Here is a 144179-nt window from a genome sequence, read left to right as displayed (position 1 = left end):
GCTTAGGTCCAAGTAAATGCATAACCATTTCTCTTTCCATGACACATCACTTTTCTCAAGGACAACTAGATTCAGAATTGTAGAAAAGACTGAAAAATCAAATGAGACATTTAAAGAATATACCACTTGGTAATGGAAAGTGTGATAGAAAGATATCTACGTAGTGAGGACACTCCCCTAATATCCTCCTCTCTTCTTAGAGCCCAAGCAGTTTGTGGCTGAAATTCATGCATACCTGAGAGTGTCCGTACACAGATCAGTGAGCCTAAAGGAAGTCCATGCACTTTAGGGGCTGAGTAGCTGGAAGGAGAGGATTTGCACAAGAATAGAACTACCTGTAACAAACTAGCCTCCAGGAGGAAGAGCTGCCTCCAGCCTTCTCTGCTACAAACATACCTTTTGCATCTCCATTATAATCCATTCAGCACTGCATGGTGTTTGTCAATTGACACTTGCCTGATTCTCCTGTTTGACTGAGGGGAGAGGCTGTGCTTCACTCACTTCTGCATCAACATCAACTTTAATAGGGCTCAAAGCAGGGCAGCATAGTGTCTAAGAGCACTAGCTTTGGAGACAGACACCTGGGTTCTAATCTCTGCTTCACCACTCACCAGCTGTGTAAACTTAGACAAATTAATTAATCTCCCTGTGCCTCAAATTTCTTATCTCTAAAAGACACTATAATGACACCTGTCTCTGAATCCCACTGTAAAGATCAAATGCATTATCTGTGCAATGTATAGAACAGTGTAACTGCTGACAAAATGAACTTAAACATTCCCCTGTCATGGTCATAAAGTTTTAATCGACAGTGTGGCTTTGGTTTGGCCTACATAGTATATAAAACAAAAAAAATACTGAATTAGAATATGTCCAGAAAGGTCATACACTCCACTTTTATGCAATCCCTACTACTCCTTTTTTTCTGACATTCTGTACTCTACAATTTTGTGTCATCTGTCATACCTACAATAATTTGTTATAAGACAGTGATAAAATTGTTGAAGAGGACAAGGACAAGGACTTAATCTATCAGGATGACACAGAGGTTTGATTCAACACTTCTTGGATGCAATTGTTCAAACAACTGTGAATTCATGTCAAAGTTTATTATCCAGACTACAATTTTATGTACACAATTTTTAAAAAGCCAATTCTTTGCTTACATCAAAAGAGTCTTTGTGTGTGGAATAACTGCTATCTGTTAATGTTACATGAATATGCATACAAAAATCTGCAAAGTTACTTATCACAGTTAAGAGCAGCTATTATTTGTTATAAAATTTTCATTCAGAATAGCATTCTACTTTCAGAAATATTTTATAATTAAAAATACATATCTGGCCGGGCACGGTGGCTCACGCCTGTAATCCCAGCACTTTGGGAGGCCGAGGCGGGCGGATCACGAGGTCAGGAGATCGAGACCATCCTGGCTAACACAGTGAAACCCCGTCTCTACTAAAAATGCAAAATATTAGCCAGGAGTGGCGGCAGACGCCTGTAGTCCCAGCTACTCGGGAGGCTGAGGCAGGAGAATGACGTGAACCCGGGAGGCGGAGCTTGCAGTGAGCTGAGATCGCACCACTGCACTCCAGCCTGGGCAACAGAGCGAGACTCCATCTCAAAAAAAAAATATATATATATATATATATATATATATACACACACACACACACATATATATATCTTTCCATGTAAGTATTTATTTTATTATTAACATTATTGACTAAATCATATTTTGTCACATGGTGTTTCATAACTTAACCAGTCTTCTATCAATGTACATTTTGGTTTGTTCCAGTTATTATCATTATTATTTTAAATAATTTTTTAGGAAAGTATTTGTATATAAAGCTTAATGTTCACTCCCAGTTGTATCTTTATCTTAGGATAAGATAAATTTATCTTAGGATAAATTCCTAAAAATACTATTTATAATACAAATCTTCGCAGGGTTTCATGGTTTCCTATACAAATTATAAAATTTCTCTCTAGAAAAATTGTACAAATTTATGCTCTTGACAAGACTGTGTGAGAGACCACATTTTAAGTATTTTCTCCAACCCTGGATATTAGAGCTTTTGCCAAATTCACAAATAAAAACATGGTGTTTTGATTTAGCTTTAATTTCCATTTTTTTGAATACAAACAACATTGAATATATCTACAACGTTTTATTGGTTATTTATAAATTTTCTGTTATGAATCTCCCATTCATATCGTAGTCTAAATTTTCATTTTAAATTCAGGTATTCATGTTTTCTGATTAATCTGCCAGAATATTTTAGATGCTGAGAAAATAATGTTTTCTATCAAATTATAAAGTGTTTACCATAGGTTATTTATTTTGCAATGTTATTCATTATTTTTCCTATTTACACAGTAAAAGCAGACTACACTGCATAGTTTCATCTGATCAGCTCAAATTTACAAAGTCCATTTTGCCTTAATATTGAATGAGTATTCATCTGTTTTCTTAAGTTTTACTACTTAGATTTAAACTCTATTCTCCTAGAACTCTTTTGAGAAGTTATGTAAGAATATATTTTTAGGTTTCATATTTTATTGTACTGCTTGCATAAAAATGAGCTCCACCATTTTTATATTCTATAAGAGTATAAGATTAGTTTTGTGTGGGTATGGGTTCTTAACAATATTTTGTCTTTTTTTCATTTTTTCCTTCACCATTGGTCTGTTTCAGGTTCTCTATCTCTGTTTAAATTAGTCTTCATAATTTATATTTTGGTAGAAAACTATCTACTTGTAAGAAATTTTAAATGTATGTATAGAAAATTGAATGCTATTCTCTAATTTTCAAATGTTCTCTGCCGTCTCTAATTATTTTTTTAGTTAATGCTGTGTATTTTTACTTCTCTGTTTCCCAGAAGTTTGTCCACATCTTCTTTTTCAAGAAAATCAAATATTTCATTTATCTATTATATTTTTATCTTATTTATTGCTGATTTTATTTTAATAAGTCTTAATCTCTTAATGTTAGCCTAGGTTATTATTCCTTTTCCTGAGTCAGATACTTAGCATATTTTCACTATTTGTTAATTAATAATAATATAATAAAAGGTACAATTTTCAAAACTTATTTTCTATGAGTTTTTTTTTTCTTGTCTACTTACTGTACTTTGCCCAACTTTTTCAAGGAGTTTAGTACACTTTTATCACAAGTACCTGTCTCAAATCTTAGTCTCTACCTTTAATGATATGATTTGAAATTTTTAATCTAGATATTATTGCCTTATTTAACTGGTGGAGAACTTCTTTGGAAATGGTTTAAGTTTTACATTTTGTTTTTTTAACACGATTTAAGCAGAGGTTAATTTTTTCTCTCTCTCTTTCTCTTTCTTTCCCCACTGGTTTCAGGAGTTCTTTCAAGGCTTTGTAAGCTGTAAATTTCTTATGCATAATAATATGCAACTTCCTCAGCATTGAAAAGACGATGACACATGGAGAGAAGCAGAAAGGAATGGAGACACCTGGAGGAGTTCTGTTCCTGGATTTCAGGTGCTTCTGCATCACGTGTCCTTGCCCTTTCTGTAAGTGCATTCATCAATAGTCTGAAATTGTAAGAATCAGTAAATGTTATTTTGCTGGTTCAAGTAGTGTTTATGACACTTGCAATAAAAAAGTTTGAGAAGTACCATTAACATTTTCTTAATATACACAAACCTTAGAATGCTTTTCAGAAGCCTCACATAAATGCCTTAGCCATATGTAATATCACCACCCAATTTTCTCAAAATTCCAAAGATTGTGCCTTGTCTTGCACATAATTCTGTGGAAAAGAAGTTAACACCAATTCTAGCTGCATTCATTTGGGAAACTATATGTATTTCCTTACATGCCCATTTCTTTCTGGAGGAAGTCTTCTACTTTATTTTTGCCTATGTTTCTTATTGAAGTCATTCTGTATCGCCATTTCAAATAACATTTATTTTTGTATTGACTTTGCTGTAGTAAAAAAAAAAAAAAAATGGTTCCCAGTCTCAGTAACTTACACAACAAACATTTATATTTTGTTTATGTTGTATGTCACTTATGTTCTCCTTTATATATTTCCTCATTCTGCAATCCAAGCTGTTAGAGCAGCTGCTTTTTAGACTATGTCATTCTTGTGGCAGAAAGAAAAGCAAGGGAGATAATAGAAATATGCAATGCCTCTTAGCAATTCCTCTTGGAAGTAAAATACCATGTTCTCTTTGTGGTAGGTCAATTCTCCCTGACAGTCACACAGACAAGCCTGCATGACAGTCACACCAACAGGCCTGCATAACACTTCAGTTGCACAGAAAGATTTCCATAGAACTGCTCTAACACTGAGCAAATAGTTAAACCTAGGGAAATCAGTGCCTGGACATCAAAGCTAAAAATGAAACATATGGTCAGTAGGAGCCTTGCATGGGCTTCTCCCTAACCTGGGAGCAAGCCAAAATAATAGAGACAGTCTTGTATTCCTAGTGCCAGGACCCATCTCGGGTCAACAGAATCTGAGACGAGTCGAGGTAACAGAGGCAGCTGTTTGAACAGATTCACCGGAGAGTCTAAGGCAGCTCTCCAGACCAAGCTGGAGAGGAGATAAGATAGAAACGATCACTCCGGTACCACAGTAGACAGGCTTTGAAGGTCCTGGGGCCTGTTTAATCAGACTTAGCAAGCACTGTTTGCCTCTGATCTTCTAGCTGAAACAAAAGTAGTTACCAATAGACTTAGGTGCATGCTGTACTGCACTTAGGCACATAACCCCAACCTATATAAGCACTAAGAAAATTGTAACATTTTGAGTTGGTCTGGTGGAATGATCTCCAGCCTTCTCCCTGTATCCGGTTACAGCAATAAATTCCCTTCTTTCCTGGTTTGTTTGCTTCTCCTTGTTGGGCCTTGAGAAAACTCAGCCGGATCCAGTTTGGTTCCGGGAACACCTTGGCCCAAGTAATCATTTGACCAGGCTTCAAAACACCAAGTGGGCCAGGCGCGGTGGCTCACGCCTGTAATCCCAGCACTTTGGGAGGCCGAGGTGGGCGGATCACAAGGTCAGGAGATCGAGACCATGGTGAAACCCCGTCTCTACTAAAAACTCTACTAAAAATACAAAAAATTAGCTGGGCGCAGTAGTGGGCACCTGTAGTCCCAGCTACTCAGGAGGCTGAGGCAGGAGAATGGCGTGAACCCGGGAGGCGAAGCTGGCAGTGAGCCGAGATCGCGCCACTGTACTCCAGCCTGGGGGACACAGCGAGACTCCGTCTCAAAAAAATAAAAATAAAAAAATTTTAAAAAATTAAAAATAAAAAATAAAAAAACACCAAGTGTGTTCTACATTGCAAGTTACCTTGCGGTGGCAGAAATGTGTGATCTTCTTACAAGACAAATGGAAGAAATGATTGTAAACAATAATAAAATTGCTACAATATCATCTATCTTACTGTTGTTTGTCCTCTTGTTTTCTCTCCTTCTCTTAGCACATTCATTACTTTGCTCTTTTGTCCTGCATACATGAAAATCTGGTAAATTGTATCCTTTATTTTCCTGATCCAGCATTCTGTGACATTGATTTTACCCTTTCTATCACTAAGGGGGATCTGGTGGTTTTAATTTCCTTGTGTATTGTCTTTTTTCTCATCTACTTTCAGACTTAAATAATTTGTCTCCTCTTCATCCTATTCCATTCCTCTTTTATAGTGGCCATATATATTCTTATAATCTACGTTTTTTTTAAAGTCACTTAAATATTTTGAATCTCCATGTTCTTTTTTCTGTACTTACTCATTGTTAAAAAGAGTGAAATTCGTCCATATTCGATAATTTTCACTCCACAGGCTGTCTTTGTTCTGCATGTTTTATTCTCTAGGTTGATTGCTGAACTCTCTGTATAAACCAGTCAGAAAGAAGGTTGATGTAAACATCCTAATCCTAAATTTCTGTGATGTATTTACCTTTTTATTATTATTTTTGTTGTTGTTTTCTGAGATGGAATCTTGCTCTGTTGCCCAGGCTGGAGTACAGTGACACGATTTTGGCTCACTGAAACCTCTGCCTCCTGGGTTCCAGTGATTCTCCTACCTTAGCCTCCCAAGTAGCTGAGACTATAGGCACCTGCCACCAAGCCAAGCTAATTTTAGTATTTGTAGTAGAGGTGGGGTTTCACCATGTTGACCAGACTGGTCTCGAGCTCCTGACCTCAAATGATCCACCTACCTTGGCCTCCCAAAGTGCTGGGATTACAGACGTGAGCCACCATGCCCAGCCTGTTTTTGTTTCTTATTCTTTTATTCTGGTGATCTGCTCTTTTTGCTCCTAAGATCCAAGGTCCCTATGATTTATCGTCTCTTCCTCCACCCATGGCATCCTGCTGTTGGGGATGACAGCGGTCAGGTTGCAATGTGCCATCACAAATTCTCATTGATATGTGTTGATCATTTTTTTGTGTGTGTATGTGAATTTGAAATATCTCCTTGGCATTAAGAAGACCATGTGGGAGAAGTAAAAGAGGAGACATTGATGATATCTGTAGGGCAAGGGAAACAGTGCTCCTTTTCACAGATCACTTTCTTATAGGAAGATAATTGGAAGAGAATGCAGAACTTCCACCTATGGCTGTACCCTGCATAAGGATAGACAGTGAGGAGCACTGGAAAAATCTGAAACTCAGCCCTTTCCAACAACTAATGAAAGAGATCAAATGAAGAGACTAAAAGGCAGAAATGAAGTCCACAGGCAAACAGCCCGGGCGGCACCCTGAGCCTAGTTAAAGATCGACCCCGGACCTAACCGATTAAGGTTATCTATAGACTCCAGACATTGTAAGGACAAACGCTGTGAAAGTCTGTCCTGCTCTAATTACCAGTGTCTGCCACATATCTTAGTCCTGGGCCCAGTACAAACACAATCCTCTATTTTGTCCCAACTTCCTGAGCCCAACGCAAACACATCTCCCTCCCCACACATCTCAGAAACACCACCTAGGGAGCCCCTGATAAGGTCACAACCGTTTGTAGTTTTACTAAATGCGCGGGAACAAATAGAAACTGTTAATTGTATTAACCAAATTACCAGTTGTGATGCTGCAACCAAAAGAATTCCTTTGTACCTCTGTAACCTTACATATCCTGTATGCATCGGGCTATAAAAAGCGGGCACATGCATCATTCGGGGCCCTCTTGTATGTTATAGAATGGAGGGACCAAGTTCGAACTTGCATTAAAGATCCTTGCCGTTGGCTTTGACTCTGGACTCTGGTGGTCTTCTTCGGGGAACAAACGGTCTGGGCATAACACTAAGTCATGTGCTCTGATTCAGAGCTTCATCAGCTTTCTGAATGTTTACAGAAAGGTGTAATATTTGCTAGCAGCAACCCAGTTTTATCTGTTTATGTACTTTGAATAGACTTCCAACTCTGTATTCTTTTGTGTTTGGCTTTCTTCTCTCAATATTTTTGTCAGCTTCTGCTCATGGCTGTCTCAACTCTCTCTACTGGTAATGTACACATCAGTAGACTCCATACATATATGCAGAGAAGTTTCCAGCTACAGGTAATCATAGATATATATTTATTTTCAGATAAGAAAATTTCAGTTACAGAAAACTCAAATAACTTTTCACTGTACTGATTAGAAAGACAGCTGGGAATTTAAACGCAGAAATCCTAAGTCTCATTTCCCTATCGACTTAAAAAGAAGAAAACAAAAATCTGATTCACCTGACCATTTTGAAAACTTGACAACTAAAGAAAAAGATAATTTAACTAGCCTTTTTTTCTTTACATCATTGAATATAACTGGGTCTTTGGATTTTGAGTTTGATTCAAAGGAAGCCCCATTACCAGTCTCCCAAAGTCTTCTAACTACTGAATTGTCAGAAAGAACCCAGGGAAGCAATAAAAATTGTAGCAAGAAAGCCTGCCTGTGTGACTTCTTGCTAATACACAGAATATAGTGACTCCAGGCTATACCATTCACTTTGCAGATTTTGAAAAATTATGAAACAATTTGTGAAGAACAAGGAATTTGTCTCTTAATGTATCTGAATATATAGATACAAACATATGTAATAGCATATTTCTGGCCATTTATAGTATTCCATTTGTTTCTCTTAATCTTTTCATTTAGACTTTATATAAAATTTTAAAATACAAAACAAATCTATTTGATATCCATTCTATAACTTTTCCCCCAGAGGTAAATATCTAATGTAGCCATAAATTTATTCTTTTTGAAAATTGAGACATTGTTTATTTCTGAGCATCCCACATTTCTTCCTTCCTGAATAATTAAAATATTTCTGGCGGTGATTCTGGGATCACATTTGTACACTTCTTCAGTTTCCTAGAATATAAGTCTTCAGAATCTGGAAACTTGGATTAATGTGAAGTTAACTAGGGACTGCTTCATACCACTTTCACATACTATCTCAGGCAGCAACATCTTCTTTACATTGTTTAACATTTTTTAGTTTGAGGATAATTTTCTTTACTCTAGAAAAGATACATTGGTTATTCTTCCTTCTATCATTTGTACTAATAATACTATTTTCAAAAAACAGTATGTCTGCTTGTTTCTTCTTACTTCTTTCAAGTATCTTTAGAAAGCGATGCATTAATTGTCTTTTACAGAAACAGGGTGGTTTTGTGGCATCAAGAAGACATAGGTGTGAATTGTAATATTGTTGTATTCATCAGTTTCTGCAAATTTCTTACTTTCTAGAAGCTGTCTTTTCTTCATTTGTAATTCTGAAAAAAAGATAATGTATCACACAAATTTGTAATAAGAACTAAAGGGTCACATAATGTAAATATAAAGCTGTTATTATTATTATTATTATTATTATCATCATCATCATTATTATTATTTGAAACAGATCCTCGCTCTGTCACCCAGGCTGGAGTGCAGTGGCACAATCTTGGCTTACTGCAACCTACACCTCCCAGGTTAAAGCGATTCTTGTGCCTCAGCCTCCTGAGTAACTGGGATTACAGGCACGCACCACCACACCTGGCTAATTTTTGTATTTTTAGTAGAGACAGGGCTTCGCCATGTTAGCTAGGCTGGTCTTGAACTCCTGACCTCAGGTGATCTGCCCGTGTCGGCCACCCAAAGTGCTGGGATTACAGAAGTGAGCCACTGCGCCCAGTATAAATATAAAGCTTTAGCACAATGTTTGACACATAGTACACATAAACATTCTTAATTTCACTAAGAAGTCACAAGTTCAGTTTATACTATACTTTCAGGGAGTAATGATCATGTATCTGGACTGATCATGTCTCTACTCTCTGGGAAGTAGGTGTTGAGCTGGAGTTAGATGCAAGGAATTTATTGGCATGGCGGCAGAGCAAAGTGCAGAGGAGACATGCAAAGGAAGCCTTCAGAGCCAGATAAAAAGAAAAAGAAAAGGAAATTCTCAGACTAAGGTACAGATCTGTCAAAGTCTCTTCTGGCAAAGGGGCTTTGAAGCCAAGTTGCTCATTAGAGAAGACCCACAATGGACAGCCTGACTCTAGTACCTGTGCCACGCTTATCATTGGCTGGGGAAGTCCAAAAAGAGCTCAGTCTTGATTCAAAAGTTAAATGTTCGAGTTAGACACCGTCAGCCAACTTCACACTTTGCAGCCAAAGAGGAAATCTTTCTTAAAGAGAGATCCAAGTGGCACTCCTCTTGCTGCCACATTGGGCTGTAGGGCAAAACTACATTGTTCATGAAAACTTGCCTTCTCCACTTACTAAGTGGGGATTTGTAAGAAAGGTATGGAATCTCTCTGTGCTGCAGCTTCCTGGTCTGTAAAACAAGAAAAATAACAGTAGCTACCATAGAGTTGTTGTGAAGGTTAAATTAAATAATGTATATAACCTACTTACAATACTAACTGGAACATAACAGAGACTCAATAAACATTTGTCATTATAACTGGCATATTCTTACATTTTGCCACATCCATAAATTTATTCTTGCCTTCTTATATCCCTTCTTTCATCTTTTGTGTATATCCTGATAAAGCAAATAACATGAACACTGAACAAATGTACTTTTTTTCCCTCTTTCTCTCATTTCTCACTGTTCACAATTATCAGTCTAGGTAATTGCACTTATTAGTATTTCTGTTAATAATCCCCTGTAGTATAGGTAAGAAGAGAGTCTACGGGAGATTTTCATGCCGTAACCTTGCAGAGTAGATGTATTCGTTCCACAGTACGAATAAAATAAGCTTCTTTGAGGGCAAATCATAAGCACTATATGCTATATCCTTTGCAGATAAAAGGAGCTATTTTATATCCATCAAAGTTGAAATGGGGTTTAGTTTAGTGGACCAGAAAAATATTACCTGTTTTGACATAAATACAATGGAACAATTCCAAAGAAATCCAATTTTGAACAGCACTGCATGCAGGGATTACAAAGTTTGAGAAGATTTGAGTGTTCTGAATGCTTCTTGTTGTCTAAGGTGCTCTCCTAAGATTAGCCAAGCATATCATGTGAAGATGAACCAGACTTGTCTTTGTGCTCTTTCAATTTTCTAACAAATGAAAATTTAATCATTATCTATGATATTCACAGAGTCACTATCTATTCCAGTAATCTGAAGTATTTTGGGTATATTATTTTGTAAAATGATAGTAATCCTTTAGAGCAATCCTAGGGCCACTATTATTATTCATACTTAGAAACAAACCATAGGATAAAAGCTATGGCTATAGAATAGAAATTGAATTTTATTGACTGATGATGATTTTTTGTTTTTTAAAATTTCATTTTTTTGTCATGTCATAATGACAGCATGACATATAGAGAAGTAATGAATCTGAGTGCTACCCTCATAATACAGAAATTATAACTTCCTGATATCATCTGATATTAAATGATATCATAACAATCAGTTATTCACTCAATAAATATTTATTTCATACTTATTTTGTGGCTAGCCTATTTCTAGATATGATGGTATAGAAATGAACAATTCAAATGTGATTCATTCTATAGCTTAAAATTTTTCATTACAATTTTTCCTCATAGGCAATGCCTATGAGGATAAATTAATACTTGAGTCTCTGCCTATGTGTGTGAGCTCAAGTCTTACAAGATCCTCTGAGCTTACTCTGCTCCAGGCACACTGGTCTACTGCCCTTCTTTTTGTTTCTTGGACAACATCTTAATCTCCTCTCTTTTGACTCAGGCCATTTGCACTAGCTGTTAGGTCTATCTGATATGCCCTTCCCTCAGATATTATGGTTTCTTCTCATCACTCAGATCTCAAGTCCAAGAGTGACCTCACAGATTCTCTGACCTCAAATAGCTCCTAGCCCCACTCTCCAATTATCATCTATCCCTTAATACTGTTCCACTTCTTATCCAAATGAATTGCTATTGGAAATTATTTATTTTCAAATATTTATTGCCTTTTTCAAACGTTCACAGCTTTTCTGATTTTATGACTACATTTGACAGCCACATCCCACATTTTATTCCCTGCCTCCAGGACCCTGCCATGGCTCTGGCTCGCCTTTTTCTTACTTGATTGTATTGTAATGATCTCACCTTTTTCTTAGTTGATTTATAGCACTAAGTACTCTTTGTATTGTAATTATCTTTGCATTTTACTGTTCCCTAGCACTAATATGTAGGCTACTTGAGAATAGAAACCAAACATTGCCATTCACAGATGTAGCTCCTGAAAAAATATACAGCACACAGTAGCAGTTTCTCAAAAATATTCATTGAACAAATTAACAAATTCACTAATTTTAAAATTTGCAAAATATTGACTACTTAATTAATACATGTTATTCTGACTGTTTCACAGAAGTAAAGAAAAAACCACATATGCTTAATCTACCTTTTCCCTCTTTAAATGAGTGTTAACACTCCTAGTGTAAAACTATCAGTGCCACATACTATTTTCAAGTCACTTTTCTGTTCTAGCATATCAAGTGTTCTACTTTTAGATCTGCCTATAGAAAGCAAGTAGGAAGAGATATAAAAGTTTTGTGTACTATCATTTGAAATTTCTATTCTAGTTCACATGATTCTCTTAAATTAATTATAAAGCAAACTTCTGACATTTCATAGAAATGAGCTCATTTATTTATGTGGAAAAGAGGATGAAAGAAGGTTTATAATAATTTTTACATTATTATTTATATCTCTGACTTATGTGTGCAAACATCTTAATATGTATGCCTTCTGTTAACAAAGAGCAGATTGAATTTCTTCCAACAATGATGTAAAATTACCTCCAACATTGAGTATAGCTCTTCAGTCTTATGAAACCAAATTATTTCTTAATTTCTCAAGGAGAAGATGCATGCTTTTTCCTTATTACACAATATTTATAATTCCTCTGATTCAGAGAGACTTATAAAGTTGATATGGTTTGGCTGTGTCCCCACCTAAATCTCAACTTGAATTGTATCTCCCAAAATTCCCATGTGTTATGGGAGGGACCCAGGGGGAGGTAATAGAATCATAAGGGCCAGTCTTTCTCATGCTATTCTTGTGATAATGAATAAGTCTCATGAGATCTGATGGGTTTATCAGGGACTTCCACTTTTGCTTCTTCCTCATTTTCTCTTGCTGCCACCATGTAAGAAATGCCTTTTGCCTCCCACCATGATTCTAAGGCCTCCCCAGTCATGTGGAACTGTAAGTTCAATTAAACTTCTTTTTCTTCCCCGTCTCAGATTTGTCTTTATCAGCAGCATGAAGAGAGACTAATACAGGAGTATATTTGGATAAGAACAATAGAACACTTGAAAACATAATCATATGCAGAAGACAAAACAAATCTGTTCTTTGATGATGGCTATTTTCATCAGAATTATATTTCAAAAAAATTTAAATCTTCAAATACTTATAAGAAAAGTAAAATAAAATAGACCATTGATTAACATAGCTACAATCTATGCCATTTGGGGTAACATTCCCGTATATCACTAGAGTTAGCCAAAATAAAAACATTATTACTTGATACATTAGCTTAACATTGTACAAAGATATATAATTCAGCCTTTATATTCAAATATTCTTCTTCTTCTATGTGTAGTTACAATATATATTGATAACATGAATCTCAGAAATAAGATTAAATAACCATTAAACTGGGCTAAGTATTAAGTAAAGGCATTGTATTCTCCAATTACATTAGAACCAGGATCATGATTTTTAAAAAAATATTAAACTAGTTCATCATAAACTAAAAGGACACACATTTTTAATTTGGCTTAGGATGTTATTTTTTACAACATATTTTTTACTTAAGAATTATGTGCTCAAGAGCATAGTAAATTGTATGCTCCAGAAAAGATGTGAGTTAGCACTGCTTTTGCTTTCTATTGCTTTTATCAAAGCAGTCTAGGCAAGTTGAACTGAAATTAATGCAAGAGAGAAAAATCAGCATCATTCAATGAACATTTTCATGCAACGCAGTCTGTGGTGTTCTTTGTAGCAATCTAGGGTGAAATGGGCAGTGTTTTCCATTTTAACTGTTCTTTCAATATTGGCCTTTGATACTACATGAAGAGATGTACTCTAGTGACTGACAATCAGAGTTGCCCAAATATTGGTAGCAACTTGTGTTTATATTTCACAGTGGTAGCACCATGTGTTTATATGTCAAAAAGTTTTTTTACATACTGAGGTAGTCCGAGATTTATGTGCAAATTCCTCCAATACAGAAAATGATGTGCAAACTATAATGTCAATTTGTCATGTGCAATCACTTAACTTGGACAGTGCTATTTTACAAGGAAGATGGACTCAGGGGCATACTAGGAAGAGGAGGGAATGATCTAGAAGAAAAAAAAGGACAGGATGGATATGGCTGTAGAATGCTACAATAAGCAAGAAAGTAAAAAAAAATGGTACATGGGCTAAACTATATCTAAGTCAGAGTCCTACAACAAATATAGGCTCACTTTCTACTTATTGCTTTCCTCATTTTCCTTATATTTATTTGTCATAATCAATCTGTATTTTGGGGCATCATTTTATTCTTTTAATTTTTTAAAACCAGTATAAGGATTGTTCCAGCAAGAGGCTCTTTGGCTTCCTGACTTCACAAGAGCAAAGACAGTCTTTTAGGACTGAAAATAATGACTTCTGGGATGTCTTACATTGATAATTTTGATATTAAATTAGTTAAAACAAAAAAATGGCAGAAATGTTAGTTTAGGAGCAAGTGAGAGCATAGAATAAATGAGACAACAGCTCTCTCAACACATGAATGATGCAAGTTGTTAAGAGGACAGGGAGGATGCAGCCAGGCTCTGCTACCACTGTGAGGGGACTTCCCTCCTGTAATGCACCCCAGGAGATATCGTTAGTATATAAGACTTCTAAAGGTTCATAATTATGAGAAGAGTCCTTTTAGAAAACAAAACAAAAACAAATTAACAAACAAAACAATTAGCCACATTATAATTATGATGCCTTTTCTATGCTGTGTCTATATTTTGAAGATATCTCTGTGACATATACATTTGTCCTACGGTGAGCTCTGTTCAGCTGATGTGTCAATTCATGGTGTAAAAATTCAAGACAATTTGATGGGTGAAGTATGACCATAATTAAAGCAGCAAGACAGATGAAAATTGAGCTTATGCTAAAACTGATTATCTTTGCCCTTCTACAACCCCATGCTCTAGGTTTTCATGTAATTTTCAAATATGTAAGGATGTTAAAGTCAGATCATAAAGCTAGTAAGTTATGAAGCCAGAAATTTGCATCTATAACTGTGGTTCTCAAAGTTTTTCCCTTTATATTACCTCGGTCTTACTGTTAGAACCAAGTGCTTAGCATTTGGAGGGCACATGGACCCCTTAAAGTAAGTAGTAAAATTGCACTTCGTGGAAAAAATCATGTGCTTTTTACTCCTGAAAATATGCCATATAATGTAGGAAATTCACAGTTACCCATACAGTAAGATTAATAATTGGTTCAAAATGAGACCCTCTCATGAGGGGTCAAAGTAGAGGCTTTATTTCTGTTTTCTGGAAGCCATTTTTTTTTTTTTTTGAGATGGAGTCTTTCTCTATCGCCCAGGCTGGAGTGCAGTGGTACGATCTCAGCTCACTGCAACCTCCGCCTCCTGGGTTCAAGCGATTCTCCTGACTCAGCCTCCTGAGTAGCTGGGATTACAGGCACACGCCACCAGCTAATTTTTGTATTTTTAGTTGAAACAGGGGTTCACCATGTTTGATCAAGCTGGTCTCAAACTCCTGACCTCATGATTCTCCCAACTCGGCCTCCCAAAATGCTGGGATTACAGGCATGAGCCACCACTCCCAGCCAGGAGGTCACAATTTTTCTTTAAATTATGCTGCATTCAAAAAAGAAAAAAAGAAAAAGAAGATTAATAAGACTTATTTTAAGGGACATATTATGTTATAAACTCAAGGTCAACAAGAGAACAGTAAGAGCAATCATTGTGGTCTTTTGTGATTAGAGCAGAAATTTAAGTTTAATATACCTTCTCCCTTCAAATACCTGCTTTTTAAAATGTCATTGTCTATTCAGCTAATATGATAATATTTTGCTTTACTACTTGTATTACTGATATTTTAATGTTCTCTTTTTCTGTTGTTTTCCTTTGGAAACACTAATGTCAAAAGTACGATGTGTTTGGAGAATACAATGTATGTCATTGAGAAGCTTTAAAATAACATAATTTAAGACATGCAATGGAACAGTAATTTTCATATTAGTTATGAAATGATTAGTTACACAATGATTAGTTACAGCTTCATGTTAATACAATTCTACCCTAGATTTCTGGGTCTAGAATGCTCAACATGTTTGATTCTATGAGCATAATCTCAAATCACCAAAGCCTTGGATACTTTCCTATTTTATTTTATTTCAGCCTTTGTTTAAATTCAATAATGTGAATATTGAACCAACTAGGAGAAAAGCACAAATAAACCATCTTTTAAAACATAAAATTATCTGACTCTGTAAAATCCACCATGCTATACCTCAGCTTTCAGAAGCTATCACGTCTGGTAAAATCAGATTGTTTTGATCTGGGCTACAGTATTTCTACCCTTAAGAAATACAGGAATCTTCTACCCTTAAGAAATACAGGAATCTACTTTTCTGCCAAGTAGTGAATCTCCTTTTCTGCCAAGGAGTGATCTCCCTCCAATCTCACGTAGCAGTCGCTGAACTAAGTGTCACGTTAATGTGGGAGTGTACACCTTCTCTTGGAAACAGTAAAAATTACAAAGTTTCCCTGAGCACAGAACAAGCAGAAAGTGAGGAAATTTGGAAGGCTCATGAGACTCAATGATAAATCATAAAATTACAGTAAATTATTATTCCCATATTAAATTTTCCATTTTGTTATTGTTATTGCTATTACTACTATCATGGCTACTACAGTTAATATTGAGGTTCCATAGAGCATGAATCTGAAAAGTCCTATATTTATTCATGAAAGAATGTGTAGTACCGTGGATTGATAATAGGTTTTGTGTCTCAGAGATTAATGTTTGAATTAGGCTCTGTGTTCAATATCTATGTAATTTGAGGCAAATTATTTTAATTATCTGAGCCTCAAGTTTCTTATCTGTAAAGTGCGAATAAAAATTGTATCTGAGTAATTCCATTTCTGAGCATGATGGAATTACTGGTACCAAATTATTCTTCCTACAAACAACAACAAGAAAAACCCAAAAAAACCTAGATAAATGGAAAACATTTATGAAGCAACTCTGTTCAGATGTTATACAATAGATTGAGCTGGATTATTTGCCCATAAAGAAAGTAGCAAATAGACATATAATTGTGCCAGCTTTCTGCCTGGATGCACATTGCAGAGTAGAAAATAAGGAGAAGAAATACATGTAAGGATGACATTCTTGCTCAGTTAGTGACTCAGCAAGCAGAGATCAGGGAAGCTAAGGTAGCTGAAGTGTGCAGGGCAGAATTGGAGGGGTCCAACACAGAGAAAGACCACCAGAATATGCCAAGAGGATTATCACTGAGCATTTAACCATAAAGCTGTCACATGTGATAAGACTCTATGAGGCCATGAAAACAATTATCACAGAGGTAGGAAAGCATCCTTCAAATATTAACAAGAATTCTCACAGCTTAAAGGGGGGTGAGGCTCAGGCTTCTAATCCTAGCAACTCAAGAGGCTGAAGTAGGAGGACTGCTTGAGGCCAGGGATTTTAGACCAGTCAAAGCAATATGGAAAGACCTCTTCTGTACAGAAAAATTAAAAGATTAACCAAGTGTGGTGGTTTGCACCTGCATTCCCAGCTACTTGGGAGGTTGAGGTGGGAGGATCACTCCTGAGCCAGGAGGATCTCTGGAGCATTTTTGATAATGGAGTCTTTATTAAATTCATTCTTTCAGTTACTACATTCTCTAGTGTTTCCCAGGTCTGAAATAATTCAAAGTAGACATAAGAATAAAGGAACTATAGACAACAGCTTTACAAATCTTATAATCTGGGAAGAGATAAATGAGAAACACAATTTCTATTTGTTCATATAATGGGATTTTATGAGATTCGAAAGACATAGAAAATTATAAAACAAGTGAAGGTATGCTAATTTTTTGAGAAAAATTAAGCAAACTGAAATTGGAATAAATCAATGCAGATTTCTGACTAAGTATAACAGTTGAGTAAGACTTGGAAAAACGAAGATGATTTCAACTGGCTACATTCTCGATAGCAGGAACAGCAATGAGAAGAAGGGAGAGATTGGAGAGTAGTTTTATTGAAAAAACAGTAAACAAGTTTAGAGGTAGCACTGGGTAAGGCTAGGCTAGTAGGAGTAAAATGGGTTGTGAAGAAAGGTTAAGGCGAAAGAGTGACAAATCTCGACTAGCATGCTGAATCTGTATCTATCCTATCAATGATGGTGAGGGACATAATGAAATCAGTACTTTAGGAGATGAATCTGGGAGCCATACCAATAGAAACTTGGCATCTAAAGGAAATGTTGGATATTATAGTAAATCAAGTGAGAGATAAACACTATTAGTCATCCATCTATCCATTCATTCACTTATACAACATTTATTTTCTTTATGTCATACATAATGGTCAGCAATAGGAGATAGGCAATTTTTTAAAAAGCAACTAAAAATGGAATTTGGGCTTTCCCAAATTTACTTTCTGCCAGGAAATAATGACATTAAGCAAATAATTGCAAGTATGATGAGTTTCATAAATTAAAGAAACAAAGGATTCTCTGGAAGTTACAGTGAGCGAAAGAGATTATGATCCTTATAGTCTCCACTTCTCACGATGAACAACCTCCTGCTAGACCTCAAAAAAGATAAACAGAAGACAGAGTAAAGAGAAATCATTCTTTAGTGCTAGCTGGAATTTGGCCACAATCTCCCATATAACACTATTTTATACTAGATAGCCTTTATGCAACCTAGCCCGTGTCCCTTCTCTTCATGGACTTCCTTCTGTTCATTTCTATTTTGCTTTTTAAACTGTGGTATGAGAGTGAGGGTAAGTTTTACTAAAAAGGAATCAGAAATATTACCTCAAAAAACAAAAAGAGAAAAGAGGGAGTGAGGAAGGAAGAGAGAGACAGAAGGAGGACAAAAGGAGGAGGAAAGAGAATAAACAAAAATAGGTTAAACACACAAACAAATCCAGAGAGAAAAGGACACATTTTGTAACAGCAAGAGTTTTGAATCATTTTTATGCTCACCACAAAAGCTCTTATTCCTCAGCCTCATGGCCACAAAATTGTTCTTCACTGTGTCACCCATGGGGCTTTCTTTCCTTGAAAGAGGAATAAAGGGAATTTAAAAACTGTTAGAGATCAAAATTTTCTATTAATAAGTATAATCAGAACTCTAGCAACAGCAACATGGAGAAGGAAGCAAAGGGACTGAGAGATACTATATAGGTGGATAAATTAAAGCCTGGCGTTTCCAGGGTAGAACACAGAACAAGGAATGAGTACAATAGAAAGAATACAAAAAGTATGCAATGACTTGAATGTGTAGAGATGTGTCTAATTTTGCATATGCTGAATTGGAAGTACTGGTATAGTACTGTATTAGGTTGTTCTTCTGTTGCTATAAATACCTGAGACTGGGTAATTTTTTTTTTAAGAGGTTTAATTGGCTCACAATTCTAGAAGGTTTACAGAAAGCATGGCACTAGTGTCTGCTTGGCTTCTGAGGAGGCCTCATGAAGGTTGTAATCATGGCAAAGCAAATGGGGAGCAGGTGTCTCCCATGGTAGAGCAGGAGCAAGAGAGAGTATGGGGGAGGTGCCATACACTTTTAAATGGCCAGATCTTGTGAGAACTCACTCAATATGGTGAGGACAGCACCAAAACATGAGGGATCCACCCCCATGACCCAGAAACCTCCCATCAGGCCCCACGTCCAACACTGGGGATTACATCTCAACATGAGATCTGGAGGGGACAAACATTCCAACTATATCAAGCACCAAGTTGGAATTGTACAGCTGATAACAGAAAAAAAATGTGGCATATATTTTATGTGAGCAGTTACACTTGAATATATGGATTTTACAGTCATTTGCTTTGAGGTGATTATAGTCACCTTGGAAAGTAACTACTGAAAGGGTTGACATTAGGGGAGTAAAAGAAAGCTTGAAATAAAATTCAGAAGTAAATTTGACAGGCAAATGAATAAAATCAAAGCTGAGCCAGCCAACATAGAGGAAGGGTGGTAAGAGAGAAGTGAGGAAGAAAGGCATAATGAAAAATATCTACAGCTATTTATAAACAGAACAAGGAGAAAGAAACTAAAAACATAAAACATACACTATGAAATTCATAAACAAAATCCTGTATTAATGTGGTATGGATAGAAGACAGAATGTAAAGGGTTTAGGATTGGGTGAGCGAATGGGAGATGAAGACATATATGTAGTAATTTGAAGGAATGACAAGATTGAAAGCACTAGCTTTTTCTTCTCAAGTGCAAAGATCTAAGCATTCTCAGTTGAAGCAGTGTTGATGATACAAGACAAAACAGATATAGCTGACAGAAAAGATTGTGACAAAGGTTGAAAGGAGTTGGATTAAGAAGGAAAGAGGAAAGGGAGACTTAGCTAGCAGGATTTTTTTTTAGGTGGAGGGAGGAAAAATTGAATAAGCTCTTACCAGTTAGTTTGAGCCTTCATATTAAAATAGGTTGCAAGGCCATCTTCAAAAAATGAAAAGTGGTGAAGCTCTGGCTTAGTGACAAAGCAAGTGAAGGAGAACAGTAATAATACAGGGAGGATTTAAAAGAAGTACGTAAAAGTAATGATGGCGGTAGTAGGTTTAGTAGGAAGGAAAGAGTGGGAGGTTGAAAACGGAAATTGTATTCAAAGAAGCATCTGGTGGAATGCTGGAGAGATAACAGAAGAAATAATGTTAACAATGTAGGTTTCGAGGTTTTGGTAAATACAGAAAAATAGTTAAATTTAATTACTTTGGGATAGAAAGGGTTGTAAGATCAGGCAACTGACATTTACAAAAGGAATCACCTATGTATTTACACAGTTTTTTTCTGCCTTTCTTAGTGCTCCTGCTCACATAATAAGCCTTATCAGGAGCTAAGCAGTTATTTTAATTCTGTAAAAATGCTTCATCATTGAATTATTTGAATGGTTTTCCTTATAAACTTTTGATGCAAATTTTAATAGGCTGAATATATACAGTCTTAGGAAAGTTAATTTTTTTTAAAAAATCCCTTAATAGCTACTAAAAAAAACTAAAAAAGATAAGAAAGGATTACGGTTGATATATCTTACGGCTCAGAAAATGCAAAGCTAACTGAAAATATGAAAGCCCTTAACACATGAAAATTGTTGTAATAAAAATAAATTATCTTTGTGAACATGCATTCAGAAGGTGGTAAATAAAGCTATTCACTCATAAAAGCACATTTTAAACTGAGGAAAAATAGAGCCATCACCCAATAAGAAAAAATTGTCTCTTATGTTCCTGTAATATAGACACACTAAATTGTATAAAGTCACAACACTGTCAGCAAGTCTGAAAATTTACTGAGGACATGTTTACACAATTATAGTAGTAGGATCCAGGATCAGAAATTATGTGGCTTCCTTGTCACCTAGTCTCATTCTATTACAAAACAATGTCACTAAAACAGATAACAGATAAACAGATTTTATCTATGGTTTCCCAGAATCAGAAAAATTTAGTACATAAGTCACATCCACAGGAGAAAAACATACTCAGCAGGGTCACTTTCTTACTTCCACTTCAGTTCAGAAGAACAAAGAGTGTACAGATTCTTTACTCTGTATCTGATCGATTTTTCCTCAGAAGCCCTACCCAACTGGGTAGCTGAAAAGAAGAAAACCAAATTTACCTAATTCGGTAATCTTATTTTGAGTCAAAAACATTAAGCTATGCTTTAGGTAATTTTATTTCTTTAGATAAAAAGGTTTTATTGCAGATTTCTATCCTTCCATTTTGAGAAAGGGCAGTGATTTCTGCAATCTCACATCAGCCAAGGACCTTCACCCTCCTCCCATCCTCCACCCTCGGAAAGGTCCCAGTGTCCATTGTTCCCCTCTTTGTCCCCACATTTTCTTTATCCAGTCCATTATTGTTGGACATCTAGGTTGATTCCATGTCTTTGCTATTGTGAGTAGTGCTGAGATGAACACATGAATGCGTGTGTCTTTTTGGTACAATGATTTATATTCCTTTGGGTGTATACCCAGTGGAATGGGATGGCTGGGTTAAATGGTAGTTCGATTTTAAGTTCTTTCAAAAATTTCCAAACTGCGTTCCACAGTATACCTGAACTAATTTATATTCACACCAGTGGTATATAAATGTTCCCTTTTCTCTACAACCTCACCAACATCTGCTATCTATAAGGAACTGTTATCTATAAGGAACTTAAACAAACTAACAAAGAAAAAAAACAAACAATCCCAGTAAAAAAATGGGCAAAGAATATGAGCAGACACTTCTCAAAAGAAGACATATATGCAGCCAATAGACATGAAAAAATGTTCAACATTACTAATCATTAAAGAAATGCAAATCACTAACTATGATGAAAAAAATAAAATGTTAGCACTCAATTTTATTGAGTGGTGTGGTAGAATTCTGTTAATGTCTGTGCTCTCGAATTGTCTTCCTTTCTTTTGCTACTCTTCACACATTAGGTTCCTTTAGTCTCTCATGCATATCTGTTTCCTTTCTTTGTCCATCATTTTCACCCTAAATTAGGCACTTATAATTTAAACTAGTCATACATTTTTCTGTCCAGTACTTTTTCTGTATTCGTTATCAAAGGTTGTATAAAAAATTACCCCCAAATTTACTACTTAAAACAAAAACATTTATTATCACAACACTTTTGTATATCAAGAATTGGGCAGTAGCCCATTGAGTGGTTTTGGCTCAGAGTTACTCATGAGATTGCAATCAAGATTTCAGCCTGGGACCTTGTAACCTGAAGGCTTTGCTGGAGCTGGAAGATCCACTGCCAAGCTCACTCACATGGCCTTTTGCAAGAAGCCTCAATTCCTCACTGGTTGTTTGTCAGAGGTCTTGATTTCTCACCGTATGAGCTTCTCCATATGTCCCATAAGACATACAGAATGTCCTTACAGCATTGGGAGAAAGATAACATAGAGAAGCTGCATACTTTGTATGACCTAGTCTCAGAATTGTCACTGGCTGTGACTCTCTTTACTGTATTCTATGTGTCAGAGGCAAGTTACTAAGTCCAGCTCATACTTAACAGGCATGGAATTAAGCGACACCTCTTGAAGGGAGTGATATCAAAGAATTTGTGGATATATTTTAAAACTATAAGAGCTTTCCACAGAGAACTAGTTCTCTGCTAAAATAATGCAAATTATTTTTATAGTGGTCTCCCAAACCCATGGGTTAGCATGAATCAGACCAGGTCAATGACTTCCAACTACTGGACAACAATGGTCCATTCCAGAGTCCACCATTAAGATCCTCTTCAGGGCCGGGCGCGGTGGCTCAAGCCTGTAATCCCAGCACTTTGGGAGGCCGAGACGGGCGGATCACGAGGTCAGGAGATCGAGACCATCCTGGCTAATACGGTGAAACCCTGTCTCTACTTAAAAATACAAAAAACTAGCCGGGCGACGAGGCGGGCGCCTGTAGTCCCAGCGACTCGGGAGGCTGAGGCAGGAGAATGGCGTAAACCGGGAGGCGGAGCTTGCAGTGAGCTGAGATCCGGCCACTGCACTCCAGCCTGGGTGGCAGAGCAAGACTCCGTCTCAAAAAAAAAAAAAAAAAAAAAAAAAAAGATCCTCTTCAGGCCGGGAGCGGTGGCTCAAGCCTGTAATCCCAGCACTTTGGGAGGCCGAGGCGGGTGGATCATGAGGTCAGGAGATCGAGACCATCCTGGCTAACACGGTGAACCCCGTCTCTATTGAAAATAAAAAAAAAAAAAAATTAGCCGGGCGTGGTGGCGGGCGCCTGTAGTCCCAGCTACTCCAGAGGCTGGGGCAGGAGAATGGCGTCAACCCAGGAGGCGGAGCTTGCACTGTACTCCAGCCTGGGCAACAGAGGGAGACTCTGTCTCAAAAAAGAAAAAAAAGATCCTCTTCAACCCAAAATATATATCCACTCTTATCTGTCATAATGCTCTTGCTAATACACTATGTTCTCACTCACCAATACTGACACTTCGATGCACTCTGTGCTCTCCCAAATCCACATATTTGTTTATTAGATTATCTATGCCTGTAATATAGTTCTAAATAATTTTCTTATATTACTACTTCTTGTTAATCTTTGTGTATAAGAATCCTGATATATCTCTGAGATCTAGCTCAAATATTCCCACCTGTTAAGGTTTTCTGTGTTAAGAATAGTTTGCCCCCCTCCTCCTGTCCCCTCACATGCTCTTAGCCCACCTTTTACTTCAGCCATTGCCATGGCAACCAGCTTCACACAGATAGAACCTGATAGCACCTCCCTTAGCTGCACCAGCTGTCTTATACTTTCTGTCCAAGCTTCTCTGACACAGAACACCTGAAGGAACCAATTTGTTCACTCACTCATGTGCAACCTGGAAGTATGAAGGAGTTAATGCACCAGTGGGCAATGATTGATTAGTGAAAAAAGAGTTCTTATTAAGTTCTGATTTATTTTGTCCCTCAGACCAGCAGTTCTGGGACACAGTATTCATGACTCCACAAGGTCCAGGCAGAATCAAGCCAACTTGCCATCACTAGTGATCATTTCAAGAATGTACTCTAGAATTGGCTTTCCCTCCTTCCCTGTTTCCCTCTGACTGGTATGGCACTCCTCTTCCCTGATAGTATTTCTGAACATAAACTACCTGCCTATTAGCAATTGTCTAGGACTTTATTTCAAGATGGATACCTTGACTGTGACATTCTCCCTAGTGATCTCAATGGAAAGCAATCACTTCTTCTTTCTTATCTATTTCAGTAGGTATTTTAGTTATTTTTTTATGCCTCTTTGTACTTGGCTATAACATTTTTTAAAGTGGAAACTGTGCTATTCATTTTGATGACCATGATATTATCACAATGTTTTACATATTATACATTTTCAATCATTTTCTTGAGGAAGATATATGTTTAAAATTACTTAAAGTAGATGATATAGCCAATACATACGCATGTTGTCTAAAAACTTGATAAATATTTTTCTTTTGAAATGTGTGCAATAAATAGTTGGTCAATGAGACAAATCAAATTCAAATTGTTTAAAACTAAATTCTCAAAAAGAATGCAAACTGTGTCCACCTGGGTTTTGGGAAGCATCTTTTCTGGAAAATTGTAGCCATGGATTTATGGAGAACTTTCAGGGATTTTATGAATTTATGAAACCTAAGCATCTTGGGAAGATCATCTGAGCCTGCGTCTATGTGATATCAGGACAAAGAAGATAACTTAGAAAATAATCAATTATAGAAATAAAAAGCATTATCTTAGTCAACCACATCATTTCCCTTTGTCCTGTTTTATAATGTTCAGCAATAATAATGAATACTTCCTAGCAAAAATATCCTACTTATCAATTGGTTAATCAAGTTTCCCAAATCCCCCCAAAATTAATACCTTTCATTTAAAAAATTTGTAAGATATGGTTGCCCCTTTTCTCATTTGATGTTCTTGAAATAAATCTCTCACACTTAGTAGCCAAAATAATTTTTAAATATATATCATATCATGTCATAACCCTACTTAAAACAAGAGGGTGTCCGAATCAGTTTCCCTCTTTACCCTGAATGCACAGCCCTGAATATCTGACATCCACTTGCCACTCCCACCTTTCATAGCATTCTCACTCTGATTACTCCACTAGTCACCCAGCCTGACATTCTTTAACACTGAAAACCCTTTTTATTTCCAGGACTTCAACCTGTATCTGGAATGCTCTTCTCCTATCTTCTTGCATGTCTGAGTCGGTATTATTCTTTAAGTAACAGCTCAGTGTTACTTTCTTAAGATAATTCTTCCCTGACCACCATATCTGGTAGAACTATACTCAATAATTTCTTTTATAGCAATTTTTACATTATGACATTATTTATTGTTTTACTACTTATTTGTTTATTATCAGCTTTCCTAGTCTCTGTACTTCCCTCTTCTCCCCCAACCAGGCCAATGAGAACAGGGACCTTGTCTTTTGCCTGCATTGCTATGTCTGTAGTGCTCATCCCGTAACAGTAATATTCAATACATTTCTGCTCAATAAACTAACGAGAAACAGTATAGCATGTTAGGGAAAGCATGGACTCTGAAGTCAGACTGTCTGGCTTTGAATAATCTCTCCACTGCTCACTATAGTGACAAAAGACTTGACCTCACTGTGCCTCAGTAAAATGAAAATGATAAAAGGACCAACTTCATAACACTGTGTGAAGATTAAATGCACAGAACCGGTCTAGAACAATAAGCACTCTATAAGCATTAGCAATTATGCAGGATGGATTAAAAGAAAAAATAAATAAATAAAATAAATGTAAGGAAGATAACATAGCTTTATTTAATGAGATTAGAGTTGCCTGTATCTCCACCAATCATTTGTAAAATTAGAGACTCTGCTAGGCAAGGCATATAGGCAGGGAGGAAGGAGAGTGGGAGTGGATACTTTTTGCTTATTTCATGTAGAAAGGAACAATTTTAAATTCCTCCTTCAGTACAGCCCCTGAGAAAACTGACTCTGATCACATGATCATTTAGAAATGGCTAAGGAAAAAACTTTTAGGGGGTAGGGCTTAATGTTCTTGGAGCATCACAACATAATGACATGGGGGATTCCTCAGGAAAAAGGAGCAAGGTGGGGAGATGCTAGCATTTCCTAAGCTTAACTCATGAAAAGATTGGATGGTTTTCCGAAGATGCTTCTTACAGGAAAAAAAATGAAACCAGAACCAAATCATTATGCTAAGTTTAAGGTTTGTTTTCATTTTTCCAGAGTCTTGAAATTAAGATTGGATAGTGAGGTTAAAATCAGTAATAGAAAACAAGATTCTGTATTTTATACATCTGAGTTATAGTGTGTAAATTTTGAAATTCTAAATACACACTGTATTAGTCAATGGTCAATGCTCTCCAAAGAAAGAAACAGAACCAATAGGAGATATGAGTGTGTGTGTGTGTGTGTTTGGAGAGAGAGAGAGAGTTTATGAAAATTGGCTTATGCAACTATGGAGGTCAAGAAGTCCCATTAGCTGCCATCTGTAAGCTAAAGGACCAGGAAAGCCCATCATGTAATTCACTCTAAGTCTCAAGGCCTGATAACCAGGGGAGATGATGTCATAGCTCCCAGTCTGAGTCAGAAGGCCTGAGAACTTGGAAAGTGGGGAGGGAGAAAAGGTGGTGGTGGGGACCATTGGTGTAAGCCTCAGCATATAAAGACTGGCAAGAATCAGGAACTCCTATGTTTGAGGGCAGGAAAAGATAGATATACCAGCTCCAAAAGAGAGAGAATTTGTCCTTCTTCCTCCTTTTTGGCCTTTGTGGGTCCTCAACAGATTGATGGTGCCCATTCACGGTGGTGAGGGTGAATCTCTTTACGCAGTCTATTAACTCAAATTCTATTCTCTTTACGCAGTCTACTAACTCAAATTCTATTCCCTTCCAGAGACACCCTCATAGGCACTCCCAGAAATAATGTTTTACTAGCTATCTGGGCATTCCTTAGTTCAGTCAAGTTGACACATAAAACTAATCATCTCAAACATGCAAACACACTCATTTACAACAGTACTTAACAGTATTTAAAGAAATACTGCAAAGGAAATGGAGCAATCACGTCATGTCAGACACTAAGGAAGAGATTTGCAGAAGGATTGCAAAGATAGTACAGATACTTCAGAGAGCCCACACTCCATATTAACAGCTTAGCTTTGTTACAATTGATATATTCAGATTTTGCTTTCTTTAACTTTTTTTTTGGAGAATTCTGAGTTTCCTAGTTGCGTTTAGGTGTCATGTCCTTTTAGCCTCCTCTTGACTGTGAGAGTTTTTCAGATTTTTCTTGGTTTTGATGACCTTAACAGTCTGAAGAATACTGGTCAGGTATTTTGTAGAATGTCCACATTAAGTATTTATCTTACACTTTTCTCATGATTATACTAAGGTTTTGGATTTTGGGGTGGAAGTGCCATTCTCATCACATTATATCAAGAATACATATTATCATCAACATTAGTCATCACTATTAATGTCCTTCTGCACCTGCCTAAAGGAACGATTGTGAGGTTTCTGCATCATAAATTTACCTCTTTTTTTCCTCCCTTTTCATACAGTAATCTACAGAATAAAGTCACTGTCTGTAACCCACACTTAAGGGTTAGGGAGTACCTACGTGAGTGCAGAATATCTGCATAAGTTACTTGAAATTCCTCTGTATAGGGGATTTGTCTATTTTCCTCCATTTACTTACTTTTTAAATGATTTATTATTTATATAAATTTGAATTATAGTTTGGATTGAATTCGATATTACTTTTTAAAAAAATTCAAATTATTCAAGCTTTGCTCAGTGGGAATTATTTCAGCTAGTTTCTGTTTCCCTTTGACACACCCACCATTATTTCTTGGAAAGCACTTTTTGTCTTTCTGGCACTACAAGATGCTCCAGGACCATCTTGTACAAGTCCTGCCCCAGGCCTAGATAGTTATTTATTTCTTTAAAAAGCAGATGGTTCCCTCTATTGAAGAATTGTATTAGAAACTAAATCTGGACAGTAGATGTGATCATTGCTACTAGGCTATCATGATTTTAGGTTCTCTAAGCTTTTAGACAAAAAAATATGTGTATGTTTGTACTAGCCAATATATTTACAAGTATATATTAATTTTTCTATATGTCCCTACTTGTGTCTATATTAAGTTAAATATGAATTCACAGAGATGTCTCAAACTTCAATTATCAGGTAGATACTTTTAGATTCCTCCTCTTGCTTATCTGTTATCTCCCACCCCAACAATGAGAAATCTAGCTCTCATTATATGGCATTCATTAATTCAATCATTGAATTTCAGTATACACGTAAAGCATTACAATAATTCTCAACCTAATCTACCATATGAAATAACTTTCTTAACTAGAGTACAGTGTCGATGTGCAGCTTCCCTGCTTTTAGTCTTCCTACACTCATTTCCAAAATTGCTTAAGTCAGCAACTTTTCACCCCACGCTCTTCAGTAAAGTTATTTCATGTATTAGTAATAGTTAGATTATTTTGTTACCTTCTTCATTATATCTTGTAATCTTTTCATTAGGTTGGTGCAGAAGTCATTACATTTTTTGTCATTACTTTTCATTTATTTTTAAAATTTGCATAGGTAAAGGTTTAATCTGTGCTATAAAATTCTGTTGGGTGAAACAAGTGCATAGTTTCACATGTCCATCATTACAGTATAAAATGGAATAGCTTCACCTCCCTAAACATTTTCATCCCCTGTTCTTCAAAGATTCAGTTCTCTTCCACCACCATCCAACTCCTGATAACCACTAATCTTATTGTTTATATAGTTTTATCCTGTGCAGAATGTCATATAATTTGAATAGTACAGTATGTTGCCTTTTTAGACAGGTCTCTTTCACTTAGTAATATGTATTTAAGATCCATCTATGTCTTAATAATAGCTTAATAGCTTATGCCCTTTTTAGTTGATTAGTGTTCCATTGTAACAATATAAAATAGTTTGTTTATCCATTTGCCTATTGAAGCAACATCTGGGTTGCTTCCAGTTTTGAGTGGTTAGGAATAAGGTTGCCATAGATATTTGTGTCCAGGTATTTGTGTGGATATACATTTTCAAATCACTTAGGTAAACTTAAAGCAATCTGATTGCTGAATTGCATGTTAAAATTATGTTCAGGTTTGTAGGAAACTGCCAGTTTTCCAACATGGCTACACAGTGCTGCATTCCCACCAGTTATTAATAAGAATTCCTATTGCTCTACATCCTCTCCTTCATTTTGAATTGTCACTTTTTTAAATTTTAGCTATTCTAATGGCATATATGATATTCATTGTTGTTTTAATTTGGGTTTCCCTAATCTTGATGTTAATTTGGATTTTTCTAAAAATATTGAACATCTTTTCATATATTTTCTATCTGTATACATTTTTGATAAGGTGTCTGTTCAGACCTTTTGCCCATAACTTAATTAACTTATATTTTAGCTTTAAGAGTTATTTGAAAATTTAGTTCTAAGTCTCTTTTATCATGTACATGTTTTGCAAATATTTTATCCTAGTCTATGTCCTCATCTTTAATTCTGTCAACAATGTATTTCACAAAGAACTTTTAAACTTTTAATCAAGTCCAATACATCAATTTTTTAATTTTATGATTCATTATTTTCATGTTACAGCTAAAAATGAACCATCAAACCTATGGTCACATAGATTTTCTTATATATTTTCTTTTACAATTTTATAATTTTTATTTTGTATTTAGAATATACTTTTTATGTCAGTTATACATCAATACAATTTTTTGTTTGGTTGTTTTCTGTGGGATTTCTGTTGGTTTTTGTCACGATGAGTCTTATTTTTCAAGACAATTTTACCAAGTGCATAACTCCTAGGGATTGAACCAGATTAAAGACAGGCTGTCCTCTGCTCCAAGCTAGCCTGAACTGAGCAAGATCAAAACTCCAGTAACTTTTTTTTCTCCTTCCCATATTCTGGTAACTGCCAGTACCAAACCTCATTGTGGTGTAATCAGCCCTGGAGTATCAGTCTGTTAAGTCTGCCTCAGGATGCCGGTATCTCTGGTAAACTTGAGGACCCCTGAAATTTTAGGTTTGTTTTTTGAGACTATCATGGTGAGGAAGGGCAGAAAGTACAGATTGGTTTGTACATGGCATACTTTCAAACTCTTAGGTCCATAATGCTTGAAACATAATACTGTACATGGGTTTTTATGCTGAATTTTATCTCTTTTATAAGGTAACTTGAATTGATTATATAAACTAAAGTTCTTCTGTTCTTGTGCAAATCTTACTTAAATAATTGATAACCAGGAAACCAGATTCATAGACTCCTTGGAAACCACAACACGGTTATCAGAAAAGCAGGCAGTTGGGCATAGCTGACATTTGAAAAGCCAGATTTATTATACAGCCAATTTTAATGTTGAAGTACTCTCCCTTGGGTTGAAAATCAGATTTTGTTAATTAAAATCCCATTTATCTAAATTGTATTAGCTTTCTTACAAATCTGAAATGTCAAAAACTGCAAGTGATACTGACATTATAAAGCCGAGTCTGCATAGGATTTGGTGTTATAATTTTCAGATGTACCCTTGGCCTAGATCTCCCTATGAGGAAAATAAGCATATAATAAAAGACAAAATGAAGTCCAACATTACATTCTGAGAAGACACACAATTTAGAGGCAAGTTGATATCACCATGTTGATAAATCCTTATCCTGAATTATTTTGCAGTGGATATTTGAAAGCAGTAAAATGTTATGATAAATGAAAGTTCTGACACCAGATTTATGGGTTTGTATCTCAGCTCCAAAAATGACTGGATCATTGATGTTGTGTTTGTTACTTAATCTCTCTGTGCCCCATTATCTTAACTAATATGTAGCCATAATGGGTTTGACTGCTGCCTCTGCTCACAGGAAAATACCTCACTAGTGTAGTTTAGTGCTAATTTGGTAGGAATGTGGTTCTTCCTTCACCCTTATTTTCATCAGGATGTCCAAATTCCTTCCAGGTCTCTTCAGGGGAAGCTTACAAGTGTCCAGGACTCTTGAAAATCAGGTGTTCAAGGTTGATACTAATGCAGGATTTTTTTTGCTCCTTAGCTCAGCTAAAATCTGGGTTCTTGTCTCATGATCAGGAAAAATTAGGCAAGTGGACACATGGAAAGGTGACGAGAGCAGAATTTATTAAAAGAAAGCTCTTAACAAAAAAAGCTGTCCTACCAACAGGTTCCCACCTCACAGACTGAATATCAAACCACCACGTATGAGCTGAAGAGACCCGGCTCCTACTCCTGCATAAGGTGTGAATTCCTGGTGACTCCACCCCATTCTTCCAGTGTGCATGCAGGCCATAAGTCTGAGCCACTCCACACTGATTTATTTCTCTCATTGTGCATGGTGTGAAGAGATGGAATTTTTCACTGTGGTCATGTTTAGGCAAGTCCCCAGTGCCAGTTCCGTTATTAGCCTCTATCATCTATCAATAGGTTGGAAGACAGGGGTCCACAATTCACCACAGTTTTATCTTGGGGTTTGCCCAAATCATTCAGTCATTCCTGTTTATTTGTCACATTTCTTTTTCTTCCTCACTTCCACAGATCAGTTTTATTTAAGGAAAAATCTGTGTATTCAAAGAAAACCATCTTCTTCAGTTTAGACTGGCAGTTTCTTTCAATCTTTTTTTTTAATTTTCTGTAAGATGGAGGGAGGAAATTTGGCCTTTGGGTGTGAACCCAAACATATCTGAGACAGATCTCAATCGACTGGGAAAGTTTATTTTGCCAAGGTTAAGAACACACCTGTGACATGGCCTCAGGAAGTCCTGATGACATGTGCCCAAAGTGTTCAGGGCAGAGTTTGGTTTTACACATTTTAGGGAGACATGAGACATCAATCATTATATATAAGATGTATGCTGGTTTGTTCTGGAAAGGCAGGACAACTCAAAGCAAGGTAGGAGGCTTCCAGTTCATAGGTAGATAAGAGATAAATGGTTGCATTCTTTTGAGTCTCTGATTAGCCTTTTACTGAATATACAATTTACATGTGAGAGAAGGGTCGAGGCATGGTCACCTATGCCTTAGTCTGGCTTAGTGAAACAATAGGCTAAAGGAAGTAATCAGATATGCATTTGTCTCCGTTGAATAGTGGGATGAGTTTGAGTTCTGTCAGTCCTTTTTCCACAAGGAATTTCCTTGTGGGGAAATTGTGAGGGAGGTATGTAACTTTCCTTTATCTTTCTAGCTATCTTATTTTGGAATAAAATGGGAGGCAGGTTTGCCTGACTCAGTTCCCAACTTGAATTTTTCCTTTATATTAGTGCTTTTGGGGTCCCTAGATTTATTTTTCTTTCATATTTCCCATCTTTTCTTTTGAAAATCTTTCAGAGAAACCATTTTAGGTGAAAATGAGTCTCTGGTCTCAGGTTTTTTCTGATCTCTCATGCATAGAATGGTTTATCCCTACATGAGTATATCCCATGTTATTAGGGAAGATCATTTTTAGTAAGTTGTAAAGTCTCACATTCTGAAAAGAAACAATAGGAGGAGGAAGAGAGAAAAACAACAAACCAACCAACCAAAAGTAAAGAACGATTATAGAAAATAGATATAGGCCATATTATTCTGAAGTCCAAACATCAGTAGGCAGGTGTAAAGATGGTTTATGAATGTAAATAGGTTGCTATTATTTTCTTTTTATTTTCTTCAACTATTATTTTAAGTTCAGGCATACATGTGCAGGACAGGAAGGTTTGTTGCATAGGTAAACATGTGTCGTAGTGATTTGCTGCAAGAATCATTACATTACTCAGGTATTAAGCCCAGCATTCATTTGCCGTCTTTCCTGATGCTCTCCCTTCCCCACCCCACCAACAGACTTCAGTGTGTGTAGTTCCTCCACTTGTGTTCACGTGTTCTCATTATTCAGCTGCCACTTATAAGAGAGAACATGTGGTGTTTAGTTTTCTGTTCCTGCATCAGTCTGCTGAGGATAATAACCTCCAGTTTCATCCATGTCCCTGCAAAGGACATGGTCTCACTCATTTTTATGGCTGCATAGTATTCCATAGTGTATATGTACCATATTTTATTTGTATCATTGATGGGCATTTAGGTTGAATCTATGTCTTTGCTATTGTGAATAGTGCTGTAATGAACATACGTGTGTATGTAACTTTATTGTAGAATGATTTATATTCCTTTGGGTGCATACCTAGAAATGAGATTGCTGGTCAAATGGTATTTATGCCTCTAGATCTTTGAGGAATTTCTACAATGTCTTCCACAATGGTTGAACTAATTTACACTCTCACCAACAGTGTAAAAGTGTTCATTTTTCTATGTAACCTCATCAGCATCTGTTATTTCTAGACTTTTTAATAATAGCCATACTGACTGGCATGAGATGGTATGTCATTGTGGTTTTTATTTGTATTTGTCTAGCAGTCAGTGATATTGATGTTGAGCTCTTTCATATTTTTTGGCCACATGTATGACTTCTTTTGAGAAGTGTCTGTTCATGGACTTTGCTCACTTTTTAATGGGGTTGTTTGTTTTTTCTTCTAAATTTGTTTAATTTCTTTGTAGATGCTGAATATTAGACCTTTGTTAGAAGAATAGATTGTGAAAATATTCTCCCATGATGTAGGTTGTCTGTTCTATCTAATAATAGTTCCTTTTGCTGTGCCAAAGCTGTTTAGTTTAATTAGATCCCATTTTGCAACTTTTGCTTCTGTTGCAATTGTTTTCAGTGTTTTCATCATGAAATCTTCACCTGTGCCTATGTCCTGAATGGTGTTGCCTAGATTTTCTTCTAAGGTTTTATAGTTTTAGGTTTTACATTTAAGTCTTTAATCCATCTTGAGTTAATTTTTGTATATGGTGTAAGGAAGGGGTCCAGTTTCATTTTCTGCATGTGGTTAGCCAGTTCTCCCAGCACCATTTATTAAATAAGGAATACTTTCCCCAATGCTTGTTTTTGTCAGGTTTGTCAAAAATCAGATGGTTATAGGTGTATGTTCTTATTTCTGAGTTCTCTATTTTGTTCCATTGATCTATGTGTCTGCTCTTGTACCAGTACCATACTGTTTTGATTGCTGTAGCCTTGCAGTATAGTTTGAAGTCAGGTGCATGATGCCTTCAGCTTTGACCTTCTTGCTTACAATTGTATTGGATATTTGGGCGCATTTTTAGTTCCATATGAATTTTAAAATAGTTTTTTTCTAATTCTGTGAAGAATATCAATGGTAGTTTAATGGGAATAACATTGAATCTATAAATTACTTTGAACAGTATGGCCATTTTTATGATATTGATTTTTCCTATCCATTAGCATGGAATGTTTTCCCATTTGTTTCTGTCCTCTCTGATATCCTTGAGCAGTAGGTTGTAGTTGTCCTTGAAGAGGTCCTTCACTTCTTCTGTTAGCTGTATTCCTAGGCATTTTATTCTTTTTGTAGCAACTGTGAATGGGAGTTCATTCATGATTTGGTTCTCTTCTTGCCTGTTATTGGTTGAAGGAATGCTAGTGATTTTTGCACATTGATTTAGTATCCTGAGACTTTGCTGAAGTTGCTTATCAGCTTAAGAAGCTTTCGGGCTGGGACAATGGGGTTTTCTAAATATAGGATTATGTCATCTGCAAACAAAGATAGTCTGACTTTCTATCTTCCTATTTGTATAACTTTATTTTTTTTTTCGCCTGTCTTATTACCCGGGCAAGAACTTCCAATACTATATTCAGTAGGAGTGGTGACAGAGCACATCCTTGTATGACAGTTTTCAAGGGAAATTCTTCGAGCTTTTGCTTATTCAGCATGATATTGGCTGTGGTTTTGTCATATATAGCTCTTATTATTTTGAGTTATGTTCCTTCAATACCTAGCTCATAAATAGTTTTTAACATAAAGGATGTTGAATTTTATCAAAGTACTTTTCTGTGTCTATTGAGATAAACATGTGGTTTCTGTCTTTCTGTTTGTGCTGTATTACTTTCATTTATTTGCATATGTTGAACCATCCTTGCATCCCAGGGATGAAGCCAACTTGATTGTGATGCATAAGCTTTTTAGTGTGCTGCTGGACTCAGTTTGCCAGTATTTTATTGAGGATTTTGCCATCAATGTTCATCAAGAATACTGGCCTGAAGTTTTCTTTTTTGTTGTTGTATCTCTGCCAGGTTTTGGTATCAGGATGATGCTGGCCTCATAGGATGAGTTAGGGAGTATTCACTCCTTTGTGTTTTCTTTTCTTTTCTTTTCTTTTTTGGGTGGGGTAGGGGGGAATAGTTTCAGTAGGAATGGCACCAGCCCTTCTTTGTGCCTCTGGTAGAATTCAGCTGTGAATCTGTCTAGTCATTGGCTTCTTTTGGTTGATAGGCTAGTTATTACTGCCTCAATTTTAGAACTCATTATTGGCCTGTTACAGGACTGAATTTCTTCCTAGTTCTGTATAGAGAGAGTGTATGTGTCCAGGAATTTATCAATTTCATCTAAATTCTCTAGTTATGTGCACAGAGGTGTTTATAGTATTCTCTAATGGTTGTTTGTATTTCTGTGGGGTCAGTGGTGATATCCTGCTTATCATTTCTGATTATGTTTATTTGATTCTTCTCTCTTCCTTATTAGTCTAGCTAGTGGTTTATCTATCTTATTAACTTTTTCAGAATACAGTGTTTGGATTCATTTATCTTTTGAAGGGTTTTTCATATCTCTATCTCCTTCAGTTCAGCTCTAGTCTTGATTATTTCTTGTCTTCTGCAAGCTTTGGGGCTTGTTTGCTATTAGTTCTCTAGTTCTTTATGATGTTAGTATGTTAACTTGAGATCTTCCTACTTTTTGATGTGGGCATTTAGTGCTACAAATTTCCCTCTTAACACTGCTTTATTTAGCTGTGTTCCAGAGATTCTGGCATTTTGTCTTTTTGTTCTCTTTAGTTTCAAAGAACTTCTTGACTTTTGACTTAATTTCATTATTTACCAGAGTCATTCATGAGCAGGTTATTCAATTTTCACATAGCTGTGTGGTTATGAATGAATTTCTTAATCTTAAGTTGCAATATGATTGCTCTGTGATCTGAGAGATTGCTATGATTTCAGCTCTTTTGCATTTGCTGAGGAGTACTTTCTGATTATGAAATCAATTTAGAGTAAGTGTTGTATGACAATGAGAAGAATGTATATTATGTTGTTTTGGGTTGAAGAGTTCTGTAGATACCTATCAGGCCCACTTGATCTAGAGCTGACTTCAGGTCCTGAGTATTTTTGTTAATTTTCTGTGTAGATGCTCTGTCTAATATTGTCAGTGGGGTGTTAAAGTTTCCCATTATTATTGTGGGGGAGTCTAAGTCTCCTTGTATGTCTTTAAGAACTTGCCTTATGAATCTGATTTCTCCTGTATTGAGTATATATATTTAGGAGAGTTAGTTCTTCTTGTTGAATTGAACTCTTTGTCATTATGTAATGCCCTTCTTTTTTCCCAGGATGAAGTGCAGTGGTGCAATCTTGGCTCACTACAACCTTCACCCCCTAGGTTCAAGCAATTCTCCTGCCTCAACCTCCCTACTAGCTGGGATTACAGGCATGCACCACCACACCTAGCTAATTTCTGTGTTTTTAGTAGAGATAGGGTTTTGCCCTGTTGGTCAGGCTGGTCTTGAACTCCACCTCAAGTGATCCACCCACCTCGGCCTTCCAAAGTACTGGGATTACAGGTGTGAGCTACTGCATTCAGCATCTTCTGTGTCTTCTTTGATCTTTGTTGGTTTAAAGTCTATTTTGTCAGAAACTAGGATTGCAACCCCTGTTTTTCTGTTCATTTGCTTGTTTTCCAATTGCTTGGCAAATTTTTCTACATCCCTTTATTTTGAGCCTATGTGTGCCTTTTCATGTGAGTAGGGTCTCTTGAAGACAGCATACTGATGGGCTTTGGTTCTTTATCCAGCTTGCCATACTGTGTCTTTTAATTGGGGCATTTAGCCCATTTAAATTTAAGATCAGTATTTTTATGTGTGAATTTGATCTTGCCAACATGATGCTAGCTTGTTATTTTGCAGATTTGTTTACATAGTTGCTTCATAGTGTCACTGGCCTTCACACTTCAGTGTTTTTGTAGTGGCTGGTAATGATTTTTCTTTTCCATATTTAGTGCTTCCTTTAGGAGTGCTTGCTAGGTAGGCCTGGTGGTGATGAATTCCCCAGCCTTTGCTTGTCTGAAAAGGATCTTATTTCTCCTTTGCTTATAATGCTCAGCTCGGCTGGATATATGAAATTTGAGGTTGGAAATTCTTTTTTTTAAGAATGTTGAATATTGGTCCCCAATCTCTTTTGTCTTGCAGGATTTCTCCTGAGAGGTCCACTGGTTATTCTGATGGGGTTCCCTTTGTAAGTGACCTGGCCTTTCTCTCTGGCTGTACTTAACATTTTTTCTTTCATTTCCACCTTGGGTAATCTCATGATTATGTGTGTAGGGGTTGATCTTCTCAGAGTATCTTACTGGGCTTCTCTGCATTTCCTAAGTTTGAATGTTGGCTTCTCTTGCTAGGTTGAGGAAGTTCTCCCAGATGATATCCTGAAGTATGTTTTCCAACTTGGTTCCATTCTCCCTGTCTCTTTCAGGTATCCCAATCAATGGTAGGTTTGGTCTCTTTACACATCCCATATATCTCATAGGTTTGTTCATTCCTTTTTGTTCTTTTTTTTCTCTGTTCTTGTCTGCCTGTCTTATTCCAGAATGATAGTCTTCAAGCTCTGAGATTCTTTCCTCTACTTGGTCTATTCTGCTATTGATACTTGTTATTGCATCATGAAGTTCTCGTGTTGTGTTTTTAGCTCCATCAGGTCGGCTATGTTCCTCTCTAAGCTGACTATTCTGGCTATCAGCTCCTGTATTGTTTTATCATGATTCTTAGCTTTTATGCATTGGGTTACAACATGCTCCTTTGGCTCAGTCAATTTCATTGTTAGCCACCTTCTGAAACCTACTTCTGTCAATTCAGCCATCTCAGCCTCAGCCCAGTTCTTTGCCTTTGCTGGACAGGTGTTACAGTCATTTGGAAGAGAATAGGTACTCCGGCATTTTTGTGTTGATTCTTTCTCATCTTTGTGGACTAACCCATCTTTGATCTTTGAGGTTACTCACCTTTAAATGGGGTTTTGTGGGTCTTTTTGGTTGATGTTGTTGGTGGTGTTTTCTGTTTGTTTTTCCTTCTTTTAGAATTAGGCCACTCTTTCATAGCACTGCTGAAGTTCATTGGGTGTTTACTCCAGATCCTAGGTGTCTCATTTATTCCCATACCTGGAGGTATCACCAATGAAGGCTGTGAAATGGCACAGATGGCACCCTGCTCCTTCCTCTGGAAACTGCATTCCAGGGGGTACTGAACTATTGTCAACTGAATGCATCTGTAGTAGGTGACTAGAGACCCCTGTTGTGAGATCTCATCCAATCTGGAACCCACTTAAAGAAGTAGTCTGGTTGCTTTTTGGTACATCAGGTGTGCTGCACTGGGGAGAGGGAGAACCCTTCCTTCTCTGGACCATTTGGATTCTCTAAAACTAGCAGGAATGTCTGAGTCAATAGAACTGCACAGATGGCAGCTGCCCCTTCCCATGGGAGCTCCATTCCAGGTAGAGTTCAGAGCTCTGTTCATATAACCCTGGATAGAGTGGCTGAAGCCCCCACAGGGAGGTCCTGCCCAGAGAGAAGGAATGAATCAGGGTCCTGCTTTAAAAAGCAGTCTGGCCACAATCTGGCAAAACAATTGTGCTGCACTGTGGGTGATGCTTCCTTGTCTGGACCATTTGGATTCTCCAAATCTGGTGGGCTGGAATGCCCAAGTTGACCAAACCACAGAGATTGTGGTGAACTCTCTCCCCAGAAACTCAGTCCTTTCTCAGGCAGACTCCAGCCTGTTGCTATTGGCTGACTAGAATTCCAAACCATTAGGTCTTAACTTAGGAGGTGCCATGGAAGTGGGGCCCACAGAACAATGCTGCCTGGTTCCCTGGATTCAGTCCCCTTCCTAGAGATATGTAGACAGATTTCCTGCCCTTGTCAGGAATCTCAGGGTGGAGTATATAAAACTCCTAGGTCTCTGTGTGTGCCTGAGTGACTACTCTGCTGAAACTCCACATAGCTCTGTTTATCAGACCTAAGGCCTTGGTGGCGTGAGGTCACAAGGGGATCTCCTGATCCACAGTTTGCAAAGATCCATGGGAGAACCCCTGGTTTCCTGAGCAGAGTCGCATGATCACTCACCACTTCCCTTGGATGAGGGTGGGGAGTTGACTCTGACTCTGTGCCACCCCCAGGTGGGCCATCACCCCACCATGCTTTTCTTCATTCATCATAGGTTGACTGGTTTGCTTAGTCAGTCCCAACACAAGAACCTGAAACCACACAATTCTTTCCCAAACAGTCTAGCTCCAGAGTCTGGACTCATAACCACTTCACCATGCTCCATCCACTGGATGTACTCTTTTGCCTAAATAATTGTTTTCCTGAGCTGCTGTCCACAATGTGTCTGCCAGAATGTCACCAAAGTTGCTACTATTTTCTTCAGAAGTTTGTCTAGCTTCAGTTCACAGGGTTTTAAAAAAGCACATCTTAACTTTTAGTGATTTCAAATCAGGACAAATGGGGAAAAAGAAATAAAAGAAGGAAAAAATTAAACTGTAGAAAATAATAAAAGTTGAAAAACATTAGGCAAGATGAGAGTCTAATAACGGGTGTACTATAATTTATTTTGAAATATCATTCTTCTTTGTCCAATCCCTGTTTTCATTAATGACAAATCATAGGACAAAGTTATGTGTAAAATAAATGTTAGTCTTATCATACTTGGCCTAAATATTTGCATAGAGTCAGCAAGAATAATCATTTGCTATACAGGTTCTTTTTAATGGCTCTGCTGAAACTTTATTTAATAAGGAATCTTAGATTAGACTTTAGTGCCTTGAGTCCAGCCTATGCCTGCAAATACCTGTATTAATTGGGTGAATTACTCACTGCAAAGTGTCAAAATGACTTGGGGAGCATGGACTGGTCAGAAAGTGATATTCTTTATTTACCACAAGTCAGGAACCTGTACAGGGGCTGTGTAGAAAAGGTATGAGGGCATTTTTCCCAAGGGGCTTTTATTGGCTCTATAAGTGAACTCAGATACCATAAAGCAATCTGTTTATATCTGAAAGTATGATATTGAAATTAACTATGAGGTTAATAAAAAAACAGATTCTTATTGAACTTACGTAAATAACGGTACTGCAATACACTAAGTATACTTGCACACAGTTTTCAAATTTTGAAAAAATCGGGTAGAGAGAATTATTCTTCAGATTTTATGCACAGGACTGTAGTTTATCCAATTGTTAAAAGCTGTAAATAGCTCACAGCCAAAGGGTGTTCTAGACTCTAAAACAAAAGAATTACCAATATTTCAAACAAAGTCATAAAGAGATTATTTGAATCTTCCATTAGTTTTGGTCTACATAATTAACTCCTGTTCTACCTCATGTTTATGAACACATTAGCTCTCTGTGGGAGTCTTGGAAGTTTTTCCTCTATTCTCATGTCACAATCTCCAAAGTTATCAGAAACCTGCGTTCAAGAGCACCTGTCAGAGTCCTATGGCTGATTATAAAAACATTTATTAAAAAAGAGAAAAGTAAAACAACTGTGGATTACAAGAGTCTCAAAACAGTCATGGTTAAAAACACAATTCACAAGGAAATTTTGTTACTTCTGTGTCACACAGCAATCTTTTATAATAATCATAATTAGTGCTAAAAATGTATGCCAAGACATATTAGAATCACAGGAACCTCATGAAATTCTGGAACCACATTAGTAACACATTTATATGAATATAATCCAAATAAGGTTAACCTCATTTCATATTTGACAATACTGTTAGCCTGAAATCCAAAAGAGACATGTTCAGCTTTGTTATAATAAAATGATTTTATTTGACAATGATTTTATTATATCGAACAAGTCAAATATCTCTCTTTTAGACTTCAAGGGAATCTAACATCAAAGTCAATGAGGATCAAAGTTAGAGTTTGATTTTGGAAAGTTTGTCAAATATTAATAGCTTAAAACACTTCATATCACAAAATAGAATCACAGGTTATTATAAAATAAGTCATTCATTTAGCCAAAGCTAAAACTTGAAGATCTCAAAAAAACTTAAAAATCTCATTCTTTGAGAGAGGAGGCTTAATTTCCCAAAGAATAATCCCTAATAATAAAGACAGCATGAGGCCAACTAAACCCATCTTTCAAAATTTTATAAACAAAATCGATTAAATTTTAATCATCTTGGTCATAAGATATAATTTCCATAAATCTTTTTATAATCTTTATAGTTATGTATTAAGGAGTGAGTTAATGCTCCAAGAAAACCTTGTTAATCTGACACATGGGCCTAAATGTTGGTTTTGCGTCAGTGTGCCTTTGAAATTAAGTTAATTTATTTAAAAGCAGGACTAATTTTATGTCTCAAAATTGGCCCTTACAATCTCACACCCACCTCTTCCATGACAGTCCCTGCACCTTGAAGATTTGAATAGTTTTAAATTCTGACCCTGTGTCTCACAAACACAGTTTATTTTGATTGGCATCTGTTATTGGGTCTAAAGATGAGGCTTTAGCTACTGCCAGTGTTTAAGATTTAGCAGGATTTGTTGTTGTATTTTTTAAACCCAGGAGTCAAAGCCCTGTAACTTAATGGCAGAGGACTTTAAAAGCAAATACAGAGAATTACATGGATATAATAAACTTAATTAATTTTTTAATCTTAGTTTTTTTAAACCAAGCACAACTTAATAACAATGACATAGGAATTATTCTGATAAATGGTTAGGCCAGTTGCCAAAAGGCAAAAGAAGTGCAATGATTGCTGTTCTCCATGGGGAGTCCATTTAGTTAACCTGCAAAGCAAAACTAAGAAAAGGGTCATTTGAGTTAGTTAAACATAGGAGGAATGTTTCCTGGCTCATAACTGAAAATTTTCAGACTCATGGAACAATTTAAAGCCAAGAGCACAGAATGTTATATTGGAAGAAAACATTTCCTTTAGACCTTTAAGATAAAACATTTTTAGCATCAGACCACAACAGTTAGAACCTAAGGGAAAAAGAAAAAAAATTACAGAAGCTAAAAATGAGTTGAAGAAGATAGTTATTATTTCAGGCCTTTTTAAAGGTGAGAGACTGCTGAAAACAGCAAGACACAATAAAAGTTTAACTTTGATTTAAAAAATAAATCTCTTGTAATTTTATTAAGATGGATTGCAACTGTGAAAGCAGAGGACCACATATAGAATTAGAGAAAATAACAAGATTGGTTAATACTTCTATTTGTAATTCCAGTATATGTTAATATCCAGAGCCCAGTGACTGATAGACACGTAGTAGAAGTTCAACAGACTTATGTTACTACCTAATCACAATCACCCTTCTGATAACACAGGGTTATTTTTTAATTTGAAAGTTCAGAAAAGATTATGAATAAGAACTCCTGGCTAAAGATACAACGAAAAAGAGAACTTGATTCACCATTTGAGATGGCAACCAATAATAAAGAGACTAAAAAAGAGTGAGAAACAAGGGTTTGAAGGAAAGAGGGCAGAAGATTTCTGAACATATTCTTTAACTGACTTTTATTTTCTCACCAAATATCAGTACCTTGATGTCAGATCCAGGTAAAACAGTATCAATTCTGCTCAGGAACCCACATATATTTTGCTAAGTGCCAACAGAAAGTTATTCAATTAACAGCAAGAAAGGCAACTTGCTTGACTTTGAGTATCAGTCTCTCTAGAGCCTGGAGCTGACACTGGATATTCCAGATGGTGCCAAGTCAAGGATCTACTGCTGGAACCAGGTAGGAAGACCTCTAAAATGCTTTTTTTTTGTTTTTTTGTTTTTGTTGTTGTTGTTGTTGTTTTTTCCAACCCAAGTGATTTGCAAGTCACTTCTGGGTAAAGCAAATTTTGAAAAGAGAAGGAAACTTTCTTACAGTATTAACTGATAGCAATCAACCAGACAAATAACTGTAGCTAAAAGATTGACACCCCACACTTATATATTCAATCAATTTTGTAAGTTATGTTTCTTTCTTAAGCCGTACTTGGGTCAGTTTTACATGTGTTTATAAACTAGAGTTGTACATTTTACTTAAAAAAATTATCAAGCCCACATCTCTTCCTTTAATTTTCATCAAACTCTAGAATAGTCTCTTGGGTTGTTTTGAGGCTAAAGTGACTTGATCATATTTTTAAATTTGTTTTCAATTTTTTTGCAGATTTTTTTGCAAGGAAACTCAGCTTGATTTTTACATAATAATAGTCTATGGCATATGATTTACTACATGTTAATTATTATGCTGTTATTCTCTTTGCTATAATTAAAGTTAGCATTTTATTATAAAATCCTACTACCTAAGTTTTATAGTATGACAGTAAATATTCCCTGAAGCTAATAATAATGTATCCAATTATTGCATTTATTTTTTATGTATTGAAATATAAATTGGTTTCTTGGTATTTTCTCAAAGTACAGGGATGGTAAGAAGTTTAGAAAGTTCCAGATTTGTTTTATTTTAATTTCTTAGTTTTAAGTTAAAGTTTACTCTGGCTTTATCATTATTGAACATTTTCATTAACAGTTGCTTTATCCTTACTAAAATTAGTTTGGGTCATATATATTTGAAGTAGCAATTGCTATATTAAAACCACCTTTACCATCTGTGGTAAAGATGAAAACCATCTTTACCGCACCACTTGTGTGGGCTCTGAATAATCCAACTAGTTCTGAGCAGTGTTGTTGTAGTAGAAATAGACCTTTTCAGAACTTTGCTACCGGCCAACACTCAGCCAGTCTTAATAATTTACAGACATAAGGACAACTTCAATGCACAAATATCACTTACTTTCACTTTCCAAAACATAAACCATGTCCACTCTCTCTTCTAAATCCATCTTTCCTAACTTTGAAGGAAATATTCTAAAAAGAATTTGTGATAACATGGATTCATTGTCAAGAGGCCTAAGTCCTAGCTTGCAATCTGTCCAAGAAAAAAAATTTTTTGACTTCTGTAAAATTCAGTTCACGGCATGAAGTTTTTGATGAGATAATTTATTGTCTCATTTTGTTTTAAAATTTTGAGATTCTAAGAGTTAAAATTTAAATGTCAAAAAACCTGTGTCCAAATCCCAAATCTATTCTGATTAACTCTGTTAGCTGGCCAATTCACCTTCCTGAGGTTAGATTTCTCATCTATCAAACAAGATATTGATGGCAGCAGCGGGCTGTCTGGAGCGGTCGCTGCCATCACACCAGCTACAGCGGGGAGGCATGGTTGGTGGTGGCAGGAGTGGCTGCAGGAGCAGCAGTGTTAACAGTGCCCTGTGCCCTGCATCCCTGAGGCAGGCGACTATACCATCCCCACTCTCTCATGGTTGGGCGGGACCCACTCCCAGACCCAGCGCCTCTGCCACTCTGAAACCTGGAACCGCATCACCACTCTCACCTGCTGTGTGCTGCAGGGTAAACATGGAGAGGAGGAGAGCAGTCCCCAGAGCCTGACCCTGGAAGCAGCCCCCCAGAGCCCGCTGCCCTGGGAGTCAGCCCATTGCTCTTGGCAGGAAAGCAAGGGGGTCAGGCATGGAGGACCTAGAGCCCCCATCTTAGGCTACAAGGAGGCATGACTGGGGCTGCACGCTCCACAGAGCTGGCAGGAGCCAGGAACAAGTGAGAGTCCTGCCCCTTTCGAATTGGCAGGGTGAAAGCTCCCCAGGTGCAGTGGCAGCCTCCCTGCCACCACTGTGGATCCAGGCATTTCTGCACTCTCAGGGACCTAGGGAGGCCCTCTGCCCCACACAGGCTCAGAAGTGTCTGCTTCCACTGCCTGGCCTCTCCCTGCTCCTGGTGTCTGCTCTAATCTCAGAGCAAGTATGGGGCTGGGTGCTGTCATAGCCAGGTTGGGTATGTGCACTTTTGGGGCACCACTGGCATGCCAGCCCCCTGCCTCCTTAGCCCACTCCAGACTTTGGGCACCAACAAATATGGGAGGGAGGCTGAGGTGGGAAGGACTGAGGACAGCTCAGAGTTGGACTGCAGGTGCCCTTGACATGAACAGCCTGCGTGCCATAAATAGTGGCAGGAGGCAGACAGGCTCCTGGGTAGAAGGAAGTGGGTCCCCAGTGAAGCCCTACCTTCAAGCCTGAAGCCTGGGGGCCAGGCTGGAGTGAGAATGTGTGGTGCTTTTCCCTGGGCCCACACATGGCCTCCCATGGACCAATCAGTACACATTTCCTTCCCTCTGAGACCCATAAAAACCCTGGATTCAGTCTGACTTGAAGAAAGGGCAGAGAGACATCAGGGAGATGATGGGTCAACCAGCTGCAGAGAGGAGCTGCCCACCCCAGGTTCTCCTGTCTGCTGAGAGCTGAGGAGACAATGGTACGACTAGCCACAGAGAGGAACTATCTTCTCTGGTGAAAGCTGAACTCTCGTCAGGATGACCTGCCAATCCATAGTTGACCCCTTGTCAGGACACCCTGGCTATGTAGAGGAGCCGCTCACTGCAGGCCTCCTCTGAGCTGTTCTATTGCTCAATAAAGCTCCTCTTTGTCTTGCTCAATCTCCACTTGTCCATGCACCCCATTCTTCCTAGATGCAGGAGAACTCAGGGCCCATTGAAAGGAAAGGCTAAAAGAGTTATAACACAAAGAGGGCTGAAACATATCCCCTGCTTGCCACATTGCAGGGAAAAAGAAGGAGAGAAGAGCTGTGACCCTTCAGGGATCCCAGACCTAGGAGCTCCCCAAGCAAAAGCTGTGACTCCCTCTTTGGCACCCTGTGGTTCCTAATGTCTCCAAGCTTCCAGACACCACCACATTCCCTGGTGCTAGCCGGGGAAGCTGTTTGTGGTGCCGCTGGTTCAGCTGCAACCTCTCAGAGATCTGGCATCTATGCCAACACCTGGAGCTGCCCACTCCATGACAGTAGCCAGCACGTCTAACTGTGCACAGTGGTAGGACCCCACACTTGCTCACACATCCCTCACCACTCCACGCATGACTCACAGGCTCCCTTGGAGGTGTGGGATCCAAGCTAGTAGTGTGAGCCCAAGTGTAGTCTGCCAGATTGAGAGGGCAGCATGAGGCCAGTCAGCCTAAGAAAAACTTGAGCAAAGGTGCCACTAGCCAGAGTTTTCCAGCCAAAAAAGTGACACCCCAAAGATCCCATAACAGTATCAGATCTTCATATGCTTTTCCAGTTATAAAATTAAAATATTATAAATTAGTAGATTCATATATGGTAGCAGTGAAATACAAAGAAAACTACAAATGATGGCATGTTGGATTTATATATTGTATTCTACTCTTTCCTTAAATACTATTACTGACAACTGGAAAAAATGTTTATAGATAAAAAATAACAAGGCCAAAGAGATGGAAGAAGATAACAATGGCAAAAAAAATGTACAAGCTAGAAAGCTGAAGTAGGAAGGATGACTAACCTGGTCCACTCAAGAAGACTGAACCCTAAGGCAACAGTGAGCAAAACAGAGAAACAATCATATTTATACCATGGAACCTACAAAAGACTCCAGAATTACTTTAATAGTTATCCTTGGAAGTGGGAAAAAGGTAGGACTGTAAATGGTTGATTAAGAAATCTTTGTGAGGTGCAGTAGGCCTTCCCATATCCTATTCTTGCAGGAATATAATGCTCCTCCTCTATCCAGAAAGGGGTTAAGGTTCTAAGTTTCTGGATTGGGTCAAACTAAGGGTTTCTGGACTAGGGAAAACAGGCCAAGCAGAAGATTGGAGTCCATAAAGAAAAGAAGTAAGCAAAATACATGTATTATTGAGTTCCCAAAGTTTTTTTTCTCACTTAGCCCCTGGAAAATTAGCAGCCAGGCAAGAAATTGTAAGAAAGAATCTTCAATTCTTTCAAGGGTAACCTGATATTTAAGGAGTGCACTTGACATGAAATACAGAGGCCAAAACAAACACTAAAAACAGATTAAAAAGGTAACTTGGAGAAAATACTAGACGATAAGAAAAATACCTTCAAAATGACTAGTTCTAAGCTCTCCAGAGACATAAAAATTATATTACATCCACTAGGCCAGAATAGGATGCTATAAAAAATGAGTGTTTGGAGGAAAAAAATCTCTTAAAAGTTAAAAAGTATATAGAAGAAAATAAAATGTAAACTAAAACATAAGCTAAAATTTAGGGCATGTATTAAGATACAGAGCAAAAGGGCTAAGAGATGTAAAAACAAAATGTATTAAAATTAGAAAGTCGAGGAGTTGCAATATCAAAATAGTAAGAGTTCCAGAAAGTGGGAACAGAAAGAAAACAGCATAAATAGCATAGTGTAAAAAACAACAAAGAAGAAAATCATGAAAGAAATAAATCAAAAATAAATCATAGAACTGAGAATATATCATTTCCTTTTGAAATATAACATAGAGAGTTTAGCACCATGAATGAAATAATCAACACCAAGACATGTTGTTGCAGGAAGTCAGGGACCCGGAATGGAGGGACTGGCTGAAGTCATGGCAGAAGAAAATAAATTGTGAAGATTTCATGGACATTTATTATTTCCCCAAATTAATACTTTTACAATTTATTACGCCTGTCTTTACTGCAGTCTCTGAACATAGATTGTGAAGACTTCATGGACACTTATCACTTCCCCAATCAATACCCTTGTGATTTCCTATGCCTGTCTTTACTTTAATCTCTTAATCCCATCATCTTTGTAAACTGAGGAGGATGTATGCCACCTCAGGATCCTGTGATGATTGCATTATCTGCACAAATTGTTTGTAGAGCATGTGTGTTTAAACAATATGAAATCTGGGCACCTTGAAAAAAGAACAGGATAATAGGAATGTTCAGGGAACAAGGGAGATAACCTTAAACTCTGTCTGCCGGTGAGTCGGGCAGAATAGCACCATACTTCTCTTCTTTCAAAAGCAAATAGGAGAAATATCGCTGAATTCTTTTTCTCAGCAAGGAACATCCCTGAGAAAGAGAATGTGTCCCTGAGGGGAGGCCTCTAAAATGGCCGCTTTAGGGGTGGCTGTCTTTTACAGTCATAGACAAAGGCATGAAATAAGCCCCAGTCTCCCATAGCATTCCCAGGCTTATTAGGACAAGGAAATTCTCACCTAATAAATTTTGTTCAGACCGGTTGTCTGCTCTCAAACCTGTCTCCTGATAAGATGTTATCAATGACAATGCGTGCCCAAAACTTCATTAGCAATTTTAATTTCACCCCATCCTGTGGTCCTGTGATCTTGCCCTGCCTCCATTTGCTTTGTGATATTTTATTACCAGGTGAAGCATGTGAGCTCTGTGACCCATACTCTATTCATACACTCCCTCCTCTTTTGAAAATCACTAATAAAAACTTTCTGGTTTTACAGCTCAGGGAGCATCATGGACCTGCCGACATGTGATGTCTCCCCTGGACACCCAGCTTTAAAATTTCTCTTTTGTATTCTTTCTCTTTATTTCTCAGACCAGCTGATGCTTAGAGAAATAAAAAAGAACTCACATTGAATATCAGGGGTGCGGTTCTCCTGATAACATGTGATTGTGAAATTTCAGAAGACTGGGGATAAAAAACATCTTATCAGCTTCTAGAAGTGGAACAACAAAAAACAATAATAACAACAGCTGACACAAAACAAAAACAAAGCCAGATTTCATAGAAACAGCAAAATTAATATTGAACTTTTCAAAAGTAACACTGAAAACGAAAAGCCAAGCAATTTTTTACAAAATGCTGCAGAAGTTCACTCAAATTTTCAATAAACATGAAGCATGTAGGAATGAGTGAAAACATGGAGAGTGAATGTTAACCAATGGTCCATAATAAGAATAAAGTAATAATGCCTAAAACTGATAAAATTAACAAGTGGCAATATTAACATGCTACTTAGAGATATAGAAGTAAATTCAAAGAGAATCAACTTAAAAATTTAAGAGTGGTTGTTCATAGTGCAAAGAAAACTGGGTAGGGGCCGGGCGCGGTGGCTCAAGCCTGTAATCCCAGCACTTTGGGAGGCCTAGATGGGCGGATCACGAGGTCAGGAGATCGAGACCATCCTGGCTAACATGGTGAAACCCTGTCTCTACTAAAAAAAATACAAAAACTAGCCGGGCGAGGTGGCGGGCACCTGTAGTCCCAGCTACTCAGGAGGCTGAGGCAGGAGAATGGCGTGAACCTGGGAGGCGGAGCTTGCAGTGAGCTGAGATCTGGCCACTGCACTCCAGTCCGGGCGACAGAGCGAGACTCCACCTCAAAAAAAAAAAAAAGAAAAGAAAACTGGGTAGGAAGAGAATGCAGTTTTTACATAAAATAATTCTTGGAACTATTTAATTCTTTAAATCATATGCAAACTTAAAATAAAACTAAGTTTAAAAAAACAAGGTGACAGTTACCAAAAAGATTTGGAAAGATGAGGGGGAAACTTAGGGTGGAGGAATGCAAATGAGGAAGAAGAGGAGGAAACAAAGAAAGAAAAGGAAGAGAAGGAGAAAGAAAAAGGGTTGGAGGAGAAAGACAAAGGCTATTCTCTAGGCAACTAATGTAGTATCTTAGGCCAAAGTTTGATCAACCAGTGTGCCAGAATGTGGGGAAAAAAAAACAAAACTTTTTAAATTATTGACCAGTGCTTGTAGTTATTTTAAGTCTTTCTTTAACGTGAAGAAATCAACAATCAAAATAACAAAGGTAAATTTCAGGCTTAAGGAATGTCCACAGAAACTCTCCAAACAAGACTTGACAAAAAAAAGCCTATTTTGCTTATGGTTATATGAATTCATGGTCTCAATTTTCTACTTAATTTTACTGTCAGAATTCTGGCTGCAGTGACATGAATATGCTAATATTTTTCTTCTTTGCCTGTTTTGGAATTGATAGAGAGGAAAGTCCCAAATGACTCTCTTATATCTGTCTAAATCCTGTGAAACATCTGCAGGGGTGATCCTACTGGCTAGCATACATCTTTATTGGTGGAGCCATTGATTTACTCCTAGTCATTCACAGAACATTGTGATGAGGGAAGCAGACATGTTGAAGGTGTGAAATTAGTAAGGACTGTAGCAGATCCGTCTGAGAAAACAGTACAGTAACTCAATGGCAAGAAGACATGGAGGAGTGTATCAGTTAGTTTTCACATTGTTGATAAAGACATAACCAAGAATGGGCAATTTACAAAAGAAAGAGGTTTAATGGATTTACAGTTCCACATGGCTAGGGAGGCCTCACAATCATGGTGGTAAGCAAGGAGGAGCAAGTCACATCTTACATGGATGGCAGCAGGCAAAAAGAGAGCTTGTGCAGGAAAACTCCCATATTTAAAACCAACAATCTTGTGAGATTTATTCACTATCACAAGAACAGTGCAGGAAAGATCCTCCCCCATAATTTAATCACCTCCCACCAGGTGCCTCCCATGACACATGGGAATTATGGGAGTTACATGTCAAGATGAGATTTGTGTGGGGACACAGCCAAACCCATCATTCTGCCCTGGCCCCTCCAAAACCTCATGTCTTCACATTTCAAAACCAATTATGCTTTCCCAATAGTCCCCCAAAGTCTTAACTCAATTCAGCATCAACTCAAAAGTCCACAGTCCAAAGTCTCATCTGAGACAAGGCAAGACCCTTGTGCTTATAAGCCTTTAAAATTAAGAGCAAGTTAGTTACTTCCTAGATATAATGGGGGTACAGGTATTGGGTAAATATAGCCATTCCAAATGGGAGAAATTGGCCAAAACAAAGTGGCTACATGGCCCATGCAAGTCTGAAATCCAGCGGGGCAGTCTAATCTTAAAGCTCCAAAATGATCTCCTTTCACTCCATATCTCACATACAGGTCACACTGATGCAAAACGTGGGTTCCCACGGTCTTGGGCAGCTATGCCCTTTTGTCTTTGCAGGGTACCGCATCCCTCTCAGCTGCTTTCATGGACTGATGTTGAGTGTATGTGGCTTTTCCAGGTGCACAGTGCAAGCTGTAGGTAGATCTACTATTCTGGCAGTGGCCTCTTCTCACAGTTCCACTAGGCAGCACCCCAGTAAGGACTCTGTGTGGGGGCTCTGATCCCACATTTCCCTTCTGCACTGCCCTAGCAGAAGTTATCCATGAGATCCCTGCCCATGCAGGAAACTTCTGCCTGGACATCCAAGCATTTCCATACATCCTCTGAAATCTAGGTGGAGGTTCCCAAACTCAGTTCTTGACTTCTGTGTACCTTCAGGCTCAACACCACATGAAAGCTGCCAAGGCTTGGGGCTTGAATCCTCACAGCCAAAGCTGTACCTTGGCCCCTTGTAGTCACAGCTGGAACAGCTTGGATGCAGGGCACCAAGTCCCCCAACTGCACACAGCACAGGGATGTTGGGCCCTGCACATGAAACCATATTTTTCTTCTAGCTTCTAAGCCTCCAGCCTGTACTGGGAGAGGCTGCCATGAAAACCTCTGACATGCCCTGGAGACATTTTCCCTGTGGTCTTGGGGATCAACATTTGGCTCCTCATTACTTGTGCAAATTGTTGCAGCTGGCTTGAATGAGAATTTCTTTTCCATTGATTTGTCAGGCTACAAATTTTCTGAACTTTTATGCCGTTTCTCCTTTAAAACAGAATGTTTTTAACAGCACCCATGTCACATCTTGAATCCTTTGCCACTTAAAAATTTCTTCCACCAGATACCCTAAGTTGTCTCTCTCAAGTCCAAAGATCCACAAATCTCTAGGGCAGGGGCTAAATGCTGCCAGTCTCTTTAATAAAACATAACAAGAGTTACCTTTGCTCCAGTTCCCAACAAGTTGCACATTTCCATCTGAAACCACTTCAGCATGGACTTTATTGTCCATATAGCTATCAGAATTTTGGGCAAAGTCATTCAACAAGTCTCTATGAAGTTTCAAACTTTCCTACATTTTCCCGTCTTGTTCTGAGCCCTCCAAACTGTTCCAACCCTTGCCTGTTTCCCAGTTCCAAAGTTACTTCCACAATTTTGGGTATCTACAGCAGAGTCCCACTCTACTGTACCAATTTTTTATATTAGCCTATTTTCACACTGCTGATAAAAACATATCTGAGACTAGGCAATTTACAAAAGAAAGACATAATGGACTTATAGTTCCACATAACTGGGGTGGCATCACAATCATGGCAGAAAGCAGCGAGGAGCAAATCACGTCTTACATAGATGGCGGTAGGCAAAAAGAACTTGTACAGGGAAACTCCCATTTTTAAAACCATCAGATCTTATGAACTCATTCAGTATCATGAGAACAGCACAGGAAAGACCCACCCTTCATAGCAATCACTTCCCACAGTGTTCCTCCCATGACACATGGGCATTGTGGGAGTTACAATTCAAGATGAAATTTGGGTGGGGACATAGCCAAACCATATCAGGGAGAGACTCACTTCATGGTCTGATGTCTCAGCAGGAAGCATTTTGCTGTGCTCATGAAAAGAAATCCAGATGTACAGAATGTCAAACCAATCATGCCCCTTTTCTTTACTCAAAACAGCCCTGTGTTTGAGCTTCTTTCCTATGGTATTATTCAGGAAGAGTGAGGCCCCAGGCTCAGCTTAACTCTTGCCAACCTTCCTGCAATACAGGGGTCCTGCTCAGTGTGTGAGGTCCACTGGGCGAAGCACCCACATCCCTGTCTATTGTGTCAATGCCCATTTTACACATTTTGACCCCAGTGCTTGGCCAGGCCTAGAAAACCCTGGGAGGAGCGTAGAGGCTTTGCTATGTAAATAGGTTTGAGAGCAGCGGAAGATGCAGGGGACGGATATTTTAATATATTCTCTGAAAAAGGAAATCAATATGCTTCCTGTGTTTTTTTCCTTGCCACTGCTTTTTGATTAGTATGCAAGAAGCCAATTATTCCTTCTTAAAACACCAATTTTTAATTGATAGTTTTTACCTCATCTTTTTAGATGTGGACATTCTATTTAACTATATAGTTTGGCCTTGATGGTTCTTCCTGTTCCAGCATTCCCTACTTACTTCACAGAGGTGGAAGAGATGGTCACACTTCAGTGAAGGATCCTTCATCAACTGCAAGTGAGAGTTTGAGAAACTGACATTTGAGAAGCCATGCTGTGTTTCCATGGAAACTATTTGCAGTTATAAGAACAACTCTTAGTGCCAGATTTTAATCTCGAGTGCACAAAGCACAGAACTACACTTTCCAAAAGGGGGAAGAGAAATGGGGTAATAGGAAAAATGCTAATTTGAAGCCATAGAATGATTGTTTTCTGCAAGTTTAAAGCCTAGTTCTAAAGTTATTTATTTGTTTTATGTAAATAGTTTACAAATAGTATGTGCAAGTTTGATTTTATCAGAGGTCTAAGCATATTGAAAGTGAAACATGGCCAGGTGCGGTGGCTCATGCCTGTAATCCCAGCACTTTGGGAGGACGATGGGGCGGATCACCTGAGGTCAGGAGTTCACAACCAGCCTGGCTAACATGATGAAATCCGGTCTCTACTAAAAATACAAAAAATTAGCTGGGTGAGGTGACACGTGCCTGTAGTTCCAGCTACTTTGGAGGCTGAGGCAGGAGAATCACTTGAACCCAGGAGGCAAAGGTTGCAGTGTCCCAAGATGGTGCCACTGCCCTCAAGCGTGGGTAACAGAGCGAGACTTTGACTCAAAAAAATAGAATGGAAATGTTTTTAATAAGAGACTCAGGGAACTCAAGAAAGCCATTTAAACATAAGAGCACTACAAAGGACAATGTTGTGTTTATTTTATTCACTGTGGAGTTGTGAAAGCATGGCATAGACTCATCTTTGTGGAAGTATAACACCATTTCTAGGCACTGAGTGACAAACTGGATGTGTGTTAAAACCTTATGAGGATAGCAGGTATGTGAGAAGTATGTTAAACAAATGAAGGCTCAGAAAAAGGGAGTAGAATTCTTTTGTAACATATAAATAATGAAAAAAACAATTGATGAAACAGAAAACATTTGTTATATACTCAGAAACATTCTTGGGTAAATTGGCACATTTAAAGAGAAAGTTAGAAGGAGGTAGGACCAAAAAGGATGTTCTTTAAAAAGTGTTAAAAAATAATTTTAATGTGTTTTTATCATCAGGAAAAGATCACAGCTAATTAGAGGATTACTGATGAGGTGAGAAATTTTACAAAATTTCCTAAAGAATTATTTAACCTCAAGGAAAAGCCTAGCACACAAAAGGATCAACTGACAAGAATTTTTTTCTTTTTCCTTCCAATGTCAGTATTTTTTATATTTTAATTTTTCTCAGTAAATACTTTTTTTTTATTTCCAACCTTTTGGTTAAGAGGGTACATGTGCAGATTTATTACATGGATGGACTTTGTATTGTGGGGGTTCAGTTTACAGATTATTTTGTCACCCAACTAGCAAACATAGTACCCCTTAGGTAGTTTTTCCATCCTTCCCTCCTTCCACTCTGTACCCTCAAGTAGACCTCAGTGTCTGTTGTTCCCTTCTTTGTCTCCATGTGAACTCAATATTTTTCTCCCACTTACAAGTGAGAACATGTGGTATTTGGTTTTCTGTTACTGCATTAGTTTGCTTAGGATAATGGTCTCCAAGTCCATCCATGTTGCTGCAAAGGACATGATCTAATTTTTGTTATAGCTACATAGTATTCCATGGTATATTTAACCATATTTTCTTCATCCAGTTCACTGCTGATGGGCATCTAGCTTGATTTCATGTCTTTCATATTGTGAATGCACATACACAAGCATATGTCTTTATGGTAGAATGATTTATATTCCTTGGAGTATATACTCAGTAATGGGATTGCTGAGTCAAATGATAGTCCTAAGTTTTTTGAGAAATCTCCAGACTGTTTTCTACAGTGACTGAATTAATTTATATTCCCAGTAGCAGTGTGTAAGTGTTCCCTTTTCTCTTCAAGCTTACCAGCAGCTGTTATTTTTTGACTTTTTAACAATAGCTCTTCTGGTACTGAAATGGTATCCCATTATGGTATAGAATTGCAATTATCTAATGATTAGTGATGTTGAGCATTTTTTCATATGTTTGATGGACATATGTATGTCTTCTTTTGAAAAGTGTCTATTAATGTCTTTTGCCCATTTTTAATGTTTTTTCTTTTTTGCATGTTCAGTTGTTTATGTTACTTATAGATTCTGGATATTAGACCTTTGTCAGATGCATAGTTTGGAAATATTATCTCCCCTTCTGTAGGTTGTATATTTACTCTGTTGATAGTTTGTGTGTGTGTGTGTGTGTGTGTGCACATGTGTGCTGGGCAGAGCTCTTTAGTTGGTACCAATTGTCAATTTTTTGTTTTTCTTGCAATTGCTGTTTGAGTCAGTTTCTATACCCAGAATGGTGTTTCCTACCTTGTCTTCCAAAGTTTTTATAGTTTTAGGTTTTCATGTAAGTGTTTAATCCATCTTGAGTTGATTTTTGTACATGGTGAAAGGAAAAAGTCTAGTTTTACTTTTCTTCATGTAGCTAGCCAGTTATCCCAGCACCATTTACAGAATAGGGAGCCCTTTCTCCATTACTTGCTATGATTAACTTTGTTGAAGATCAGGTGTTTGTAGCTGTGTGACTTTCCTTCTGCATTCTCTAACATGTTCAATGTTCAATAGGCTATGTCTATTTTTGTACCAGTACCAGGATGTTTTAGTTTCCATAGCCTTGTAGTATAGTTTGAAGTTGTGTAGTGTGATTTTTCCTACTTTGTTCATTTTCGCTTTGGCTACTTGGGGCTCTTTTTTGGTTCTGTATACATTTTAGAAGAGTTTTTTCTAATTCTGTGGATAATGTCTTTGGATAGTTTGATAGAAATAGAGTAAATTGCTTTTTAACAGTATTGATCCTTCCCATCCATGAGCATGGAGTGTTTCTCCATTTGTTTATGTCATCTCCAACTTCATTCAGCAGTGTTTTGTAATTCTGTTTGTACAGATCTTTCACCTCCCTGGTTAGCTGTATCCCTAGGTATTCTATGTTTTTTGTGGCCATTATGAATGGGACTGAATATTTTATTTGGTTCCCAGCTTGGATATTATTAGTTTATAGAAATGCTATTGATTTTTGTGCATTAATTTTGTATCCCAAAACTTTGCTGAAGTTGTTTATCTAATATAGGAGCCTTTGGTGAGAGACTATCGGGTTTTCTAGATACAGAAAACTGATGAGAATTTTTTAACAACCTTGTTATATACTGCTTTGACAGTTTGCTAAGTTATAAGAGGGATTATTTTAAGTGACTCATGATGGCCAGGGACAAGAAGAATGGAGACAAAGCCTCCTACCTTCCAGAAGAAAGAAAGAATAAAAAAATAATTATCAGCAAAGTAATAAGATCATTGAAATCATATAAACAGCTATAAATAAATCATGACAAGTAATGGATCTATTGCACAGCAGCAAATTCTTCATCAAGCTATAAAAATTTTACAGGAAACCTATTTTTTCTGTAATTCACCAAATGATGGTAATTTGGTATTTCCATTTTTACGATTTGTATCTATGCTCGTGCTTCTCCCACTCGCATGAAGTTGTCTGCATTGCATTACATCAGTGAGTAAACAAAGGACCCAGCAGGACATGGAGCTAACATTTCACAAGAGGTAGCAAGCTCTAAAAACATAGCTATATAACTTTGTCTTTGGGGGAAAAGACCCTCGAAGAAAAGTGAAGTAATGAAGGAAATAGAGAAAAACGGGACTGCTACTTTAAGTTCTATATTTGGGGGAAAATCTTTAAGACTTTTGAGCAGAGACCTAAATGGAATAAGGGAGCAGAGAGCCTTGTGGTTACTTTGGGGAGCAATAATTCTGGGAAGGGGAAAAAGCAAGGAGAAAGAAAGCAGGAACCTGAAGGTCACACCTGCATGGGAATGTTCTAAGGGTAGCAAAGAGGTCTGTATGGCTGTGGTTGAGTGAGGAAGGGGAAAATGAAGGAAAAATGGTCAGGACAGAAGCATAATGCCATTTCTAGGCACTATGTGACAAACTGACTATGTGTTAAAAACTCATTTGTACTTTATCAGCTACTGTAAACACTTAGAATATTATTCCTAGCGTTGAGGGAAGTCATTGGATGGTTTTGAGAAATGAATTACCATGATGACACTTAAGATTTGAGAAAGAATTACACAGCTACTAACATAAAGGTTCGTATTTAAAAAATATTCTAAAAGTAGAACTGGAAGATTCTGAACAAAGGAATGGATATGAGCTGTGAAATAAAAAGAGGAATCAAGATTGATTCCTAGGATTTTGGCATGAGGAACAGAAAATATGCTGATGCCACTTCTTGGGAAAGCAAATGTTTATGGGATGGGAAACATTATGAGTTCAATTTTCAAAAGTTAAATTTGAGTTGTATATTAAAAATCCAACTGCAGATTAGATGTATGAGCCTGGAGATCAGAAGAAAAGTCAGCGCTACAGATACAGTTTTGGATGTTATATGCATATCTATGATTGCTAAACCCATGGAATTAGACAAGACTATCTAGGAAAGGAATGTGGATAGGAAAGAGAAGATGTGCAAGAACAGACTTCTGAAGCGTTGCAAGCTTCAGTAGTAAAGAAAGGCAGGAGGGGCCAGGCACGGTGGAGACTCACTTCTGTAATCCCAGCACTTTGGGAAGCTAAGACAGTAGGATCACTTGAGCCCAGGAGTGTGGGTGATGTCACCAAAACTAAGGGAAGAAAGTGCTTCAAGGAGAAGGAAGGGATCAATTGTGTTCCAGCTGTGAGCTTCAATAAGATGTAAACTACGGACTACCTTTTGAATTTGTCAATTTGGAAGTCATCAGGGATGTTAATAAGAGCCTTTTTAGTGGAGTGATAGGAAAATAAAATTAATTGGATCCAAAAGAGACTGGCAGGAGAAGTAGGTAAGAGCGTAAAGCCATTATTCTGAGAAAGTTGCTATAAAAAGAGCAGATGGCTGTATCTGGCAGGACACGGGGGCAAAAAAACGCACTATTACACATTCTTCTACACAAATGGGAAATATCCCATGGGAAAAAAAGGTGATGATGAGGATGATGGTGAGAGAAAAAACAGTTCTGGAATCAAAGCCTTTAAGAAGCAGTGAGACAATGGGATCAAACATACAATTCAAATCACAGTCTTAGGAATATGGAAAGTTCATACACTGTAAGAGAGAAATGGTTGAATAGTAAAGAAAAATATACATAGGATTTTGTAATACTTGCTGATGGGAAGCTGTAGATATACTCTTCTAATGACCTCTATTTCCTGAGTAAATTCCAGAGGGCATTGATAGAGTTTCAGGGATTCAGGAGTATATGAATTGCATATTGCTCGGTATTAATATTACCATAAACTCAGCAGCTTAAGAACAATGTACATTTTTATCTCCCAATCTCTGTGGTTCAGGAGCCCAGTTATGGCTTATCTGATCCTCCTCAAGACAGTAGTCAAGATTTTAGCCACCAGAAATACCTTTTGACCCAGCAATCCCATTACTGGGTATATACTCAAAAGAATAGAAATCATTCTACTATAAAAGCACATGTACACGTATGTTTATTGAAGCACTATTTACAATAGCAGAGACATGGAACCAGCCCAAGTGCCCATCAATGGTAGACTGGATACAGAAAAAGTGGTAATATACACCATAAAATACTATGCAGCCATAAAAAGGAATGACATACTGTAATCCCAGCACTTTGGGAGGCCAAGACAGGCGGATCATGAGGTCAGGAGATTAAGACTATCCTGGCTACTGTGGTGAAACCCTATCTCTACTAAAAATATAAAAAATTAGCCAGGTATGGTGGCAGGCACCTGTAGTCCCAGCTACTCAGGAGGCTGAGGCAGGAGAATGGCATGAACTCGGGAGACGGAGCTTCCAGTGGGCAGAGATCCTGCCACTGCACTCCAGCCAGCCTGGGCAACAGAATGAGACTCTGTCTCCAAAAAAAAAAAAAGAAAGAAAGAAAAAAAAGAAAAGGAATGAGATCATGAGATCATGTCCTTCTTGGTGATATGGATGAAACTGGAAGCCATCATCCTCAGCAAAATAACACAGGAACAGAAAACCAAACACCACATGTTCTCACTCGTAAGTAGGAGTTGAACATTGAGAACACATGGACACAGAGAGGGGAACAACACACACCAGGTTGTTGGGGGTTGAGGGGTGAGTGAGGGGAGGGAACTTAGGGGACAGGTCAATAAGTATAGCAAACCACCATGGCACATATATATCTATGTAACAAACCTGCATGTTCTACATATATAGAACACATATATCCCATTATTTTTCTTTTTAGAAGAAATAAAGAAAAAAAAACCCTGATGATCTATCTAATTCAGACTTACAAGAATTCAGCTCCTCCCTTCCATTGAGTTATAGGTTTACATTTACTTTTATTAATGATAAACTTTGCCTTCAATATATATATTGTATTTTGAGATATAGGCCAATGATAATATGAAACATTTTGGCAAGCAAGATATTAACAAATATGATATATTTCATCATTAAATTATTTTTCAATTAAAAAAAGATTTCAGCCAAACCTATCTTCTCAAGACTTGACTGGGGAAGGATTCATTTCTAAGCTCATGTGGTTGTTGGCATGATGTAGATCCATGTAGACCGATACATTGAGGGCCTTAGTTTCCTGCTGGCTGTTGACTGGTCACCCTCCATTCTTTGCCATGTAAGCCTCCTCAGTAAGGCCTCATCAAAACCAACAAGGAGGAGGGTCTTCTAGCAAAATGGACATTACAATCTTCTGTACTATAATCACAGATATGATATGCCATCACCTTTGCAGTATTGTGTTTTATTATTAGAAGTAATTCAAAGGGAAGGCCGGGGGCAGAGCAAGATGGCCGAATAGGAACAGCTCCAGTCTCCAGCTCCCAGCGCAAGCGACACAGAAGACCGGTGATTTCTGCAGTTTCAACTGAGATACTGGGGTCATCTCACTGGGGAGTGCCGGACAATCGGTGCTGGTCAGCTGCTGCAGCCCGACCAGAGAGAGCTGAAGCAGGGCGAGGCATCGCCTCATCTGGGAAGCGCAAGGGGGAAGGGAATCCCTTTTCCTAGCCAGGGGAACTGAGACACACAACACCTGGAAGGTCGGGTAACTCCCACCCAAATACTGCACTTTAAACAAATGGGCACAGCAGGAGAATATATTCCACACCTGGCCGGGAGGGTCCCACGCCCACGAGCCTCCCTCATTGCTAACAAAGCAGTCTGCAATCTAACCGCAAGGCAGCAGCGAGGCTGGGGGAGGGGCGCCTGCCATTGCTGAGGCTTAAGTAGGTAAACAAAGCCGCTGGGAAGCTCGAACTGGGTGGAGCTCACAGCAGCTCAAGGAAAACTGCCTGTCTCTGTAGACTCCACCTCTGGGGACAGGGCACAGTTAACAACAGCAACAACAAAAGCAGCAGAAACCTCTGCAGATGCAAATGACTCTGTCTGACAGCTTTGAAGAGAGCAGTGGATCTCCCATCACCGAGGTTGAGATCTGAGAAGGGACAGAATGCTTGCTCAAGTGGGTCCCTGACCCCTGAGTAGCCTAACTGGGAGACATCGCCCACTAGGGGCAGTCTGACACCCCACACCTCACAGGGTGGAGTACACCCCTGAAAGGAAGCTTCCAAAGTAAGAATCAGACAGGTACACTCACTGTTCAGCAATATTCTGTCTTCTGCAAACTCTGCTGCTGATACCCAGGCAAACAGGGTCTGGAGTGGACCTCAAGCAATCTCCAACAGACCTACAGCTGAGGGTCCTGACTGTTAGAAGGAAAACTATCAAACAGGAAGGACACCTATACCAAAACCCCATCAGTACGTCACCATCATCAAAGACCAGAGGCAGATAAAACCACAAAGATGGGGAAAAAGCAGGGCAGAAAAGCTGGAAATTCAAAAAATAAGAGCACATCTCCCCCTGCAAAGGAGCGCAGCCCATCGCCAGCAACGGATCAAAGCTGGTCAGAGAATGACTTTGACGAGATGAGAGAAGAAGGCTTCAGTCCATCAAACTTCTCAGAGCTAAAGGAGGACTTACGTATCTAGTGCAAAGAAACTAAAAATCTTGAAAAAAGAGTGGAAGAATTGACAGCTAGACTAATTAATGCAGAGAAGGTCATAAACGAAATGACAGAGATGAAAACCATGACACGAGAAATACGTGACAAATGCACAAGCTTCAGTAACCGACTCGATCAACTGGAAGAAAGAGTTTCAGCGATTGAGGATCAAATGAATGAAATGAAGCGAGAAGGGAAACCAAAAGAAAAAAGAAGAAAAAGAAATGATCAAGGCCTGCAAGAAGTATGGGATTATGTAAAAAGACCAAATCTACGTCTGATTGGGGTGCCTGAAAGTGAGGGGGAATATGGAACCAAGTTGGAAAAAACTCTTCAGGATATCATCCAGGAGAACTTCCCCAACCTAGTAGAACAGGCCAACATTCAAATTCAGGAAATACAGAGAATGCGAAAAAGATACTCCTTGAGAAGAGCAACTCCAAGACACATAATTACCAGATTCACCAAAGTTGAAATGAAGGAAAGAATCTTAAGGGCAGCCAGAGAGAAAGGTTGGGTTACCCACAAAGGGAAGCCCATCAGACTAACAGCAGATCTCTCGGCAGAAACTCTACAAGCCAGAAGAGAGTGGGGGCCAATATTCAACATTCTTAAAGACAAGAATTTTAAACCCAGAATTTCATATCCAGCCAAACTAAGTTTCATCAGTGAAGGAGAAATAAAATCCTTTACAGATAAGCAAATGCTTAGAGATTTTGTCACCACCAGGCCTGCCTTACAAAAGACCCTGAAGGAAGCCCTAAACATGGAAAGGAACAACCGGTACCAGCCATTGCAAAAACATGCCAAAATGTAAAGACCATCGAGGCTAGGAAGAAACTGCATCAACTAATGAGCAAAATAACCAGTTAATATCATAATGGCTGGATCAAGGTCACACATAACAATATTAACCTTAAATGTCAATGGACTAAATGCTCCAATGAAAAGACACAGACTGGCAAACTGGATAAAGAGTCAAGACCCATCAGTCTGCTGTATTCAGGAGACCCATCTCACATGCAGAGACATACATAGGCTCAAAATAAAGGGATGGAGGAAGATCTACCAAGCAAATGGAGAACACAAAAAAGCAGGCGTTGCAATCCCAGTCTCTGATAAAACAGACTTTAAACCATCAAAGATCAAAAGAGACAAAGAAGGACATTACATAATGGTAAAGGGATCAATTCAACAGGAAGAGCTAACTATCCTAAATATATATGCACCCAATACAAGAGCACCCAGATTCATAAAGCAAGTCCTTAGAGACTTACAAAGAGACTTAGACTCCAATACAATAATAATGGGAGACTTCAACATTCCACTGTCAACATTAGACAGATCGACGAGACAGAAAGTTAACAAGGATATCCAGGAATTGAACTCATCTGTGCACCAAGAGAACCTAATAGACATCTATAGAACTCTCCACCCCAAATCAACAGAATATACATTCTTCTCAGCACCACATCGCACTTATTCCAAAATTGACCACATAATTGGAAGTAAAGCACTCCTCAGCAAATGTAAAAGAACAGAAATTATAACAAACTGTCTCTCAGACCACAGTGCAATCAAACTAGAACTCAGGACTAAGAAACTCAATCAAAACTGCTCAACTACATGGAAACTGAACAACCTGCTCCTGAATGACTACTGGGTACATAACGAAATGAAGGCAGAAATAAAGATATTCTTTGAAACCAATGAGAACAAAGATACAACATATCAGAATCTCTGGGACACATTTAAAGCAGTGTGTAGAGGGAAATTTATAGCACTAAATGCCCACAAGAGAAAGCAGGAAAGATCTAAAATTGACACTTTAACATCACAATTAAAAGAACTAGAGAGGCAAGAGCAAACACATTCAAAAGCTAGCAGAAGGCAAGAAATAACTATGATCAGAGTAGAACTGAAGGAGATAGAGACACAAAAAACCCTCCAAAAAATCAATGAATCCAGGAGTTGGCTTTTGAAAAGATCAACAAAATTGACAGACAACTAGCAAGACTAATAAAGAAGAAAAGAGAGAGGAATCAAATAGATGCAATAAAAAATGATAAAGGGGATATCACCACCGATCCCACAGAAATACAAACTACCATCAGAGAATACTATAAACACCTCTACGCAAATCAACTAGAAAATCTAGAAGAAATGGATAATTTCCTGGACTCTTACATTCTTCCAAGACTAAACCAGGAAGAAGTTGAATCCCTGAATAGACCAATAGCAGGCTCTGAAGTTGAGACAATAATTAATAGCCTACTAACCAAAAAAAGTCCGGGACCAGATGGATTCACAGCTGAATTCTACCAGAGGTACAAGGAAGAGCTGGTACCATTCCTTCTGAAACTATTCCAATCAATTGAAAAAGAGGGAACCCTCCCTAACTCATTTTATGAGGCCAACATCATCCTGATACCAAAGCCTGGCAGAGACACAACAAGAAAAGAGAATTTTAGACCAATATCCCTGACGAACATCGATGCAAAAATCCTCAATGAAATACTGGCAAACCGGATTCAGCAGCACATCAAAAAGCTTATCCACCATGATCAAGTGGGCTTCATCCCTGGGATGCAAGGCTGGTTCAACATTCACAAATCAATAAACATAATCCAGCATATAAACAGAACCAAAGACAAGAACCACATGATTATCTCAATAGATGCAGAAAAGGCTTTTGACAAAATTCTACAGCCTTTCATGCTAAAAACACTCAATAAATTCGGTATTGATGGAACGTACCTCAAAATAATAAGAGCTATTTATGACAAACCCACAGCTAATATCATACTGAACGGGCAAAAACTGGAAAAATTCCCTTTGAAAACTGGCACAAGACAGGGATGCCCTCTCTCACCGCTCCTATTCAACATAGTGTTGGAAGTTCTGGCTAGGGCAATCAGGCAAGAGAAAGAAATCAAGGGTATCCAGTTAGGAAAAGAAGAAGTCAAATTGTCCCTGTTTGCAGATGACATGATTGTATATTTAGAAAACCCCATTGTCTCAGCCCAAAATCTCTTTAAGCTGATAAGCAACTTCAGCAAAGTCTCAGGATACAAAATTAATGTGCAAAAATCACAAGCATTCTTATACACCAGTAACAGACAAACAGAGAGCCAAATCATGAATGAACTTCCATTCACAATTGCTTCAAAGAGAATAAAATACCTAGGAATCCAACTTACAAGGAATGTAAAGGACCTCTTCAAGGAGAACTACAAACCACTGCTCAGGGAAATAAAAGAGGACACAAACAAATGGAAGAACATACCATGCTCATGGATTGGAAGAATCAATATCGTGAAAATGGCCATACTGCCCAAGGTTATTTATAGATTTAATGCCATCCCCATCAAGCTACCAATGAGTTTCTTCACAGAATTGGAAAAAATGGCTTTAAAGTTCATATGGAACCAAAAAGGAGCCCACATTGCCAAGACAATCCTAAGTCAAAAGGACAAAGCTGGAGGTGTCACGCTACCTGACTTCAAACTATACTACAAGGCTACAGTAACCAAAACAGCATGGTACTGGTACCACAACAGAGATATAGACCAATGGAACAGAACAGAGTCCTCAGAAATAATACCACACATCTACAGCCATCTGATCTTTGACAAACCTGAGAGAAACAAGAAATAGGGAAAGGATTCCCTATTTAATAAATGGTGCTGGGAAAATTGGCTAGCCATAAGTAGAAAGCTGAAACTGGATCCTTTCCTTACTCCTTATACGAAGATTAATTAAAGATGGATTCGAGACTTAAATGTTAGACCTAATACCATAAAAACCCTAGAAGAAATCCTAGGTAATACCATTCAGGACATAGGCATGGGCAAGGACTTCATGTCTAAAACACCAAAAGCAACGGCAGCAAAAGCCGAAATTGACAAATGGGATCTAATTAAACTAAAGAGCTTCTGCACAGCAAAAGAAACTACCATCAGAGTGAACAGGCAACCTACAGAATGGGAGAAAATTTTTGCAATCTACTCATCCGGCAAAGGGCTAATCTCCAGAATCTACAAAGAACTCAAACAAATATACAAGAAGAAAACAAACAACCCCATCAAAAAGTGGGCAAAGGATATGAACAGACATTTCTCAAAAGAAGACATTCATACAGCCAACAGACACATGAAAAAATGCTCATCATCACTGGCCATCAGAGAAATGCAAATCAAAACCACAATGAGATACCATCTCACACCAGTTAGAATGGCAGTCATTAAAAAGTCAGGAAACAACAGGTGTTGGAGAGGATGTGGAGAAATAGGAACACTTTTACACTGTTGGTGGGATTGTAAACTAGTTCAACCATTATGGAAAACAGTATGGCAATTCCTCAAGGATCTAGAACTAAATGTACCATATGACCCAGCCATCCCACTACTGGGGATATACCCAAAGGATTATAAATCATGCTGCTACAAAGACACATGCACATGTATGTTTATTGCGGCACTATTCACAATAGCAAAGACTTGGAATCAACCCAAATGTCCATCTGTGACAGACTGGATTAAGAAAATGTGGTACATATACACCATGGAATACTATGCAGCCATAAAAAAGGATGAGTTTGCATCCTTTGTAGGGACATGACTGCAGCTGGAAACCATCATTCTTAACAAATTATCACAAGAACAGAAAACCAAACACCGCATGTTCTCACTCATAGGTGGGAACTGAACAATGAGATCACTTGGACTCAGGAAGGGGAACATCACACACCGGAGCCTATCATGGGGAGGTGGGGAGGGGGGAGGGATTGCATTGGGAGTTATTCCTGATATAAATGATGAATTGATGGGTGCTGACGAGTTGATGGGTGCAGCACACCAACATGGCACAAGTATACATATGTAACAAACCTGCACGTTATGCACATGTACCCTAGATCTTAAAGTATAATAATAAAAAAAAAAGAAGTAATTCAAAGGACACACCCACTCTTGAAAGGAAAAAAAGAATACACAAAAACTTCAGTACCAGGAGGTTAGGATAATTGGGGGTCATTTAAATGATAAAGGATTGTTCAATGCCATTTGGAGATAAGTTGAGGAAGGATATGCAGGTTTGGACTTCCTGTCAAGGACTAAGATAAACAGGGTTATAGGACACAGTGGTATTAGTCCTGATGGTATCTTATAGAGAGATAAATTATTAACTCTAATTGTATATGCTTCTTGGAAATAGGTTGGGGTAACTGGAGAATGAGCACCATGGTCACAGTGAGCGTAAGACAAGCTCTGTTGTCTTCCCTTCAATCTAATAGAGAGCAGTGCAGGAGCTAGCAAGGGTGATTTTTCCAGCAGCCATGAGCTTTTGTATGATGCTATAGGAAAATAGTTTATAGTTAAGCACACATGCTCTAGAATTGGACAGATTTAGGTTTAAAAAGCCTTGATCCTTTCACTTGTTAGTTCAGCCACTTTAGGCAGGTTACCATGCATCATTTATTTCAACTATTAGCACATCACTCCATGAGGTAAGTGCTACTATTATTTTCATTTTATAGGTGAGGAAAATAAAATGAAGCTGAGGGTAGCTCCCTTGGCATAGAAGATGCTTTGAAGGCTAAAGAGATAACAAAGTTAAAGCATAGTTGGTAGGAACTCAAAAATATTAGTCTAGAATTTCATCTTCATCTATGATAAATCAGTAATGAACATGCTGTAACCAAAATATGTGTAGGTAGTGATGTAATATCAAGCTATTATCTTATTCAGAGTTTGTAATTTATGAAAAAGTGTGATAGACCATAAAACTAAAGTTTACTTTCAAAATCAATAAAGTTAAGGCACATTATAAAATGTAAAATTAATTTGTTGTTTCGATTTATAAATTGAATAAAAGATTTTTCAAAGCATGGCATCCTGCATTTCATCTCAGTTTTTCTGCCTATAACAAATCTGGTCTGAAGAAATGCCATTTGTAACACTAGACTGATTTTTAAAAAAGAAACAAAGAAATTAGGAAAGAAAGAAGGGAGGGAGGAAGACAAGAAGTAGGAAGTAGGTGGAAAAGACAGAAAGCAATGAAGGAGTAAAGAGAAAGAAGGGAAAAATGAAAGAAGAAGAGAAATAACTCCTAGATTTTTTAAATTTGAAAATGATGTGTTTTTTAACTTATTCCCAAAGTGCTTAGGTTTTAGTGAAGTACCACTAATAAATTGTCAGCTCACTCAAAGCTAGTTAGATAACATTGGTTTTTTAATTCATAGTTTAAAATGTTTTATTTCTTGAGCACAGTAATTAAGATGGCATGATGCTTCTAAATGGTGAATAAAAACACATTCCTCTAGAGTTCATGGAAATATGTGCACAATAACAAAGAAATATCTCAGCTTATGAATACTTGGATTAGTACCTACAAAAGTTAAACTTTGAAAAAGACCAAAATGTTGCAGGGCATCATTAAAGAAAAACAATATTTTCTCTGTTTTCCCTTAATAATATATGCTGCCATAATGCTGAGCAATAAAAGAACAGTTGTCAATTAATGAAAGACACTTAATTAAAGGAAAAGTTTGGGGTGTTTCATTAAACACGCCCCCATGATTCAAGTATCTCCTACCAGGTCCCTTCCATGACACATGGGGACTATATGAGCTACAATTCAAGATGAGATTTGAAAGGTGGGGACACAGCCAAGACATATGAGTTACTATTTGAATAAAATGAATGACTTATTTTGTAAGAGGAATATGTACAGGACAAAAAGTTAAACAAGCTAGAGCAGATAGAAAAAACTCTATCAACTGGTATTAGATGTTATTAAATTTTGTAAGCAAATAAAAGAAACCTGAAGGTCTCTCAAAATTGACAAGTTTTATAGGAGTATTCATGCATCTTCGAAAATATTTGTCACTTTTCCTTAAGGAATTTAGCATATTATTTTGTTAAAATAAGGCAGGGTGTGGTGGCTCATGCCTGTAATCCAAGCACTTTGGGAGGCCGGGGCAGGAGGATCACTTGAGCCCAGGAGTTTGAGAATAGCTAAGGCAATATAGTAAGACACCCACCTTCAAAAAAAGAAATTTTAAAAAAGTAGCCAGGTGTGATGGCACATTCCTAATCCCAGCTATTTGGTAGGTTGAGTCTGAAAGATCACGTGAGCCCCAGAGTTCAAGGCTGTGCTGAGCCATGATCATACTACTGCACTAAAGCCTGGACAACAGAGTGAGGACCTGTCTCAAAACAAACAAACAAACAAAAAACTCAAAAGTAAACAAATAAAAAGCATTACCCTAAAGTTTCTCAAAATATTTCTTATTTGCTTCACTAAGTTGCACTCCTAGAAAAAACACCCACTAACCCATCCAAGCAAGTGTTGTCACCTTTACCTGGTTAAATATGTCAGCCACACTAGAGGAAATGCTTGATTCTCATAAGGATTTGTATACAATTGTTCATGCTCCTCTATAACTGCTCTAATCAGGGAGTAAAAGCACACATGTAGTAGAAAACTGATCAATATAATAAGAGTAAGTTTTCTCTTGTCAACTGTGCAACATATCTGTTATTCCCCTTTGGTCTTCAGTACATTCTTCACCTTAATTAAACCAAAGTTAGACGGTTTTAGACAGTTCACATTATTCCTCTTGTTAGATATTCCAATTCATAATAAAGATTTTGTGTACCAGTTTAATGAGTTATAAGAACAAAAAGGTAAACGTTTTAAAAATTACATATTATAAAATTTGTTTTCTTGAAAATAGCATCCTATGGAATTCAGTGGATAAGGACTTAATTCTCAGGTATCGATTTGGACAAGTTTACTTAACTGCTTTCTCCCTCAGTTAGTAAACTGGTGAGAATAATAAGATCTAATCTATGATGTATGTAACATACTTGAAACAGTGCCTGGCACACAGTAAGAACTCAATAATTTAATAAGGTTGTTCCTGTGCTTGTCTATATGTTCTTATTGAGACTTTAAAACTTAGGGGTGACTCTGTGAGTATTTCTTTGGCATTTCAAAAAGTATTGAGTCTTCCTTATGCGTCCACCATATCTACCTCTATTTTGAGACTTATAACACTATATAAGATTTTATTAATAAGGACTCTTCCAGTTCCATAACATAAAATCAACTTAAATTGGCTTCATCAAAAAAGAAAAGTTTATTTGCTAAGGGAATGGAGAGGCTAAAGGCAGATACGATCCAAGGTAGAATTTGAGGGTTAAAAATATGCCATCAAGCTGTCTTTTTGCCCACCTCTTGCTTTTGCTTTCCTCTGTGTTGGTTTTGTTCATAGAAGCTTTCCATGTGGGACAAAATCTATCTGTTAAGTGCTACAAGCCTATGTTATTAAAGCTCACTGGAGCTTGGTTCACATGCCTAGCTCTGGAGCTGTCACTGTAGGAAAGGGAGTAGATCACTTTGCCAGTTAATATCATATGTCCAACCTAAAGGTCCAGAGATGAATGACCTCACTGAGACTACACAGAATAGAAAAGGGTGGTTCCTCAAATTTAAAGGTGAGATTTTTTATCAGAAAGTGTTAAAACACACACACACACACACACCACACACACACTTGGCAGAACAAACAATGAAAAAACAAAAACCAGGTATCTTCTGAGAAAATTATTATTTTGCTTCAAAACTCTGAACTCCTTGGGAATGGAGAATTATGTTCATTTTATTTCCTCATCATAGAAAAGTAAGCACACTGTGTATGTTTATTAAATAGAAGTAAGGGGTATGATCTTTAATAAAATAGAGTGTAAAAGAAGGCCTTGCTGGGAAGATGATATTTGAGTAAGATCTGAAGAAAGTGGGGTTGACCATGGCATATTTGTTGAATCTAAGAAACTAACATTGGTTACCTCATACTTTCTTCAGATTTCAGCAGTTCTTCCCTAATATTCTTTCATTGTTTCAGGATCCAATTTCAGATACTATATTTCATTTATTCGTCATATCTCCTTAATCTCCTCTGGTCTATGACAGTTTCTCTTTCTTTGTTTCGTAATCCTGTGTTTTGTGTATTACTGGTCAATATTTTGCAGAATGACTCTCAATTTGAGTTTGTCAGATGTTTTTTGCACATGTCTAGACTGGGGTTATTTTATTTGAAAGAATACCAGAGGAAGCATGGTTTTTGAATTTGGAAGAAAACAGATCCTATTTGTGAACTATTTACAAAAGAAGAGAAGGGGTAAATTAATAATGTGGAAATAAGAAAGGACCACGGTCCTAGAGATGCCTTTGAGCAGACATGAGGAAATAGGATTTAGAACCCCAAAGAGGGATTAGTTTTGATGAAGAAAAGGACAGTTTATTCACAGTGAAAAGAAGGGCTGGCAGAGCAAATAACACACATATGCAAGAGGGTACTTGCTGGTAGAGGCATGTAGAGATTTTCTTTTGATTGCATATTAAATTTATAAGGCCATGTAACAAATTATTGCAGATTTAGTAGCTTGAAACAATGTATTTTATTATTTTATTATGTCAGTTCCCATGAGTCAGTATATCAGGAATGGCTTCACTAGGTCTCCTGTTCAGGGTCTCACACAGCTACAATTAAAGTGTCAACCAGCACTGAGGACTCATGTAAGCTCAGGGTACTCTTCCAAGCTGACTGTTTTTTTTTTTTTTTTTTTTTTTTTTGGCAGAATTTCTGTTCTTGAAGTTGTAGACTCATGGTGGCTTACTTTTTCAAGGCCAACAGGAGAGCGTCTCTGATTTCTTCTGTCTCTAACATCTAGATCTGTTTTAAAGGGCTCACCTAATTAGGTCAGTCCACCCAGCTTTATCTACCTGTTGATTGACTTAAACTGATTAAAGCTCTCGATTGCATCCTCAAAAGCCTCCACTTCTGCTATATTCTGTTACACGTAAATTACAGATTCGGCTCACACTCAAAAGAAGGGAATTGTATAAAGGATGGCTTGTTAGGTGTCATCTTCAATTGCTTGTATTTTCTCAGTTAAATAGGAAGAAAAATGATCAATTCTAAGTGAAGAAGAGGAGAAAGTAGTGACGGTTTGAGGAAATACGAAAATGAATGAACTATATGAGTCTATCTTTTGACTCTAAAGAATATCTTCAAAATTTGCAGGGCTTCTCCATGTGATTTCCTAGGATAACTGCTTATCCAACCCAATTCTCATACTTAGATCAGTTACTAAATATTCTGGGTAATGTTTGTAGGACTTTGTCATAAACAAAAATAATTGGTTCTGCTCTCCTTTTAAAGAATTGTTTGTATATTAGGAACCATGATTAATGAAGAAATGAGGTTAATATTCAACATATGGGCCGGGCGCGGTGGCTCAAGCCTGTAATCCCAGCACTTTGGGAGGCCGAGACGGGTGGATCACGAGGTCAGGAGATCGAGACCATCCTGGCTAACACCGTGAAACCCCGTCTCTACTAAAAAATACAAAAAAAACTAGACGGGAGAGGTGGCGGGCGCCTGTAGTCCCAGCTACTCGGGAGCCTGAGGCAGGAGAATGGCGTAAACCCGGGAGGCGGAGCTTGCAGTGAGCTGATATCCGGCCACTGCACTCCAGCCCGGCGACAGAGCGAGACTCCGTCTCAAAAAAAAAAAAAAAAAAAAAAAATTCAACATATGGTTTTCTAAATTGTTATACTGACTGAAAAGCATGTCAATATTTACTCTTTAATAATTTCTAGTGCATGGTCTGTTTTAATAGCTGTGCTAATTTTAGCAAAACATTTAGTGGAAAGAGCACAGGGATTATGCAAATAGGTTGGAAGCTATGGGTATCTCAAACATTATACTCTTAAAGTAAATGACTGATTGAAAGTTGGTTTAAATGGATCACTTCCAGAATTTCTGCCACTAATGTTTTATACCAACACAGAAGCCTTATTTATGTAAGCAATTATTATTTTGTTTATTGTTTTTGATTGTTCTTATATGTTTTTGAAATTGACTTTGTGTAAATAGCTCATTTGTTTAAAAAACTCCAGAAATATAACTACAATTTTATTATTAATATTTTATTTAAAGAAGGTAAAGGGAAATTATATATGCCAGTATAGTATTATTTGGCTATAACCATCAAATCATAGAACACATGTACAATCTTCTTGCTGAAGAAAATAGAAGAACAGCTAATAAGAAATATTCATGAACAGAAACTTCTGTATAGTACTTTTTTTGTATACGCAAAGTTTCATGTGAATCATTTTTTTTCAATTCAACATGCACTAAATCTGCACCTACTTTTGTCAAACACTGGAATATAAAGGCAGCAGAGAGACAGAGGTTGGAGTCTCCTGTCTGCAGCTCTCCTGGGCTGATTCTCTAAGCTGGCATCACTATAGTTCTTGGGTCTTAGGTGAGACCCTACTCCTAGGGCTCCACTAAGCACTGCCATTCTCTCTCTCTCTTGTCCTCTTCCCAGTATGAATAATCTAGTGGGAGTGGCATTGCCACTCTCTGTAGTGGCACAGAGAAACCCCATGCTTCTGCTTAGCAGTGCTATGGTAGGGGCTCTCTGTGATGGCCTGGTTCCGCTCCTGTGACAAGTCTCTGCCTGGGCCCTCCGGCTATCCAAGACATCCTTTGAAATCTAGGTAGAGGAACCCATGCCCCCACTACTTACGTTCTGTACATCTGCCATGGTTTATGACTTGTACCCTCTGGAGTGGCAGGTCGAGGTGCACCTGGGACCACTTGAGCCATGGCTAGACAGCTGATGAAAATTGCACTTAAATATGGGGAGCAGAGATCCAAGATCGGAATACCATACATAGGGTAATTTATAAAGAGAAGAAGTTTATTTGTCTTAAGGCTCTGGAAGTTGGGATTTCCAAGATTGAGGAACCACACTGGTGAGGGCCTTCAGGCTGCCTCATCCATAGTCGAAGGCAGAAAGGCATGAGACAGCAGGGCAAGGAAGGGACATAAAGAGATAGGCCAAACTGACATTTATAATAAATCCACTCTTGCAGTAACAAACCCATTCCCATAATAATGGCTTTAATCTATTCGTGAAAGCAGAGCCCTCCTGACCTATTCACCTCTTAAAGCTTTCACCTCTCAACACTTTTGTATTAGGGATTAAGTTTCCAATACATGAGCATTGGGACATATATGCAAACCACGGCACTATTTTCTCTTTTCTCTCTAAAACATTTTATGTTCTTAAATGAAACCAAAGATATGCCTGACCCTCAGGGTGCTTGAGTAGAGACAAAGATACTCTGGTATGAAGTTTATCTCAACAGAATATAGTAAATGCTGGAATAGAGTTGTACTCTAAGTGCCTAATGTCTGTGAGAGTAGGAGGAGGGTTGGGTGTAGGGAAATATTTCTGGATGAGTTGACCTTATAGTAGAAGGATAGTTTGTTCAGATTCATCTCTTTTCAGATGTGAGACATTGGCAAGTTACAACATATAGTTTCCTTAACCATAAAATAAACAAAACTTAGAATGTTGAATGAATATTACGTTAAATAACAATAATATTATGTTTAATTACATTAAATAAATATTACAACACCTAATACAGTGTTTGACATACATTAGGTACTTATTAGAAATGTTTATTTTTTTTCCTCCTCTAACACTCTTGTCCTTTTTCCAGTAGAAGTAAACTAGTGAGGAACAATGGAAAAGACATAACACACACAAAAGTGATCTTCATGAGGTTATAAAATAACAAGTTGTGTTGGTTATTGAGTCAAAGCAAAATAGGAATGTAACAGAAACCAGGAGACGAGACTGCAGTTGTGGGCATAGAATAGTAATGGGACATTTTATATACCTCTTGAAGACGTTTGTGCTTCATTCTGCAGGCAATGTGAAATCACTGAAAGATTTGAAGCAAGAGAATTACATAGACTCTTATTCTGGATATTAATTTAACTTAAGCAATGCCATAGATATAAACAAATTAGTTACGATATAATAGCCCCGGTGGACGACAATCATGTCCTGGACTTCGTCAGAGATAGTGCAGATGGAGAGTAGGGTAAACACTTAAGAAATATTTTTGAGGAAAAAGGAAGTCATATTTAGTGCTATATGGAATTTAGGGAATGACAAAGTACGAAAAGACAAAGAATCACCCCAGGTGTCTGGTTATGTGACATGAATAAGAATGTCATCAGTTGATATAGGGAAAAGAGAAGGAGGAGGGAAGAAAAGAAATTATACTCTAGTGGGAGTAAAATTGTTGGTCATGGTAAAGATATGCTTAATTTTAAAAGAAACCTCCAAGTAGTTTTTGAAAGTGAATGAAATGTTACTTGAAAGGCAAATAAAGTAACAAAATACAGAGTGGATAACAAATGTGAATGTAAGATTTATAATTTTATAGAATTTACTTTTCCCCCCAGTTTTATAGCTGTTTTAGAGAAATGCAAACTCTTTTTTTTCCAGTTTTCATGACATTGATATGATTAACATAAAAATGTTAATATTAAATGCAATCTCAGCAGGCATCCAGTCCAATGACTTCATTTTAAAGATATGGAAACAGGGCAGATCAGTCATTAGTAAATATTTTTGCTTATTTTTTGATTTATGAGAAAGGCATAACTAATTAAACTTAAGGAATCAATAAATATAAATCTACATGACCAAAAATGAAATGCTTTAACAGTTAAAAACTGTCAGCACCATGAAAGCAGGAAACTAGTGTCTTATTCATGCGTATAACTCCCTTAACTACTACATTCTCTGGCAGAAATCCAAGAAATATTTCATTAGTGAATACTCAAAAAAAAATGCTTGAAGGTACGTGGACATCTTACACACACACATACACACACACACACACACACACACCTTTTCCAAAATATTACTTTTAATGAACTGTGCTTTGGTGTGATATCATAATCACATACTATATAGATATTTATAGGATAGACTGTTATGAAGTTTGTCTTTGTCCTATTTTAGGGAATGTGCTGATCAAGATAATGTACATTATATTACAGTATCTTCTTTATGAGAATCCTCAGAAGAATTCTCCTTTAATACTAAGGCAGTTATACTTTTCTTGAGAAATTTATTTGTTTCTTATACTATGAATATTGTATACTGTGTAGATGACTAGATACCCTTTTTCATATTGGCTATTCAAAGTCTTAAATTTGTGACCACCAGTATAGCAATGTATGTTATAATTTTGTTTTCATTTAATACTGGACTCAATGTGGACTTAATAGGTATGTTCCTATTCTTGCTCTACTTTTGACTGAAACTGTATTGTCATATGCTATTCAGTCTAATAAATCACATCCTTTCTGAAACAAAGCAAATAAGAAAGAAAGGCAGGTAAGGTGGGAATGAGAAAGAAAGGTCGAGTGGTGGGCAGGCAGGCAAAAGCCAAATTAGAAGGAATAATAGAGATTAGCGAAGAGATATTCATCTAGCTCACTTCTTTAGATGCTTTAATCTGTGATTTTGCATCAGATAACAGCTGAAGGAAACTATCCCCAAAACAGAGCCCCCATGGATTCACTTTCACTGATTTTTTATTGTTATATGCTTACAATTTATTCAAGTCACCATACAATGACTCGTCATATGAAATTCCCTTCTCAATGTTACAAAATGTTGAGGCCATTTTTCATAAATTACATAGTTTTATATTCTTTGTATCACAGGTCACAAATTAGTGACTCATTAGTGATCCATTAGCCAGATTCAACCAGCGAATATTTTAAAAATTTAAAAATATTTTATAATATTTGATCATATTATAATCAGAAAAATTAACAGACACACACAGCAAGATATACCTCCTCATTTTACAGACCCATAACAACAAAGGGGCAATGTTGACAGGAGCTGTTGAGAACTCCGTTTTGTTTTTTTTTTTTGAGACGGAGTCTCGCTCTGTAGACGATGCTGGAGTGCAGTGGCACCATCTCGGCTCACTGCAACCTCCGCCTCCCAGGTCCCGGCTCAAGCAATTATCTTGCCTCAGGCTCCCGAGTAGCTGGGTAACAGGCATGTGCCACCATGCTCAGCTAATTTTTGTATTTTTAGTAGGGATGGGGTTTCACCATCTTAACCAGCCTGGTCTTGATCTCCTGACCTCGTGATCCGCCCGCCTAGGCCCAAAATGCTGGGATTACAGGCGTGAGCCACCTCACCCGGCCGAGCACTCCTTTTAGGTGAGAATTGTCCACAGTCCCTGGGACTCTCTAAGGTTTGAAACCTGACGAATTCATTTACATTCCCTAACAGGTTCCCGTAACCATTTGCATTTTTGACCCTAGGTGTAATTTCTACTTGAGAAATTTATGTTAAAATGTAATTGACAAGGTAAAGCTTGCCCCCAATGGGAAAGGAGGTGCTGCTTTTCTGGCAGAAAGAGCCATATAGCCTCTTGGACTGACTATCAGGAAGCTCAGTTACAAACGTGTACTCAACCACACATACCACCAGCACTATATATAGACATTCTTTTAAACAATTCCATCTATCATTATTTATACATTAATTTTGTAATATTTACCTTTTGTAGAAAAATACTTCAAATCCTTTTTGCAAAGACAGTGCCTGTATTCTAATAACAGGAACTTTTATGTAAACGCCAATTAAGAATGAATTAAGGAAAAAAATGAGAAAATAGTGTTGCATTACCAGAATAATTTCATCTGGGGATTAAGTCTGTAGCTACAAACACATAATACTAATAGGTGGAAAAATAGGAGAATTTGAGCTCAGTTACTGTTCATATAATGATTGCCACTAAATATTTTTAAGATATTTTTAATATACCTAATAAGAGCAATTTTCAATAATGTGCTTTACCTAAATATTACAGTACAGCAAATTTTCAAGTAAGAATTTAGTAAACAATCATAATTGCAGTTAATTTTTTACATAAAATCAGAGATTAGGCTGTTTCATTTTAATATTAATGACTGAATATTCTGCCATGTGGCTAATATTTAAGACTGGGTAATTAAAAATGATATATAGAAAAGCAGCATTCAATAAATATAAATTTAGTATATGCAAAAAATAGCTTTGATCTAAACTTCCTTTAGATTTTAAATTTCATAAGGGAACTTTGTGAGGTTTTATAACTGATTTTAATAGGACTGTACGTAACACTTGCTAAATACTCTAATTTATTTGTAGATTATTTAGAATTTTATATGTAAAAAGTACTTCATTCATTAAATCATTCCTGCTTTACTGTAGTGACTAGAATCTCCAATACAATGTTGGGTAGCATTCATGAAAACAGGCAGCCTTGCTTGGTTCCCTATCTCAAGGAGAAAAATAGCAAGTTTTACCACTAATTATGATACTTGCTGTAGGGTTTTTGGTAGATATCCTTTTTCAGATTAAAAATGTTCCTGTTTCTAATTTGCCAGGAGTAAACATGTACAAATATTGAATCGTATCAATTCTTCGCCGCAATACTTTACCTTTAGTAGGTTGTCAATGTAATTCATTGCTTTTCTCTTGTTAAAATATTTATTTCTTTTTTTTTTTTTTTTTTTTTTTTCTTTTTTGAGACGGAGTCTTGCTCTGCCACCCAGGCTGGAGTGCAGTGGCCGGATCTCAGCTCACTGCAAGCTCCGCCTCCCGGGTTTACGCCATTCTCCTGCCTCAGCCTCCCGAGTAGCTGGGACTACAGGCGCCCGCCTCGCCGCCCGGCTAGTTTTTTGTATTTTTAAGTAGAGACAGGGTTTCACCGTATTAGCCAGGATGGTCTCGATCTCCTGACCTCGTGATCCGCCCGTCTCAGCCTCCCAAAGTGCGGGGATTACAGGCTTGAGCCACCGCGCCCGGCCCCTAAAATACTTCTTTCAATCTAGACTAACTTCAACTTGATCATGGCAGCCTTTCTACACACTGTGGTATTTGATTTGCTCATATTAGAATTTCGCTATCTATGTGAATAAATGACATGGTCCTATGATTTTGGCTTTATGCTATACCAGCCTCATAAGGAATGTTCCCTTATATTTTTCGATTATGGCAGATGCATTCTTAATATTAACTACTTTTTAATGATACATTATTTGTTTAGTTTCTATTTTAGCATTTAATGGTTCTTTTCTCTGGTTAATGAAATTTTTCTTTTCTGTATCTCTCAAGATAGAAATAACTGAAATAGCATTTGTTATCTTTTGTATTGTTTTCATGTGTATAAAAATAAATGCACCATCCTGCCACTTCTTGTTCCCATTTGGCTTCTGACCTTAAAAAACAATTAATTTTTCAAGAAAAAGAATAATATTTCAATAGGTTTTTCTTTGGAAACACTTTTTTATGTAACCACAAACAATATTTAATGAAAGGATGTTTTTACTTGCCAAAAGTAGGCTTGAGTAGTTAACACAATTCTCTCTCTCTCTCTCTCTATCTATAATTGGTATTTTCTTAATGTTTCAGTTTTACAAGATTAAGGGTTTCTATTAATTTGTTTTCTAACCCCAAAGAGATGCATAGTGTTTTAACAGAGCGGAAAAACTAAATATCCTATGCAATATCCTCTTTAAAAGGTTGTGGCATGCTACTTGTTTAGGTGACTGTGTTCAAACATAAAAATTTCTCAAGTTTAATACATGCATTTCAGCTGAATTTCTTCCAAATAGATTTTTTTTTTTTTTTTTTTTGCATTTGATATTTTCAAGGCAACTTCAGGGCAAAATTTGTATTACATTAGACTCTATTATCAAATTAACACAACTAGAGTGTTTTGATAATGACTTTTGGTAAAACTCAAAAGCACTTTTATACAATAATTGTAATCACGTATTTTAAATATAATTGAGTAGCTCATAATTCTCATTGTGTTGCTTATAGTGATCTTTGCTCAGATTTTTAACCTATTCTTTTCAAAAATGAAAACACAAAACCTTAATACAATCATATACCATAATTGTAAGCAGTTTTATCTTACTACAGGGCATTATTCTTTTCTATCATAAAATATTTATATGGGGTTTAGCTTCCAAAGATTTTTTGACTTTATGGTAAAATTTATGGGTAATTTAATGTAATCTGAGAAACCTGAAATTCAGTATCTTTCAATATAGAATATCCAATATAAAAGTGCCAATGTTTTGATTTCAATAAATTTTAGATGTATGACTATTTTTGCTCATTAGCCCTTTGTCTTTTGATGCCGTAAGTAGTAATGATATAACAACTAAAAAAGCTAATCACTTTGAAAAATGTTCCTCTCTTCATTGATAGTTGGAACATAATAGCGCTACTACTCAGTTCTTTGATTTGACTAAGGATGAATGAGTCTCTATAAAGTAATTAAGCCAAAATAGTACCTAAATTCTCAAGGATAATAATCTGGCAACAAGCCCACAATAACATTTAGCCCTTATGTGGATATACGACAACATAAAACTTAATTTGGAGTACATTTTTTTAAAGACTAGAAATGTTAATATAATTTTTAAATTGTATTATTTTAATACTGAAAAAGTAATGCTTTGAGCCATAAAGCCTTTTTGCTTGTGGTTACATCAAGTTTTCATTTAGAAATTATAAATATTTGCAAAAATAACTGAAATTTTGCTGGTTGTAAATTATTGCTTTTCTTCACCACGGGATGTGAGTGTAATTCAAAATTTAAATATAGATTTTTAAAGACTTTCTGTAAGCACTGTAGAGTTAGGAGCAGTCATGTTTAAACTGGCTAACTGTGGTCAGTTTGAAAACGTGCAGGAACTTGGTAGGTTCTCTACTGGTTTGTTACTCTGCTGTTTTAGAAGATTAATTTCATAACGGATGTCAGAGCTAATATATGATTATACTCAAAGAAGAAGAAAAAAATAGAAAAACAGCTCCCAAATTAAAAAAAAAAACAATTATGTGTGCATGTATGTGTGTATATTTAACACAAGCTTATAGATTTAAAAAGTATATGCAGTTAAAGATATCCACTTTGTAAGTGCTGCATATCTCAAAAAAAAAACATAATAAAGAATGATGACTGGATACTCCTTTTCATTTGTTAATCGGAAATCAAATAAGACATTTCATAAAGAGAAATGATAGACTTTAATATCTAAAATACAATGTATTACATCTCTGTTTTTATGAAGTAAAAATTAACCATTCCATATAACAAAATAGTAATTTTTAATTACAGTCTTAAAACAGAAAAAAGTTAACTCACGTAAACATTAATAACAGCAGTTGTTGACAATATTAGTCCTTAAAAGAAACAGTAAAATATTTGGTTTCTATACAGTCAAAACAATTAGACTGATTAAACCATAAAAATTAATAACTTATGAAAGAATCCATTATGATTCATGCATTGTATGTATACCACTGTTTTAATTCAAACATAGTGTTTTTGAATCAAGAAATTCTTTGCTCCTATTTACTTGTGTTCATAACAATTTAAACTGTGTTACAAATAAAATGGTAAAGGCAGCTGTAATGAATACCTGAGGAAGATTTTGAAAGCTTTCCTCTCTAAGAATTAACAGAATTATTAGAGCTATTTCCTAATGTAGTTGGCTCACCTTATTTGTGGGTTCTACATCCATGGCCAAGAAATTGTCGACTGAAAACTCTGAAGATGCAGACTTTTTTTTTTCATGTCATTATTCACTAACCGGTATAGTATAACAACTATTTACATAGCATTTACATTGTATTAAGTGTTATAAGTAATCTAGAGATGATTTAAGGTGTACAGGAGGATGTGCATAGGTTATATGCAACTAATATGCCAGTTTATATCAGGGACTTGAGCATCTGCAGATTTTGGTTTCCATAGGGGTAACTGGAACCAATCCCCCACAGACACTGAGGGATGACTGTAATTATTTTATTAAAAAGGGAGAAAAAAAACAGATATTAATATAATTATAAACTAGTAATTATGAGATCAGATGCCATTCTTCCATTGAGAATAACTTTGTGCAATGAAGACAGAATCTGCTTTATCCTACTCTGAAATCTGTTACTGCTGGTTGGTTAGGGTAATGTGTTGAGGAATCACAACAAAGCTCAGAGGTGAAGAAAGCTGTGTGGATTCGCCATGTCTACAATGGGAAAAAGATAGAAAGTGGTGGTATCTGTGTTGAGAATATGCTGACCTTGTTTTTATAGACTTTCCCTTAATCTCACAACTATTTCCTGAAACTTTTTTTTTTTTTTTTTTTTTTTTGAGACGGAGGACTCACTCCGTCACCCAGGCTGGAGTGCAGTGGCCGGATCTAAGCTCACTGCAAGCTCCGCCTCCCGGGTTTACGCCATTCTCCTGCCTCAGACTCCTGAGTAGCTGGGACTACAGGCGCCCACCACTACTCCCAGCTAGTTTTTTGTATTTTTTAGTAGAGACGGGGTTTCACCGTATTCGCCAGGATGGGCTCGATGTCCTGACCTCGTGATCCGCCCGTCTCGGCCTCCCAAAGTGCTGGATTACAGGCTTGAGCAACCGCACCCGGCCCTAAAACTTAGTTTCTGTCATGGTGGGCTCAAATACACAATGTACACAATGACAAAAACTCCGCTGTGGTAGATACTTCTCTAACAAAACTTTAATGAAATATGGTACATTATAGAAGAGTATTAGGTATGACATTTATAAATTATACCTAAAATAATATATTCAAGTTAAACGGATATAAGAAGAAAATCCACAGGTTGTATCTATACAGTATTACTATGTAAGTGCTTGGTTATATCAAAATATCAGTATAGTGATTTATTCTTTTATTTTCCCCTAGAAAATGATTACTATTACTGTATTCATTTCCTAAGGCCTGATCATTCTGAGAAATGACAAATTCCAAAACTATAAATAAATTAAACAGTACTTACTGCCTCTTTTCAATAACATAATTTGTGCCAAAACCATCGTTTAAATATAAAATAAATTTTGTCATCTGGTGAGCTATTTCATAAAAAATTTAGTGCTAATTTATGTTTCTGAATGGATGTCTTTATACTCTGAAGATTTATAGGCATTATTTTTTAGTATTACTCTATTGCTTTATGGAACACCTATTGCTTAATGGAACACCTAAGAAATAACATTTATGTAACAGGATATATATATTTTTCACTATAGTTATAGTTATAAACATTAACTATAAGAATAGAGTGCATTTTATTTAGTTTTTAAGCAGATTTAATTTTAGTATACAAGTGATTAATTTGTCACAATATGACAAGTTATTGATGACAATTATTTTAACCCATAGGTATAATAAAAGTCTAACATTTATAAAATGGTGATATTACTATATAAAAAATTGAAAGTATTAGTTTTTAAGTAAAATATTAGTTTCTTCATTATTATACAGTGTTAAACTTAATGTAAAGCTAAACTTCTGGACTTACCCTAGACATAAAATAATTTTCATTTCCATGTCTCTAGAATCTAAAATGGTAAGTAAATTTTCTCTATTACTTTTGGTCAAAATAACTTAAATTAAAAGACAATCTAATGACAGTAATAACATTTTTCTTTCCTAAAAAAATATTTGGTCTCTGATTTAAAGATAAGAATAATATAATAGTAACAACTTAAAGATTGACCAGATATACTAAAAATATTTGAGCATCATATCTATATAATAATTGTGAAACAACTGTTTTCCTAATAACTGAGAAGCAATCATTAACTTTTTCATAAAAGGACTTTCCATAGCTTCTAACATACGGAATTCAGCACTGTAAAGCAGAAACACTAAACATGCCAAAACACCTAGCATGGTATAGGTAACCACAAATCTGCAAATGACACACTGTGCCGTAGATAGCAGGCCTTCCTAACACAATTTGGTCATGATAAGGTTTAATTTATGTAATTAAATTTAAAAAAAGGACTATTAATTTAAAGCCATTTCGGGTTCACGTTCATAGCAAAATTAAGAGGAAGGTACAGTGATTTTGTTAATCTTAAGAATTTCCTCATTATTGAAGAGTTATCCAGAGTCTAAATACTAAATAAAGTTGATTAAATTATTTTTAAAATATGACATAACACATGTACATTATCTTTCAGGGTTTTTTTTCTTTGATAGATATCCCAAATATACACACAACCCTATTTCTTTGGGTCTAGGATTTCAGTATAATTTAACTGTGTGCTAAGTGCTTTAGGTAACACAAGCGTTTATCTATCATAAAATGAAAATTCAATTGCCATCAAATCAGAATTTTGATTTCAGTCAGAAATGCAGTAAATTATGTCATAAGGAATATATTTGTATACATTTTGTCTCAGATATTTTCTCATGTGGTATTGTGAAGGGTAACAATTATAATATTATCTGTAAGAATTTTTAAAATGTATTTTTAAATATAACTACTAGTATATACTGGTTTTGACAGTTTTCTTTCCATAACACAAAACAAAAGCTATTTTTAAAAATTAGGTGATTTTTATAACTATTAAACTTTAATTAATGCATTAAGAAGCAGGCAGCTGGTGATCTAATGTATAAGTTGTTCTTTCCTTTCTGTATTTTTCAGACCACTTGCGAGTCAGTTCTAGGTAAAGACCTGGTTTATGAGGACGGTAATCTAGGTACACTGTATTACTGGTTCTTTTGGGAACAGCTTTTTCAATCTGAGTTCCTTCATGCCACTCATTAAAAGAGGTGATAGAAATTAAGCTGGGGTGTGTCTGAAGTGCGGCACTCAGAGCAATTTCATAATACTTCCCATTGATCCGGTTCCGAGTGTTTTGCGTGTTCCATGGACGGATGCTGGTATCTATGTATCCTGGGCCCACACTTGGGATAAATATTAAGTTGTATTTATCACAAAATAATTTTAGGCTAGCCCAATTCTGATGTGATGAGCCATAAGTAAAGCCATTTGTGGCAAAATATGTGTAAATTCCATCAAAACCACTTTGAAGAATATCATACTTATGTTTTTCTTCAACTAGAAGGGCAATAAACAATCCATCATAAGGAGAATTGCGAATACTCCGAGACCCTGAGGTGGTTAACAGATTGGCCCATTTTTCAGGTTTGGTAATATAGGAATCATAGACATAAAACATAGGAAGAGCATTGCCGGTCTTCGTCTTGTACCTGTAAAAGGCTGGATGATTTCCATATCTAGAAAATAAGCATATATAAAAGCAAAATAAATATTCACAACTAATTTGCTACAGATAAAAACTGTTTATGTACTGAAAATGAAGGAATCAGTGCAGGTTGAACACATTACTTTTGGTCAAAGTAACTTAAAATATTAAAAGACAATCTAATGACAGTAATAACATTTTTCTTTCCTAAAAAATATTTGGTCTCTGATTTAAAGATAAGAATAATATAATTGTAACAACTTAAATTTCTTAGGGGAATCAGTTGTGTAAATGTAGTAATTAAAAATGCATTTTTAATTTTACACATTAGAAAATGAGATACTGGATACATTACCAAACAAGTGATTAACTATCTCATACTGAGGTTGACAAATGATGACTAATGCCATAAAAAGCCTATGATTCTCTACATTAATACATAAACTGCTTTTTTATCTATCAGTAATATATGTTCTACTGTTGCTGACAAGTTTCTTTGTAAGACTATGGCACCTGTCAGACTATTATCAGTAAAATTCTTTGAAAAAATGAAAACTGCATTAATAAATTCTTTTTGATCAGGCTAGATATAAATGACAATATCAGCTCTGGGTCTACTGCATTAAAAGAAATACTTCACTTTTAATAATCTGAACCTTCTTTTTAAAAAGATAAAGCTATATTCCGAAAGTTTAGAAAACAATGTCAATTTAAAATATCAAAATTACAGAAATCATAAATAGCCTATAAACCTGTAACACAGTAAAAACAGCAATCTGCCAAAAAGAAAGTGAATTGTAAGGAACTTCAGCAATGTTCCTTTAATAAAATTAAATAACAATTTAATTTTATTTTATTAAAAAATGGAATAATCATAAATCATTCAAATCTCAAATACAATTTAATGTACTATTCTTAAAACAATAATTATCACTGGATAATATAACAATATTTATAAATACTGAAGAAACTCACTTGTCTATAATATACTTGACATTTTCGTACATGTTTTGATCATCTCGATTGCTATATGGTTCTATGTGAAAAGTAACCTAAAACAAACAAAAAAATCAGTTATGGGATAAATTATCTATAATGTAAAACTGAAGTATATTTCATATATTTAATAAAGTAACTGATTAAATCACCTTAAGATGAATATTTATTGAACACAGAAACTACCAGAGAATTTTTAGCAATAAAGTTTACTGCTAAATAACATGCTAAACATTTTATACTTATTACCTTGGTTAATCTTCACAACTCCCTAAGGTATTTGTTTTCTTAGTAAGGTAATCAAAGATAGACAGAACCTTAAGAAATGTTCAGTAAGTTGTTCCAAGTCACCCAGTTTGTTGGAGGTAATACTGATGATCTGAATTCCGAGTTCGAATGCTTAACCACTATACAATGCTTCTTTTTATGTTTACTCCTTATAAAAATACGTTTCTTACATATTTTTCCCATATAAGATATATAGGAAATACTCTATATTCAGATATATGTTTCTTTTAGGAAAACGACCAAAATAATATGGTCCAGAAAAATCTGGATTCTTTACAGGCATGTGACCATTAAGTTTAAATTTAAATGGAAGTCATTAGCAAAATACATATAAATTCTTCCATATCATTAAAACAGCATTTTACGAAATAATATACATTTACTTTATTAAAGAATTTATAATGAAATCGCTTAAAAATAATATCCACTAGTGTAATAAAGGACAATAATTTTCATAATGCCTAAATATTTATGGTTTAGATATTCCATACACACACACAAACACACACACACACACACATACATACATATATACACGTGGGGAAAATAAATAAAGATCAGATTGTTACTGTGTCTATATAGAAAGAAGTAGATGTAAAAGACTCCATTTTCTTGTATATTTGAGATGCTGTTAATCTGTGACCCTACCCCCAACCTTGTCCTTGGAAGAAACATGTGCCTGGTGACTCAAGGTTTAAAGGATTTTGGGCTGTGCAGGGTGTGCTTTGTTAAACAAGTGCCTGAAGGCAGTATGCTGGTTAAAAGTCATCACCATTCTCTTAATCTCAAGTACCCAGGGACACGTACACTGCCAAAGGCCGCAGGGACCTCTGCCTAGGAAAGCTAGGTATTGTCCAAGGTTTCTCCCCATGTGATAGTCTGAAATATGGCCTCGTGGGATGGGAAAGACCTGATTGTCCCCCAGTCTGACACCCGTGAAGGGTCTGTGCTGAGGAAGACCAATACAAGAGGAAAGAAGGCCTCTTGGCGGTTGTTGGCGGTTAAGATAGAGAAAAGCATCTGTCTCCTGCCCGTCCCTGGGCAATGGAACATCTCGGTGTACCCGATTGTATGTTCTGTTTACTGAGAAAGGAGAAAACCGCCTTTGGGCGAAAGGTGGGACTTGCTAGCACAGTGCTGCTCTTTATGCACTAAAAAGGTTTATGAAGATGTTTGCATATGCCTATCAAGGCACAGCACTTTTCCTTAAACTTATTCATGTCACAGAGATCTTTATTCATATGTCTTACTGCTGACCTTCTCCCTACGATGATCCTATTATCCTGCCACTTCCCTTTTTTCTAAGATGGTAAAGATAATTATCAATAAATACTAAGGGAACTCAGACACCGGTGCCGGCGTGGGTCCTTGGTATGCTGAGCGCCGGTCCCCTGGGCCCACTTTTTCTTTCTCTATACTTTGTCTCTGTGCCTCATTTCTTTTCTCAAGTCTCTCGTTCCACTTAACGAGAAACGCCCCCAGGTGTGGAGGGGCAGGCCACCCCTTCATCCACACACACACATTATATATATATAAACATATAGAGAGCAGTAATTATAATTTTTTTTTTTTTTTTGAGATGGAGTCTCACTCTGTCGCCCAGGCTGGAGTGCAGGGGCACGATCTCGGCTCACTGCAAGCTCCGCCTCCCAGGTTCATGCCATTCTCCTGCCTCTGCCTCAGCCTCCCCAGTAGCTGGGACTACAGGCGCCCGCCACCACGTCTGGCTAATTTTTTGTATTTTTAGTAAAGACGGGTTTCACTGTGTTAGCCAGGATGGTCTCGATCTCCTGACCTTGTGAACGCCCTCCTTGGCCTCCCGAAGTGCTGGGAATACAGGCATGAGCCACTGCCCCCGGCCAAGTATTTTGAAAATACTGTGCACAGACTAAAATTTTTTAACTTAAGGTTGGCTATACATAAATCAAGACAAACAAATTATGGCTAGTAAAACCATTCTGTATACCACTTCTAACTAGTAAGGTAAAAAATACAGAAGATAATTCTCTTAGATGACAATCTATTTCAGGTTCATAAAACAAAGAATGAGGATTTTCACTTTTATTCCTAGTTTTACTCACTTACTAACATCAATTAAAAATCTTTATGGTAGTCTAATAAATTTAGTGATACTGTTTTAATTTCAGGTTTCAGGCTCTATGAGGTATTTATGGAACTAGAGACTTCTATTGCAATATGAAACTCCTCTGTTTTCAATTACCCAATTAAAGCAAAATATATTTTACATTAATCAATGCTACTTGTTTTCACATAATCAATTTTAAAGTTAAATAATATTTAATAAAAATATAATTTTCTACTTTAAATGAATTACAGTAATATTACAAAAATAAGTTTTTGTCATAAAAAATTTAGTCAAATTCATTTTTGCACCTTGTTAGTATTGCCAGGGTAGTAACTGCTAGGGCAGTTAGATTTCTCAATAACTTTGGTATTTGCTTTTTAAATTCAGTTGAAAGCAAATTACCAAGTGTATAGGTATTACTATTATATAATGTTTCCTTGGGTAATTCTTCCTTCAGATACATCACTGTGTTTTCTAAATTTCCATGTTATACATAAAGGACACCGTATTTAAGCAATATCTAACTTGAAATATCCCATATCAAAATGAATTTGCTTTTACAGTTGCAAACAACAAATGCATGCTATTTTTGAAAAGCACAGATCAATATATTTACAGTAAATGCAAAAAGCTATTATTGATAAATACAAAACATTTAAAATTTTCCCTCATGTATTTCTAATTTCTTAATTATAATAAAATTACTTTGCAATTTTAATTAATGATGTGATCTAGTCTCCATCTCTCTATTCCATTTGGAAAAATCGATTAGTTCAATTTTAAAATAATAGAATTCTATATATAAAATGAAATGTCTATCTTTAGAGAATAAGAATATAAACATTCCCTCATTTCATGTTTTTAATTTTGACCTTTCCTGTCTCTTCCCTACCCTGCATTTTAATAACTTTAATAAATTTTAATAAACAAAATGAACTTTCTTAAATGAAAATCTGATATTTTTCTCGTCCAACTCCATTCCCTACCTTCACCCCTGCACACTCCCCTATCCCCTGCCACAACAAAAATGAGGTAGGTCTTCCTACTCCTAGGTGGTGCCATAATAGCTCATACTTTCCTCTTCCTGAAATTTACTTGTCTTTGTGTCTGACCTCCAGTAGATTACAAGGCATTTTAGGGACAGAGATAATACTTTATCCTTCTTCGTAATATTGTCAGCATCTGGGACTGCATCTGACACGTAGCAGGCACTAAATGAATGAATGCATGCATAAATAAATGGACTAATGATTTGCATGCAAAAACGAACAACAGTTAAACTCTTAAGTCTACCATTTATACTGAATTTAGGTAAGATTCCCAAAGTTTTTGCCACGAATTCACAATATTCATTTAACAAGGACAACGAAAAACGAGAGGCCATGACTAATAACATGTTTCAAATGTAGGTGAAAATCATTTAAAAAAGAATCACAGACATACTTATATGCATGTATCACATGGTCGAAATCGGCATAAGCCTGAAAAGCAGATAAAATGACTCTAGAGCCATATGCAAAGAAATAATGGATGTTGATAAACCTAGTATAAGAAATGTGATTTCTGCATAAAGTAGAAAGAAAATACGCTACTTTAAAATAACATACTAAATTTATTAAAATGCAAGAAGATCACCTGGGCTGAGTTGGTTCTTTCCCCTATAATCCTGAGCAAAAAAATCACTGAATCTGCCCAATTTTTCTTTACTTAGATGAATGATTTAATTCACTCAAGTTTTGATTAAATAATGCCACGTAACAACCCCACAATCTCAGTGGCTCTAAAAGACAAACATTTGCTTTTTGAACATAAAATCTATGAATTGGCTTATGATGGCTCTGCTCCAGGCTGGTTCAAATCAGCTCAGGTGTCTGTCATTCTGAGCCCTAGACAGAAGGGGGCATGCTTTTCTCATAAAAGAGAATAGGAGTATAATCATGTAAGTGAATAGTATACATTATCTTTTCTCACATCTCATCAGCCAAAGCAAGCCATAAGACCAAACCCAACAACAGGGCAGAAAGTATACTTATTCTGCATGGAGGGGAAGGAAAACCAGAATATTTGCTAAACAATGACAGTATCTAACAAACATCTCTATCATGTCTCACTCAAAAAACTGTTCCATTGTTCTTAATGGTACAGGATAGAGAGCACATACAGGAAGGAATCCAGCCCTGATTTTTATATTCTCTGCAAAACCAGCCTACCAATGATGGTTATAAGTGCAACAGCCTTTGCTCTAGCAAACATGCAGACAAGTATACTTTAAAAGAACAGAAACTAAATCGCTTTGAAAAATCAAGATTTAAATTTTACTTTCACTCATTTACACTTCCCAAAAAAAAACCTAGTCACATTTGCTAAAGATAATGAAAACTAAATAAAGCGCCAATCATGTCCTTTTCTTGCATGTTTGTTTATAATTTAAAAGGCACTTACTTAAAATAACTCTTGGTTGAAGTTAACAAATCAAAATTACAATTACAAAATATTTAATGACTAATATTAGTAAAAACATTATATAATCAAGATGAATGAACAAAAGCTTAACTGTGAGATGAATTCATTCCCTAAAAATTCTCCATCCCTAAATAAAAAAGAATAAAAATAAAAATTATTTTTACCTCAAAAAGTAGAAAAAGTAAAACAAACAAACAAACAAAAAAAAACCTAGAGAGACATCAACAAAAAAGGAGAATTAAAACATTAAAACCATTAGAATATTTTAAAAATAAAATCAATACATGGAAGGGTTTTTTGGGGGTGGGGGGTAAGCTAATTAATATTAATCAAAATGGTGGAAAAAGGGCACAGTATTGCCATGCTTTGAAGATTAGCAAGAAAAAATAGATGTTACTAACGAACGCATTTTACACTTAAAGTTTTAGACGTGGTCAGTTATGTGCACTGGAGGCTACAATTTGTCAGCACACAATCTACATCATTAATCTTTTCCTATCGGATTGCCTTAGCACATTAAATAATTCTAGTAAGGTATTGTCATTCATTAAACATTAAAATTTCCTTATATTAGCAAGAAAAGGGAAAGTTTTCCATTCTTTAAAAAAACAGGATTTACTGCATCTTGTTGAATTGGGAAAAATGTCCGTTCCACAACAACAGAAATCATAAACAAATCTAATAAATAAAACTTTCTTATGGTTTCATTGTCATTGTACAAATGAAGGGGATAAGCCAAGAAGATCAAGGAAATAATAAGATTCCAGAGCTACTCAGTTGGAACAAGCTCCAGCCTCATGATTCCAGGTCTATTCTTTGTCTATACATAGTTCCTCACCAGACACGAGGCCAAGAAACTGTTCTGAAAATTTTGGAAAACATCAGTCTATCACGTTCCAAGTTTTTCTGATCATTAGATATAAAATCTGTAGCACAGAGAGATCGAGTATGTTGGCAACATTAAATAGGCAATCAGTGGTCGAGCTCTTTGCCACACTCTCCTTCTCTACATAGACGCTTTAAACAGGAGAAAAAGCTAACCAATCTTCATATATCGTAACAATTTCATTTTCTCTTTAAAAACTTCCTGAAAGTACTAAAATAGCCAGTTTCTTGAGCTCCCATCTTCCAGGATTTTGGCAGGGCCGGGCCAGAGGAGCAGCTCTTGGACTTGTTTTGTGGAAGATAAATCAATCACTCACCCAACCTCCGCCTGGGTGCCAGAACCTGGAGGCTTGCCTATTTGCAGATTTCAAATGCCAGTAAGAACTCACTGAAAGGCACCAAGGGACACGGCAGGTGACAGCTCTTGCTAGACAGCTAATTTGAGAGATGCTGTCTTAACAGTTTCCGGATAGTAAATTAGAAAGAAGCAGCAGCTTTATGGACAGGAATAAAAAAATGCTTGCCTATTTAGCTCTTTCTCACTCCCTAGAGTTCCACTTCTATTCTCCAATAACTACTCAATCTCTAGGCTGCGAAAGGAAAATTAAGACAAAATTAATGTTTCATATTTTTATTTGAAATGAAATATTTCAACAGTGGTCCATAACATATCTTACAGGGATCAATTACCACTAATGGACAAACCAGATTGTCTTCCATTAGAATATAACTGCAAGAAGTTACAGAGCAAATAAAACTATTCAGCAAATTTTAAGAGTGGTTGCAATCTGAGAACTCAGGGTAACGGTAATGGGTCTCTAGTTAAAAGACCCTAAATCCTTTTTTTGAGATAGACTCTCACTCTGCCGTGCAGGCTGGAGTGCAGTGGCACCAATCTCAGCTCACTGCAATCTCTGCCTCCCAGATTCAAGCAATTCTCGTGCCTCAGCCTCCTGAGTAGTAGCTGGGACTACAGGTGTGCACCACCATGCCCAGCTACTTTTTGTATTTTAGTAGAGATGGAGTTTCACCATGTTGGCCAGGCTGGTCTTGAACTCCTGGCATCAAGAGATCCGCCCACCTTGGCATCCCAAAGTGCTGTGATTACAGGCGTGAGCCACTGTGCTCAACCTGACATTTTCATTAAGATTTGCAAACACAACACATTGAACAAGAAGGAAAAACTCTAAGAAACATGAGCAAGCAGAGAATAAGAGTTACCTGATATGAAACAAAAATGTCCAAGGACACAGAACAGAGAAGATAATACCAAAAATAAAAAAATAAAATAAAATAAAATAAAGCAGTTTCCTGAGGGCAAGATCATGAATAAATATTCTTTTTATAACTGATTTTTAATGATTTTTTGAATTACATACTAGATTCCTATATTAAGTGCCAAGACTCTGTATCCATCTCTTTCTCCAAACTGAGGCTAATGTTATATTCTTTAATTTCTATCAATTTATAGTATATATTGTTATCTGAGAAGATAAATTTTTCCCCTCATTAAAAACTTTAAGACTTACTTGATTCCAACATATTTATAAACTCTGAAATTAGTTTGCTAAATTCTGTGTTTAAAATCTCATCAGAATTTCTAACTGGGATTGCATTAAGTTTACAAAAGTCATTAAAAGAAAGAAAAATGTGAGAATGGTTATTTCTGCAATTTGAATCTTCTCATCAAAGTCATGGGAAGTCATTTATGCAGGTCTTCCATATCTTTTGATAAAATGCTAAAGATTTATTTGCATATATATTTGATGCTATTTTCAATGCACACTTTCCCATTTTGTTCTGTAATAGAGGAATCTTACTAAAATGTACATGCTTTCATTCCACGCACCTTACCGAATTATTTTTCATAGTTTTTAGACAGTTTTCAGGGGTTTTGTATTTGTCATTTGAAAGAAAAAAACCATATTTTATTTAGAACTATTTCTTCTTTTTGCATTTTTTAGTCGAACTGCTTGTTTAGAGTCTCCGTAACAGCACTAAATAATATTGTAATCTTGTACTGACCTTGGTTGAGCATGACACTACTTTTTCTCCATCAGATACAGTGTTTAAAATAAGCTACTAAGAGATACCCGTTATCAAGCTAAATAACTTTGGTTACTAAGGACTTTATTAACATGAATTTTTCTTTCCTAAAATTTTCAGTATCTGTTAAGATAACCATATTTTACCTTCTTTAAATAATTTAAATAAGCACTAAGTTTTTTTACTTAATGCTTACTCTGTGCCAGACAGGAATCTATGTTTTACATGAATTATCTCATATAATCTTTATAACCATTCTGTGTGTAAGGAAGGTTTTGTTGCTATTTCCATTTTAGAGATGAAGAAACTGAGACACAAGTCATATTATAAAGCTACAAAAGTGGCTGAGCCAGGATTGAATGTAGGCCTGTTATAAATATATAAATATAAATATATATATACTATAAATAAATATAAAACATGATTAGAAACAGTAAAGAATCTCTAAAATGTAATTTAGATAAGATTGAAATTCCTATTATTATATAAAGTTTCTTTATGAAATATAGTATTTAAGAGATTCTAAGTCATTATCATTTTTAATTAAAATTACTATTTCAAAAATTGTTATTACTATCCTCTTGTCCAAAAGAATTAACTTATGTATAGCTTGAAAATAAAATACCTTCAGGTTATATTTATGAGCTTTATCCAAAATAGTGGGTACCAAGTTATCAGTAGGTTCTCCATTTTCATCATTTACATCAGGTGGGTACCAAGAAAGGGCTAGTACACCTAATAGAAAAGACCGAAAAGAAAGGGAAAAGACAAGAACATGAATGCAGATATTCTTAAAAAGACAGAGTAAGTACCAAATAGTTGACAATAAAAGAACATATTTACACAAGGTGGTTTTGTTAAGTTCCTTCAGAATACATATGGTTATTTGATCACTTTGTCAATATTGATGACCTCTTGATCAGGCATTAATATGCTTTTGTAAAAGTGAACAGACTTTACATTTTCGAGTTTTAGGTTTACATAAAAATAGCAAAGAAAGTATAGAGTTCTCATATACTCTTCCTCCTACCTGCCCCTACCCTCCACACAGTTTTTCCTATTATTAACATCTTTCATTGGTGTGGTACATTTGCTACAATTGATGACCCAATATTGAAAGATTTTCATTAACTGAAGTCCATAGTTTACATGAGTGTTCACATTTTGTGTTGTACAGTTCAACAGGTTTTGACAAATCTATTATACCATATGTCCTCCATTACAGTAGCTGACAAACTAGTTTTACCAGCTCCATAAACCTCCTGCGCTATACTGATTCATCCCTGTTCCCTCTCCCCCTCACCCCTGGCAATAACTAAGCTTTTTGCTGCCTATAATTTTGCCTTTTCCAGAAGGTCATATAGTTGGAATCATAAAGTATGTAGCTTTTTAGAACTGGTTTCATTCATTTAGCAACTTGAATTTTTAGCTTCCTTCATATCTTTTCATAACTTCATAGCTCATTTCTTTTTACTGCTGCATAATAAGTCATTGTATGTTTATACATTCACCTAATGAAGAACATCTTGGTTGTTTCCAATTTTTGGCAATTGTGAATAAAACTGCCATAAACATTTATATGCTGTTTTTGTGTAGATCAATACCTTTTAACAGAAGATTCTAACATAGTAAAATAATTACTCTTCCTCTATGTAGTGCCTGCCTACTTATTTTTGAACTTATAAATTATGTGTTGGAAGCATAAATTACATGGAAATCACTAACCGGAGACAGAATATTTAAGATCAATTAATTCAAAGCCTCATTATATATACAAAGAAATGGACAGTCATCAGAAAGATGGCACAAATTTCTAGATAAATCAACAGACTCTTTAAGGTAGGGAAATAAATAACAATAGTACCAAAAGAGAAGCATGAGGAAATTAAGAAATTGAAGGTAAGAAACTGCCAGAGAAATAAATTTTAAGACCTAAGTTTTGTGCTAGCCATGCCATGTACAAATAAGTAAGTCCCATTAGGACAACAAAATCAAAGTTAATGGAAAAATAATCCTTATGTCCCCATCCACTCTGAAAATAAGAATGGCAACTAGAGCAAAAGATAGAAAAATAACCTGTAACATATGAGGCTTGAGGGAAACTGGCTAGCCAGAGGAAGGCATATCCTAGAGAGGAATGCTGGTGAGAAAAGTGTCTGGAGACAATTAATACAACATTTTGTAAGCAATCACTTATAATCTTGTAAGATTACTAGCTCAGCTTGTAAGAAGAGTATCACCAATGAAAATAAGAATGACAACAAAAGTTTTCTAAACATGGGACCTACCGAAAAATTATTTTATGCAAAAAATAATAGAAACAAAATGAGAAAAAAATAAACATTAAACAACAGAAAGACTATGCCATGAATCTGAAAATTATAAGCAAAGCATTCTTCCATAAAAGTAAAAACAAAACAAGATTCCTGAGTGGACTAGTTTAAAATAACAGTTGGTCTAATAGTAGACCAAGCACTCTCCATGAAAATAACCATTATTACATAAAACATGGGGAGAAAATGTCTTCGAGTCAAAGAGCTGAAGACAGTAAGAAATTTCCTGGCCAAATTGAAGGGAAAATGTGAAACCAGAAAGGTAAGTGAGCAACGAGGTCTGTTTGCCCCAAGCAAAATTCTAGAAGTAAACCAACTCTCAAAAACAGTGAATTAAACTGCAGGTTCACAGTGCTTGTACAGTCCTCTAGCTTTAGACCTAATTTAAGGTAACCCAGAAATGGTATTCTAAACAGTCACACCAGGCAGAAGCAAAAGAAAATCCTTTCTGGAGGAAGGCATCTTCTTCCTGGGCCTCAAATTATTTACAGAAAGTATTTTTTAAAGAACAATATGGCCGGGCGCGGTGGCTCAAGCCTGTAATCCCAGCACTTTGGGAGGCCGAGACGGGCGGATCACGAGGTCAGGAGATCGAGACCATCCTGGCTAACACGGTGAAACCCCGTCTCTACTAAAATATACAAAAAAAAATTAGCCGGGCGAGATGGCGGGCGCCTGTAGTCCCAGCTACTCGGGAGGCTGAGGCGAGAGAATGGCGTAAACCCGGGAGGCGGAGCTTGCAGTGAGCTGAGATCCGGCCACTGCACTCCAGCCTGGGCGACAGAGCGAGACTCCGTCTCAAAAAAAAAAATAAATAAATAAATAAATAAATAAATAAATAAAGAACAATAAATAGTATACAATCAGAGATAATTAAGAACACAAAGAATAAAACACTATGCACAAGAATCAGCAGAAACAAGACAACAGCAGCAACATGCAACAACTTCAAATATCGCCATTACACACACTTCTAAAAATTACCTTCATAGCTTAAGAGAGAAAAGATAAAAAGCACTTACCTTGAAAAATTGTGACTTTTGTCCTTTTCCTAATTCATCTACTACTCTTTGATTTCTTTTTGTGAGAGGCAGGGCAGTATAGCAGAATATGCATGGGCTTTGAACATGTATTCAAGTATCTCACCACTTATCAGCTACAAGAACTAAGGGCAAGTTAAGTTTTTGCTTCTGTGGCCTCACCATCAAAACACAGATAATTCTTACCTTTCAGGATATATTTTAAGTACACACATAGAATTCCATTAACTAGACTACAGTATTCGATAAATATTGGTTCCTTAAACTACAATGTTCTGTGTTTTTTTCCTCACATTTTTCCCTCCCTCTTCAACTATACCCCTCTCCTAGCACACACATACACATGTACACACACGAGCTTTAGCAACTTTTTTTTTTTGAGACGGAATCTTGCTCTGTTGCCAGGATGGAGTGCAGCGGCGCAATCTCAGCTCACTGCAACCTCCACCTCCCAGGTTCAAGTGATTCTCCTGCCTCATTCTATCGATTACAGATAGAATCCCTCCTCTGGGATTACAGGCGCCCACTGCCACACAAGGCTAATTTTTGTATTTTTAGTAGAGATGGGGTTTCACCATGTTGGCCAGGATGGTCTCGATCTCCTGATCTCGTGATCCTCCCGCCTCAGCCTCCCAAAGTGTTGGGATTACAGGCGTGAGCCACTGGGCCCAGCCAATCTTATCCATTTTAAGACTATCATCTCCATTCCACCACTTCTTTACTCTCTTCCTCAAGCTTGATTACATTCTAGTCCTATGCTGTCCAAAATAATACCCATATCTACCATATAAATTAAAATTTAAAAGAATTAAGTTTTCTTGCACACTCAACTAGCTACATTTCAAGTGTTCAGTAGCCACATATGAGAGTATATATCTACTGTTTTAGGCAGCACAGATAGAGAACATTTTCATCATCACAGAAAATTCTACTGGATAGCACTGCCATATTATTCTGATTCTCCTAATTAACCACTCCATTCTTGGTCTAGTAATTTCTCTTCCTCTTTTATCCTCTTTGTAAGTATACTCTATGGTTTTGGAGGAATGCTCTTTCTCCTTACAATGTTGTTATGTTTCAGCTTCTTTATTCCATCAATTATGACTTCCAGATATCTAACTCTATCCACAGTTCAATTAATCATTATACAGTGTCTTTTGGATTGTGACACTGAATAAATACTAGCCTGGGAACCACGCCAGTGATTGTCTTACTTCTGAGGAGTGTTGGGAATTTACAATGGCAGTCAATCCTTGATAGTAACCAGAGAAGTGTCTATAAAATAAGCCAACTGAGTATCACTTATAAGTAAAATCTACTACTCGGTATTTCTGTCATCCTAATTGCTTGGCAAACTCTAGGATGCTCTTTGAAGTCCATTCTTGAAATACGAACAAACTAAATGCAAAAACTCATGTCATATTGCTTATGTCACCCTTCCATGTCACTTATTACAGGACCTTCAATATTACTGATAGTTAATTTTGTTGTTGTTGTTAGTAAAGTGATGCACTGAAATCGGATAACAGTTAAGAATATACGGTATAAAAATCAGACAGGCCTAGAGAATTGAGTCCTTATTCTGTTATTTGATAGATGTGTATCTTTAGGCAAGTTATTTTACTTAAGTTTCCACATCTGTAAAACGGAGGATAAGGTCTGTTTTAAAAAGCACAAATGAGAGAATGCATCACGCACAGTAAAACACCTAAAAAGTGATTATAAATAACATTTAATAACAAGAAGACAGTATAATGATAAATTTGGATACCTTGAGCCCCAGAAAACTTGTTATGTGTTCATAGGAAACTTAGAGCCTCTTTTGAACATCTCAAACATTCTTTCAAACTAAAGCTTTAAGAGAAAAAAACGCAAGCTCATTTCTAGACATAACACAATTTTCACTATCTTACTCAGGGTGACACACTTTTAACAAAATATTACAAGGTACAGAAAAAAAACAAGAAAAACAATTCACTGCCAACAGACAAAGCAATCAATTGAACCAGTCTCACATACGATGTTGGAATCATCATAGAGAGAATTTAAAATTACTGTAATGACTATCTTAAAAGATCTAATGGGAAAAGTAGCTAACACACAAGATCTGGCAAGAAATTTCAGTAGAGACATGGGAACTGTAAGAACAAATAAAACAGAAATGCCAGGAATGAAAAACTATTTAAAAAGATGAATTAATGCCTTTAATAGGCTCATTAACAGAGGTGAGAAGACAATCAGGAAACTTCAAGGCAAGTCAAAAGAAATTACCTTATCCAAATTATCATAATGAGAAAAAAGACTGGGGAAAAGAATAGAACAATGCATTTTACAGTTGTGAGATAAACATCAAAGTTCTAGTATACATGTAATTGGAAACCCAGAAGTAGGAAGTTTATTTGAAAAAATAACCAGGCTGGACAAGGTGGCTCACGCCTATAATTCCAGCACTTTGGGAGGCAGTGGCAGGTGGATCACGAGGTCAGGAAATTGACACCATCCTGGCCAACATGGTGAAACCTTGTCTCTACTAAAAGTACAAAAATTAGCTACACGTGGTGGAGCGTGTCTGTAGTCCCAGCTTCTTGGGAGGGTGAGGCAGGAGAATTGCTTGAACTCAGGAGGCGGAGGTTGCAGTGACAGTGAGCTGAGCGCCACTGCACTCCAGCCTGGGGGACAGGGTGGGAATGCGTCTCAAAAAATAGTAAGAATAATCACTAAGAATTTAGCAAAATTAATAAAAGACATAAAGCAACAGATTAAAAAATTCAGAGAACACCAAGAAGGATAAATACCAAAAAACAACAGGAGTAAAAACTAACCATATCATGTTTAGACTGCTAAAAACCAAAATATAAAAAAGAAAAAAAAGAAAAAATTAAATGCAGCCAGAAAACAACAACAACAAAACATATCCATCCATGAGGATATAAAAAGATTTTTTTAAATTACGGCAGGCTACCCATCAGAAACCATGAAAGACAGAAGAAAAAGATAGAAGAAAAAAAGAAATGGAGTAAATTTTCAAAATTCCAAAAGAAAACAATCCTAAAAACCTGCCCATTGAGAATTGCACAGCTGATGAAACATCTTTCAAAATAAAGGCTACAAACAAAATTTGAAAGTATTCATTGCAAGGAGACCAGTAAAACAAGATAAAAGAAATTTTTAAGAGAGAAACAATATGATACTAGACATACACTTGGATCTACATTAAAATATGGATGGGAACACTGGAAATAGAATAAATGTAAAAAACATTCTTACTTTTAATAACTATGAAAAACAACTGATTATTGAAAAGAGTGATCAGCAAACTAAGACCCATGAGCCAAATCTTGCCTTTTACAGGCCAATTCATCTATATATTTGTCTATCTATTGCTTATAACCATTTTCACACTATAAGGATAGAGCTGAGTGGTTGCAAAGAGAGAGACTGAGGGACTCACAAAATCAAAAAAATATATTAGGTAGTCCTTTACAGAAAATGCTTGCCAACTTCTGGTCTACAGCAACGATAGTAAAATATCATTTCTTATGTGATAGAATTATGACAATAGCAAAGTATGGGAGGGAAACATAGGGAATATCAGTAGTGAAGACCTTACATTACACATGAAGTATATATCATTTGCAAGTAGACTGTGATTATACAAAGATATATTTCGAAAATTCTGAGTTAATGACAAAAAAGAAAAAGTTATACATAAGTAAATACTATAGACTAAATATAATCACAAAAATTGTTCAATTAATGGAAAAGAAAATCAAAAAGAAAAAAGGAAATAAAGAATGAAACATGAAGCTGTTAACAAGATGGTAGATTTAATCAATCCAATCATATTAATAATCATATTAAGTACAAATAGTCTAATGACATCCATTTAAAAATATAATTTTCACGTTGTATTAAAAAAATGAGGACTCAACCATATGTGATGTACAAGAAAACCACTTTAAGTATAAAGACATAGACAAGTTAAAATAAAAGAATGGAAAAAGATATACCCAGCAAACGCTGATCAAGGAAAACTAAACAGTTATATTAATGTTAAAGTAGCCTTCAGAACAAATAATATTACCAGAAATACATGGGAATATTACATAGTAAGAAAGTACTCAATTGTCCAAAAATCATAACAATCCTAAATGTTTAATGCACCTAACAAAAGATCTCCACAACATATGAAGAAAAAACTGACAGATCTGAAGACAGAAATAGATATATTCACAAATTTGTTTCCACTCTTCAATATCCATTTACCAGTAATTAATAGAACAAGTAGAAAGACAATCTTCTAGGATAGAGAAGACCTGAGTAATATTAGGAAGAACTTGAACCATCTCACACTTATACTTCATTCAACAACAGCAGAATACACATGCTTTTCCAGAGAAAATCAATGAAACCAAAGGTTGGGCATTTATAGCAATATGAAAGCTTTGTGGAACATCACCACTCTACAGTTATAAATATAAACTTTAATGTAAATAGGTATAAAAGGAAAATTTATGACATATTAGACGTTATTATGTACATTTAAACTTTATGCATCTAATTCATCTCATTGTGACTTCTACTTTTATGTACAAAATTTTTAAGGCAGGAGATGCAGAAATAAGAATTGTAACTTTACTAAAACAAGTATGTCATACTTTCAGGAAATATTCTAATGTTGAAATCCATCTAGTGTTTTTAAAGCAACAATGATGAAAACAAAGGAACACCTGGGGAATGTGACTTGCTCATCTTTATGTCCCTAGAATCTAGCACAAGCTTGGAACATCATGGAAAGTCAATAAATATTTAGTGCTAAACTGAAACAATGGGAAGATAATTTTAAAGTCATAGAGTATATTACGTTTTGCTAAATGTAGTTCTCTATTTTGCCATAACAAATTCTCACAAATCTAGTTGCTTAAAACAACGTAAATTTATTATCTTACAGCTCTGCATGTCAGGAGTGTTGACATGGGTCTTAATATGCCAAGATGAGGCCAGGTATTAGACTGGATGACGTTCCTTTCTGGAGGCTCTAGGAAAGAATCCCTTTCCTTGCCATTCAAGCTTGTAGAGGCTACCACATTCCTTGGCTCATGAACTTCTTGTTCTATCTTCAAAGAGAGCAACAGGGGATCAAGTCTCTCAGTGCATCCCTCTGACTCTCTTTTCCCTCTTCTTCTTCTATTTATAAGGACTTATGTGACTAGACTAGCTGTACCCAAATAATGAAGGATAATGCCATCTCAAGTTCAGATGATTAGCAACCTTTTGCACCTGCAACCCTAATTCCCTTCTGCCACATAAAATAATATATTCACAGATTGTGGGAATTAGGATGTGGACATCTTGGGGACCATTTTCTGACTCATCTACTAAGGTTTTAGTAAACTATATAAAAATAAGAAGGCATTCATCTGGTACTTTTAGAGTTGTAATATAGCAATACAAGAGGATAGTATCCATGATACGTAATATTTTACTTAAAAGACTTGAAAAGGATACAAATCTATCATAGGCTATTATAATATATCTAAAACATTATATAGAATAATTGGATTTTAAACATAACATTAATAGTTCATTTTAATTTTATCATTCTTTTCAATGAAGGGTTGAGCCATTAAGATTTATACACACTACACTTTAATTGTAAAAGCAGAAAGTCAACCAACTTGTACTCTGCGATATAACAATATGATTACTTCACACAGCAATTCAATTTAAGATAAAAAGAAGGCCATTTATATCAAAGGAAAAATATGAATGTTAAATATGTAGTCAAAGCACAGTCAACCATACAACAATTTAAATCGCCTTCATTTACTATCTTTTTTTTTTTTTTTTTTGAGGTGGAGTCTCGCTCTGTCTCCCGGGCTGGAGTGCAGTGGCCGGATCTCAACTCACTGCAAGCTCCGCCTCCCGGGTTCACGCCATTCTCCTGCCTCAGCCTCCCGAGTAGCTGGGACTACAGGCGCCGCCATCTCGCCCGGCTACTTTTTTTTTTTGTATTTTTTAGTAGAGACGGGGTTTCACCGTGTTAGCCAGGATGGTCTCGATCTGCTGACCTCGTGATCCGCCCGTCTCGGCCTCCCAAAGTGCTGGGATTACAGGCTTGAGCCACCGCGCCCGGCCTACTATCTTATTCAATTCCAAGAATGCCAGAGTCAGCATGCCAGCTCCATGGATTAAAGTAGGGTTTTGAGTCAGTATTCCAATAGTCAAATTTTTCTGCCTGGTAACAATGAGTATGATTCAATATTTAACTCATTAAGAAATTATTTATTTATTTATTTACGAATTGATTATGTCACTTTTATTATCAAGTTTTTTTTTATTTTGTCTAGGAGAAAATCCATCAAAAAGTCAAATATTTACATCAGTAGTGAAGCTGTCAACATTTAAAATCGAAATGACTGTATGACTGTCAATGTTTAGAAATAATTAATGTTCATATACATGATACAATAGTAAAATACTATACAGGGAAAAAGGTCTTTGTGAATATGAGATAGGTACAAAAATGTTAATTAAAACTTTTCTTCCTGATCACAAACTATACCAAACATAGTGTAACATATATTATTTACATCTAAAATTTATATTTACTATAAATATTATTTATGTTTATGTATTATAAATATGTATTAACATAATAGTTATATTTATAATGGAGGGGAAAAAACCCTCATTGTATACTATCCAAATTGCAAAGGAAAATTAAAACTTTAAAGAACAACCATTGTCTCTGTCAATCTAGCATAGTTTTTAGCCATATCAAGAGTCTTGAAATAATAATAAAGACTTAAATGTGATACAACTTTTTTGTAAAAAATAGAAAAAAAATCATTTGAAAAGATTCTCCTCCCAAAAGCAAATTAGTAAACAGAGACAGACACACACATATACATATTGACCACACACAGGTCAATGCTGTCTTAACTGACCTAGCCTATTTTATGTTATAATACATATAGAACATAGAACCTAAAGCTCTAAGTATACTATAAAGTTAAATTTTATAAATACTTGAAAAAAGTCCATACAAGGAAAACAACTCATCTTGCACACATCTGATATAGATTCATAGAATTCTACAGTGTTTTGTTCATCAAAGATTCTTGTGTTTCTCTAAATACATATCAGCTCCATGGTGAATTCATGCCTTTATGTAGAGCTAGAAAAATGTAAGAATACCCAATTTCCTCTTCTAGCTCTACTGGCAGGGGCACTAAAAAGATAAATGAAACTGAAACTGGAAGGTTTTACAAAGACCATATTAACAAACAAGAATTTTCAGGCACCAAGTTATATTTTTTCTATAATTCACCTGTGAGACAATATGACTCTATCTAAATATATGTAATTGGAGTGCCAGAAGGAAATGGAAGAGAAAGGTGAAAAGAGGTGGGAACAACAATAAGAATCAGTTAAGTTAAAGGGGCGTATTGTAAAAAGGTACAGTTATAAAATAAATAAAACAAATGAATAAAATAAGCCAGAAGAAAACATAAAATAGAATAATACGCATATGTAAGAGAAGAAAAAGAGGAAAAAAAGAAACACAGACATGTGGAACTAATGGAAAATAAACAGAAAAATGGCAGATTTAAAATCATGTTTTATTATTACATTAAACATAGACATTAAGAAAGAAAAGACTGTCAGAATAACTTTAAGAAACAGAAAAGCAAGACCGAATTACATGCTACATGCCTAAAATTTGAAACAGCCCAAACACCTATCAACAGGTGAATATAAAAGCAAATTTGCCAAAATCAAATAATAGAATATTTCTCATCAATAAAAATGATGAAGCTGGCCGGGCATGTTGGCTCACGCCTGTAATCCCAGCACTTTGGGAGGCTGAGGAGGGCGGATCACAAGGTCAGGAGGTCGAGACCACGGTGAAACCCCGTCTCTATTAACAATAAAAAAAACTAGCCAGGCGAGGTGGCGGGCACCTGTAGTCCCAGCTACTCCGGAGGCTGAGGCGGGAGAATGGCGTGAACCCGGAAGGCGGAGCTTGCAGTGAGCTGAGATCCGGCTACTGCACTCCAGCCTGGGCGACACAGCGAGACTCCGTCTCAAAAAAAAAAAACAACAACAACAACAAAAAAAAAAAAACAAAAAATTAGCCGGGCGCTGTGGCGGGTGCCTGTAGTCCCAGCTACTCAGGAGGCTGAGGCAGGAGAAGGGCGTGAACCCGGGAGGCGGAGCTTGCAGTGAACCGAGATTGCACCACTGCACTCCAGCTTGGGCGACAGAGCGAGACTCCGTCTCAAAAAAAAAAAAAAAAAATGATGAAGCTATTGATATAGTTAAGTACATTTCAAAATACTGTGCTGAGCAAAAGACATACATATAAATGCTGTAATAGAACAGCATTTTCACAAAGTAATAGAACACTCACAACTATTTTCCAATGATAGAAATCAGGTCTGATAGAAATCAGATCTCATAGAAATTAGATCCAGCTGATATGTATACAGTTTTCAGCAGTAGGGGAGAAGGTGAGCCTGCATAAAGGAATTATGATGAAACGTTTTGGGCTACAGAAATATTTTACTTCTTGATTGGGGTGGTATTCAAACAGGTATATACTTTTGAGTAATATCAATAAGCTGTAAACTTAAAGTGGGAAATTCATTGTATTTTATGAAAATCATAATTTAATACAATTGAGAAAGTGAATTAAATTAGAAATCAACAATATATCTAGAAATGCTCCAAAATTTAAAAATTAAACAATATACACTAAGGGCAGTGTTAAAAGGTGGTTTCCTGGATGTTTAAAATCATACATACAGTTTAATTTGGAGGTATGAGCTTAACAATATAATTAATAATAATGTGAAAATTGACTAGTAATTTAAAGTTACACAAAAAATTATTTATATGCCTATATGCAGACACAAACACACACATATATATATACAGAATAATTACCAATTGAAGCTGAGCGCATTTGTCTCATGTGAGTTTCTATAACAGAAGGATCCCGAGAACTGTAACTTCCCAATTCAGGATAAAAGCTGGAGCCAATGTCATCTGGAGGGTTGTGTCTCCCTTGTGGATAATTCTTGGCTATTCTAGGGTCCCAGTGCTCCAACACTGGATGATTCCAATGTATATATTTACCATCGAATTGTGGATTTCCATACCAACTGTAATAAAATACATGTAGATAATTATTCAAAGGTGGTAGTTCTTCCAAGTTAAGTTCAGGGGTTTTGGAAGGTTTCATAGTGATTTCAACACTTTTTAAATTCTTGGTATTTGTTTCACTGTTGATTCTGTCACTCTTTCGGAAATCAAAACTTTTCCCCAAATGAATAGTTCGTTGATGAAGTTCTGGAAGAAGGTCAAGTCCAAAAGGAGCTCCAAAAGTAGCTGTATTTGGTCTCAGCATTTTTAAACCCATCATCAGAGAGAAAATAAATAGAATAAAAAGTGCCAAAATGATGCAAGTCCTTCTCCGAAACTTTGCCATGATGACATACTTTAAACTCCAAAATCGTGTTTCGCTGCAATTTATTAAAAAAAAATAATTAGTGTTATCAACATTATTTTCCAATGTATTCAACATGAAAACTAAAATCCATAAATTTCATTACATTGATTAATACTGATTTCATCATACATTGGTGAAATTAAGAAAGTGAAGTTATTAATTATATCATCATGTATAAATGTCTACAGTAAGGGTCTATGGCTAGAATGGCAATATTCATTTGGATATATCACCATGTACATGCCAGTTACATTTAGTCAGACGAACCTTTAGGAAATTTTATTTATGAAATTAAAATATGTTTTTCATTACTTGAACAGATTATATGTACACTGAATGTAGGAAGGGAACATTCTATGTATATGAACTAAAATTTTATTTTTAAAAATCATTTATTTATTTATTGTAGAGACCAGGTCTATGTTGACCAGGCTGGTCTTGAACTCTTGGGTTCAAGCAATCCTCCTGTCTGAGCCTCCCACATTACTGGGATTACAGGTATGCGTCACCACACCCCCTCGCCTGAACTAAAATTTTCTAAATCTAAGTGTAAAATTTACAAATCATAGTTAATAAAAAGGAAATACTTATGAGTATATAAAAATCCCAGTCATTAAACAGATTTTCCAAAACTTTTTTAACTAAGATAACAATTTCATAAAAGGCAAAAATTACAAATTTGGAATAACATTTTGAAGTGAAATAGAATCGGACAAAAATTTTTAAATGACAGTAGAGAGAAAAAGAATAATCACAAGATATTCCCAATTTTAAAAAAAAATTCAGTAGGCTGGGCATGGTGGCTCATGCCTGTAATCCCAGCACTTTGGGAGGCTGAGTCAGGAGAATCACTTGAGTTCAGGAGTTCAAGACCAGCCTGGACAACCACAGGGAGACTTGATCCCTACAAAGTTTTTTTTAAAAATTGGCTGGGCATGGCGGTGTGTGCCTGTATTTCCCCAGCTACTCATAAGCCTGAGAGGGGTGGATTGCTTGAGCCCAGGAAGTCAAGGCTGCAGCGAGCCATGACTGTGCCACCGCACTCCAGCATGGGTGACAGAGCAAGAAATTGTCTCCAAAAATAAAATTAATTTATGACTCTGCAAATCTTACTGAACAGAGGTTATAAAAAGTAATTTATAACTTCTGAAATGGTATATGTGCTTTTGTTTTAGTAAATGCTATATGTGTTTTTGTTTTAGTAAGTATGTTTATGGACATATATTAATGCAGTGCTTCTTGGCTAATTAAGAAAAGACACTATTGTTGTGTGTGTATAATATGTATGAGTATATGTATATAGGTACATATACATCATACAAATGAAGTATTCAAGTCTTTTTATATATAAATTTCTTATTAGAAAGTTATTTGGTACAATGCTGAACACTGATTGCTTTATAAAATATGAGTTCTATGATACATCCTGGTGCTGTTATTCTAGAGAATTAAGTTAGAATAGACTAACTCCAATAGAAAAGACAGACAAGTGAAACTTCCTACAAACTGCTGCTTCTATTCTACGTGTATTTAAGAAACACTAAAGTAACCAAGTGTATTTATTTAACAGCTAAAATCTTAAGGTCAATCCTGTTTAATTGTGAATAGTGAATAATATAAAGAACAATATAAAAGAATAGTATAAAAGACATATGTCTAGCTTAGGACATATGTCTAGTTTAAGACATATGTCTAGTTTAAAACATATAAAGCAAACATTCAAAAAGAAATCTGCTAGCTTAAAAGCTCTTTTCCACTTCTTGTGTTTCCTGTGAATCACCAGTCCTGCCCTTCTCCCTGCCTAAGGGCAACTGCTTGACTTTTGTGTTTTCTATTACACCTCTTCTTTCTTTATAGTTTTCCCACCACACAAGCATATCTGCCTAAAGTTAATTGTATTTTGTCAGTTTCAAACTTTAAGCAAATATGGTGTGTGTACATATATACATTATACATGTGTATATATGTATACTATATATGATACCTATACCATGCATATATATCAAGGCATGCAGCTACATAAACATGCGTATGTATATGTGTACACATGCATGTACATATACGTGTATTTACATATGCATTTTGTTATATGTGGACACGTCATATATTTACATATAATATAAATATGTATGATTATATATATGTAATTAAATGTATTTAAATTCATAAAACTCTTGGGAAACAATATTAATTACTACATCTTTTCTGACACTTTACCTGGTATCCTAACTCTTCCACATCCCTGCATTCCATCACATCAGTTCCCTCCCTCCCTAATAAAAAGCTATGTAAATGAACTTTCAGTAAAGGAATAGGCAGACAAGTCTGGAGATTTTGTTTTAATAACTATATACATACTGGTAAAACGTTCCTCCAGAAGGTATCTAATTAATTACAAATGGGGACATAATAACAGTGGGAAACCTACCAAAACACCAATTTAAACTAGTGATCAAAATTGACATTATCATTTAATTTTGAATAAATAAGTATGACCATTAGTCTCCAGAGAAGCTGTACTGAGAAAAACACAGAATCACTGCTGTGACATTCCTGTTAAAAATGAATCCAGATCCTGCCTCAGCCTCCCGAGTAGCTAGAACTACAGGCATCAGCCACCATGCCCGGCTAATTTTTTTGTATGTTTTTTAGTAGAGACGGGGTTTCACAGTGTTAGCCAGATGGTCTCAATCTCCTGACCTCGTGATCCGCCCGCCTCCGCCTCCCAAAGAACTGGGATTACAGGCATGAGTCACTGGGCCGGGCCAGGCAGAGCTGGCAGTGAGCAGAGATCGTGCCACTGCATTCCAGCCTGGGCAACAGAGCGAGACTCCATCTCAAAAAAAAAAAAAAAATTAAGCCAGATCTAATCACGAGGAAACATCAGACAATATATTAAAGAGAGGATACACACATACACATACACATATACTTATACATATATGCACACCACATACATACACTATATATAATGTATGCTTACATACAATGCAACGTATAAGTAAGGGCGTGTGTGTGTGTGTGAGAGTGTGTATAATGGTAAGCAAATGTGGTAAAATATTACCATTTGGTGAATGTGCAGGAAAAGTATACAGAAATAGTTTGTGCTATTTATCCCAGCAGTAAACTGAAGGATGTGAGCTGTTAACATACCTGCTTATTTCTGGAAAGGGCTAAGTCATAAGGTCTTTCAAACCCTCAACTCCATGACTCTAGGAAGTGAAATTTCTACATGTGAGTTGTGGCAGTCCTGTTGCACTAATAGGTATAAAAGGATGATACAACCATTTTGGCATGCCATTGTAATTTGTTGTCTGAAATTTTCAAATTATTGACATCACAACAAATATTTCCCTTTGCTTAAAGAAAGGGAGAATTTTGATGAGACATGAAGCAAAAATAATATTGTGGATGTAATATCATATCAACTATTATGATATATAATATTATATCAACTGTATTGAAGATACACACAGAAGGAAATATACTTAAACATGTAAAATAGTTATGTCTGGGTGATACAACAGTGATTTTCTTACTATTTTCTAAAAGTAGAACATAATACTTCCTAAGGAAACAGTCTGGATAGGTATTCTATAAGGAAAAAAACAATGGTAATGAATGTTGGAAGAGTTACAGAGACAGGAGAAATAACTAACAGATTTAGAAATTAGTGAGGCATTGATTTTTGAAATGTTGACTTCAGCTGAATGGCGAGATGCATGAAAGATCAAGACATATAATAAATCTGAAGATGTAAATTCAAATCAGTCACGCTTAGTTGTGTGATCCTGGGTAAGTCACTTAGCTTTTTCTTAAAAAAGAAGGTATCTGCTTTGCCTACTGATAAAACTGTCCTGTGAATCATGCAAGACAATTTGAAACTAATATTTTATCAAACAGTAAACACGAATGAATTTATAAATAAATGAAAAGTGAAGAAATACAGGAAAAAAAGGAAATTTAAAAAAATTTCTTAGGTTCATTTTCTAGATCTACACATGAATACAAAGCATAAAATGTCCATTTATGGACGCTGTTTTTTTTTTTCTCTCTCTCCCTCTCTCGCCTATAAATGTAATTTCTTAAGCTGATCCCTCTGTCTTCTCATTTTACATTACTTCATTCATTCAATTAAAATGTGTGTTTATCACATCATTATAGATGACACACAAGTTCAATTTTAAGAGATATCTACTGGCTCTGGCTCAACCTCCATATCTCAATTAAGTCATCTCAACCTAAATAAACACAGATGGGCACTGAGATTTAAAATATGAGCTCTGTAGTTCAAATGCCTGAGTTCAAATTCCAGCTATGCCATTTTTTAGTTATCTGACCTACAAAACTGACCTGATCTTTCTGAGTTCCTTTCCTCACCTATAAAATGAGCTATTACTTCACTCATAGGATTTTTGTGAGGATAAAATTAGTTAATATTGTAAAACTCTCAGAATCATGTGGCTTAATAAGACTAAATAAATATGAGCAATTGTTTATGATGATGATTAAAGATGGGTGTCTGGGAAGCAATTAAAATAGAACACATTTTATTTTAAGTGCCTATTCTCTATATGACCAACTACTGAAATACCAGTCACCTTCAAGTCAACGTTGAAATGCTGCCTCTTCTTGATACCTCTCCTGATTCCACAGTGGAAAGTACTTACTCCTCAACTCCTCATATATTTCACTGTTAACAGTATTTAAATTGTCATTTCTTATGTATTATATCATGCTGTGCATTTATATTTATACTCCCTACTAGAGTGCTCTTTAAGTTTCAGAAATAGAGTCTTTATCTTCACATTCTAGTAGAGTATAACATATCTTTCACATAGTGTTAAGTGTTCAGCTTAAAAAAAGTTAATTTCTGGCTCTTTAGTGTTTCATTGGTATTTTGGCAGTATATATATGTGTGTGTATATATGTGTGTGTGTATATATGTATATATAGGCTGTGTGTATATATAGACTACTGACCATATACACACTTGATAAGTTTACAGTGTATACTGAACATATTATAATCATAAAAGATCCAATAATTTTAAAAATCCAATTTAATGAAAAAAATCATCTTCAACACGGCAAAACCACAACGACCCTTGAGATGCCTAAAATATCTGATCTTGCACGAAAGGGGTGGAGGAACTAATTTAGCTTCAATAAAAGAAAAGTTTTATAAGTCACCATAGAAAAAAAATTACAAGTTAATTGCAGATATATGTTTTCAAATCAGGGACCTACTCAAAGTATTGGCTACTGAAAATTTGTTTTCTCCTCAAAAGGCTGTTTACATTACTCATACACAATAGGTTCTTTTGAACCTATAGCTTCTATTTTTTGAGTTTTGTGCTTTTAATTCTTTGAAATGCTGACTTGAAGCTTAGTGATGTCTAATAAAAAATTATTGGACATATCCAGCTAGCTAAGAGACCCCAAGAGATTGAGAAGCAGGGTAGTATGAATTACTACTGCAAAAATTATTTGTTTTTATCATGCAACTCAGAAAATCCAAAAAGACTGCCCCTTTTAATTATTATTAACTAAATTAAATCACACAGATTTCTGGTGCTTTTTAAAAAATATATATTGTTTTCTTCTAATTTTATTTTGTATGAAGCCACCGGAGATAAATATAACTCAATAGTAGAAGACACATCTGGAACTTTCAAAATCAGTTTCCAAATCAATCCTTGCCCAGGTCAGTTTTATTGTAAACACTTGTACCCTCTGGTTAACAGAAATTCAGTTAGGTTTAGATTCATTCTTCCTTTCTAATCTTCACAACAACCTATGAAGTAGAATTTCTTTTAACTTCATTTTACAGATGATGAAACTGAGCAGTTGGTAACTTTTTCAAAAATCTCTCGGTCAGCAAATGGCCAAGCAACCAAGCTAAGGTTAATCACCTAGCAAGGAGCAGATCAAGTCTGGCTCAAGAACTCAAGTTCTTGTCTATGCTATTCTGCCTTCCTTCAAGGTATTAGATAAATCAAATTTAGAGGATACACCACAGTTATTTTTGTGACATAAGATGAAAGCTGCTGCTATATGGTTATGTTTTCAATTAAGGATTGTGTACTTAATAAACAATGATTAACTGTTACCTACTCCATAAACTGTAGCCCAAACTTAAAACTAAAGACAGCTTATTCTATTTTCTGATCAGACATTCACTATTCATCACACAAATAACAGCAACAGCTCTGGAAATGGTGTTTTCATTGTTGTGATTTTTTGTTTTGGGGGATTTTTTTTGCATTGAGCCTGGAAATCCACAAATTCACAGCACTCTTGCTTTTTTCAGGTATGATACACCTGAAATAGATGTATCGTCATGAAAGTGATTTGCAAACAACGTGACACAGTATCACCAATATCTAGGTTTTACTTTATGTATTTTTTCAAACTACTGCCCCAATACTTTAACGGGAAGAGCCTATTTCATTTTTAAGCCCATTTTTCTTATTTTCAAGTTCATAATCAACATTATCCCCTCCCCTTGTTGTTTTATAGCACTTCCACATTTTCATGTTTAACACTTATCCGTAGGGTCTTGCAACAACAAAACCAAACAGTTACAACTGCCTGTACTTCAAGTTGCTTCTTTGGAAAAAGGAACACCAAAAACACTAATCCAGCATTGTTGTATCCCCAGACTCAGCAAAGGGTAAGAGTCTAAGATGACAGTGCCAAACACGTTAACAGGTGAATTGAAAAACCATCTCCAGCGGCCTGGCCATCCGGCGGTCTCCTCCTGATGCCCAGAGGCGCTGAAACAGGCGACAGCGACCTTTCCGCTGCACCCTGAGCCCAGCAGGCCTCGGTCCTTCCACCCTCCTGGTCGGCTCAAGGCTCAGAGGCAGTCTTGGGGAACAACGAGAAGGTGCTGAAAAAGGCTTTCATCCGTCCCGAAATTTCCAACTTGTCTGGGAGACGAGGAAAAACCGAGGCGACAGGAGGTTCCGTTTCAAAGAGGAGGCGGCGACGAGGCCGGTGGGGTGGGGATAAAGCAGTGTAAAAGGCAGTAGAACTAACGCAGACTAATACAGGCGTAAGAGTGACAGCGTAGGTTAATGGGGGGCCTAGGGGCTACAGACTCGCCGCTCGGCGCCACCAGCTGCCTTCCAGAAGGGCGCCGGGTCAAAGGACGACAGGAAGAAAGCCGCCACCAGATTGGTTGGCGGGCGAGCGCGCAGGCGCCCGCGGTGGACCTCGTGCCCCTGCCGCCACCGCCGCCGCCTCCACGGGGTCCGAATCCTGCAGCTACTCACCAGCGTCGGGTAATCCGCTTCCTGCGGGGACTCGGCCAGAGGAGAGGTTGAGACCCCGAACAGAGAGCAGACTGCAGCCGCGCCGCGCCGCGAGCCCAGGCAGCCCTTCCTCCCCGAAGGCGCGCGCAGAGCGTTCGAGAGCTTTCAGGGGCGGGACGGGCAGGGGCGGGATCACGCAGCGGGCGGGGCTCGGGGGGGGGTCTCCCGGAGTCTCCAGTAGCGGGTCTAAGAGGCCTAGGGCGGGAGCGGCGCGGAAGAGAAGACTGCCTTTCGGGGTTTTCTGTAAGAGGGCAAAGACGTGTAGATGCACTCCCGTCCTATTTCTGCAAGTAGAATTCACTGCCCTTAAAAACGGTCTTCTGAGGCTCAGTTGGGCGGCTCTAACTGTATTACAGAGGACACATTTTTGTTTGTTTTTATGTGAAACATTCACAAGTTGCTTGTAACCCGAGTATACTGGTTTTCAAACTTTCTAAGTTGAGGAACTGTTTTGATTTTTTGAAAAACAGAACTTTACTTGGAAGCCCAAGGTAGGCAGATGCAGATGGCGTTTTCAATTTGCGAATGTATTCTATAAAGTCACATCTGTACTGAAATACTAGAAATAATTGATAAGTCAAATGTAAAGAACAAGAACTTTTGAAATAGGATTACAACTGAAGGTTTCCGTCTTACATTCGCTTCAGAAAACAAGAAAATGCTATCTTTTATTTGCTTGCATAGTAACAGGAAATCCTTATTCAAGCTAGAACTTGCTGATGTGAACCGTTTTATAAGAGCTCTCCTTAAAAATACTTTTTACGCCAATTTAAATTCGGAAATATACATATGAGTATATCTCATATGCATATCTTAAGAAGAATGAAAAATGCCCAGGTACCCACTACAGAGCTTAAGAAAAAAAATACCAATATTTTTGAAGCCTTCTAGAAAGTCCTCTCTAAAAGTATCTCCTTCCTTCCATTCACCGTTATGATGATTTTTATATTGCTTATTCCGTTGCATTTCTGAAAATAGTTACATATGTACGATTCCCTAAAAATACTTTTTTCCTAGTTTTATATTTTATATGTGAATCATTCTTCATTTTTCCCCTTTTTTCACTACCCATTTAGATTTTTTTTTTTTTTTTTTTTTTTGAGGCGGAGTCTCGCTCTGTCGCCCGGACTGGAGTGCAGTGGCCGGATCTCAGCTCACTGCAAGCTCCGCCTCCCGGGTTTACGCCATTCTCCTGTCTCAGCCTCCCGAGTAGCTGGGACTACAGGCGCCCGCCACCTCGCCCGGCTAGTTTTTTTTTGTATTTTTAGTAGAGACGGGGTTTCACCATGTTAGCCAGGATGGTCTCGATCTCCTGACCTCGTGATCCGCCCGTCTCGGCCCATTTAGATTTTGAGAGGCTTTGAGATTCGTCTATACACAAGTCCGTTTCCCATTAACTAGACTGGCACATCGCTGTCCTTCTGCTATTGTTAGACTTTTAAGTTTTTGCTGGCAAGAGCATCTGATTGCTCTTTTAATTTGCATTTGCCCTTTTTTTAAAGCCTGTTCTTAATTTTGTCTCATTTTTTATTAAATTGCTTGCTTTTGAAAATTATTTTGTAGATAATATTTAGTTTTTCTAGTTTAATTCTCTCTTGTAAGTTACATGTGTTTCAAATGTCTTCTCTTAGTTTATGGACTGTCCAGTTCTTATGATTTTTCTTGATTGTCAAAAGCTGTATACTTCAGTATACAGCTTTTTGAATTTAATAATATTTTACATTTTAATTTTGTGCGTTTTGCTTTCTTGCTTACAAGATTCTTCCCAATATAAGATCAGAAACTATTCTTTCTTCTACAAGTTTAAAAGTTTAATTGTAACAATTTTAGACACAGAAAAGGACAAATAATAACATAATGAACACCCATGCACTCAACTCTATGTATTAAAACATTTTGCAAGCCCCTCCTCCTAATGATTCTTCTCTAAAATTGCTTTAACTATACTTGACTCTTTACTCTTTCATTTAAATTTTAGGATGAGCCAGCCAAGATCCATTTTTAAAAACTGGATTTTAATTGGGCATTTTATTCAACTTAAGAATTGAATTTAAAGATTATTTTAGTGACATGTCTTATCTATGAACATGGTATATTTATTTTATTCAAGTACTTTATGTGCTACTATGCTTTGTGATTTATTGAATATCTTTCATTATATTGCCTCCTAGTTTTATTACTAAAATTAGAGATCTCTGTCTTTAAACTCTATTTGCTTGCTAATTGTTCAGTCACATTGTATTAAAAGAGCATCAATTTCAATATATTGGTACCATCTCCAGAAGCTTTGCTGAATTTTTTTGATTGCTCGCTTTATTTCCTTGTTACATCTTTGGATGACCTATATAGGTAATCATATCATTTATAAGTAAGAATAATGGTTTCCTTCTTTCTCTTTTTAAGCCACTTATTCAGTTTTTTCTTTTATTTATTAACAGAGCATCCAGTGCAATGTTTAATGGAAGTAGTAATGGCATTCTTGTCCCATTCCTCTCTTTACTGCAATACTGCTAACATTTTATAATGATAACAATGTTTGCTGTGGGTTTTTGGTAAATACTTTATCAGGATTATTAAGTGTTCAGTTTGCAGTTCATAATGTTTTATTGTTTGCTTTTGTTTTTAACCATGAGTGATAGCTTAATTGATTAAATGCTTTTCATGCATCCATTGAGATAATCATTGTTTCCTATTCTAATATATTTATGGGAATGATTAATACATTTTCTGATGTCAAATAAGAGGGAGAGGATTTTATTTTATAAATATGTTAATGCATGCTCACTTGCTTAAAAACCGGGCACTTTATGACTGCCAGTGTAAATAAATTAGGGCAAGTAGATTCTCATTGCATCACCCTCTGTATCTGTCAGATTCATTGCACAATGGTGTTTATAAACTGGATTAGAATTGCTGCTAATGCCCCATCTTGTAACTCTGACTGCTCTACCTATCCCCTGCTATTGTCAGGGAATGTTGAGGTGGCAATGATAGAAATAATGTTGTTAATATTCTTTTTTTCTTTCACATCACTTTTTTCACAAAGTGTTTTTATGTAGTTTTTTTTTTTTTTTTTTTTTTACTTGACATCACTGGAAAGTAAGCAAACATGTTTTGTTATAATTATCACATTATAATGTTTTTGCATTCTGAATCTTGATTTTATTTTCAAATATGGTATGGCCATAATAGCTGCCACATCCAATTTTTTTTATCTCTCATGTATACATTTATTTTTAATGAGTTCAATAATTTTCTGAATGTAAACAATATAGAATTTAGTAAGTTAATAAGCACTGATGGGAAAGGTCTCCAAGATAAATGAGCAAGTGATTGGTATGTTACTTACAAGAGAAGTTCGTGTTATATTAATATAAATTTTAAATATATATGATATATAAAAATATCTGGAAGGATATATGCATTGTTACCCATAGTGATGTAAGGGCAGGGAAGTGAAGAATTTTCTTTTTTACTCTCTGTAGTGCTGTTTTTTTTTTTTTAATATGAGCCCATATTTATGTATTTTTTAAATTAAAAATACAGCACCAGAAGAATATGCCATTCATCTAATAGATGGTTTCTTGGAAGGAAAAAGAGCTGCATATAAATTCATTTGTATCGTAAATAGACTTTTTTTATTTTTTAGCCACATGAATTAAGCATTTTATTTAATTATCAAGGACCACCTTAAATATTACTTTAAAAAATTCAGTCCTATATTGAAAATAGGTATCCTGAAAACTTCCAGAACGTTATTTGGAACACCTGTTTCCCCAACTAAGATAAATCCATTGCCAGATGCTGAATAGACTTCGCCTATTACCACTTTGGATTTCTTGATAGTCTTATGTTTCCATCTTCCATCGTAATGTGTTCAGCTCAGCTTCCTAGAAACATTTGAACAATGGTTTAGAAAAGTTTGCCCAATAATCTGGCACCCTCCAGATTTTTAACAGTGAATAATGTTACTTGTGCAAGTCAGAATCTGATACCAATTAAATGGTGACAGCTTTGCCAATAAATAAGAATATGCTTTTCCATGGCTAGGAAGGGAGACTGCCACAGCTGACATAAACAGACATTTTAAGTGTGTTGCATCAGGAGTAATCAGTCACTGAGAGTCCAAAGACAAAAATGATCCAAAGAAGGAAGAATGAAAAAAAAATCCCCCATTTTTTTCTTTTTTGTCAAATTATTGTATGGAAGGATTCTAACACAATAAACTAATAGTAGCCTTTGGTTTATTCTAAAGGCATTTATTAAAATCATTGTCCCCACCCCACAAGATCCTTGAGGTTAATCCTATCTTGCTACTAGAAAAGCAGCAGCCATTGATCTTATCTTTTGACATCAGCATTGAAGAGTCTTCTTTGTATTTCCCAGACCTAAGCAAACAGTTACACCTTCAACCATCTTTTTCTTGCCTCTATTTCAGTGGGCCCTATTGTTTGTCTCCTGATTATTTCATGTCTATTTTTCCCCGTCCTAGAAGTTTCATTAGTATTTCCTAGCCATATGCCATTTATATCTTTGCTCATTATTCCTCTCACTGAAGATGAGAAATCAATTTCTGTCCATATCCTCTCCACTTACATTAATCAGAGATATATTTTGTAAGCAATAGAAATTGAATCTGGAAAACCTAAAAACAAATAGACTATGCCAAAAGTTACAGAATTTAGCATGAAGATGAAGGCTAGTACATTAGGTAATGGCAATGGGTAGGAGACAAGAGGGGCTAGGAAATTGGGAACACAGCCTCATATAACAGTATAGATTAGGAGATTAGGGCACTGCTGCTTTCAGGGCTGCCCTGAACTCAATGCTGCTGACACCACTATGAGTGACTCCTCAACTCTGCCTGTGTTATCTACCTTGTTGCTTCAAGATTCAAATTTTGGATTGAGATCATTTGATTAGCTTACTCTAGGCTGTATGTCTTTTCCTCCATAGCCTCGTTGAAGTAGAGCCTAGAACTTTCGGCTTATTTAATGGGAAATTGGGCACAAAACACACAATACATTATTCTTCCAAAAACTTGAAGGATCTTTAGATTCTAAGTAGTAACAAAATAAAATAAATCCCCAAATAGTCCAATTATCCATCACAGTATGCTTCACTGTCCATATAAAGTCTATTTTATACTTACTGATTATTTTATTCTTTTAATCACTATACATTTATAGGGATTAATATGAAACAGCAATAATTTCTTTTTTGTTGTTGTTTGTTTTTTTTTTTTTGAGGCGGAGTCTCGCTCTGTCGCCCGGGCTGGAGTGCAGTGGCCGGATCTCAGCTCACTGCAAGCTCCGCCTCCCGGGTTCACGCCATTCTCCTGCCTCAGCCTCCCGAGTAGCTGGGACTACAGGCGCCCGCCACCTCGTCCGGCTAGTTTTTTGTATTTTTTTAGTAGAGAATTTTTTTTTTAGGCCGGGCGCGGTGGCTCAAGCCTGTAATCCCAGCACTTTGGGAGGCCGAGACGGGCGGATCACGAGGTCAGGAGATCGAGACCATCCTGGCTAACACGGTGAAACCCCGTCTCTACTAAAAAAAAATACAAAAAACTAGCCGGGAGAGGTGGTGGGGGCCTGTAGTCCCAGCTACTCGGGAGGCTGAGGCAGGAGAATGGCGTAAACCCGGGAGGCGGAGCTTGCAGTGAGCTTAGATCCGGCCACTGCACTCCAGCCCGGGCGACAGAGCGAGACTCCGTCTCAAAAAAAAAAAAAAAAAAAGAATTTTTTTTTTTAATTTGACAGAATTGCAAAGAGAACTTACAAAGTTAATCACATTAAGACTGGTAACATGCTTCTACCAGAAATAATACGTAAAGTATAAAAATCATAGGATATAGATTATTTCAACTAAGCACTTAAGGGAATTTATTTATTATTTATTTTTTTTTTTTTTTTTTTTGAGACGGAGTCTCGCTCTGTCGCCCAGGCTGGAGTGCAGTGGCCGGATCTCGGCTCACTACAAGCTGCGCCTCCCGGGTTTACGCCATTCTCCTGCCTCAGCCTCCCGAGTAGCTGGGACTACAGGCGCCCGCCACCTCGCCCGGCTAGTTTTTTGCAGTTTTTAGTAGAGACGGGGTTTCACTGTGTTAGCCAGGATGGTCTCGATCTCCTGACCTCGTGATCCGCCCGTCTCGGCCTCCCAAAGTGCTGGGATTACAGGCTTGAGCCACCGCGCCCGGCGGGAATTTATTTATTGTACATGCATAGCATCCTGTACCTGAAAAAATAATTCACTTTATTTTATGTATGTAGAAAACCTTAGCACATGTAGAAAACCTTAGCACATTCTAGGCCATAAAAGGTTGTTTCAGGAAATATCAAATAATAACATATAAACTGTATTATTTGACAAATATTCATTGAAATTAATAAACAGTAACAAAACAGTAGCCACTCATCAGCTATGGGAATTAAATGACACAAACCAATGATTCATGGATTAAAAAAGAACTAAAAGTAGAGATTATATTTAGAATAAAATTATCTTAAAAGGGCTTTATGTTAAAATATGAACATTAATGTAAACCCAAAAAGTAAAAGAAAGGGAGAAATAGTGGTAACAGAAGAAAGTAATAAAATAGAAAATAAAGATACAAGAGTCTTTAAAAATATAAACTATTAAAAATAAATAGGCGGCCGGGCGCGGTGGCTCAAGCCTGTAATCCCAGCACTTTGGGAGGCTGAGACGGGCGGATCACAAGGTCAGGAGATCGAGACCATCCTGGCTAATACGGTTAAACCCCGTCTCTACTAAAGAATACAAAAAACTAGCCGGGCGACGAGGCGGGCGCCTGTAGTCCCAGCTACTTGGGAGGCGGAGGCAGGAGAATGGCGTGAACCTGGGAGGCGGAGTTTGCAGTGAGCTGAGATCCGGCCACTGCACTCCAGCCTGGGCGACAGAGCCAGACTCCGTCTCAAAAAAATAAATAAATAAATAAATAAATAGGCATCCAACAGAAATTAGGGAGGGCAAGAAAAGGAACATATAATACCAGGAATTGAAAAGGAGTAATAAAAGTACCATGAGCTTTTAAAAAGTCATCAGAGAATGCTAAGAATAATTTAATGCCAGAACATTTGAAAACTTAGATGTTAATATCTTTAAAATGTATAAATGGCCAAAGCACACTCAAGAATAGGAAACCTGGGTGGGCGCGGTGGCTCACACCTCTAATCCTAGCACTTTGAGAGGCCAAGGCAAGTGAATCACAAGGTCAGGAGTTTGAGACCAGCTTGGCCAACATGGTGAATCCCAATCTCTACTAAAAATACAAAAAATTAACTGGGCATGGTGGTGGGTACGTGTAATCCCAGCTATCTGGGAGGTTAAGGCAGGAGAATTGCTTGAACCTGGGAGACAGGAGGTTGCAGTGAGCCAAGCTCGCACCACTGCACTACAGCCTGGGCGACAGTGCGAGGCGAGGCTCGTCTCAAAAAAAGAAAAAAAAAAGAGAAAAGAAAAGGAAACCCGAACAGACCAATAAAAATTTAAGAATGGGTCATTAATCAAACATATACTCACATTAACCAAAATAGTTATAATAATAGCATCCACTGCAGTGGCAATAATGTAAATGATAGCAAGAACCCATTAGGCATATGAAGTTTTACAAGAGATAACTAATAAACATTCAGGGAAACAAACAGAATAACCTTTTATCTCAGGCAAGTAGGGCTAAATTTTACCTGAGTGGTGGGCACATGCATTTTATACTTTTAGCAAATTAAAAATATTCTGTAATTTAAAAACAAAAGTAAGATCTAGGAGGAATTTAGGAACACTTGATAAGAATAATTTTAAGTATATTCTCCATGAAAGACTTTTCTAAGTCAGACTTGATTGGAGACTTACCTTAACTCAGTGCATAGTAGCTATTAGGTATTCATAAATTATCCCAAGACATCTCTCTGTTTTCATATAGGTCGCTTAGAAACTAGTACTCTCAGAACATGGAGTGGAAAGGGCGATCATGGTAGCAACAGACTGAGAAGTGAATTTGCACTTGTGACAAGTGTAGGTAACTTGATCTATTGTGGTACAGGAACTGTCGAGTTGAACATGTAGAGTTAGCTGCCTAGTCAGTTGAGTTTAAACACAAATCTTTGAGACCTAGGAGTATGGATGTTTTTATTAAAAATTGTCCTTAAATGTTTTCTGAATTAATACCTTTTATATTTCCAATTTATCTTAGACAGTAAGAAAATCTACTAGGGCAAGAGGACATTCTTATAAAATCCTGTATGGATCTCTAATGTGTCCCATTAGAATACATGTGAGGGTCATAAAAAGAAGAAATAATGGTACTCAATAGCTATAAAAGTAATTTTGAGTCCTGGAAAGGGCAAAAGCCATGGCATTAAGATGACTGATAATATCCAGTTGTAGCCAGGATGTGGAATATGTGTATTCTCACATTTTATTGGTAGGAATATTAATTGGTAGAACCTTCCTGAAGGGAAATTTGGCTGCACTACTCTTTGAGTGAGATATTCTATATTTAGGTTTTTTTCCTACAAAACTGTACCCATGAGAAGAAACTGTGCACACAGTGAGCTCTCTTTGTAAATGACATGAAAAGATGTCCGTGTATAATTTTTGAGAGGAATGAATTTGCAAAATTGTGTAATTTACATAAAAATGTATCCGTATCAATTTTATATGGTTGGCATAATAAATTACCACAAGTTAAGTGGCTTACGCAACGCAAATTTATTACTCACAGTTCTGTAGGTCAGAAGTCAGACATGGGTCTCTCTATGCTAAAATCAAGGTGTCATCAGGGCTGCGTTGCTTACTGGAGGTTCTTGGAGAGATTGTTTCCTTGCTTGTTCAATTTTTTTGGCAGAATTCAATTGTATAACTGAGGTCCATGTTTTCTAGCTGGCTATATATTAAAGGCAGATTCCAGTTCCTAGAGGCCTCTATGTTACCTGGCTCATAGCTCTCTGCCTCCATTGTCAAAGACAGCAATGTCAGATCCAGTTCTTCTCATATCACATTTACATTTAATATAAATTATATAAATATATAGGCATATACAAATACATATACATACAGGGATGAGGAAAGAGAGAGAGAGGAATATCAACAACAAAAAACAAACGTGTATGTGTCTAAATTTTTAAAAATAAACATACCAAACACGGAACAGTTGCCGAGACCAGCTCATTTGGGGAGACCCTAACTCAGGGTGCTAGAGGAATTAAAGACACACACACAGAAATATAGAGGTGTGAAGTGGGAAATTAGGGGTCTCACAGCCTTCAGAGCTGAGAGCCCTCAACAGAGATTTACCCACATATTTATTAACAGCAAACCAGTCATTAGCAGTGTGTCTATAGATATTAAATTAACTAAAAGTATCCCTTATGGGAAACGAAGGGATGGGTAGAATTAAATGAATAGGTTGGGCTAGTTAATTGCAGGAGGAACATGCCCTTAAGGCATAAATCGCTCGCGCTGTTGTTTGTGGCTTAAGAATGCTTTCCGCCGGGCGCGGTGGCTCAAGCCTGTAATCCCAGCACTTTGGGAGGCTGAGGCGGGCGGATCACGAGGTCAGGAGATCGAGACCATCCTGGCTAACACTGTGAAACCCCGTCTCTACTAAAAAATACAAAAAACTAGCGGGGCGAGGTGGCGGGCGCCTGTAGTCCCAGCTACTCGGAGGCTGAGGCAGGAGAATGGCGGTAAACCCGGGAGGCGGAGCTTGCAGTGAGTTGAGATCCGGCCACTGCAGTCCAGCCCGGGTGACAGAGCGAGACTCCGTCTCAAAAAAAAAAAAAAAAAAGAAGAATGCTTTCAAGCGGTTTTCCACCCTGGGCGGGCCAGGTGTTCCTTGCCCTCGTTCTGGTAAACCCACAGCCTTCCAGCTTGGGCATTAGGGCCATCATGGACATGTCACATTCTGTTTATGGCCAGATTTTGGGGGGCTTGCTCCCAACATGTCTCCTTTCTCTGATTTGCAAAAAGATAAAAGCAAGGGCAGCTTTGTCACAGTGAGCTACTTCTCGCAGAAGTCGGGATCTGCATCTTCAGACTATACAAAGACAAACAACATAGACTAAAAGTACAGTCATTATTGAAATCACAGAGCTTCCAAGTGTTTTTATCCATTTAAATAGCTGCTAATTTATCTGCCGCTCCTTTAAGCACTCCAGTTCCTGGCTTTAAGGTCAGGTGTACCTGGGATGCTTTAAATATTTGTTTTTTTAATTTTGCTATATCCAAAAACAAATTTGTAGAGTGTCCTTGTATATGCTTTTTTATTCTTTCCCAAATTTTGATCTTACTAAGAGCATTTAATAGTTTCCACAAACCCTGATGTTTAGCTCCTGTCATGCGCGTCCGTGTGAAGAGACCAGCAAACAGGCTTTGTGTGAGCAATAAAGCTTTTTAACCACCTGGGTGCAGGCAGGCTGAGTCAGAAAAGAGAGTCAGCAAAGGGAGATAAGGGTGGGGCCATTTTATAGGATTTGGGTAGGTAAAGGAAAATTACAATCAAAGGGGGTTTGTTCTCTGGCGGGCAGGAGTGGGGGTCACAAGGTGCTCAGTCGGGGAGCTTTTTGAGCCAGGATGAGCCAGGAAAAGGACTTTCACAAGGTAATGTCAGTACTTAAGGCAAGGACTGGCCATTTTCATTTCTTTTGTGGTGGAATGTCATCAGTTGAGGCGGGGCAGGGCATTTTCATTTCTTTTATGATTCTTCAGTTACTTCAGGCCATCTGGGCGTATATACATGCAAATCACAGGGGATGCAATGGCTTGGCTTGGGCTCAGAGGCCTGACAGCTCCTACAGCAGGCCATATCATTTGAGGTTGAGGTGCCACTATGCCGCCATGGTTCCAGATAATAGGAACTTTTGCTGTACTTGTTATTATTTCTACCATCTGACCATTTTGTTCAGATCATTTGAACATATTGTGAGGTGGCATGCAGACTAAGAGGTGCAATGTAAGCGAAACATCCCCTTAGGGGACCAATTAATAATGATTCCATAGGAATCGTTGTGCAGCACCTCTGCCTGTTCTGCAAAGCGATCTTCCTAAACAAGTACGTTCTTTTTTTCTAACTGGGTCTAATCCTGTTTTATAGCACTAAAGGAAGGGTATTGTTCTCCACCTGAAGTGATTTTTTTCCCAAACTCTAATGCACACTCCTGTAAGCTGTTCTATGGCATCATCCTGCATGACCAGTTGTGCGTCTAAACCAGCTCAGCCGCCAACCCCCAAAAGTTGGTCTGCAGTTATGTTAATTTGAGGTTGGGCCTGGGTATTGTGAACTGCCTGAATGGAAGCTTCATCTGCCCACCAAGTTTTAAATTGTAAGAACTGAGCAGGAGTTAGACAAGCTCCAGTAAGGGCATCCCAGTCAGTAGGAATCATCCGACTAGAAACAGTAACATTCTTTAACAGTTCCATTATAAAAGGAGAACCTGGTCTGTACTGATTTATTGCTTGTTTTAATTCTTTGAGTAATTTAAAAGGAAAAGACTCAAATGTAGCTGTAATATTTCCCTCTTGATCTGGGGGGTGTATTCTAACAGGGAACTGCCAAGCCTCTAAATAACCCTCTCGTCTACCTTGCTGAATTCCTGCCTGAATAGAACTAAGAGCAGTTGCTCGAGGCGCTGCTCGAACAGTCACTGGGGCAACTACTTTTCACCCAGTGTCCTCCAGAAAAGAAAGATCTAGGGGGTCATTTTCTTCAAAATAATAATGAGGGAGTGCAGAAGGGTAGGGATGAACCTTTCCTTCCTTTGCCGCTTTAGCTTTAGCTGGCAAATAGACATGCTCTGTAACCTCTTCTGTTACTTTGCTACACTCTTGTTCCTCTTCATTATCACTGTGAAAAATTTCCAAGGGGAAATGAAGCAAACCCCAAACCTGTCCCATTGTTACCCTGATGATTCCGAGCTCCCCTTCTTACTCACCATGGGGATTACTTTAACAGTACCCAGGTGTCCTCCAGCTAGATTTCCGTTCCAACTGTCGCTCCGGCGACACTTCAACCTGAATTCAAGCCCCACGAATGGACACCACTTGCCAAGACCAGCTCGGCTGGGGAGGCCCTAACCCAGCAGCGCTAGAGGAATTACAGACACACACACAGAAATATAGAGGTGTGAGGTGGGAAATCAGGGGTCTCACAGCCTTCAGAACTGAGAGCCCTGAACAGAGATTTACCCATATATGTATATATATATATTTGTTTACAGCAAACCAGCTATTAGCATTGTTTCTATAGATATTAAATTAACTGAAAGTATTCCTTACGGGAAACGAAGGGATGGGCCGAATTAAATGAATAGGTTGGGCTAGTTAATTGCAGCAGGAACATGCCCTTAAAGCATAAATCGCTCACGCTGTTGTTTGTGGCTTAAGAATGCTTTCAAGCGGTTTTCCACCCTGGGCAGGCCAGGTGTTCCTTGCCCTCATTCTGGTAAACCCACAGCCTTCCAGCTTGGGCATTAGGGCCATCATGAACACATCACAGTGCTGCAGAGATTGTTTATGGCCAGATTGTTGGGGGGGCGGGGTTGCTCCCAACAAAGTTTTTTATTGAAAGTGGATTTCAGTTTTGTTTTTTTTTTCAGAGGGAGTCTCACTCGGTCGTCCAGGCTGGAGTGCAGTGGCCTGATCTCGACTCACTGCAAGCTCCGATTCTTAGGTTCACACCATTCTCTTGCCTCAGCTTTCCAAGTAGTTGGGACTACAGGTGCCCGCAACCACGCCCAGGTAATTTTTTTTTTTTTTTTTTTGTATTTTTAGTAGAGGTGGGGTTTCATCGTGTTAGTGAGGATGGTCTCGATCTGACCTGGTGATCCACCGCCTCGGCCTCCCAAAGTGCTAGGATTACAGGCGTGAGCCACTGCACCCAGCCGGATTTCAGTTTATACATATACATTTAAGAATGACTTATATTTGTACAACAAGCACACATTAATGTTGCACTTTAAAAGGTAAAAAAATAATTTATCAATTAGGCTCAGGCACTTGATCAAATTCAGTTTTTTATTTTCTAGTATAAACACCTAGGGAAAGAAACAATCTCTAAGTAAAATATATGTTCCATGAATTATTCATCAAAGTAAATGGCAGACTTCACTGTAGGTGTTGTGCTCTAAATTGAAGAAATTAACCTTTAAAGTATTGATTGACCGAATTGCTGCATGTCTAAATAGAGTGGCAATTCTCAGTACATAATAATCATAACAGTACTGCTACTACTAACTCTTGCAGTCATAGTAAAAATATAAAAATAGCTTCTTTTATATTTTATCACTTTCAGAACATTTTTAATTACATTACTTTCATAAATTCTGAAAACAATCTTTAATATTAAGTAGGCAGCATAGAAAATTACCACATTAGCTGGGCGCGGTGGCTCAAGCCTGTAATCCCAGCACTTTGGGAGGCCGAGATGGGCGGATCACGAGGTCAAGAGATCGAGACCATCCTGGCTAACACGGTGAAACCCCGTCTCTACTAAAAATACAAAAACTAGCCGGGCGAGGTGGCGGGCACCTGTAGTCCCAGCTACTCGGGAGGCTGAGGCAGGAGAATGGCGTAAACCCGGGAGGCAGAGCTTGCAGTGAGCTGAGATCCGGCCACTGCACTCCGGCCCTGGCGACAGAGCGAGACTCCACCTCAAAAAAAAAAAACAATTACCACATTTTGGAAGGAAAAATATTTAGAGGACCTAGATAAGACTTGCTCAAGGTCCAATAGGCCAAAATTGTGCAGAACCAAAATATGTACTTAGATGTTCTGTTTTAGGAAATATGTACAATATAGAAATAAATAAGACTTCTTTCCTCATGAAGTTAACAGTCTATGAAGGGGGATAAGACATGCATGTAGATGGCTTCACTCAAAGCAAAACGTCATAAGTGTTATTTCAAAGGGTTCCAATGAAGTTTAGTAAGAATTCAGAGAAAAGTTATTGTGGGGGGTGATTAGTCACACAGGTACTATTTATACTGGGTATTAAATAATAACTAATTATGGTATGATTTTCTATAAACAAGAATGGAGTAGTACTGTGAGAGTATCAACACAGGACTGAGCAAGAGTGGCTCTTTTATAGGTAATGGCGAGGAGAAGCCAGAGAGAACCAAGAGTCATTGTGCAATTAGAATCAGCAGCAGAAGACAAATGAGAGAAAAGAAACAAAGGTGACTCTATATTTTTCATTCTAGATACATAGACTAATGGAGTTGCTGGCAAGGTATGGGAAACATTTTCTCACCTTCTCTGACTTCTCAAACCTACTGTACACCTGTTACTGCCCACAACACTCCTCAGGAATTGCTTTTCACAAGGTCTGCAGTGATTTCCTTGCACTAAATATATTTTTAGTCTATACCATACTTGATATCTTGGCTATATTCAGCTCTATACTCAGCTCCATCTATCTTGAACATTTTCTCCCTCTAGTTTCCTTGACCTCACATTCTCCAATTTGACATTTGGCATCCATGTAAAGTGCTTACTGCACTCAATCCTCTGTGCACACCCACATGTTCTAAACATATTACATTGAGTCCTAATATTATTTCTCCCACAATTCCTCTGTAGACTTCTCTTTCTTGGTCTAGACCTTAAATAGACCGTCTTCTGACTGGGCGCTCTCTCATATGATACATACTCACTGTTGGAAGTCTGTTTTCATTTTCATGACTTCAATAACCACTTTGTCCTCTTCTGGTCCATATCTCAGTGGAAAGTATCCTTATGCATCTTATAGATCAAACTATAATTTTTGGCCTCTTTTTTCCCCTCAGGCCCTCATCAGAGAAAATACAAATCTTTCAAAATATATTTTACTTTAACTTTTCTGTATTTCTAATGTCACCATTCCAATGAAATGTTTTATTAGCTTTCATTTAAGATCTCTCATTCTGATTGATCTTTCACCTGCCTTTGGCCTTTCAATATGACCTCCACACTGCAGTCAGAATGATCTTTCTAAAAATCAAATTGATCATGTGATTCCTGTCCTTATAACCTTCCAGTACTTTCTCTGTCTCTCAGGATAAAGTCCAAATTCTATAACACAACATATGGAACCCTTATGGATTTGGCTGATGATTACTCTTTCACTCACAAAACTAATTACTCCATACTCCCTTCACTTTCGCTGTCATGAACAATTTTCTGTTCCTAGACTTGCTTGTGTGCCATGTTTGTTCTTACACCAATGGTACTGTTCTTTGCTTCTCTCCTTTACATGACCAATTACTATTTAAGCTTTAGTACTCAACTTAGACATTATTCCTTTTAAGAAATTTTTCTGACACCCAAGTTAAGACTAGGTTCCCCATTTTGTTCTTTCATCCTACCCCAAACTCATTGTATCTTGGCCTTATCATATTGCATCATATTTTTCAGCTTACTTATATGCATGTGTGTCTCTTAATTGTGTGCAAATTTCCTTGGGAGAATTACCTTATCTACCTCTTCCACTGATTACCCCCAGCAAAAGGACCTGATACAAAGGAGGTATTTGATAAATACAACAATGAATAAATGAACAAATGACCATCTGAATGAACAGGTAGACATTTGGGAAGGTAGAAGGTGATGATCTCAATATTGGGCGTATGGCTTTGACTAAAGGTATTACCAGAATATTCAAGCAAGAGCAGGAAATCATCTGCATGGATAAACCAGAGCTTATGGGAAGTACAAAAGTAGAGAGTGAGATCTGAGAGCCATCCACAAAGTAGAGAGAGTTGAAGTCATAAAACTAGATGAAATTGGATATAGAACATATGGATTAAAAGGGAAGACAGGTAATGGTGAAACATTTGGAAATACCTATGTCAATTTTTAGCCGAAAGCACAGTACACCTGAAATCAAGTGAGTGAAAACTCCGTTAAAGATTCTAGGCCAATAAAAGGACTCCAGGCAGTTAAAAATTAGTAAGAATTAATGTTTGAGAAGAAGAAGCTGTTGACAATGACTTCCAGACAAGTAAATGTATTAAACACTGGCATACCTAAACACTTTGACTACCTAATGCTCTTAATTACCTGGTAATTAAAGGCTAAAATGTCTAAAGGAACATGAAAATAGTGAGCCTACATGGTGTAGGAGCCAAGGCTAATCAGTCTACTTTGAACTTGGAGTAATTGACTTTAAAACAAATCAAGGAAAGATGCACTGGTTCGTCCGAAGAGTAGTGTGACATTACAGAAGTAAATACAGGAAATTCTGGTGCTTCATAATTTTCAGTTCAGAGGAACGAAGGCAATGGCAAACACAGCACAGAGCAAGCCCAACCCTTACTTTCTCTGATAAGCAGCTTTTGGAATTATCTGCACAGAAGATGTAGAAAGTAAGCTATTGAAAAGGGAAATCAGCATGTGTTAACTTTTCTCTGATCTACTGATTCTTCCTAAAACTTGAGCACTAACCTTGAAAAGGCAATTGAATACCATGGTATTCCTGGAATGAAGGCTGGACCAAATGGAAAAGGAGATTTAGAGAACTGGTCCCTAGTACAGCACCTTATAAACGACAGAGAGGAAATCATACACAGATTAAATTGTTCCACTAAATCTGCTTATGCCCTACCCTCCTTTTAATTCTTTTTAGAATGCTGGATTATTAAAACTTACACTAATTGCCTTTCCAGTTTAAAACATTAGAGGGATGTTCCAAAAAATATATTTGGAATATTGTATGTATATACATACACACGTGTGTGTGTGTGTGTGTGTGTGTGTATTTCAGATGTACAACGAAGACATCAAAAAGGTATTCTCCTATGTGCTGTTTGGACAAATACCAGGCCATAAATGACCTCTCTTCATTCAAGAAGGAGAAACAAAGATGAAAATACAAAAAGAAATTGATTTTTCTAATTAAAGTAGTAGAACACAACTCTCTAAAGATTGTTCTCAAAAAAATCTTCCTTGAGAAACAAAAATTTTTTAAATGTGCCTGTCTTATGCTGTCAAAAAAATTCACAAGGACTCTTGCGGCAAAAGATATAAGATGAAGTGATGAACAAAATACTGAGTTCAAATTCTACAAAACACTCTTTAATATTGCTAACTTTTATGGGATTTGGGCTGCAGATGCATATTATAAGTGAGACTTCATTCCCCACCACCTGTCAAAGCAAGCGACTATGGATGTCAGACCGTATGAGTGGCTAGACAGGAAACTACCCATAGGAAAATATTTTGTTATGCTTCTCTGGTCTGGTGGTGGTCTAACAGTAGGGGTTTTTAATAAGATAAAGGGACATGTAAGACTTGGATAAAAGGGTGCACCAAAATTGCTTAGACCAAAATCCATAAATAAAGACCTACAGGTAAAAAGGTACAAGTACAGAGGAAATAGGCACCCATGCAACAAAGAGAATACCAACATGGTGCTGTTATTATTATTTTTGTCTCTTCAACAATGTGGCAAATTTTCCATAAAATGGAAGAACAATTTATATTACAAGTTCTTGCAACAAGTGGTGAATATAGTATCTGATGAAGTAATTTAAAAAATAAAAATCCTGGTGCTTGATAGTCTGAAATAATAGGTCTTACTCTCCTTAGGCAGCTAAACAACTAAGCAGATAATAAACCGTTATACTCCTCCATCCCCTTCAACTTCATTCTACGTGAGTGATAAAATAAAGCACAATAAATAGAAGACTTAGAAGAATTCTATGAAATTCGTGTAGCACATAAGTTATTTTCTTTGCAAATTGCAAATAGTATCCTCTCTGGGCTAAAAAAAATGCTAGAAAAAAATCCTTTCCTTTGGACTAATCAAGACTTTCACCTAACCTCACTCTCTTTCACCCTCCAATTTTGTCTTGCTGTTTTTTATTGACGGAACCCAACTGGAAATCAGAATACAAGGGCACTCGATTAATTCAGTTCACAGAGGACTTCTTCCCGTGGCACAGAGCAGGGTAGGGAAAGTCACAAAGTAGACCTCGAGAAACAAACAGCATGGTGAGCAGTCACAAAATGTATACACAAAATTTACAGATTTTTTTCCCTTGAAGAGGTCAAATCTAAAAAACAGAATAAAAATAAGAATGTGCAGGATCTATATAAAGAAATCTATACTCTACCAAGGTACCTGAAAAAGTACACAGATAAATGAAGGCTTATACCTTGATTTTAGGTATAAAAAGTTAGTTTAAAGACATCCATTTATCCACTGGGATAAACATGGTCATTGTTTTTTAAATCAAAGTCCCAAGAGCTCCATTTCACAACTTGAAACAATTTAAAATCATGTTAGAAAATTAAATAGTAAGAAAATACTAGAAAAAAAAATCAGAAGAATGAGTAGAATCACAGAGCTACAATAATTAAAATAGGATGGTTTGGGGGGAAAGATCAGTAAGTTGGATCAATGAAATTGCATAGAAAAGCAAGAAATTCATAGTTATATTTCTTTCTTTTTTTTTTTTTTTTTGAGACGGAGTCTCGCTCTGTCGCCCAGGCTGGAGTGCAGTGGAGCTATCTCGGCTCACTGCAAGCTCCGCCTCCCGGGTTCCCGCCATTCTCCTGCCTCAGCCTCCCGAGTAGCTGGGACTACAGGCGCCCGCCATCTCGCCCAGCTAGTTTTTTTTTTTTTGTATTTTTTAGTAGAGACGGGGTTTCACCGTGTAGACCAGGATGGTCTCGATCTCCTGACCTCGTGATCCACCCGTCTCGGCCTCCCAAAGTGCTGGGATTACAGGCTTGAGCCACCGCGCCCGGCCTGATTCTTATATTTCTATGGGCATGTGAAAACTATGGCATTTCTAATCACAGGGGATCTTGTAGATTATAAGATAAAAGATGTTAGGCCTATTGGATAACTAGTTTAGAGAAAATAAAATTCAGTTAAGATCTGGCCTCAAGAAAAAAATGTAAATACATTAAATATTTATATGTAAAATCAAAAAAATCATTAATATATAAATAAAATTCAATAAGTGTTTCTATAATTCAGATGTAGGACTATACAGTAATTTCACAATAAATCAATTCAAAGATATACTAAACTCATTTTAACTGGATGAAAACCATTTTCACCCACTTAATTTTTTTAAATGTTGAAATCCAGTCATAAACAGTAGCTAGAAATCAAAGTCAGAAGGCTAATATGTATTTAAAAAGCTAAAGGGTTAGCTTTATGAGTGTCCAACCTATGGAGTCACGCAGGACCGTAGTTGATAATGGCCCCATACTTGGTTTGATATTCTGCTGTCACAGTCTTGAAATCCTTAACAATTTTTGAACAAAGAGCCCTGGATTTTCTTTTTGCACTCAGTCCTGCAAATTAGGTAGCGGTCCTAGTTAACCTTCCAACATACTGAGTGAAAGACAAATTAAAACATGTTTTTTAAACATTGTTTTTAGGTTAACAACAATAAAATAAAAACACTTATAATATCATACAACATCAAGAATGTAGAAAAAGAAACTCATACACCTTTATTTCAACCATTTGCAAATAAGAATCATATATCAAAATTTAAAGTGAATACTTTTTATTGAGCATTTTTTTCCTACAGAAATAGATCTACAGGAACTAACTGAACCCATACGTAAAAATAAGGATATTAATCACAGTATTGCTAATAATAACAATAATATGTGAACCAATCTAAATGTTCATAAAAATTGGTTATATATTGAAGGATACATTTCTATAGTTTCATATGATGCTTCAACCTGAAATGTGACACAAATATATATATAAACACATACATTTGAAATGTAAAGATGTACAGTATAGTGATATGGAGAGATACTCATGATTCATTGTTAAGTGGAAAGCAGACTACGTAACAGCAAGGAGAGTGAAATGCTACAGGTAGCTGTATAAAACTTTTTATATATAGGTATAAAAATATGTGAAAAGAAAAACAAAGATATTTTTATCAGGAGTTACAGGAACTTTCATTTTCTTGTTACAATTTTAGCTAGACTTCCTTTTAACAATGGACTTTTATTTCTATTTAAATAGAAAAATCAGCTTGAACCAATAAGAACTGCGTCATTTATGGCTGTGATCATTTAAATATTTAAATAAATACTTTCAAAAATCATTATAATTTTGTGTAAAACAAGGGAATTAATATAAAAAGTTTTGAAAGAAAAGTTAAATGACATTAAAAAGTTATGTTGTTCAAACATGTCAATTATACAGCTAAAAATTGGGAGGCATAAGTATAAGCATACTGGTTTCCTCATCTTAAAAATCAGCAATTACATCTATACTGCTTCAGCCCTGACACGGATAGTTAGAAGAATATAGGTTTCGTTTTATTTTTGTAAAGTGTAAAGGTAGTCAAATTATAAAGATTTTGAGAAGCATAGAAAATACTTTCTGATGGCACATAATTGTGAGATAGAAACATGAAGTAGTATGTCTTGAACTGGAGTGAAGAATAGTACTCAATGTGAAAAATAATAATTTATGTGGATTCAAATTTAATTAAGAAAGGAAATCATGCCACACTTAATGAACCGCAGAAAATTTTAGTCTTTCATCTAAAATGCGAACACACAGAATGTAGCTGAATCCAGATGATGTATTACAGTCATTGAGTTCATTCTCTATGTTGATTAAAATAAAGACATAATCTCCCATAAATTGCTTCCTGATATTCCTTTAAGTTGTTTTACTTGAAAGAGATTTAAAATGGAGAAATACAGCAGACATCTAAAATAAATGCAGGACCACCTGCAGGTTGAATCTGAGAAGTCTGATGAGTAGAGATACTTCAGTCAGGTGTCTGATGCAAAACATCACATTTCTATCATCATATTCAACTGGAAAGAGGCTTCTTGGAGGTAATCTAGGACTATATCATGGTCAGATTGAAAAGTAACATAATACAAATTTCATCTTTATATTTGAACTATTAAAATTTACTTTAAAAAATTATTGGATGTTTAGTCATCTTGCCAAAATCACTTAAAGTATATTGTTATTTTTTGCACTCTTTGGAAACGTTTTTACACATGTAATCAAAGTGGTAGAATAAGAAAAATTACATAAAAATTCAAAAGTTGAATCCATTTTGTCTGTATTGGTTGTATTGACAGCTGGATAAAATAAAATAATTAAAGAACTTATGCCTTTCAGAACATTAACTAACAGTTTCTAACTGTTTCAGTTATTCAAGATAAGTTCTGGATATCTATACAGCATAGTGACCACAAGTAGCAACACTATTTTATCTATCTTTAAATTTACTAAGATAGTAGATCTTATGTTAATTCTTTCTAACACACAAGCACACACAAATTAAAATAAATAAATAAATAGGAGTGGGAAGAAACTTTGGGAGGCGATGGATATTTATAACCTTGAAGATGGTGATGGGTCATGGATGTATACTTACTCCCAGACTTATCAAGTTGTATATGCTAAATATGTACAACTTTTTACATGTCAGTCATACGTCAATGAAGTGGTTTAAAACAAAAACTGAAACAAATCTACATTAATTGTAAATGCTTACAAGTTATCAAAAACAATACTGAATTAATGAGTGGTGATTTTTTTTTTTTAATGAAGCTGTCCCTATACATAGGTGGATGCTTTAGTGACAAAATTTGTTGAAGCTTGCGAAAACTTCAGACACCTACTGGTGGCCAAATGAATAAACAACACAACTGCTGCTGATTTTCTTCAGCAGGTTTTCTGTAGATCATAAGCATAAGGAGTAACTGTTGTGTTTTTTTAAAAATGCAGATACTCTTACTGAATGGGCAAAAGCTGGAATTATTCCCCTTGAAAACAGGCACAAGACAAGGATACCCTCTCTCACCTCTCCTATGCAGCGTAGTATTGGAAGTTATGGCCAGTGCAATGAGGCAAGAGAAATAAATAAAGTGTATTCAAATAGGAAGGAGGAAGTCAAACTTTGTTTGCACATGACATGATCCCGTATCTAAAAAAATCCCTATAACTCAGCCCCAAAGCTTCTTACGGTGATAAGCAACTTCAGAAAAGTCTCAGGATACAAAATCAATGTCCGAAAACTGCTAGCATTTCTATACACCAACAACAGTCAAGCACAGAACCAAACCATGAATAAACTCTCATTCACAACTGCCACAAAAAGAATAAAATACCTAGGAATACAGCTAACCAGAGAAGTGAAGTATATCTTCAAGGAGAACTACAAACCACTGCTCAGTGAAATAAAAGAGGACACAAACAAATGGAAGAACATTCTATGCTCATGGATAGGAAGACTCAATATCATGAAAATGGCCATACTGCCCAAGGTAATTTATAGATTCAATGCCATCCCCATCAAGCTACCAATGACTTTCTTCACAGAATTGGAAAAAACTACTTTAAAGTTCATATGGAACCAAAAAAGAGCCCGCATTGCCACGACGAATCCTAAGCCAAAAGAACAAAGCTGGAGGCATCACGCTACCTGACTTCAAACTATACTACAAGGCTGCAGCAACCAAAACAGCATGGTACTAGTACCAAAACAGAGATATAGACCAATGGAACAGAACAGAGCCCTCAGAAATAATACCACACATCTACTACCATCTGATCTTTGACAAACCTGACAAATACAAGAAATGGGGAAAGGATTCCCTATTTAATAAATGGTGCTGGGAAAACTGGCTAGCCATAAGTAGAAAACTGAAACTGGATCCCTTCCTTACACCTTATACAAAAATTAATTCAAGATGGATTAGAGACTTAAATGTTAGACCTAAAACCATAAAAACCCTAGAAGAAAACCTAAAGCAATACCATTCAGGACATAGGCATGGGCAAAGACTTCATGTCTAAAACACCAAAAGCAATGGCAACAAAAGCCAAAATAGACAAATGGGATCTAATTAAACTAAAGAGCTTCTGCACAGCAAAGGAAACTGCCATCAGAGTGAACAGACAACCTACAGAATGGGAGAAAATTTTTGCAATCTATTCATCTGACAAAGGGCTAATCTCCAGAACCTACAAAGAACTCAAACAAATTTACAGGAAAGAAACAGTCCCATCAAAATGTGGGCAAATGATATGAACAGACACTTCTCAAAAGAAGACATTTATGCAGCCAACAGACACATGAAAAAATGCTCATCATCACTGGCCATCAGAGAAATGCAAATCAAAACCACAATGAGATACCACCTCACACCAGTTAGAATGGCAATCATTAAAAAGTCAGGAAACAATAGGTGCTGGAGTGGATGTGGAGAAATAGGAACACTTTTACACTGTTGGTGGGACTGTAAACTAGTTCAACCATTGTGGAAGACAGTGTGGCGATTCCTCAAGGATCTAGAACTAGAAATACCATTTGACCCAGCCATCCCATTACTGGGTATACACCCAAAGGATTATAAATCATGCTGCTATAAAGACATATGCACACATATGTTTATTGCAGCACTATTCACAATAACAAAGACTTGGAACCAACCCAAATGTCCATCAGTGACAGAGTAGATTGAGAAAATGTGGCACATATACACCATGGAATACTATGCAGCCTTAAAAAAGGATGAATTCATGTCTTTTGTAGGGATATGGATGCAGCTGGAAACCATCGTTCTCACCAAACAATCGCAATAACAGAAAACCAAACACTGCATGTTCTCACTCATAGGTGGGAATTGAACAATGAGAACACTTGGGCACAGGGTGGGGAACATCACACACTGGGGCCTGTTGTGGGGAGGGAGGATAGGGGAGGGATAGCATTAGGATATATACCTAATGTAAATGACGAGTTTATGGGTGCAGTACACCAACATGGCACATGTATACATATGTAACAAACCTGCATGTTGTGCACATGTACCCTAGAACATGAAGTATAATAATAATAATAAAAAAATTAAGGACTCTATAATGAAAAAAAAAGAAGACATGCATGCAGTCAAAAAACTTATGAAAAAAAGTTCAACATAACGATCATTAGAGAAATGCCATGAAAACCACAATGAGATACTATCTTACACCATTTAGAATGACTATTATTAAAAAGTCAAAAAACAACAGATGCTCCAAGGTTGTGGAGAAAAAGGAACACTTCTTTTTTTGTTGTTGTTGAGCTGGAGTCTGGCTCTTTCACCCAGGCTGGAGTGCAGTGGCACGATCTCCGCTCACTGCAAACACCGCCCCCCTCCCCCGAGTTCATGCCATCCTTCTGCCTCAGCCTCCCGAGTAGCTGGGACTACAGGCACCCACCACCATGTCCGGCTAATTTTTTTGTATTCTTAGTAGAGACAGGGTTTCACCATGTTTGCCAGGATGGTCTCGATCTCCTGACCTCGTGATCCACCCGCCTCAACTTCCCAAAGTGCTGGGATTACAGGTGTGAGCCACACTGCCTGAGGCCCAAAAAAGGAACACTTCTACACTGTTGATGGTAGTGTAAACTAGTTCAACCATTATGGAAGACAGTGTGGCGATTCCTCAAAGACCTAGAGGCAGAAATACCATTTGACCCAGCAATCCCATTACCAGGTATATACCCAACATAATATAAATTATTCTATTGTAAATATACATGCAGACATATGTTCATTGCAGCACTATTCACAATTGCAAAGACATGTAATCAATGTAAATGCCCATCAATGATAGACTGGATAAATAAAATCTGGTACATATATACCATGGAATACTATGTAGCCCTAAAAATGGACCAGATCATGTCCTTTACAAGGACGTAAATGAAGCTGGAAGCCTTTATCCTCAGCAAAGTATCACAGGAACAGAAAACCAAATACCACGTGTTCTCACTTAAACATGGGAGCTGAATGATGAGAACAAATGGACACATTGTGGGGGAAACACACACTGGGGCCTGTCGGAGTTGGGGGTAGGAGGAGGAAGACCATCAGGAAGAATAGCTAATGGATGCTGAGCTTGATTCCTAGGTGATTGGATGATCTGAGCGGCAAGCCACCATGGCACACGTTTACCTATGTAACAAACCTGCATGTCCTGCACATGTACCCCGGAACTTAAAAGTTGGAAAAAAATTCAGATGTTTAGGCCCTGCTTCAGAATTACCAAATAGAAATTTGTGGGGTAAGACCTAGGAATCTGATTTTTTTTGCCCAAACCTTACCAAATCCTTCAAGTAGCCTTGTACATTAACCTCTGGGAAGTGCTGCTTATAGGGTCATAGGCAAGAATCAAGAGGAGAGAAAAAAGGAAAGTCATGGAGGAGTAAACAAGGGTCATCAGTTGGTTCTTTGAGAGCGGCTGATTTCACATGTCTCATATGCCATTCTGCATTAAGTCTCGATTCTTTGAAGACAACATGATGAGAGATAAATGGAGAGTTAGATGAACAGAATAGGGTGAGGGTGGAGGGTGCAGGAACCTGCTTTATCAGCACTGTTGCAGACAAAACTTAGGATGGAAAGTTAAGAAATTTCATTTATATTCTTACCTGCTACATGAATTTTGAAAAAAATAAATAAATTTATTTCACTGTTAGCTTTAAAGGAATAAAAAATAATAGTTGCACCCTTCCAGCCTCAGATAAATATTCATATGAATGATTAAGAAATATTTCGAAGAGCTTTGGCATATCTTCAGAAATGAGACTCTCTTCACAGGCCTACAACCTGTTATTATATTGTTCCCTTTCACTAAACTATTCTACGCCCTCTCCCTTTTCTTGTATGTGAAGAAAATATCGATAGATCTCCTCACAAACTAACACTATTTTCACAGAATACCTAATATTGTCACTAGACATAGAATTTATTAGTAAGAAATATTTAATATTATTGATAAATTGCTAACGTTTTATTTTCATTTCATGTTCACCCCAATTTTTCTTTACTGAGCAAATATGCTTGAGTCTCTGTTCATTCAAGATACTGGTAGACCCTAGTCAAGAAGTGATGTGCTAAACAGACACCATCGTGAAATTTACAGGATAATATCAGAAACAAACATGAAACAAATATTCAAACAAACACATTATTCATAAAGTTAATGCAGCCAACAAAAAGTATAGGGTGCTTTCAGAGAATCTAATCTGCAGGGTGCTAATAGAGTAATCTAATAAGGAAATCAGTAAGGAACCTCTTAGAGGGTATGCCATTTGAGGAGGATAAAGGACAAATTTGTTAGCATCTGCCCACAAGAGTTAGAAGCATTCCAGATAGAAGAGAATGTAAATAAAAATCCTGAAAGCAGTCCGGTGTGGATAGAGCATAATAAGAGAGAAAGTAGCTGGAAAAGAAGCTGAAGATGAAGGCAAGAGTCACAGCATAAGCTTAAAGAATATGTGAGGCCAGGCATGGTGGCTCATGCTTGTAATTCCAGCAGTTTGGGAGGCCCAGGCAGGAGGATCTCTTGAGCTTAGGAGTTCAACACCAGCCTGGGCAACATATCAAGTCCCCGTCTCTACAAAAAATGTTGTAAAAATTAGCCAGGCATGGTGGTGGCTGTGGTCCCAGCTACTTGGGAGGCTGAGGCAGGAAGATTGCTTAAGCCAAAGAGATCGAGGCTGCCATTAGCTGTGTTTGCATCACTGCACTCCAGCCTGGGCAACAGAGTGATAACCTGTCTAAACGCTTTTTTTAAAAACAAAAAGCAAAAGAAGTGGGAAGTCCCGTAAGGGTTTTAAACAGAGGAGTAACTGGATTTTTTGACTGCCCCATGAAGAAGGGATGAGGCAGGAGCAGGAATAAATAGGGGAGAACGTTAGAAGTTATTTTATTCTAGGTAAAGGATAACAGTGACTTGATGTAGGGTCTTCTAGTGAAGTTCATGAAAATTGGTCAGCTATAAAATACATTTTGCAACCAGGCATGGTGACTCCCACCTGTAATCCTAGCACTTTGAGAGGCCGAGGCAGGCGGATCACCTGAGGTCAGGAGTTCAAGACCAGCCTGGGCAACATGGTGAAACCCCATCTCTACAAAAATACAAAAATTAGCCGGGTGTGGTGACAGGTGCCTGTAATCCAAGCCACTCAGGAGACTAGGCAGAAGAATTGCTTGAACCCAGGAGGCAGAGGTTGCCGCGAGCTGAGATCGTGCCACTGCCCTGCAGCCTGGGCAACAGAGTGAGACTGTGTCTTAAAAAAAGAAAAGAAAAGAAAAGAGAATTTTTGCAGGAGAAACCACCTAAATCAGTGATCACTTGGTTGTATGGTGGCTGGAACGAGAAGGAAGAAACTGTCTAGTAAACCCAGAGATAAGAATACTGACCTGTCTGGAGTTTTCTCATTTTTAATATGACCATATATGGCTGAGCAATAGGGGTTTGAATAACCCCAGAGGAACCTTGACCTAGAGATGAGCCTAACCATAATGGTGAAATAGAACTTGCTGCCAGGAGTTAGGAAAAGTGCATTTCTTTTTTTTTTTTTTTTTTTTTTTGAGACAGAGTCTGGCTCTGTCGCCCAGGCTGGAGTGCAGTGGCCGGATCTCAGCTCACTGCAAGCTCCGCCTCCCGGGTTTACGCCATTCTCCTGCCTCAGCCTCCCGAGTAGCTGGGACTACAGGCGCCTGCCACCTTGCCCGGCTAGTTTTTTGTATTTTTTAGTAGAGACGGGGTTTCACTATGTTAGCCAGGATGGTCTCGATCTCCTGACCTCGTGATCCGCCCATCTCGGCCTCCCAAAGTGCTGGGATTACAGGCTTGAGCCACCGCGCCCGGCGAAAAGTGCATTTCAAAAGTGTTGAAAAGGAATCACAACAGATGTTAGTTTTGGAAGCTGTGGTGTCAGAGAGAAAGCATGCTGATAGGGACGCATTTAGCAATCCTGGATGGGAGGCAGAGAGGCAGCCAAGAAGACAGACAGACAGATGGCATCTGAAATTCCCCCTCAGACCAGGCAACAGGCTTTGAATGTCAAGGCAAGACTACAATCCCTCTGTTTGTCACAGGCATGGGTAAACCCAGAGGATCTAAAGTATTGGGAAAGTAACCAAGAGAGGGAATTGAATCCACAGAGGGAAAGGCTTCAGAGCTTCATGTGAGAATGAAGGCAAGACAAATTTTCATTTATTTATTTATTTTTTTTTTTTGTTGAGACGGAGTCTCGCTCTGTCGCCCAGGCTGGAGTGTAGTGGCCCGATCTCAGCTCACTGCAAGCTCCGCCTCCCGGGTTTACGCCATTCTCCTGCCTCAGCCTCCTGAGTAGCTGGGACTACAGGCGCCCGCCACCTCGCCCGGCTAGTTTTTTGTATTTTTTAGTAGAGACGGGGTTTCACCGTGTTAGCCAGGATGGTCTCGATCTCCTGACCTCATGATCCTCCCGTCTCAGCCTCCCAAAGTGCTGGGATTACAGGCTTGAGCCACCGCGCCCGGCGACAAATTTTCAAAACAACAGCAAGACCAGTGGCACAGGTGACAAAGCTCAGTGTCAAATGGTTGGACTAGATAAAACTATCTAGGTAAAGCTTGCCCTAGAACCTACAGGGCTATGGGTGAGGATTAGGAAACCCCAGCTGTTAGAGAACAGGGAGCCAGACACTTACAAGTGAAAAATACTGAAAGAGAAACTTCAATTAATGGGTGATACTGACACTTATTTTGCCTCTTGAGGAATATTAAAAGAGTAAACCTACAGATCATTAGTCTGCATTGTTCTGCCACAGACAGTTTCTTGCCTCCATGCCCAATGTCTGTACTAACCACAACACTAACCTTTTAATCCTCTAATATTGTGGATGGAACTGTTTTCTAAAACATTTAAGACCACCATACCATCCAGTTTCTCCCATCTGTAGCTCTTTCTGTTCATTTAAGAAATAAAATGATCATTGTATTATTCCTGCCAATGACAGACATGGAAGGCAACTGGTGCTCTCTGCTGAGGCATGTGGCAGCAGTAGAAGGTACTGTGAATGAAAGAGTTGCAAAGCCCTGTATTCTGATTGCTCCCATTTCCCTCTCATTGTATCTGAAGAGCCAGAGAATATTTCCAATCATTGAACTGTAAATTATCCTTTTCAAAAGACAACCAGATAGCCAAAAAGGATAAATGTCTTCTAGACATAAGAAATTTTGATAGAGGCTCTGCAGGTCCATAAACTCTCTGGCTCAAAATCCATGTGAGGGGAGGTTGTAATAGAGTCAGATGACCTACAATTTCACCCACAATGTTTATGGGAAAATATCTTGTTTGGATATATATTTTCCTCATCAGGATAAGCAGATATAAAAGATATGTGAGTATATCGGCAAGTGCTACATAAAAGAAATATAGCAGCATTTAAGCTGCAAGGACATACTTTGGGAAGGTTTATTATCAGAAATTTAAAGCACATTTTTTAAAGCATTTGCTTGTGTCCTTAGTACAATTTTAAAAATATGGTCTCTGGTACAAAAGAAGAAAATACAAGATGAAATATCGCCAGGCGCGGTGGCTCACGCCTGTAATCCCAGCACTTTGGGAGGCCGAGGCGTGTGGATCACGAGGTCAGGAGATTGAGACCACCCTGGCTAACATGGTGAAACCCCATCTCTACTAAAAATACAAAAAATTAGCCGGGCGTGGTGGTGCGTGCCTGTAGTCCTGGCTACTCGGAGGCTGAGGCAGGAGAATGGCATGAACCCAGGAGGCAGAGCTTGCAGTGAGCCGAGATGGTGCCACTGCACTCCAGCCTGGGCGACAAAGTGAGACTCCGTCTCAAAAAAAAAAAAAAAAAAGATGAAATATCAACAGATTGACAAAAGAAGGATGTTAATTAAAAGGAGGAAGGTAAAAATTGAAATGACATATATAATAACAAGAACTCTCTACATAAGGAAAAAATTACTGAAAGATGTACATATATCCAGCTAAGAGATTAATTCACATAAAAGACTAAAGAATGCTCAGTGTTAGGCATTATAAATGGTGAAATCAAATAAATTGAACTAAATATTCTAAATAGGTTTTGAAACAAAATACAAAGGAAAAACATAAAATAGAATATATGACATGTAAAAATGACCATAATAATCCAAACCTCAAATTTCTGATTATAAAAACCTCATTTCACCCAACTGAGAGGTGAATGAGAGCTAAAGGAAGCAAAGTAACATAATACTAATATTCAGAATTCTATCAGGTGATATCAAAGCATTATTTGGTTTGTGAAAGTGATCACTGGAATTTATTTTTAACTTTTATGTATCTGTAAAATTTTACAATAAGATGTATATTATATGAAGCATTTGCAATAAAGGTGGGAACATTGTATTCCATAAGGATCCAGATAAGAAAAAGACAGTAAAGAAGCATTTTTTTAAGTTAAAATTGAAAGGGCAAATGAACGAAGTTTTCAGATATAACAACTTAAAAGTTTTGAACTTGAATGGGTTAAACCGTTCTATTAAAGATCAGTCCAATTATATGTGGTTTCCAAGAGACGTACCTAAGGGAATATGACCTAGAGAGGTTAAAAAAAAAGAAAGAAAAGAAAATAGAAAAAGAGACTGGCATAGATACATCATCTAAAGGCAAACAAAAGAAAGATCATAACATTAAAATCAGCTATATCAGATTCTGAGACAAATAAATCATCATAAAATATAAAAGACTTCAGTTTTATGTTTAAAAATGATATATCCACAATGAAGATATTAGAATCATAAACCTTTATATGAAAAATAACATAGCTACAAAATACTTAAAGTTAAAGCTATGCTATAAAATTTTATGACACAAAGTTAGAAAACATTTTAGCTTTGAAGAAACATCTCCCAGGTTTTGAATACTCAGGTAAGAAAAAAGTAAAAAAGTCAAGGCTATATAGTATTCTAATTTGTACATTTTTTAAATAAAGAGGCCAAGTATATTCCAAATAAACAGAATATACACTTTATTTTAAAAGCCAATGGCTCTTTTGTAAGAACTCATCATCTAATAGG

The 144179-nt window shown here is 36.9% G+C and overlaps 1 protein-coding gene, 1 long non-coding RNA gene and 1 other non-coding gene across 5 annotated transcripts; all 3 read right to left on the bottom strand.

The window, feature by feature from the left end:
- Positions 1-56968: 56968 nt before the first annotated feature.
- LOC117097104 lies at positions 56969-81559 on the bottom strand. Its single transcript, XR_004442815.1, has 3 exons — positions 80620-81559; positions 72108-72115; positions 56969-56981 (listed from the first exon to the last, which is right to left on the bottom strand). It is a non-coding gene; the product is annotated as an uncharacterized LOC117097104 (long non-coding RNA).
- Positions 81560-82005: 446 nt separating this feature from the next.
- On the bottom strand, positions 82006-113528 carry MANEA (mannosidase endo-alpha). Of its 3 annotated transcripts, none has more exons than XM_033234650.1 (5): positions 113279-113528; positions 105435-105652; positions 93735-93844; positions 85321-85397; positions 82006-84376 (listed from the first exon to the last, which is right to left on the bottom strand). In XM_033234650.1, the coding sequence occupies exons 2-5, from the start codon at positions 105460-105462 to the stop codon at positions 83719-83721; spliced, it is 873 nt and encodes a 290-aa protein (XP_033090541.1). In that variant the 5' UTR covers positions 105463-105652; positions 113279-113528; the 3' UTR covers positions 82006-83718. The 3 variants fall into 3 exon arrangements, with proteins under 3 accessions (XP_033090541.1, XP_033090539.1, XP_033090540.1); XM_033234648.1 differs by having other exon boundaries at positions 105435-106012; positions 113279-113430; XM_033234649.1 differs by lacking the exons at positions 105435-105652; positions 113279-113528 and adding an exon at positions 101432-101565.
- Positions 113529-117280: 3752 nt separating this feature from the next.
- On the bottom strand, positions 117281-117408 carry LOC117098165. Its single transcript, XR_004443220.1, has one exon. It is a non-coding gene; the product is annotated as a small nucleolar RNA SNORA24 (small nucleolar RNA).
- Between the last annotated feature and the right edge of the window lie 26771 nt (positions 117409-144179).

Source organism: Trachypithecus francoisi, unplaced genomic scaffold (genome assembly GCF_009764315.1).
Source record: "Trachypithecus francoisi isolate TF-2019V2 unplaced genomic scaffold, Tfra_2.0 Lachesis_group15, whole genome shotgun sequence".
Classification (NCBI taxonomy): domain Eukaryota; kingdom Metazoa; phylum Chordata; class Mammalia; order Primates; family Cercopithecidae; genus Trachypithecus; species Trachypithecus francoisi.
This window is presented reverse-complemented; position numbering and strand designations above follow the sequence as displayed.

Bases quoted from the DNA above. Each gene is read 5' to 3' on its own strand.
- MANEA (XM_033234648.1), bottom strand. From the start codon at position 105,978: ATGGCAAAGTTTCGGAGAAGGACTTGCATCATTTTGGCACTTTTTATT. The intron at 93,845-105,434 runs GTAATTATTCTG...CTTTTCTATTAG, and splicing joins AATGCGCTCAGCTTCAATTG to GTGTACTAGCCCTTTCTTGG. The intron at 84,377-85,320 runs GTGAGTTTCTTC...CTTATTTTCTAG, and splicing joins GTCAAGTATATTATAGACAA to ATATGGAAATCATCCAGCCT.